Source organism: Trachurus japonicus, chromosome 20 (genome assembly GCF_045865225.1).
Source record: "Trachurus japonicus isolate A0001 chromosome 20, Traja_1.0".
NCBI classification, from domain to species: Eukaryota; Metazoa; Chordata; class Actinopteri; order Carangiformes; family Carangidae; genus Trachurus; species Trachurus japonicus.
Window position 1 is genome coordinate 13,536,927 of NC_140926.1, and position 139,588 is coordinate 13,676,514.

At 41.8% G+C, this 139,588-nt stretch overlaps 12 protein-coding genes, 1 long non-coding RNA gene and 2 other non-coding genes across 28 annotated transcripts; 8 read left to right on the top strand and 7 right to left on the bottom strand.

The window, feature by feature from the left end:
* The first annotated feature begins 632 nt into the window (after nucleotides 1-632).
* ppp1r42 (protein phosphatase 1, regulatory subunit 42) lies at nucleotides 633-6,595 on the top strand. Of its 3 annotated transcripts, XM_085763355.1 has the most exons (10): nucleotides 633-693; nucleotides 984-1,052; nucleotides 1,667-1,882; nucleotides 1,967-2,133; nucleotides 2,226-2,364; nucleotides 3,331-3,447; nucleotides 5,153-5,270; nucleotides 5,452-5,568; nucleotides 5,856-5,931; nucleotides 6,331-6,595. In XM_085763355.1, the coding sequence occupies exons 3-10, from the start codon at nucleotides 1,751-1,753 to the stop codon at nucleotides 6,413-6,415; spliced, it is 951 nt and encodes a 316-aa protein (XP_085619481.1). In that variant the 5' UTR covers nucleotides 633-693; nucleotides 984-1,052; nucleotides 1,667-1,750; the 3' UTR covers nucleotides 6,416-6,595. The 3 variants fall into 3 exon arrangements, with proteins under 3 accessions (XP_085619481.1, XP_085619482.1, XP_085619483.1); XM_085763356.1 differs by lacking the exon at nucleotides 984-1,052 and having other exon boundaries at nucleotides 633-685; nucleotides 1,666-1,882; XM_085763357.1 differs by lacking the exon at nucleotides 633-693 and having other exon boundaries at nucleotides 1,029-1,048.
* A 137-nt stretch (nucleotides 6,596-6,732) lies between these two features.
* tcf24 (transcription factor 24) lies at nucleotides 6,733-9,722 on the top strand. The gene is made up of 3 exons (XM_085763358.1): nucleotides 6,733-7,912; nucleotides 8,392-8,844; nucleotides 9,117-9,722. Exons 2-3 carry the CDS (start codon nucleotides 8,410-8,412, stop codon nucleotides 9,222-9,224), a joined length of 543 nt encoding a protein of 180 aa, XP_085619484.1. The 5' UTR covers nucleotides 6,733-7,912; nucleotides 8,392-8,409; the 3' UTR covers nucleotides 9,225-9,722.
* Nucleotides 9,723-10,772: 1,050 nt separating this feature from the next.
* Nucleotides 10,773-13,783, top strand: LOC146966559 (uncharacterized). 2 transcript variants are annotated; one of them, XR_015034496.1, is made up of 8 exons: nucleotides 10,773-11,014; nucleotides 12,062-12,109; nucleotides 12,196-12,259; nucleotides 12,478-12,536; nucleotides 12,838-12,890; nucleotides 13,197-13,252; nucleotides 13,489-13,541; nucleotides 13,715-13,783. It is a non-coding gene; the product is annotated as an uncharacterized LOC146966559 (long non-coding RNA). The 2 variants fall into 2 exon arrangements; XR_015034495.1 differs by having other exon boundaries at nucleotides 10,774-11,014; nucleotides 12,059-12,109.
* A 538-nt stretch (nucleotides 13,784-14,321) lies between these two features.
* Nucleotides 14,322-21,008, bottom strand: mcmdc2 (minichromosome maintenance domain containing 2). Its single transcript, XM_085763861.1, has 14 exons — nucleotides 20,870-21,008; nucleotides 20,619-20,749; nucleotides 20,456-20,515; nucleotides 20,112-20,307; nucleotides 19,830-19,952; nucleotides 19,632-19,733; nucleotides 18,131-18,259; nucleotides 17,711-17,948; nucleotides 16,620-16,825; nucleotides 16,145-16,302; nucleotides 15,509-15,688; nucleotides 15,238-15,377; nucleotides 14,710-14,819; nucleotides 14,322-14,513 (listed from the first exon to the last, which is right to left on the bottom strand). Exons 1-14 carry the CDS (start codon nucleotides 20,964-20,966, stop codon nucleotides 14,347-14,349), a joined length of 2,037 nt encoding a protein of 678 aa, XP_085619987.1. The 5' UTR covers nucleotides 20,967-21,008; the 3' UTR covers nucleotides 14,322-14,346.
* A 355-nt stretch (nucleotides 21,009-21,363) lies between these two features.
* sgk3 (serum/glucocorticoid regulated kinase family member 3) lies at nucleotides 21,364-32,637 on the bottom strand. The gene is made up of 17 exons (XM_085763862.1): nucleotides 32,344-32,637; nucleotides 27,881-28,063; nucleotides 27,667-27,750; nucleotides 27,426-27,498; nucleotides 27,232-27,307; nucleotides 26,916-26,991; nucleotides 26,534-26,583; nucleotides 26,335-26,392; nucleotides 25,915-25,998; nucleotides 25,697-25,828; nucleotides 24,958-25,070; nucleotides 24,754-24,790; nucleotides 24,185-24,271; nucleotides 23,771-23,866; nucleotides 22,845-23,000; nucleotides 22,576-22,665; nucleotides 21,364-22,050 (listed from the first exon to the last, which is right to left on the bottom strand). The coding sequence occupies exons 2-17, from the start codon at nucleotides 27,974-27,976 to the stop codon at nucleotides 21,880-21,882; spliced, it is 1,479 nt and encodes a 492-aa protein (XP_085619988.1). The 5' UTR covers nucleotides 27,977-28,063; nucleotides 32,344-32,637; the 3' UTR covers nucleotides 21,364-21,879.
* A 2,930-nt stretch (nucleotides 32,638-35,567) lies between these two features.
* On the top strand, nucleotides 35,568-47,912 carry mybl1 (MYB proto-oncogene like 1). Of its 3 annotated transcripts, none has more exons than XM_085763277.1 (16): nucleotides 35,568-36,020; nucleotides 38,615-38,714; nucleotides 38,882-38,953; nucleotides 39,139-39,231; nucleotides 39,965-40,185; nucleotides 40,285-40,486; nucleotides 40,586-40,660; nucleotides 40,958-41,068; nucleotides 41,955-42,176; nucleotides 42,689-43,081; nucleotides 43,183-43,322; nucleotides 43,431-43,545; nucleotides 43,639-43,755; nucleotides 43,877-43,981; nucleotides 44,117-44,299; nucleotides 44,992-47,912. In XM_085763277.1, exons 1-16 carry the CDS (start codon nucleotides 35,998-36,000, stop codon nucleotides 45,115-45,117), a joined length of 2,298 nt encoding a protein of 765 aa, XP_085619403.1. In that variant the 5' UTR covers nucleotides 35,568-35,997; the 3' UTR covers nucleotides 45,118-47,912. The 3 variants fall into 3 exon arrangements, with proteins under 3 accessions (XP_085619403.1, XP_085619404.1, XP_085619405.1); XM_085763278.1 differs by having other exon boundaries at nucleotides 42,707-43,081; XM_085763279.1 differs by lacking the exon at nucleotides 40,958-41,068 and having other exon boundaries at nucleotides 44,992-47,005.
* Nucleotides 47,913-50,473: 2,561 nt separating this feature from the next.
* LOC146966563 (uncharacterized) lies at nucleotides 50,474-54,137 on the bottom strand. The gene is made up of 5 exons (XM_085763141.1): nucleotides 53,982-54,137; nucleotides 53,712-53,743; nucleotides 53,055-53,222; nucleotides 51,919-52,010; nucleotides 50,474-51,135 (listed from the first exon to the last, which is right to left on the bottom strand). Exons 1-5 carry the CDS (start codon nucleotides 54,046-54,048, stop codon nucleotides 50,871-50,873), a joined length of 624 nt encoding a protein of 207 aa, XP_085619267.1. The 5' UTR covers nucleotides 54,049-54,137; the 3' UTR covers nucleotides 50,474-50,870.
* A 2,153-nt stretch (nucleotides 54,138-56,290) lies between these two features.
* Nucleotides 56,291-57,667, bottom strand: rrs1 (ribosome biogenesis regulator 1 homolog). 2 transcript variants are annotated; one of them, XM_085763305.1, is made up of 2 exons: nucleotides 56,621-57,667; nucleotides 56,291-56,587 (listed from the first exon to the last, which is right to left on the bottom strand). In XM_085763305.1, exons 1-2 carry the CDS (start codon nucleotides 57,648-57,650, stop codon nucleotides 56,532-56,534), a joined length of 1,086 nt encoding a protein of 361 aa, XP_085619431.1. In that variant the 5' UTR covers nucleotides 57,651-57,667; the 3' UTR covers nucleotides 56,291-56,531. The 2 variants fall into 2 exon arrangements, with proteins under 2 accessions (XP_085619431.1, XP_085619428.1); XM_085763302.1 differs by having other exon boundaries at nucleotides 56,291-57,667.
* An 18,988-nt stretch (nucleotides 57,668-76,655) lies between these two features.
* Nucleotides 76,656-78,377, top strand: crhb (corticotropin releasing hormone b). Its single transcript, XM_085763442.1, has 2 exons — nucleotides 76,656-76,886; nucleotides 77,417-78,377. Exon 2 carries the CDS (start codon nucleotides 77,437-77,439, stop codon nucleotides 77,953-77,955), a length of 519 nt encoding a protein of 172 aa, XP_085619568.1. The 5' UTR covers nucleotides 76,656-76,886; nucleotides 77,417-77,436; the 3' UTR covers nucleotides 77,956-78,377.
* Nucleotides 78,378-79,714: 1,337 nt separating this feature from the next.
* On the bottom strand, nucleotides 79,715-84,332 carry trim55b (tripartite motif containing 55b). 2 transcript variants are annotated; one of them, XM_085763184.1, is made up of 8 exons: nucleotides 84,045-84,332; nucleotides 83,272-83,441; nucleotides 82,652-82,826; nucleotides 82,453-82,548; nucleotides 81,294-81,527; nucleotides 81,144-81,166; nucleotides 80,604-80,728; nucleotides 79,715-80,523 (listed from the first exon to the last, which is right to left on the bottom strand). In XM_085763184.1, the coding sequence occupies exons 1-8, from the start codon at nucleotides 84,171-84,173 to the stop codon at nucleotides 80,363-80,365; spliced, it is 1,113 nt and encodes a 370-aa protein (XP_085619310.1). In that variant the 5' UTR covers nucleotides 84,174-84,332; the 3' UTR covers nucleotides 79,715-80,362. The 2 variants fall into 2 exon arrangements, with proteins under 2 accessions (XP_085619310.1, XP_085619309.1); XM_085763183.1 differs by having other exon boundaries at nucleotides 82,652-82,829.
* An 862-nt stretch (nucleotides 84,333-85,194) lies between these two features.
* On the bottom strand, nucleotides 85,195-85,267 carry trnaa-agc (transfer RNA alanine (anticodon AGC)). Its single transcript has one exon. It is a non-coding gene; the product is annotated as a tRNA-Ala (tRNA).
* Nucleotides 85,268-85,776: 509 nt separating this feature from the next.
* Nucleotides 85,777-85,862, top strand: trnay-gua (transfer RNA tyrosine (anticodon GUA)). Its single transcript is given in 2 exon segments — nucleotides 85,777-85,813; nucleotides 85,827-85,862. It is a non-coding gene; the product is annotated as a tRNA-Tyr (tRNA).
* A 7,521-nt stretch (nucleotides 85,863-93,383) lies between these two features.
* pde7a (phosphodiesterase 7A) lies at nucleotides 93,384-113,733 on the top strand. 6 transcript variants are annotated; one of them, XM_085763754.1, is made up of 14 exons: nucleotides 93,454-94,180; nucleotides 94,390-94,540; nucleotides 105,145-105,205; nucleotides 106,788-106,820; nucleotides 108,108-108,197; nucleotides 108,879-109,033; nucleotides 109,142-109,205; nucleotides 109,932-110,128; nucleotides 110,519-110,650; nucleotides 110,748-110,839; nucleotides 111,045-111,189; nucleotides 111,297-111,393; nucleotides 111,573-111,653; nucleotides 111,761-113,733. In XM_085763754.1, exons 2-14 carry the CDS (start codon nucleotides 94,403-94,405, stop codon nucleotides 112,030-112,032), a joined length of 1,557 nt encoding a protein of 518 aa, XP_085619880.1. In that variant the 5' UTR covers nucleotides 93,454-94,180; nucleotides 94,390-94,402; the 3' UTR covers nucleotides 112,033-113,733. The 6 variants fall into 6 exon arrangements, with proteins under 6 accessions (XP_085619879.1, XP_085619881.1, XP_085619883.1 ...); XM_085763753.1 differs by having other exon boundaries at nucleotides 93,384-94,540; XM_085763755.1 differs by having other exon boundaries at nucleotides 93,384-94,540; nucleotides 108,111-108,197.
* A 145-nt stretch (nucleotides 113,734-113,878) lies between these two features.
* mtfr1 (mitochondrial fission regulator 1) lies at nucleotides 113,879-119,370 on the bottom strand. The gene is made up of 8 exons (XM_085764099.1): nucleotides 119,250-119,370; nucleotides 118,432-118,540; nucleotides 118,234-118,332; nucleotides 117,382-117,521; nucleotides 117,056-117,291; nucleotides 116,610-116,871; nucleotides 115,601-115,781; nucleotides 113,879-115,365 (listed from the first exon to the last, which is right to left on the bottom strand). The coding sequence occupies exons 2-8, from the start codon at nucleotides 118,465-118,467 to the stop codon at nucleotides 115,318-115,320; spliced, it is 1,002 nt and encodes a 333-aa protein (XP_085620225.1). The 5' UTR covers nucleotides 118,468-118,540; nucleotides 119,250-119,370; the 3' UTR covers nucleotides 113,879-115,317.
* Nucleotides 119,371-119,693: 323 nt separating this feature from the next.
* Nucleotides 119,694-128,492, top strand: armc1 (armadillo repeat containing 1). 2 transcript variants are annotated; one of them, XM_085764101.1, is made up of 7 exons: nucleotides 119,694-119,961; nucleotides 120,973-121,184; nucleotides 121,848-121,939; nucleotides 124,440-124,632; nucleotides 125,157-125,273; nucleotides 125,498-125,572; nucleotides 126,193-128,492. In XM_085764101.1, exons 2-7 carry the CDS (start codon nucleotides 121,023-121,025, stop codon nucleotides 126,382-126,384), a joined length of 831 nt encoding a protein of 276 aa, XP_085620227.1. In that variant the 5' UTR covers nucleotides 119,694-119,961; nucleotides 120,973-121,022; the 3' UTR covers nucleotides 126,385-128,492. The 2 variants fall into 2 exon arrangements, with proteins under 2 accessions (XP_085620227.1, XP_085620226.1); XM_085764100.1 differs by having other exon boundaries at nucleotides 119,694-119,880.
* Nucleotides 128,493-139,588: the final 11,096 nt, after the last annotated feature.

Here is a 139,588-nt window from a genome sequence, read left to right on the forward strand (position 1 = left end):
ATCTTACAACTGTGGTGTTTTGATGGAGAAGCTGAACCCAGCTTTGAGAGTGCCACACTTCCTCTCTGCCATGTGCTCCTGCATAAGTGGTGGCAAGTCTTTCCCTCACAGGAAACCAAGGTCATGGCATGAAATAGATTAACAATGCAAGGGTCACTGGGAGAAGAGTGTTATGGTCCTAACGTAGCATTTGGCTTGATAGATAGACACTATAGCTTGGACAAATGTCCACATAGCTGCATAAAGAGCAAATAAAGGTTCAGTGTCCATTTAGTTTAGTATGGTTTCTGTTGATGTATAAGGACATAAGGACACTGTTAAAACCCAGCTATTTAACTTGTATTTATTCTTTATTCTGATATTTAAAAATATAACTTACAATACAACATGGCATTGCTAACATCCCTATCTATTTGTTTTGAATTTTCTACTTGCAATAACTTGAAAATAAAATTAAAATAATATCCTGTTTAATTAAGTTCCTACTGGAAAAATTGTAACAATAGTTGAGAATGTGTGTTTGTAACCTAAATACTGCTGAAAGCAAAGATAAAACCGTCTTTGCTGAAACTAACAAACATAACAAACAAGGTGACGGCTTACTTCCGCTTTGTCGGTGACCTGACCCGACAGTGGTTTCCATAGCAACAGTTTTGCTTGACTAAAACAAACAGCCGGACTTGCGGTACGTACGTTAAAAATGGTTTAGTTAGCCTGCATTTTAAAGTTATCTACTCTTCTTGAGAGGTATGAGAGTTTAGTTTACATTTTAGACCTGTTCAAAACATCATAATAACGAGGGAAATCACGGGAAATGTGGTTATTGAAGACGCTGCAGGGTGAAATAGCCTTTGAGCTAGCCATGAAGGCAGCCTAACTTAATGTTAATATTGTTCTGGGGCTTCCGCAGCTTTGTGGATCCCTGCCGCCGTCCATATTAACTTTAATAAATATGTCGTATTATCCCTCATGACAGCTCTGAGTGTCGCACTTCATTTGACAGTGATAAACTGCTGTTCCTAAGTCTCCAGAGAGAAGATACCCAGGGGTGTGTAAGTTCATTTAGCCGATAACTTGCGTCCATACTCCTGCTCTGCAGTATCGATCAATGCCTCTTGTCTCCTACACCTCGACCCTGTGCTTTGAGATCAAGTGTAGAAAATACCTGCTGTCTGTCACATCCCCTCCTTTCACTTCGTTAGCTACATTTATTGAGTGCTGTATGACGAGCAGATGGAGAGGTGATGTATAATAATGCCTATTTGCGCAGTGAGATCAAAGTGCAATATGATATCTCAATGTCAGATCAAGCTAATATACAAGACCCATGGGTACTGAACAAGAGGAAGTAGTTGGAGCTCTGCTCAGACTGTTTGGGGAATTGACCACTCTAATTACAACACAAATTGAGTGGTCACTCACCCTTTGGCCTCTTAGCAAGTTTCCTGGAGAATAGTGATGTTTTCTTTCATCAATTATCCCTAATTGTGAATTGACAGTCAGGTTTTATGCCATTTAAAGTTCTGTACAAGGTTAATGTTTGTCTGTCATCCCTGATTACAAACGCAGGAGTAAGTTGGTATTAGTAAATAGTTCATCCATCCATCAACATTTGTCTGCCTGCTAAGGCCTATTTCAACTCATATGTGTTTTTCCACCCTAACAGACAGCTGTAGCCCCTGCTGCGGGTTGAACGCTTGGCTGAAGCTGAAAAGGATCCTCTCTGAAGCAGTGTCTGTGACGGGCCACCATGGTACATCTGAACATAGATCTGATTGCTAAATCTAGAAACCACTTTAAAAAGAAAAGGGGCCTCTCCTTCCCGGAGTACCTCAAGACACTTACACATCTCCACTTTTCGGGCAAGAAAATCGAAGATATTGTAAGTAGTCATAATTGATACTGATGTTTTCAGCGATTTTCTTTCTCGTCTGTTCCTCATGTTGTGTTGTCATTTTATTTTCAGGGTGATCTCTCCATGTGCAGAAACCTCACCGTTCTTTACCTCTACGACAATCAGATCAAAGATATTTGCAACCTTGCCTTTGCCTTCAACCTCACCCATCTCTATCTGCAGAACAACAACATTACTCATATTGATAATCTCTCTAACCTGCAAAAGCTCTCCAAGCTGTAAGTAGTAAACTTAAAATGATTGTTTGTTGTTTGATGTCCCGTGTTGTTTCAGGTTTGTACAAACCTACTGTGTTGTGTCTTCTCTGCAGGTATCTTGGTAGAAACAGTATTGCTATGGTGGAGGGCTTAGAGCAGCTCAGTGAGCTCCAGGAGCTTCATCTGGAGAATCAGAAACTGGCACCAGGGGAAAAGTTGCTCTTTGACCCCAGGACTCTCCGCTCACTCGCTGTATGACCTATTTTTACACTGTTGGGTACAAATATAGTATGAGATTTAGAAAAAAAAAAGGTTGATACACGCTCCCGACATAATCTTGTCTTTTTTCGTTTAAAATTATATATATTTTAAAAGTAATTAAAAGGTAAAAAAAAAAAAAAAACAAGGCCTAATTTGAACTTTTTATACAAAAGGATATGTGTAGTGTATCAACTTGGTAGGTTATCACATATCACTGATTTCTCAGAGACGAGTGATCCAGGTAAAAGCAATATTGTGCTTGGTTTGATGATGTCAAAGGGACCTCTGTTGGTCTCTCTGGTCTGACAAATCAGTTAGGTCTGTTTGCTTGTAGGCAGGCCATGGATAAACACACCAAAAGTCTCAGCTTCTTGTTTGTTTGGATAATTAAAGAAATTGCTGTGCAAATTTAAAGAGTTCCAGCTTTTTATAAATGTGCCGTTATAGAACTTCAAACCAAGATGAACAGCACTATCTGGAGTGTGATTTGGACACTATCCTCGTAGCTCAGGCGTATAAAGAGGGCAAAGGTAGAATTCAAATGGTTAAACACACTGAAAGTGCACATTTATTTTGGGCACACACAATACTAATATGTTTCCTCTCAGATCCGGACCGTACCTTAAATAAATTGTCTGATAATTATAGTTTTGTAGACAGTGGTATTTTATTTTGAGTGTGTGTGTGTTTGTCCATAATTGATAAATGTTACAGCACTTTGTTATTTTTGCCTTTTTGGGGAAGTTGTGTTGGATATTTGAATAACTGTAAGGTTTAACTTTCAACCACATACAATGTATCTTGTTGAAGTGCGCTTGTTTTTCTCATTCTCTTCCCTCTCTGAAATTCTTTCTCAAGAGCCCACAAAGTGATATTTATTATTTAATAATCCGTCATCGTATCGACTGTTCAATGAACTGTTCTTACTCTGTTAATCTTTTTTTTTTTTTTACACAGAAATCTCTTCTCGTCTTGAATATCAATAATACCAACATTGATGATATCGGGGACCTGGCAGTGCTGAAGGAGCTCCAGCACTTTTCTGCTACTGACAATAAATTGAACAAGATGGAGGTAAATAATTTGAATATTTAACAAAACTGTTGGTGAAACAAGTTGTCATTCAGTAATTCTCATCCACTGTGGTAGAAGTAGATACTGCCTGCTCGCTGTACTCTGTAGAGTCCAAGTAAATAATACCACATTATAGTAATTATGCATGACACAGTCAACATATTGGTTGATCAGATCATCATTAACATTGTTCCGTAGCTTTCTGCAGTGATGTGTGAAATGATATGGAGAGCAGGGTTGTAAAGAACCAAATCCTGCAAATCCTGGGTTCCCAGTCTCCATGACTTGCACAGGGTCAGAATTATTCAACAAATCAGCGAGCCGCTCCCCAGAGACTTTTCTCACTGACAGCTTTAAACAAGCACAAGTTTCTGCTTTTCCTTGGGAGGCTGATTTTCCTCCCTGCCTTAGAATCCTCTATTTGATACCCTAAACCACCGGTACTTAACTTTATGGGAGATTCATCTGTGGCAGAGATATGATTTATGCTCTCTCACTTCTTTGAAAAATGACCTGCTTGTTTTTGAGGCTCACTCTCTAAAGGCAGTCGTTTTTCTGTTTGGATTGATATCTTAACTGAAAAGCTTGATGACTTCATTTAAAAGGACTAAATTCTTTTTTTTTTCACCACCAGTTAAAACCTGGATGACACATTGATAGCACTTCATGACTGATTACTTTGCTAAGGCTACTTTCTCAGGATAAATGCTTTTCTTTTGAGAACGGTGACGCAGGTAATTGCTGTACACGTGTCATTTTTAGCAGATATCTCCTATAATTTATACAACCCATCTGCCACTATTGATTCTGCAAAGACAGCGCTCTAAAGGATCGATTCGCTCTTCTGCGCCATTTGGTCAGAATCCAGAGGAAATGTTATGGATTTTTAAAATAGATTATGACAGGCAGTCAGCCAGGGTGACAAATGGGGAGCATCTTCAGAGGCCGTTATCTCTGCGCAGGGCAGAGAGGACAGGGGAATCGAAGCCCTGGTCAAATACAGGTTCATAACTGGCCCATCATTAGTCCAGGCAAGAGAGCCAGCCAAGCTCAGTGAGTATCCAGCCTTTGCTGTTCTCCACGCCCCCGCGTGGGGGGCAATTTGGCGCTGGGCTGCTCTTCAGTGAGGGCCTTCTGAGTGACGGCCCTGACACGATCATTTATCAAAGCCTGGGAGCGCGCGGTGCTCAGGGGTCCCCTCTGAACTGATTGCAGCACGAGCTGGAAAAGTGGAAGCGCTTTGGCCAAGACAGGAAGGCAATGAACAATCAGAGCGTGTCCAGAGAGTATTCATATTTCCAGGCTTGGATTAATGTGCCTTTAGATAAACATACAACTGCAGGCAACTTGCTAGAGGAGCCAGCCTCACACGACCCCAGGAGAAAACTAGTAGTTACATGACACCGGCGACACTGTTTATTAAAATAGACTGATATGTTGTTTATGCACTTTCCTCTGGCCCTTGTACTTAACATTACCATTCACTTATAGCATGTCTTTAAAAGTTTGTCTGTTTGTCTCTGATTAGTCATCATATCAGAAAAATGTGTTATTTATCTAAAAGAGATTTTAATGTTTTCCTTTTTGGTTACTGAGCATAGCTGTAAGAGACACAGTATCACAGTGGTGCCATTTAAAACATCCGTGGTTAGAACAAAAACACAACACATATTAGGTTAATTTTTCCTTTTTTGTGCATTTTCAGGAGTTAGAGGATGTGTTCGGTCTCTGGCCTCAGCTGCTTCAAATGGAACTGAGCGGTAACCCTGTGTGTAAAAAACCAAAGTACAGAGACCGCCTGATTGTTGCGTGCAGGAGCCTCGGTAAAAAAATCTTTTTATTTTTCTAGCGTAATGGCATCCTAATCTGTAAGCGCACTTTATTGATTTGACTTACGGTACCCAGACTACTGTTTTCCTTTTTTTCCCCCTACTAATGATAAAAAAATTTAAAAAATCTTTTCAATTTCAAATTTGATTGAATTTTTCGTACCATCTTTTGCAGTGGTTCTCGATGGACGGGACATTAATGAGTTAACCAGAGAGTTCCTCGTTAACTGGAAAGCATCAAAAGAGGCCAGGAAGAAAAGAAACAAACACACGCTGTCTGAACCCTTAACAGGTAAGTCACTAAATTCTGTAGTTTTTTAATGGGCCTGCTTTTTATTTGTATTCTTTGTTTCAACATGGTCATATTTGATTTAGTGTATGTATTGATTTATTTAAGTTTATTAGAAGTGTGATAATGGATAGACAGTACTGAGACACTGCTCTTTCCTTACATACTTCCTCAATGGAATTTGGAAACCAACTACTTTATTATGCTGAGTGAGGTTTGACACGTTTGAATTTGCGTGCGTGCGTGTGTATGTGTGTTTTAAGTGTGACTTTGACTTGTTTATATTCCAGATGACTTTAACATGGGTCAGGGTCTACATCCTCACATCTACAGCCATGCTAGATGGAACCCACGGCCGGCTCTCAGGTCTAGTAGTTCACGCAGACTTCAGTTAACACAAGAGTAGACATATTTCACAAACATAAAAACATGATGTTATAATATGTTTTCAACCAGACAACTTTTTAACGATACATCATGAAACTATCACAAATCTGTCAGACAATAACTGCTATTAGGTTTAATGTTTTTTTTTTCAGTGTTATGAGTGTTTCCCTCAATCCTCCTGCTTGACAAATAACTTCCTTTTTTGTGAGATTGATTTGTTTTATTTATGCAATGGGAGTATCATCAATCATCATAGTGCTGTCAATCACTATTAAACATACTTTAAATGTTAAACTGCAGTCACTGAAGGAGAACAGCTTTATGATTGCTGACCCATAATCTGATAATGCTTCCTGTTGTTTTTATCTGATCTCATAGGGTGCAAAAAATAAAGATTCCTATGCGCGGGCCTCTTAATCATGTGGCTGTTCCCTCAGCCATCTGCAGTCATGTGGGAGTTTAGGAGAAACCTAGCAATCCCTTGAACTTTCCACCCACAACTAACAGTGCTTTATTAAGACAACTTGGCCACAACATGTTAAAAATGTTTTGTTTTTTGTCTTTGTTATAACTAAATCTGTATTGTTATAAATGGCTAACCGAGTTGAAAAAAAACTATTAAACAATGAATGAATGGTTTGCACACTTTTCTTTCCCTGACTTTCACAGCTGGTTCATTTCTAATTACATTTTTGGGGTCTGAGCATATACACAAGTTTGTCCAACTCAAACTGTTACTTCTGATAGAGGGAGCCTAATTTTTCTTCTGCATGCACTTTGGAGAATAAGTGATGTAAGAGATGCAGAGTGGCACAATCTAAATGATTTCACTGCCTTACTATTACAAGGCTTTACATTATCCAAAGCTAACAACATATGCTTCTATTCAAACAATTGTGATCAATGATACAGCCCTGGTTTTGTGGCAAAAAAACAATAACAGAGGTTTTCATTGTCATCATTGTTGCTAAGTGTTTGAATGAGTTTTAAGGATCCACGTGGGTGTGTGTAACCCCTGAAAGATGCGGGGTAATTAGTGAAACAAGCTTACTTAACCTTCCTTTACTTCACCTTGTAATTAGTGGCCGGGAGCAATACTGTTACTCCATCCTTACAAAAACAATGTTTATTAAGAACAGTCCGAGGATATACATATTATGAATAATTCCTTTCATTAATTTGCCGACATCTCCGTTTGCAGCCCTGGAAATCAGAGTGATTAATTTATGAGTCTCGCAAGAATTTCCTCAATGCCTGCCTGTTGATTGCAGCGCTGGAGTTTATTTATTAGCTGTTCCAATGAGCTTGCAATTCAAGACACCTTGGCAATTAGTCAAATGTTTTGCATATCGCCTTACACTTGTCAGCCTGTCTTCATGGTCTGTTGCAAATTGCGTTTTGAAAGAGTAGTCTTTATTTTTGACCATGGCATTTTTGAGGTCTAATTTTTTGACTAAATTTCTTTCCCGTTGCCACTTTTTTTGATAGGCTTAAAAAATACAGTGTCAGGTTCGCAGCCAATTAGAGTGGGATATGGCCTACCACATATCAGCGTTCAAGGAAAAGAGAGTTCTGCCTCTGGCGTTGAAAGCGAGCCTCTGCTGCCCTCAGACAGAAATAAGTTGGGAAAGGGAAAAGAGCCGTGTTCTCCATTGCGAGGGAGTGTTATATGGAGCGAGTGATTAATTACGTCGGAGTGAAATACTTGCCCACCGCTTTGTGTATCCAATAAATTAAAGGCTCCTGAGACTTTTACGCACACAGGTGAAGTGTTGGATGCGCGTACGGGGACCGCTGCGCACATTTCCTGCAGACGCACCACTTTATAAGGATAAGCTGCTGGGACGTCGACTGGGACTATACTCTACAGTGAAGAGCAAATTCTCTGTCCTATATCCAAGCCCTCTTTGGATTGCCTTCATGTCGGTTTTCAAGACAGCGCCTTTGAGAAATACCAGAGGTAAACTCCAAAATCAGACCACCAACCAGAAACTGTTCTTAGGAGTTTTGTACACAGAGAAACTGCCTGCATGCATGACGGGGGTCTTCATTTGAACTGTAGGTCTTCTGACATGTCACTCTGCTGTCTTTGTTGTGACTATGTACAGTTATCTGTGATGTCATGTGGCTTTTTCACAGTTTATTTGTGAGGGGATGAGCTGTAGAGTAATGTGTTGTCTGGTTATTTGGAGCACCCAGCAATCTGACAACATTTTCAATAATAAGAATAAGTTATGGTTTAATAAATAATGTAAATATAAACACTTTGATCGTGTAAATTACAATATAAGTTAAAGTTAAAGTTGGAACAGCGGCATGAAAAGCCCAATAACTCCCTAAAATTGTCTGTTCAAAAACTCTATAACGTGAGTTCAAATACAGCGAATCATGTTAGGATCAAGTCCAAAAGTGACATGTGTTTGTGTTATAAATCTTCAGGACTCTAAGTGCACGCTGATGGTTGGCAGACAGACACTCCGAATGGACAGCGGTACTTGCTCCAGTGCGGCGGTGGACGACAGCCCCGCGTCCAGTCCCAGCTCCAGCCCCAGTCCGAGTCCGGACGGTCGTCGTCGGGAGCTGCAGCGGGCCAGGGTGCAGCTCCAGACCGGCGGGCTCGGCGGCAGAGGACGCCCGGCAGCGGCGAACGCGGCGCGGGAGAGGAGCCGAGTGCAAACCCTCAGGACCGCGTTTCTGGAGCTACAAAGGACTTTGCCGTCTGTGCCGCCGGACACCAAGCTGTCCAAACTCGACGTGTTGATACTGGCCACCACCTATATTGCCCATTTGACTCGAACACTACAAGAGGAAGGCGCGGAGGAGGGAGAGAGCACAAAACAAACAGAGGCGTTACACTCATTGAAAGGTGATGGCTACCTGCACCCAGTGAAGGTCAGTGATAACAATTATATTAACAACAACCACAATAATAATACGAATAGGCTAATAATAATTCAGATGGATGGTAATCTTTGTAGCCAGTTTGTCAATATTGATGATGAAGTTATTTGGATAATTTCTGAAGGTAGGCTATAACTCCCACTGGATTCAAAAAAGACAGAAAGAAAAACAACCAGTTAACACTGTTAATTTATTATTTATATAACAAAATATGTTATATCATGCTCGATCTACTTTATTAACAAATTAATTATCTTCCTCAGAAATGGCCCATGCGATCCAGACTGTACGTCGGGGCGACCGGAACTTTCCTGAACACCACAAATGCTTCAGAGTCAGAGAACCAAGGCCCATCATCGTCCTCTAAGTAACAGACTCAAACTATTTGGAAGAAACAATTTCATAACTGCATGAGTTTATGCTGTTTATTCTGACAGCAGCACATTGTTGATTGTAGAACAATTAGCCTACCTGATCTCACCTTCAATAAGCCTAATATGCCGACATGGTAAGACATTGTAAATTAATATATTATGTGAATTTTATTGTACAAATTTTTTTGAGAAAGACTACATGATGTTTCTGTTGTTGTTGTTTTGGCTAATCCTGTTTGCCCTGCGTTGTGCAGCTCCATACATGTCCCTGGTATGATATCTGTAGAGATTCCACGGGGTAACGAGCCCGTCATGCTTGAGGTGTGCACTTTGAGTTGAAACATTTGCACTAAATGCATGTGTGAATAACTAAACATCTGTCATGTGAAGTGGTCTGTCAGAGAGTCGACAATGGAGGCTCTTCATCTCATGTTCCTTCTTATTTTTTACATGCATGGTTGTAAATGTGTTTGTGAATAAATGACTTCAGTGAAAGAAGACGAGTTCTCCTCTCTGACTAGAATTAATAATCCGGGGAAATCGACAAATGAGTTAGGCGTATTAAAATGTTAAGGTATCGTTAGAAAATAAAGGAAAACCCTTAATAATTCACAGCCTATAAAATCAAGTTTGTCAATGCATGATTTATTTACAATAATGTTTTAACTTTTATTATTGATAGCCCTGAGTATATCATTATGGCCATTAGCATTATTTTTGTATTATTTATATAAGTATTAGCAACCTACTATTATTCATTTAATCTGCACTGGTTTGTTGTATATTTTCTGGTCATTTAACAGGTTTTATTTTATTATATCATCAGTCGTTGTAGGAGACAGTATTTCAGTCAATTACGCCTGTGCTCACCCGTTAAATAGCCCAAAGAATTACATTTTTAACAGATAAATACATTTTAATTAACTAGTCACTGCACTTGACTGAGGAGTATTAATATCTCGATTTGACAGTGACTTTAAAAATCAAATGGGCTAAAGATGAATACAAAATTAAAAGGATGAAATATGATGTTCCAGCTGTTGAATGCTAAACTGCAGTGTCTCTTTAAAAATATCAAACAAAATATACAGTACATACAGTATATTTGTACCAATAACTAAGATATTTTAAATAAGGAAATTAACCTCTGTCGCCACATCAAACTATAATGTAACATTTCAGTGGAAACAAAGGTGGTAGTTATTATGACCGACACTCAGATCTTCATTTATTTAACTTTGTTGGATTAATTGATCTAACTCTAGTAGCCTAGGCTATTCTAAAACTTTTATATAATTTTTTTTATAGGCTAATAATACTAAATGCAAGGGCAAATCGCAACATTTTAGGAAGAGATGGTAAAGGCATTTTAATAAAGATCATAGAATAAAGATTATTATAGAAGTTTGCAAATTATCAGACCAAACGACCAGTGCATGTTTTCAATGTAGGCAAAATCCACCAAATATTTCTAATCCGTCACAAATATGACACTTGTAAAAACTGTTAAATTAGTAAATCAATCAGTCATTTTTCTAATTTCAATATAAGCGTCAGACAGTCGGAGGTGGTGACTTGGTGCTGATTGCTGCCCTGCTGCCCAGCTGTGGACTCAAAAGTGCCGCAGTGCGCAGCTCCGAGGCGCAGTGAAGTGACGGGAGGAGGACGCACCGGAAACTCTCCCTCTTGTCCTGCAGAGACCGTGGTGAGCAGTCGTGCTCTGCTCTAGCCCACGTCTCAACTACTGAACGATGGGATCTTCAAGATCGATCTCCAGCACCTAGTAGGTAGGTACCGTTCAGATGCGTTCATTTCATATGCACCAGCAGCGGCTTTTAAAGGTTCAATTCCGTCAACGCGCTTCCAAAGCTAATTTGGAGCTGGATTCGTCTTGAAAGCGGATGTTGGGAGTTAGCTTGAAGCTAGTTAGCATCTGTGCCACGTGGGTAAGAAGAGCGCGTGTTATAACGTTACTTGGTTTGCAGTAGTTTTCATTACGACTCATAACTACTGAAAAACAAGTTGCATGTTTTTCTAGCAACAAAGCTAGTCGTTTTTTCAATATACACCAGTATCACTATTCACTCGTCAATGTCTCCACTCGGCCATGCACGTGTACAGTAATGCACGTGGATTTGGAAAGGGATCTAATATTTATTGTCATGATCTGATTTTAAATCATCATTCGTAACTCATTTCAAGCGATCATGTTGTACATGTGGGCACAGATGGCAACGGCCAATGCGAGCTGCACATATGCCACCACACATATGCACCACACACACCGATGACCGATCAGTAATTTGGGGTTTTATGACATCACATCAGACAGATCCCATCTTTACTTCAGGTCCCTAAAGCAATAAATCATTCTTTTAGACAGTTCAAACGCCCTCTGTGCCACTGTCCATATCTGGCTTTGTCCAGGGGGGGTCAGCAGAACAGCGGCTGGTCAGGGGAATTGCCCTCTACCATTATTTCACTGTGGAAAATCATCATGATCCCTTCTGAGGCCCTAAGGTCATGGCAGAGGTCGTGACCTGCTGTTGAACCCGTCCTCAGACCTGCGGGCTCCCAAGCTGTGTTAACACTGTCCCCTTTGACCTTCGGGTGATCAGTCATAAGTCCTCAACCATATTGACTACTCTCTCAGTACGTCTTATTCATGCAAGCTGAAAATCAATAACATCACTCCTGAGAGTAATTAGTTGTGAGGATTGGTTAAGTTACTGTGAGAGGTAGTGGAGGCAAATCATGGCTGGCTGAGAAGATGAACTTTGAAAAATGAAAATGATTTTGAATTTAAATGTTTGTGGCTCTTGTCTTTTTAGGAGTGCTGATCAAGATGGCCGAATCCAGCTATGACTGGCACACATGACAAGGTGAGATTAAGGTGTTTCACAGCATTCGGTTATACAAAAATGGGTTTAGTGGAATTTGTAATTAATGATACCTTTTTTTATTTCAGATGTCAGACTGCCACTGCAAACTATAGATGGCCCAGTGCTGGTCTTCACTGTGCAGACATGAAGGTGAGTGCTAATGTGGTTGTGCAGTGATTTTAGACTCGAGGACATTCCTGCTGCTGGCACAGTGATGAGTTCATTCTTTTTGCCGTTTACCCATCAGACAATAACATGGTGAAACTGTGACTAACTGAATAACCAGCATAAGATTAGTTGGGACTGTTTCTATAGAAAAGATGTGGCAAACATGGTATTAATATTTCTTTCTATCTATTTTTCCTTAGATGCCTGCTGACAGAAGATGGTCCTGACGTAATGCTGCGTTTCCTGTGCTGATCAGGAGGTGAGTTTCTAAAGTATTTTTTGCTCTGCTGTGCACTTATGCTGCTGGAACAACATTGGTATTGAATATTTTGATTAGAATAACAATCTGGTAAAATGTACTTTAGACTGAGCACTAAAAACTTCTGCAGCTGGAATAGTGATGAATTCACACTTTCGCCGTTTACCCATCAGACAATAAGGTGGTGAGACTGTGACTAACTGAACGACCAGCATAAGATCCACTAGGACTGTTTTTGTGCCTACACAGCACATCATCTTAACAAATTAATCTCAACCGTGATATTTATTTTTCCCCTCAGATGCCTGGTGACAGGAGATGGAGCTGATGTAAACCTGTGTGGCTTTGCAGGAGGTGAGTTCCTGCTGTACATTTATGCTGCCAACTTAAGTAGTCTAGTTAGTGATCGTTTCCCAATTTAAATTGCTTTAAACTGAGCACTGGAAACGTTTGCAGCTGGAATAGTGATGAGTTTAACTTTTTGCCGTTTACCCATCAGACAACAAAATGGTGAGACTGTGACCTCTGAATTACCAGCTGCAACCTTAAAAGCCTTCCCTTACCATGTAGCCAGAAAAGACCATCTTGACACACTGCCATGTAGTGTTACAGAAGAAACTGCTGCGTGTAGTTCTGACAAATAAGCATTGTGTTCAACAGATAAGCAGCTGCTGCACTGGAAGTACTGTATGAGCACCACCCTCATCTAATCCCTGGTAAGTACAGCTAATTCTAAAATGTATTTATTGACGCATGAATACATTTCATGCAACAATGAACAGCTGAACTGAAGTGGTTTAAGTAGTAATGATGAGTTCACTTTTCGCCGTTTACCCATCAGACCAAAAATGGGCTGCTGAGATGTGACTTAACTGAACTAAAAGACTAAGCTGTAAACCCATGCACATCACTGTATTTTCAATTAATGATACATTTCTCATTGATTGGACAGGTTACCGAACCAGTTTCCTGACCAGGTGTCGAAAGGGAAACACCATTTGAAAGGTAATTACTTACCCCCCAAACCCCCATCTACTTGTAACAATAATACATTACATTAGATGTATTGTCTTACTACAAAATGGAGCATGTTTATCTGTTCAGTAACTGCATTACCTTTTAACCAATGTTTAACCAATGTTTGTCTAACTGTTTTCCATGTGTCTCTCTCTCTACAGTGTTGTGGATCACAAAGACCTCGCTTTGTGCAGATTTTATTTTTCAAATAAACTTATCTACAAGAAAAATGCTTTGACTTGATCATTTGAATTATTCTGCATATATTTTATGTACTGAAGTTTTTTTTTCTTTCCAAACACTCAGATTTTAGTCATACATCTCAAGTAATACAGGCACATCTCAATGAATTAGAATATGATGGAAAAGTTAATTTATTTCGGCAGTCCAATTCAAATAGTGAAACTCGTATTGTATAGATTGATTACACATGGACTGAACTATTTCATGTCTTTTTCTTTGAACTGTAATGATTATGGCTTACTTCTAATGAAAACACCAAATTCAGTAAATCAAAACATTTTGAATATTGCGAAAAAGTTCACTATTGTAGGTGTCACGCTGTCATCAGATTAACTCAAAATGCCTGCAAAGGTTTCCTGAGCCTTTAAATGGTCTGGTTCAGTAGCTACAGTATCATGGAGAAGACTTATTGAGATTGCCTGTTCATCACCATAACATTAATTTCAACGTGTTTTGTGTGTAATACAACTAGAAAGGAGCGGTCATCATCATGGTTTATGGTTACCGTGATCTTGTGCTGCCTACCTGTGTTTTGGGTCTTTGAGAGGTCCTACTCCTCGGTGATGTATGTGTCTGCTCCAGGTGCGTAGGCGTAAATGAAGCGCAGGATATTCTGGTGAAGTTCATCCAGGGTCGTGTCTCTCCTGTGCAAACCATCCACATCTCCCAGGTCGCAGGGAAACACTGCATCAGGTGGAATAACGAGAGCAGAGGCTCCTGTAGGAAGACAGAAACCTTTTAAAAAAACTTTTTTTTGTGCAGAACATTCAGTACTTATCAATAACAAATAATCCCAGCAGGGTAAAATCTTCAGTATATAATATTAAATTACTCAAAATTAATTGATATAATAATTGGACAAATGATGGAATGTACTTATCGGTGAAAGGGTGAGAATTAGTTTTAAAGGTACCGTGCTTGAGAGTGACCGAGTTTTCACAGAGGAGCACAGCGATCACAGCATCTTCCTCCAGCACATGGTTTCTGAGACACAACTTGCAGTGGGCCTCTGCCAAAGAGATCCTTCAATAAAAACCATGAGAAGGACCATTTATAAATAAAAAAAACATCCAAGTTATATGCTGAATGAGGAGTCTAAGTTTATATCAAGTAGGAAGGCATCAGAAGTGGTACAGGTCATGTAAATATTTTGAGAATTAGAAGTTAATTTGACGTTTTCTTCATGCAGTCGAACTGAAAACATATTTATTTTCATAGCTTTCGTTCCACATAAAATATGTCACCATAGTGAATAAGGTTTGTAAACACATGTCATAACCAAATGAAAAATAGTAATCTGAAGATGTGGATGTGAGTTCTCCATCTAGTGGATAAAAGTGGCATTACACTGGACACAGACTACAATCTGTGGTGAAGATGGAATATTAAAACAATGATGATGATAATTCATCCTAATTTTGCAGTAGAGTCAAGTGCTTACAGTAGTTTGATAGAGGCCACAGATATCTTGACACCCTGGCTTTGTGTGCGGACTCTGCGGCTGGCCATGTAGTAACCATGGATCAATTTCTTTGCTGCAGGGGTAAGCTCCACTTTTAAACTTAGTGCATGGGCTAGAAGCTGGGAAATGGTGGAATTAGAACAGCAATTGTAATTTAAGGTTATTGTATTTACACAAAAATCAATGCTGTGTATTTTAATGAAGAAAAAAAACAATGCAAAGGATTTGGCAAAAGAATGTGCCTTTTAACCTCCTGGTAGTCTTGAGAAGAAAACTCCACGCAGGATGAGTAGAGGGGTTTTCCAGGCTGTACTGCCTGCTGGAGGGTGTGGACAGCCTGGGTGAGCAGGGTCTGATCTCCCACCATATCCTTACACTGGATAACCAGGCCAAAAGCATCTGCCAATTGAAGTGGGATAGGACCCATTTCCTGCTCACACAGAAGACACTGGGCATCAGACAGCTGTCTTATGTGCTGTAGTAGTAAGTAGTAACCTGCAGAGATTCCAAAATGATAAGGCAAGCCTCTATATATAAACCACTGACTTATTCTACAGCTTATTGACTGCTTCTTCCCCGCAAAAGAAAAAAAAACAAAGCATTGATTATTCTCAAGGGCTCTGCTATGAAGTAATGTTTTCTGGGCAGGGCACTTCCTTCAAGAAAAGTAAATTGTCTCAGTTTCCTGTTTTGCCTGTGTTGTCTACAGACAACATCTGAGCTGAATGAGATGTGACATTTTCTGAGCTCAGTGAATGGCACAACACACGCTTAGGTTACATCAACATAGGACACATGGTATTCTCCACAAGAAATCACAATTTAGACCCATTTTAAAAGAGCTTTACAATAGCGATACAACGCTGTGTTGTCGATTGTTACTCACTGCAGTTCCCAGTACGGCGCAGTCTGACCTCCCAGTCCGCTGAGAGGGGTCGGTGCGAGCCCAGAAGCTGCACTCGACTGGAAAGGAAAGCTGCTGGTCAGCATCTTCACCATACTTCTTCCCTGGGATGAACACAGACACTGTGCGGTTCTCCAGCACTGAGAAGAGAACATCAGTTATTATAAAGTGTGTCCAAGCAAGTTTCTTCTATAATATCATGTATAGAAGAATAAATGATATTATTGAATGGCCCCATCACTAAAATTATGTATTGTGTCATAGGTAGGCTATACAGTGTGGGAATAAAGGTTGAATTGAATTTATACAAACTGTCACAACATTACTAATTATTAATATTTATCGTACTGATGGAAATTTGTATTGACATGAAAATTTCATCCGTGTAGCTGACTGACTCCTCTCCAATTATCTAATGACATAACTTATCATTATATGAATCACTCTGGTGTTATACCTGACTGGATGGAATCCAACCTGTCCTTTTTGTAACAGCCAAGATCTCCCAACATGCATATGCCCCCAGTAGCTAGCAGGGCTGAACCAGCGTGGATGTTGGCTGTGCCTGCTCCGTGTTGGTCCCGAGACAGAGACGCAAACATCTCCCCTGAGGCCTGATGCCTGACCCCACGACATGACAAACCCAAGCTGTATGCCATAAGCCTAATAAAAACACAAAAGGTAATGGGCAATGAGGAATATTTTATCCAAAGTTCTGTATGCAGACGATTCATGGGATGCACCAAGCTGCGTAATTCAAATCATTTAAAAAGGGATAATTCAACATTTTAGCAAATTGGCCCATTGCCATAATCCCTATAGTTTTAGGAGTAGGAGTAGGTTCCTTACCTTTAATTGTCGGTGCAAGCTATTTTTAGAGTGGCGGAGCAGAGCCACGAGTTACTCAGAGCTACGCTACAGAGGCTAATGGGATTTCTTGGTTTCCCTCATCAAACTCATGAAATACACAATCCAACAACTCCAAAACACTTTCGTGGACAAGTTGTGACCTGCACATTCACCACACTATGAGATAATAACGGAATGTTACCAGTTGTTTTCGAGGTAAATTCATGCAAAACCGCGATACGCATTGCCTTCAGGGGTAGTTTTTCAGCAAGCAGTCTCTGCATTTGCTTCTAAAACAACTCCGTCTCGTAACGTTCCGTTATTATCTCATAGCATGGTGAATTTGCAGGTCACAACTTGTCCACAAGAGTGTTTTGGAGTTGTTGGATTGTGTATTTCATGAGTTTGATGAGGGAAACCAAAAAATTACTTCAGCCTAGATCTGATCTCGTAGCGTAGATCTGAGCAGCTTGCGGCTCTGCTCCGCTGTTCTAAAAATAGCTTGCACTGACAATTACAGGTAACAAACTTACTGCTGAGACTATAGGGATTATGGCAATGGGCCAATTTGCCAAAATGTTGAACTATCCCTTTAAATTATTTGAATTACACAGCTTGGTGCATCCCATGAACTGACTGCATACAGAACTTTAGATAAAATATTCCTCATTGCTCATCATCCTTTTAACTGTCCTTTACCTGTCCACTATGAGAGTGTCAGTTCCTACAACCAGGAGATCCAAGTTGTGAAATGTGTCTTTTGCATCTGCTCTGGTCTGCACCAAGCTGAGCAACAAACCCAGCTTTAGCGTGTTGTACAAGCCTGGAGGAGCCACGTCCAACCCAAAGCAGTGAGCTATAATGGCAGGGAACCTCCACGGAGATGAAGCTGTGGCCTTCAGGACCTCCTGAAAACGGAGACTGACCTTATGGGGATCTGTTGGTAGAAGTGTGAGATATAGCAGAGATTTCAGTATTGTAAAAATATTGCACAAAACATGTGAAGATTAATCAGAATAAACCAGGTCAAAAAGATTCTTTTTTTTTTTTATCAGTTTGTCTGTGGATTGGATTTTTGTTCATTTGTAGGATTCATTATGAGATCATTTACTGCCTTACACTCTGGCTCCCACAGCCGGACGCTATTTGCCTCGACACTCCAGGTAATGTTGGGCCACTGGTGCACATGCGCAGGAATTCCCAACACTCTGTAGAGCCGACCGATTCTCATCGAGTTACACAGCTCATCTACATGAATAGGGGACACAAAGCAAAAACACGCAAAGGGGTTGTTCTCCGCCCCTGCCTGGCGATTATTAAAGAAACATGCATGCCACCTACAAACCACTGCCAAGAGAAACACACAGTGAGGCCTTAAGAACAAAGATTTCTCTGTGCGCGAATTGCACGGCCAGCTAATGAGTGTTCCTTTGCACTTATTAACATATATGTTTAGTAACGGGAACCCTGTGTATTGAATTCCTCACTACGACTGGGTCAACAGAATATGTTAATTCTGGTGCTGAGATTTGCTAAGCTCTCAGGGGTACCGGCCTGACAATGTTATTAGAGGGGACAGAAACACTTAATATCCCTCCTTGAGGCACTGTGTGCGGCTGGCTGCACAAAAAATCTGTTTATTTGAACTCTCCCCCACTAAGTTTGTGTTCCAAAGTTAGCCTCATTTAGAAAACCAGAGAAAATTAATGACAACCCTCAGTGCATCTGACTGGGTGTAAATATAACCTATTACAACCACATTATTCAAGACCGAGGGCGAATATAATGAATGAGAATAAGATTTTACAAATAAATATTACCCTATTAAATTCTGAAGACATTAATCTACTGTACAGTATGTCCTTTAATATTTTCTGCTTGTAAATGAAAACTGAGCCTTTTAACCCAGTTAAAGTCAATGTACTAATTTGTTCTCTACTATGCAAACCACACTGTGCTTCACAGGACACGGTCAGCCACACAACTGAGTCTCTGAAGCTGGTTAGGTCTTGTCAAGCTCCATCCTGATAGAAATACTTGACCTTATGGCAGTCTCCATCTGGTTGCATGTGCCAACAATATTGCTCTGCAACTCTCAGTGTACTATCAAACCCCACATAGTCTTTCAACACAAGTTCTAGATAATTCAAGGCTGAATGCACAGTTATAAATGATGAAGTTCATATGTGAAGATCAAAACAATATCTTAGGTACCCTTTGAATAAAATGGAGATATGTACGCATACTCCACCACAGGGACATGAACTCATTTTGCAGTTTTAGTTTAGTATTTGTATAGGAAAAAAATCATTGATGTCTTGTGTCTGCGGCTTTTCTCGGATTTAACACGAGACTTGAATATGCCAAGAAACACAAGATTTAAGTCCAGCTTGAAAGAAGATACACAACACTGTTTATAGTGTGATTAATATTCCTTGTTGTTTTATGATTGGTTTACTCTGATGTGGGCCTTTGATGTTGTGGTGTGTTTTTGATCTCTGCTGTTATTGATATTGATCATCGTATATGGTAATACCGGTACACACTATGAATACATATGCATCTTTTTCCCAATTTCTGACAGATTAAACTCACCTCTGCTAGATTAACATGGACCTACCTCTGAGAAACAGGGTGACTGATTGGTATCTGTGTGAACTTTGCTGATGGGCCTTCAGAACATCCAGTGCTTTGACATGGATCAGCTCCACCAGCTGCTTGTCTGTCTCCACAGAGAAACACATGCAGGACATACAACACTGTTTTCTTTAAGCTGCTTCGACTCAGTAACCACTTCTGCTAATGTTCTTATTGTCACCTCCCAAAACTCTGAACTTCACATCCTCTTTCAGTGGGAAGTTGCATTTCATGCAAATGAAGTCATTTCTCACAGTAGCTGACTCTGTGGCTCCAGGTGCATGGACCCGTATATGGTGAAACCCTAGAGGCAGCATTAAAGAAATATAATCAAATGTAAATCCACTTTTATGTCTCTGAATACTACTTGTCTAAGAGGTCTTTCTTTACAGTCAGCATTACTAGAAGCTGAGCAACCCCTAAAAAGAGGATTAAAGAGGTGATAGTGTCCTGTCTGAAGTACCTGTTGAGCTGGGGCAGTCATCATTGGTGCAGAGGAACCGGGCCCCCTGGGTGTATTTTGTAACTCTTGTCATAGCAATGACCAGGCCCTCCATGGACACAGGCCGCATGGGGCCATATTCACGTGAAAAACTACAAAGGTCCAGCGTGTACTCAGGGAAAGGAGGAAGGTGTGTGAACTTCAGAATTACATTGACCTAAAAAAAAAAAAAAAGGGAACCAGATGACACATTATTACAGGAGAATAGATAAAGCTTGCTAATAATGAACTAATAGCATGTCAATGAGCTGAAATAGTCAAGTGACCACTGCAGAGAAGAGGATGTGCTCTTTTTCCATACATACCTGACTCTCTGTGTGTATTTTTTCAACAAGTGAAAGGGTCTGTACAGCCAGGAAGCAAACCTGAATGAGGATTTAGTCCGACGTGGTTAACCTTGCAGTGGAAGCTCACATTTCATCTTTGCTAGCCATTTATCTATATATATTTCACTGCTTTCACACTTACAGACTGAAACAATGCTGTTGCCCTCAGAGGTTCATGAAGAAGACAGTCACCCAGTACTGGATCCATCTCCATCACATCAGAGGGATTCACACTGATACAAAACCTGTACACTGCCTCGGTGTGTTGAGGATCTGGAGAGAGGAGCCATAATTAGGAAAACTTGAATCTCTGCGCTTTTAGCCATCATGCTAACAACCCAAGTTGACTAATTATGCTAATTGTTTTGTTTGCTTGTTTAACAGCAGGCTTACCGTTGAACTGTCTACAGTCTTCAGTCAGTTTCTCAAGGCCACCGCTTCTGTCTAGATAAACCAGGACAGACTCTTTCAAAGATAAACTGCCAGCCATTTTTTCTTATTATTCATTAGCAAAAAAGTAAAGCTGGGAGAAGTTAGCGTCGCCGTAACAGGTTGGCGCGTCAACGTCGTTGTCATGGAGACATCTTGGGGGTGGGGCTAAGAGGATTAATGGCACTGTCAATCAATTTCATAAAATAAAATAAAGCACACAGGCACTCTGAGAGTATGTTTCTTTGATTTTTTTTTTTAATTACTGTGTAGGAGTACAGGACTACTGAATTACCAGGCGAAGCAAAGCATTGTGGATTTTACATTTTTTGAATTATTAATACATTTTAAGGCAATAGCACAAAATTAAACAAAAATAGAAAAGGAAAAAGGAACAATTCAACTCAGTACTGGCATATACAAACTGAAGGGTAACTGAAAAAAATAAGAAAAAAACATTTCTTTTGTACAAATGTGACCTATAAACCAAAATGCTTAATTCAGTGGTCTCTCAAGTAATCCCTATTTCCAGCTTAGTTAGTATGAATAAGATACAAGTTTATTTTTTACAGAAATTACATGGACAAACACACTTCTGATCGAAAGTTATTTGAAGTCCAGTGAATTGTTCAAGTTTTTCAGAAAACTACTTATTAATGTCATTTCAGGGAGAAATTTAAGACTTTATAAAGGCTCCTTTCAGAAACCACCAGAAATTACATTATTATATAATGGTTGTCCTTAGTTCTTAAAAATATCATCTGTTATGTATATATATTTATATAAATACAAATAAGTAAAAAATAGATTTTTCTGGTGCTCTTTGTTGCAATCCAAATGTGTTTTAATTGCTGTTTCTTCTCAGCTGCGTGCTTTGGCTTCATAGAACAAGTTCGTCCATGGTATAAATGTATTCCCTTTCATCAAAAGAAGTTACAATGGTTAAGGCATTTGAAGATCTCATTGGGAATGTTTCATTGGAAAGAGTCATCAGAGGGTGGGGCATAAGAGAAGCCCAGGAAGGCATCGTCAGCCTCCATTACACTGGCATTGACTATGGAGTGTTCTTGAGACCAACCGACCGAGCAGGAGACCATCTCTTCTGTGAACTCTGGGTCGAAGTTTGAGATATCGGAGTAAGAGCTCTGTGAAAAAAAAAAAAGAAGAAGAAGAATGAATATGTGGGCCATATTATCGTTCATGTTACAAATACCAGACCATCTGCCGGTGTGTATTCGTAAAGACCATTCATTCGAAGGCACAAAACAACAATAAAGGTCTAGCATTTATCTTGATTTTATAAACCGCTGACAAACATATTGAAGCTCACTGAAATTATGAAATGTATTGCAACCAAAACACGAGGCAGAAAAGAGAAACAACGTTCCAAACATAACATCAAAGCAAGTTTAGAAGAATGTAAAAAAAAAAAAATAATCTGATGTAGCTGAAAGATGAAAAATTAATTCCAAGAATCTCAACTCATAGCAGATGAGGAGATCTGCAATCTATTAGTGACCAGATGTTACCATCATTCATTAGAACAGCAGAATGAATGAGTCCTTGCACACCCGCAAAGGTGTTTTCAGATATTCAGTGCAATTCCTCAGAATGCTGCATTGGATTTGCTGCATTTACTGGATATGTGCAAGTAAGGCAAAAATACTTACCACTCTGGGTATAAATGGGGGAGAGATCTTCTTTTGTTCAAGGTCATCCCAGTTGATGGAGGAGAAGAAGCTGTGTGCTTTGATCTCATTCTGCAAATGAAGAATACCAAAAAGACACGATTTTAAAGAGAAGCAAACTTTAGTGCCATAAAATTGTTACATGTGTGGTGTACACAGATCGTCCACCAGAGGGAGCTCCAAAGTGAGAAACTCTGCGGCACACACAGCATCTCTATTTGGATGGTTGCAAGTGCAACAATCCCACTTACAAAGTCATCCCTGGAACCCAGTCTTTGTGTGCCGTCTTTCTCCAGCAGGCCCTGGAGTATAGACCAGGCCGTGCTGGTTGCACCAGGACGCATTCCCAGTGGCTTGTGGAGGATGTTGTCATACATCTCATGTGTGTCCCTGCTGTAGAATGGCGGCTGGGGTATAAAAATAAAAGAGTGAGAAAAGAATCATTAGATAGTCCCATATGAGTCCAGTCCTTTTTGACCAGTTTGTCTAGTCTCCCTGTGTTTATGTCGATCAAAGGACACTTCCATAACGATCCTGCTAATGAGAAAAGGAGAGAGCTCTATGTCTTTTCATCAATGGCATCAGCCTATTTTACTGTCCAGGTACAAACCCACGTATTTTAAATGTTGCCTAGATGAAGGGTGGAACTGGATTTTCAAAAGTCAATAACCATCTCTCTGCTCTTTGAGGTGTTCAGAAGGAGCCAGCCTTGTTGTCGCTCCGCTAAAGGTCACTGTCAGGTCCCTGTACTCCTCTTCCTGCCTGTTCCTGATTCGCACCACAATAGCTGTGTCATCTGAGTATTTCAGGACATGGCGACACTCAGAGTGGTATTTAAAGTCCACCCTATACAAAGTAAACAGGAACAGAGCCAAAGGAGTCCCCAGTGGAGCCCCAGTGGTTGCTCAGTCACCGATGTCCCCGAGATACAGTTACACAACCTGAATAACTGTGGTCATCTTGTAAGGCACAATAGTACAATGCAATGCTCATGTAATAAACATACGGCACAATGAGGGGCTCGGACTTCTAGTACTACAGTTCACCAGATCATCCTGTTAAATCTAACAACTTTGCGTGCATAAGGCTGCCTATCAAAGAGAAAACAGAACTACTACTGTGTAGTTTACTGCAAAAAAGCAGTGTAGAGGGAATGGGAAATAAAGTAAAAACTCACCAAGCCAAAGAGCATTTCGTACAGCACTGAACCCAGGCACCACCAGTCCACTGTGTTATCATATGGCTGTTTCCTCAGGACCTCTGGAGCCAAGTACTGGTTGTTGGAGGGAAATATAATAATATAACATTAACTTTGACATTTTACTCCTGACTTAAAATACACCATCCAAATCTATTTCAATGACTGTTTTTGCTCGTTAAAACTTATTTTACTTTCTGTAAATAGTGGCTTGAATCCCACATATTCAGCAATGTGACAAGTTGGAATATGCTTCTACTTGTAAAATGATTAACCACACTTTCTCTCAAAAAGGCTGTTAATGATTGTTACTTTCTCACACTGAAGGTGAGACTGCTTTGAAACACCCTGTTGCAGCTACCTGACCTGAGATGTAAATAAATATACCCATACCTCAGGTGTTCCACAAAATGTACTGGTGGTGTCCGTCTGGGAAATGCCTTCCTTGCACAATCCAAAGTCTGTCAAAACGATATGCCCCTTTAAAGAGAAGGGCACAGGGACGGTTTTAGACAACGTGTGCCACACAAGCTGCTCATTATCCCCAGGGACTGAGGATTCTATTGTTGCCCAGGAATGTTGGCCGCAGCAGAGCTCAGTCAGTCCTATTCACCGTGTTTTTTTTGTTTTGTTTTTTTTTACTTTCTCAATAAGGCTAAGCAGGAAAATCATTAGTAAGAGCTAATCCAATCACACGCATTCTGTCCAGTTGGAACTGCAAATGACACCGTTGTCCACTGGCTGTCGAAGTATTCCTTGATAATAATTAAGTTTGCGCTGTGTGTACTGTATGTTATCCTTCTGTAATAAATATGCAACTGTTGCTCAGGTATTGTAGTTTCACCCATCTAAACAAGTACTTGTGAAAGTGAAAGTACTGGGCGCTGTGCCACTTAAGCATATTTTTCTGTAATTAACTATAATTACTATTATAGGTTAAAAAAAAAACCAGGAATACTCACTTCTTGGTCAAGGAGGATGTTTTCTGGCTTCAAGTCTCTGGAGAAAATGGACATAGATTAATTAATTTACATAATTATTACATCTGAATACATTCAAGCTCATTTATCTGTTATTTCAGACATTTTAAACTTGACAGTACCAATGTTTTATTTAGTGAACAAGAGATATCTTGTTTTGTCATTTTATATGAACCTCCATCATACCTGTAAACAATGTTGAGGGAGTGCAGATATCCCAGTGCACTTGCCATTTCAGCAATGTAGAATTTCGCTCTGGGCTCTGGAAATGTTCGCTCTTTTTGAAGATGGAAGAAAAGCTGAAATGAAAAAGTTTCAGGTATTTATAAAGGTATATAAAATATATGATACACATGTAAGATATAATATTACATATATAATAATTAGTCATATTTCTTGGCTTGAGTATTAGAAGTCTTGATCATTTTTGACCGACACAGTATAAAGACAGATGCACTACCATGACTCTTTCACTGAGTTGTTCATACTCGTCATTGTACCTTCATAAATATAACATCTACAGTTGTTAACACTGACACTTTGACTAGAAAATGGAAATGCTGATCTGATTTCTGTAGTCATCTCACTGAGAGAGGGAAGGGGCCGATTTACTTGGCTACAGATTGAAGTTAGTCACTCTTACACAGTCACACATGGCAGCTTTAAAGGGGCTAAGCACATTTGAACGACATGGACTGAGGAAGTCACACTCAGAGCCATTCTTTATTCAGAGTAATGCTACGACCTCTAATTAGGGTTTTAATACATAAAAGTATGTTGACTAGCCACAGTACAGTGTTGTTCTAAAGAACTGTATTCAAGCAGTTTAATACATATTTCCCATGTTACTGCCATTCTCAGCTTTTCTTGACCTTGTGACTCATTTCAATGTGACCACATTATTCATAAACCTGAAACAACTCACTTCTCCTCCATTGATGAAATCCAAGACGAAGTACAACTTGTCTGCGGTCTGGAAGGAATAATGAAGTCCAACTAGGAAGGGGTGTTTCACGTTTTTCAGCAGCACATTGCGCTCTGCCATGATGTGTTTTTGCTGATTTGAAAAAGGAGTCATTTAGTAAGAGACCGAAAATTCACACATGGGGACAAGGTCAAGGTCATATTTGATCGTAGAATTACCTCTTTTCTGTTGAGAATGACCTTTTTCTGTAAGACCTTGACTGCGTAATACTTTTCATCATGTTTCCATTTTGCGAGGAAAACCTGCATCACAAAGGAGAGGGATCACGTTGAACATTACAGCAACAGTGTAAAATAAAGAAATTCCCACTTTGATTCTCACTTCCTACACGAAGATACCAACTCATGCAGAACTAAAACTTGTTGCTACCTCAGAAGCCAAACAATACAGAACCACTTCAAATCAGTACTAAGTGTAAAGATAACAAAAACACATCATACCAGATTATAATGAAACTATTACAATAAGGAAAATGTTTTATCTATGTTTAAAGAGACACACATTTGCAAACTTGTGAGTTTTCACTCTGAGCTGAAAATAAAGTAACTGTACTTTCCAATGTTGCATTGTTCTCATACCTTCCCAAAACTCCCTTTTCCTATGACTTTTAAAAAGTCAAAGTCTGAGGGCTTGGCACTGAAACAAAATGACAACACATTCATTTCAAATGTCAAAATGTAAGTTATGCGATTACACAAACTAGAAAGTTTGAAATGATCTCTGAACACAGATGGCGGTCTGCTCTGGGCTAAAATTTGAAGTGTTTAAAAAACATACTGTGGATTTCCAGAGGGTCCCAGGTTAATGTTTCTGGAGGTAGAGTTGTTCTGTTAAACAACAGAGAAGATCAATATTAGCCACAAAAATGTAACTAAAGACTAAAACTGAGGCACACTCAGAACTGGTTCATGGACAAGAAATCCAGAAGTCCTGGATCTGAGAATTCACTCCCTCATCTGTGCTACAGTTACAGAATGAGTGGAATTTGGTTTTTGGCTGTGTTTATTTTGAGTAACAACTACTACTTGGGATACAGAGTAATGAAAGTGAAACAAAAACAGAAGAGAAGCTAACTCATGCATATCAATGTCAAAAGATTCACTAATCAGGGACATTAAACAATACATGAAATGAAAAGAAAAGAAAACTGGTTTCTCACTTTGTCATCTTCATCCTCAGAGGCATCTGAAAAGTTCTGCATTTTGTCCATCAGTAGAAAGGTTCTTACATCTGGACTGAAAGGTTTAAGAAAGACCACACAGTTGTGGAGAAACACAGCAGTGTCAGCAAGTAAAGCATGACCAAGCAGAGCTTTCTTCATTTTCTTAATCTCATTCAGTGTGAATGTGTGTCAAATGTGAATTGTGGCAAAACAGTTTTGGTCTATTTGGATTGTTGGATTCAGGAAATTGATGCCACTTATTTTACACACACACAGTGAGTCATATAATGACAGTGAGAACGCAAACACTTACTGGTTGCAAAGCTGAGGATGTGAGACGATTCGCTTGATGAACTCATGCAACCCTGCTCTTCTTTGCTTGATGAACTCTATTGAATGGATGCATTTTATGTGTTACACAAATGAAATCTAAAACACTGCACTTGAAGCAACAATTACACATCTTGCAAAAAAAAAAAAAGAGACAAACTGAGTATGAAGACTTACCGGGGTCAAAGTTATCCCCAAATATCCTCTTGGCTGGGATTTTCAAGTTCATAGAAGGAAACTGTTTTCTTAACTAAATTAAAAGCAGAGAGACCAAGAGAGAAAATTACATAAGGGCTAGGAAACATCTAAGGTCACGACTCACGAGTATATAATTATCCTAAATGTCAATGTGAGCAGCGGGACACAAAAGTCACTTTATATGCTATAAAAATCAAAATGCCTCTGTGCATCCACTCACTATGTTGTAGAGCTTGTCAAATTCTGCGTATCTTCTGAAGACAAACCACTCCTGTTGTCCAACAGAGACCATCACTTTGTAAACCTAAAAAAAAAACAGGGTGTCCATGTAAGCATAGGAGTACTATCAGATCCTACACTCATTGAATCATTCGTCAATTAAATTTTCTCAAACATACCAGTTGAATATGAATGAACTGAATATTTGCACACACCGTGTAACGCTTCCTCTTGTCCCTCTGCTCATTGTGGCAAGGTATGCTGACATTGGGGAGACTGGATTGCTCCTCCATCTTAGGGGCTGCTGGCATTCAAAGGTACAAGGTGATAAAAGTAAATGTGTCCTCCGGGACAGGACTTCAAGTATACAGCTGGCCCATCCCCATTCTGAGTCACTGCTGAAGAAGAGAAGAGAGAAGAGGTCACTGTTAGCCAGGAAGTGAAACTGCTGTTTGTCTCCCATCCACACGTAAACAGTCATCCCTCAGTGTTCATTTAAAAACAATCACTCATTTATTAACTGTACTTTTATGTTTTTATTGAGGGGATTTCGTCCATTAATCTGCCTCTTCTTCCTCACTAGTCACACAGATACAGCTGTGGTTGTTATTAGTACAAAAGAACACTTGGCCGACACTTGCTTGCCCACATGTGTGACATTTGGCTATTAGAAATGGCTCTGTTCCCTGTAAACACACAGAGCATTTCATTCAAATGAGTCGTTATAGTCTCATATGGAGTAATAACACTCTTTTCCTTTGTATTTTTATTTTTTACATCAACTATTTTTGACGTTGGTTTTGCGTTTCTAGTTGAATCCTTTTCAAGAGGTACTTGTTGCAAGAATGCACAGACAAGAACAGGAAGGTCAGTGAGCTGCAACATGTCAGTAGGCAGGCTCCCTCCTCCTGGGTAACCGACCATTTAACTCACTCCTTCCTCTGAGTGTGTGAACATCGCATCCTGTCACTCATATGATTACTCATTGCGAGAAAACACTTAAAAATACCTATAACATCACCGGACCTCTCTCTAGGGTTTTTCTTTTTTTTTTTTGCTAATGGCGATGATCATCGGTTTCCTGTGGGGGACATATCTGCACAGCCTCCTCCTCCACATGTATTCACTTCACATACCCTGTCACGTGTGAATGTATACACACACGCACACACAAACACACACACACTCTCTCTATTTCTCTCACACATGCTGGGTCTGTGGCATTTTAGCTTGTTCTGGTCCGTGGAAAGGTATTTTTAAATAACCTTCCGGGGGTCCTTTAAAGCTGGTGTTACACAATAGGTTAAGAGTAAAAAACCCCCGGAGCTGTTCTTCCCAACGTTTAAAGAGGGAAATCAAGCTAACTGCTGAGGAGACTCCTTCCCCAGACAACTGTTAACAAAAGGTCAAGACCTCACTTCCACGAGAATGAAGAAAAGGTGAAGCCTTCATCATTACGACGGCAGAGAGTCCAATAAGTCAATTACAGTCAGTTATAATTGATGGTTATCTCCTGTATTCTTCTTGCAACATGACAGAAAACTATGATATGTGCAGAAAATACAAAGCGCTGTGTGATCTGACCAGATCTCTGTTATGTAACGTCTGTTTCTTTTACAACAAAGCTCTTTGTCTGCTGCTCTGATTTGTCCATTGTTTGATGTTAGTGAGGTCAGCGTTGTTTGTTCTGTAGTTTTTTTGTCTGCTAACCACAATCGTTACTCTCACTGCTGTTTGCTCACAACACACGGAAAAACCTGCTTTTGCTCAACTTTCCCTCTCTGCATATTGATCCTGAATGCATCCTGCAGGGATAACTCATTCAGCTCACGTTGGGGTTAGGGAAGAGCAAAAGAGCAACCCTCTTTAAAATGCATGTGCGCTATCGGAGGGACCTTCATGGCCTCTTCATCACTAGCCCCTTTTTTCTCTTTCGCTTTTGTTCCTGCTCTTGACTTTCACTTTGCCAACTCTCACTTAGACAATGGTATTTACAATTTCCCTGGTGAAACTAGGGATAACATTCCTTTTTCTTTGAACAGGCTTAGTTGGCCTATCATCTTCGCAATTAACCAAAAAACTGTCTATGAAATGTAATCCTGTAATCCTTTGTTCACTAAAATGTGTTTTGCACCTTTTAACATTTTAATTTGTCCAATCCAAGGATATTCATTTCAAAATTATATAAAACAGATATATTCATTAAATCCTCATATTTGAGAATGAAATAGAAGACTTTTTTTTAAAGCATTTTGCATTCAGGAGAAATCACTGAATATCCTATTAAAACAGTTGATACACTACTGCTATAGGAAAAACAAGTCTGTCCCATCTACCAGCCACTTTGGGTGGATAGATCCTTTTTTTTGTTTTTAAAACCTGAAGTTTGTGCAACTTTGACTGGTGCACGCACAAAAAGAGTATGTGCTGCCTCACATATGGGGCTGCTTTTATGGTTAACTGACTCTCTACGTCACAGGGTAGGACCCGCTTTTTAACATTCCTGAAATACTTCTCTTCGAGGGGGAAATAACCTATGACCATCGCGTGTAATATTTTCATACTGCTCCTTTATATGGAACACCGCTGCTCACCCCACCCACAAACAGGCATTGTTATGTTTGTTATAAGGAGTGACAACAAAGCCTGGAAAGGCATAATGAGTATGAAAAGGAACAAGATTAATCTTGAGCATATTCCCTAACCGCAGTTTAAACCCAGCATCCTCTGCATTCATGCCACAACATGAATTAACTTGTGCTGACAGCCACAAATACGCCGGGCTACTACACGCGGATCAAAAATAGCTTTCTTCCTGCTTAGCTCAAACACACATCCTTGCCTGTGGATATCCTACAAGGATGTTGAACATACATTTTTTCTCTGTGTGTGTGGCTGCGCATCATGCGTGACAAGCACATTTAACAGGAAAACAAAGCAGAAGTCACCCCAGAATGGTAAATCCTTTGCGAAGGCTCAATCAGGCGTGCGTCTACTGATAAACACAGAGACAAGGCCCCATGCAAGCTGAAAGTGGTTAGTGGGGAAAACCACACAAAGGCCTGTTTTGAACAACACATAAAGAAGAAGACTACCTATTTCAGACATAAACTTTGTGGATAGGTTTAAGCTATACATAAATACCAATACATTACCTAATAATTACTGCTTTGGTAAATCATCAGTTGTGTGGGGGATAAAACGGAGGGTATCTCAATGTAATGTAACAGAGACAGATCTCTGATTGAGGAGGTGCAGCTGGAGACATGCGAGGGGCATGAACTCAAGTCAACCTCAGTACGTGCAAACACCCTCAGTATCTGGACAAATTCCTACCCTAACCTGACTGCCCAGACAGCTTACAGACATCCACAGTCAGCACACTGTGTTTCTGACTTCCCTTTTTGAAACGGGGTCTGCATCAGCTCGTGCACTGACAAAATAAACGGTTCATCAGCTGTAGAAAGTTAGAATTCAGAGAATGCAGGATGGCAGGGGCAAGGTTGGGCAAGGTTTAGCAAATTGTCTACACATTGGTCTACGTGCGAGATATGGATCAGTGTTGTTGGGTGTTTTTAAACTCCCACACCACAGCTATCACAGATGTGGAGCTAGCAGGATATGATTGAATCCATCTTGTCATCTTTCATAACTTGACAAAACTTGTCTTGTTATACAAAACAGGATCTTCAAAGCCAGTTGTTTCGTCCAAAGAACCAGCTGTGAGCCTCTCTCAACTCATAACAAATCATAAGAAAATTAAACAAATTTACACACTAGCAGAGTGAAAATATAGTAGAAAACTGAGGAGACAAAATCATGGCAATTGCACGTTTGCATTTGTCCCATTTGTTGTTCACATGCACATCATCCCACGAAATATTGGCGTGCCACTGGCCATACCACACAGCTGAATCAACATCCAACATGGGAATTCACTGACAGCCTATGAGGTCTGACACATCATTTCTACATTCACAGTACAATTAAATGGAAGTGGATAACATTTCCGCAGACCACAGCATTGAAAGGGTCTGACTTACTTCTGTTTTGTTTTGTTTTGTTTTGTTTAGTAGGCTGAGGCTCACTCATTTTGTGAGCTTTTTGAACGATTTTCACACGAGGTTATGTGTGCACTTACAACTATACAACTTTTTAAACCTCAACAAAGATCACGTGTGTTACAGGGGGGGAAAAAAGCCGAGCTTCTGCAATCCACGAGAGGAGGAAAAAATGAGCCAGAGTAGGGAGGAGCTGAACACACACACACTTACACATACACACACAGTCAAAATGAATACCAACACGCACACGAAATGAAAGATTTGACATGTTCCGGCAAGCTCACATGTGAAATATTAAGTGTAACCAACACAACAAAGCCTCTTAATTACACATCTGAAGTTGTTGTGGGTGCTACAGTGGCTAACTTGACTTTGTTTATACTTCGATTGAACTTCTGCTCAGTGTGGTAGTAGTATGGTCTCGGAGCAGTAAAAAAAAAAAGTTAAAGTTGTGTAATAATAGTATCTCAGACATTACTTTCATACGACGATGTTTTACTTTCATTATGAACACATCGTTTGCTAGGTAAATGTTACCCTACAGTTAGCCCGGGCGCTACGTAAGCAGCAAAGTGAGAACAAGGTAACTTAACGTTTACATGAACATCACGTACCTTACAGTATTTTGATGCGCTGTTCATCTATTTTCGTCCTTCCAGTGGGGATACTTCGCTCTACAACGTGTAAACTGCCGGCGAACCGAACATTTATCCCGTTTTTTTAGTTGGGACAAAAAGCCCCCACCCCACCCCCAGACCCCACGAACTTTTTGAGGGGTAATTACTTGCTGCCCAGAGGCGTCTGACAAGTGAGAGAAGCAGGAAACATCAGTCTTTCTTTCCTGGCCGTTGAAAGTTCCAATGAAATTTGTCACGGGACCTCACGGCCACTGTAACGGACGGAGAACACAGTACCGTACTTCCGGTGCGGCTTTTCAAAATAAAACCCGGGTAGACATGTGGTAAAGTGGCACAATGTTGCTTATAGATTCAGATTTAGCTCATCATTTATGGACAGGGCCGGCCCCTGGCATAAACACTCTATGCGGTTGTTTAGGGCCACAGCCGTTAGGTGGGGGGCCACATGATCAGAAAGGTACCGGGGTTCATTCAAGTCATTTGAACATCCTGAAGTGGACACGCACGCTATGAGCTTTATATGTAATTTGAAGTCAATATTCAGCTTCTTTTATCTCACATTTGAGACATTTGGTGGAAATAGAATGGCAGAATGACAACATTTGTGCTCAAAAAGCAATCTTACAAAATTTCATTTTAGACTTGTTTTCTACACTTACTGTATTCATATCCTATTTCAAGCACCAAAACAGTTCATTCTCATGACTGAAGGTGTGTTTTCACAAGGGATTTGAAATTTTTCAAAAAGCAGACCTCAAATTTCCAGCATTTGGCCTAAATTATTTCTTTATACAGTGTTCTAGGACAAATTGAAATTGGCCTCAGTGTGCTTACAGCGGAGGTTCTAATATTTAGACATAAAACACTTGAGTATTGTTACATCTGCAAGTATCTTAAAAAGATAAATTTAAGAAAATATGTAAAAGTCGAGAAAATGGCCTCAAACCTCAGAGGGGATAAGTCTGTATTCAGTTTTAACCAGTGATTTGGTGTTTGCGCTTAGAGTGCAAGGCCACAAACAAAAATCTTGTTTAGGGGCCACCAAAATCCTAGGGCCGGCCCTGTTTATGGATTTAAACTTTTTTTTTTAAATCTATTTTGTTTTTTTTAACTTATTCACTGCTCCTTGTGTCATGCTCATAACATGTTTTACAGTTATGTTACACTGGTATCTGATTTGAACCACAATCTGTGAGCTTGATTCCTTCATTTTGTTTTGCGTTTTGTCCTTTTAAATTGGGATTACCCTACTGCTGCAAAACAAATCTACCCATGGGTATTAATAAAGTTACCTGACTTGACTTGACTTGAGGTTTAATCTAAGAAACATAACCAGTTTATAAAACAGCTACATAGCATTAAAAATTTGGCTTACATATATAAACGCAACAGTAGTAATAATTCAATGTAATCTACTTCTGTACTCTTATTTAGAATAATTTTCAGGGATACAATAGTTTCCCACTAGAACGGCATCATGTTGGACATGTTCAAAAGTTCTTGTCTACATAGATTTTAAGTTATGATTGGGTAAATTTGTATTTAATCAAATTATGAGGAAAACAAACAAACAAAAACATTCAGACATGCAGACATTAAATTCCGTCCTGGTGTATTTGCACAACTGCCAAATCAACATTGTCAGTAATAGGCATTCCTTAAGCTTTGTACAAGATGGTTTGGAAGATCTTGACAAATTAAATAAGTTGGAAAAAAAAATGAAATCCATACAAACCACATAAGTCAAGGTTTGTAAAATAGAGTATTTATCTAGCACAACAGAAAATAAAGGTTGATTTTGAGGGAGGCTGATTCTTCACTTACTGTAGTCAATGTCATGCCATGATTCAAGGCTTTTATTTTTGGCGGCATTCTAAGTAATTTCCGGTCTTGTTGTGGTTGTCTTGACGCAACTTCTATTAGCCTCAGAAATGTCAACATTGACAAGTCAAACAGTGTCACCTGCAGGTAGAAAGGCAGGACATGCATAAAAATCCTCCTGATCATCCAGTTTTACATCCAAAGACATTGAGAGCTCATCGCCGATAAGGGACAGAAAAAGAAATACCTATAAGCAACTGGGAATGTTATTTATCATATTACAATTATGACAGAGTTCAAATTATAATACATCAAGTAGCTATACATTATTATTGGATTAATTATAAGTGACAGTGGTGGAAAATATATCTCCATATTACAAATATAGTTTAAACTTCGAGTGCTGACATGTCAAAATTCATACAGACGCAATGCACCACTTACCGCCTCAAAAAAAAAAAAAAAAACATGTCCTGAGTCGACCTACCTGCCCAGAGCTGATTGCACGCAGGCGAACAACAACCAGAGATGCTGTGATAAATCAAAAGGAAAAGTGGGATCTGTGAAACTATTGCAATGAGATAATATATGAACAAGACACATATCGGTGATAAAAGACTGTATTTGTGGCTTTTTAGGCATTAAACAAGGAATAACCCATGCAGAAAGTTTTGTCCAGAAGGGGTCAGCAGAATACAATTCAAAAGAGCTGAATGAGTGAATCGTGGGTGTGCAAGAGAATGAATGCTGCAAACATTTCTCCAGAGCCTTTGCATTAATTTCAAACCTAAAATATTATGCAATGATTACATGATTTAATATAATAATTCATATACTGCAAAGCCACTGATCTCACAAACAAACAAAAAAATATAAAGGGGTATAATCCATCCACACTCCAATACAGACATGCATCCTCATACAAAAAAAAGAGGAGAATTATGCGCCATGCTTTATGAATGTGTTTTGTTTAATATTAATAGTGGATTAAGGGACAGATTTGAAGATTAGATTCATTGTGCTTGCTTCCAGTGATATTTCTTGGCTTGAAACCTCCTGGTATTCCCTGAAGGAGGCCCCTGAAAGCCCCGGCGCCCCACATTGAGCCACCACCACCGCCCCGATGAAAAGATCCATTCAACTGCAGAAGGTGACAGTACAGTTGTCTCAACTAACACCCGCCTCCCGCAGACGTTTCAGCCAATGAAACCGAACCGCCTCCGACTTCTAAACCAATCACACGCCGACGCTGCCTCATCTGTGGCCAATCAGCTTCGAGTTCCGACTTCTCCTTTTCACTGCCCCGTTCTCGACCAATCAGAGGCGAGGCCGCCTGCGCAGAGGGCTGGGCGCGAGAATCGGCGGGATGGACAAAAATCATAACGCCAAACAGAAATACAGAAGAGTAAAGATAGAAACAGCCCGGACAGAGAGCAATGGGAGGAACGTGTTAAGCCTCTCCATTGTAATATCAGCTTCTTTTATTTATTTTTTAACGCGTTTTCCATTGTAAGGGAGAAATATCAGAAGAGACACAGCGACGCTTTCCATTGGAAAAAAGGATGTTACGGACGACAAGCAAGGTTTTTACCGAGAGAGCTTAATGTTATTGACTGTGCAAATAAGTTAGCGCGCCAGCTAGCCGGATAATGCTAGCTGGACACTGCCACGGCTCATAAGAAGAAACCAACGATGACTGACAGCGCCTTCTTCTATGGATACACGTGTCTTAATGTGGATTTTTAGAGAGCTGCCAAACACAGGTTCGTCTTTGAAAAGGTTCAACCATCCTGCAGCAGACTCACTGTCATGGACAACATGAAAACACGCAGGTGGGTGCCAGCAGTAACAGTAAGTTACAGCGCTGCTGTTTTCATTATCTGGTCGCGGCGCTAGCCATCTGTCACTGTCGAGGGTGCTTCTGTGCAGCTCTTGTGAGAAAAAAAAAAAAAAGATCAGGTGGTTTTGGATCAGAGGGGCTGCTAATGTAGAGTGGACATTCATGCTGCACATTTCATCTGATGCATGTGCACCTGCACAGCTACACTGTCTTTACACGTAATGAATGAGAAGCGCCTGTAATAAGTATATTATATATTGTGATGAATGGCAAACTATACGTACCTCTCCTAACATGCAAAATATCCCGAGACGTGTTGTTTTAAACATTGATTACAGTGTTATTCATGCCAGTATTATCAGAAATTACAAGCTATAAAGTAATAGTTATTGTTCTGCACTGGAGGCGCGCTGCCCATAACAGTGGTTATGTAACATCAGCAGCACTGGAAACACTTTATTTGAAGGTGACAGCTCAGCCATAGAAGTTGCAGTAAATGAAAGTTTCTTTTCCCCCAGGTCATTCTGCTCTCAAATCAAGCGGTTGATTTAATAAGATACGTGCTGTTTTTACATGTATTTGACCACTAGTGTTTCTGCTACGTGAAAAAGAGGTCGTAGGGGGAAAGTCCCAGGGTTTCCTAAGCTGTTTCAGAAAAGTACCTGAGAGAACAGATGTGTGTTTGTGGTGAGACTTGTACGTGTAACACTGAATTATAATGACCAATAGGAGCAGAATACAGGTTGTTTACATTTAGGCTACGTGGATGAAATGAAGTACATTCATAATCAAGTGTCATAATTATTATCAAAAACACACATAGGTATAAGATCAGACATTCCTTCATTGTCATCATTATTATTATTATTGGATGATTAGATTATCTGATCAACATAATATCAACTGAAAACTACACTGATAATGAACTGATAATGATTGGCCACTTATCAAGCAATATGCCACACATTTGCTGGTTCCATCTTATTGAATGTGAGGATTTGCTGCTTTTATTTAACATTTTGCTTATAAATTATTTTATTAATTTACTTTTTGGGTTAAGCAATTTGAAGATCCTTGACCATTAATCAATATTGTCTGACATTTTACAAATTAAGCAATTTATTGTAAATAGATTTTAACACAGATCATCAAAAATGTGAATACTCGTTAATTGAAGCTTTAATGATGATTATATTTGTTCATCTTGAAGTAGGTCTTTATGTCTCATCTTAACTACATACCCCTCCTTGTCTTCACATCTGGAGAGAAATGATTGGCTGTTTTTTCTTTCACGAGTTTGTTCTGCACATCCTACACCTCAGAACATCCCATTACCTGTTAATGACAGGTGAGGTGAGGATCCTGTTCACCTATGCAGAAAAAATATGGTTGGTCCCATGGGATTTATTTCAAGTGGGGAAATGACGTATGAAACAAAACGTGAAAAGCAGCTTATATAAAGTCTGTCTGTTTTTTGAAACTTTTTGAACCACTGGACCGTTAGTGCTCTGCCATCCCCCTGACCACACCCCAGTGCACCGCCTCCTCCATCTCAATGACGCACACACACACACACACTCGCACACCTCTGGAGGTGAAAGAGCCTGTTGATGTGGGATCGCCCCCTCTCCTGCAGCCCCTTCATTGCCCCTCCTTTCCTGCTCAGCCTATGGTCCAGACTCATTTCCCCACTTTGCTTTTGCTCTAGTGAGGGAATCGGACCACACCAGAGTTTCAGCTGGTGTGTTGAAGTTTCCACAGTGAAGAGGAGCTTTCATCCTCAGTCTGATACGAGCCCTGAGGAAAACAGTCTTTTCCCCTCGTGCCTAATCCATACACACTGTGCATGTGTGATTGCTAAGTTTTGCTCTATGGTAATAATAGCTTTTTTGGGAACAGCGAGCTTAATTTGTCCTCCATTTATTAAAGTTTGCTCCTCTACCACAAAGAAAGTGTTGCCCAGCAGCAAGTTTTATGGGAACACAGGCCATCCAGTGCTCGCTGCCAACTTCTTGTGTCAGTAAAGAGGAATTCTGTGCCCTTCAATATAGTCATATATGAGCATTACTTTCCTTTTTTTTTTTTTTTTTACCTTGACGTGGTTCTGTTCAACCCCATCATGTCCTACCTCTAAATAAAAGAGTGACTGTTCTTCCTGTTGCACTCAGTAAGTAGTAAAAACATGTTGCTTGAGTCATTTTTAGCCGCACTAGAATGACTGGAATCCTCTGTGCTTCCTTTTACTCTATTACCTTTTATTGCTTGTGTTGGCTGTGACTTTCAAACTGTGCCGGACCACAACCGGCCAGTTCACTCACTAACTTAGATGCAGACAGCGTGCTGTGCGCTCTCACTTTCAATACGAGCTTGTCGAATAAAATTCCCATGAACTCCAGTAGCCACATCTTTCTACTCGCTTAAACTGACAAATTAAGAGAGAGGCGAGCTTTCCATGTATGCATCTGCAGATGGTCTAATCTAATCAGGGTACAGCAGTTATTCACAGACCTTCTATAGAAATCTTATTAATAAAACCTGTTCTTCTTTTGCTCTCTTCCACATTTGTCCTGTCCTGTGTGTTTTCAGCACTGACGAGGATGAAGAGCTGCACTCCACAGATCCTGAGAGTAAAGAGAAGAGCAAAGATAAAAAGACGCTGTGCAAAGTAAAGTGGTCCCGTGATGAGGTAAGTTTATTACCGACACAAGCGAGGGCTGCACTCACAGGAGTTTTCTAGGTTATTTGATTGTGTGAAATTGAGACTTTGTACTTTGTCTTCTTGTAAATAAGATTGTGTTAAGCATGTCACTCTGTTTCTTTTTCTTTCACTTTCCCGCCTCTCTCTGTTTTCAGGATGAAAAGCTGAAAAAGCTTGTTGAACAGCATGGAACTGACTCCTGGAAATTAATAGCCAACTTTTTTCCCGTACGTATACAGTGTAACATGTCTGCATTGTGATAATTAAGAGCAATATCTCATTGCTCGGTGAAGCCATGTGTGCAGTGTCCGGAGAGTCGAGATGTATTTACAGCTGTCAGGAGGAGCAGGTCTAACTGTGAAGCAGTGGTGTGGTGTAATGAGGTGTTACGCTTTGTGTGTCGCTGCCACAGGGAAGGACAGATGGCCAGTGTCAGCACCGCTGGCAGAAGGTGCTCAACCCAGAGCTGGTGAAAGGACCCTGGACAAAAGAGGAGGATCAAAAGGTAAGAGGAGCTGGGAGTTCCTGTTCTAGACAGACAAAATAGGTAAATGATAGGTGAGACAGAAGGAAGCTGCGGGGAGTGTTAAGAGCTTAGGATAAGTGAAAGAACACAACACAAATATAAAAAGCCACACTCTGCAGTGTATCTTTTACCTTCAGACCATCAGCGCTGTGCACACGCGCGGGCTTCCTTCCCGCCAAAAACACTCACCGCCCCAGCTTCTTGTTTTCAAGTCAATTCTCCACTACGTCATCCGTAATAAAACACAGACCTTCCAAGTCACTAGTTTTCGAGCCGAGCCCTTCTTTGTACAGAACCGGGCTCTAATGTCTTCTGCAGCTCTGAGATGAGCAATGCGTTCCTTAAATGGATCACTGTTCTCCAAGAATGTCAAGAATGGTGTTTCATTCCTGTGAAATCTTGGCATCATAACAGAAACAAAGAGCTATCAATAAGGGCTTTGGCTGCCAGTAATGACATCACAGCATTTTTCAACTGGAACAGAAACAAGCTCTGCTGCTACAGGCAAAGTTTTCTTAACACCGGAGCTGCTGTTGGCTAAAAATACATAAAGAGGAAAATATGATTTCCCTCTTGATACAAAGCAGTAGTTTGAATGAATCCATGTACAGTCTTACTCCATCCTTTCAAATGACAAAGAACACAAACAGAATATGCACCAGTGTGTGGATTATAATGTTATTATTGAATAATTATGATCATGTTTGTATAGGTTATTGACCTGGTGCACAAGTACGGTCCCAAGCGTTGGTCAGTGATCGCGAAGCACCTCCAGGGCAGGATTGGAAAGCAGTGCCGTGAACGATGGCACAATCACCTCAACCCAGAGGTGAAAAAGTCTTCATGGACTCAGGAAGAGGATCAAATCATCTACGAAGCCCACAAACGCCTGGGCAACCGCTGGGCAGAGATCTCCAAGCTACTTCCTGGACGGTAAATACAACCTCACATGTCTCTCTCTCTCTACATTTATGGTAATTGATTGCGGATATGAGTTTTGAGTAAAAAAAATTTTGATTTTCTCCCCAACAGGACAGACAACTCCATCAAGAACCACTGGAACTCCACCATGAGGAGGAAGGTGGAGCATGAGGGCTACCTGCAAGACGACAGCAAGACTTTGACTTCCTCTCACAGCGGAGCGAAGAGACGCCACCACAGGCTGTGTCCTCCACCTCCAGCAGAGACACAGAGCTGCGATCGCAGTCCCCTGTCCATACTTGGGCCCAACCAGGTCCTCTTTCAGTTCGCACATTTCATTACATGATGCTTTTTATCTCTTTTGTTTTTGTCCTCCGTGAGTTTTACCTGGACGTGTTTCTCTGTGTTTCAGATGGGAGGATATCCGTTTGATCCTCACAGTGGACATGTGATGGACAGTCTTTCTGAAAACTCGGGCTTCGTATCGGTGAGTCTTTATGGATCTCTCTGCATGCCAGTTGGGAAAACTTGTCACATTCTTTATTTTCTGGACTTTCTGTAGATAATCCTTGTGATTGCTAACTCTGGACTTCAAGTCTAATACTTGAATGTCCTGTTATTTTCATCTAACAATCAATAACTGACAAAAAAAAGGGGATGCATCTCAATTGATCCCGTAAATATTTTATGTGTAAATCTGTTTTTGTTTTTGTCTGGTTTTTCTTAACTCTTTCCTTTCCTCCTGTCCTCTCGACCTCTCCTCCCTGACATTTGTTTATTCCAGCCATCCTGCCTGGATGATCCTGACAGAGAACAAAGAATTAAGGAGCTTGAGCTGCTGCTTATGTCAGCAGAGAATGAAGTCCAGCGACAAGCGCAGTGCAGAGGTCCATGTGTAAGAACACACTCCGAATGTGTGTTAGCATACTTAGCCAGCATAGCCCGCCTGTGTCTATAGCTGACATACACTGTAAAAAGGGTCAATTTAGTATTAATTTTTCTACTTAACTGAGTCTTAAAATCAAATTAAAGTGAGATAAAGGCACAATCTTACAAATATTCCTCAATTAGATTTTCTTTTTTGCCTTTTTTTGATTAGATTCTTCAAAAAATACGATATTTGATTCTAGAAAATTCCCAAATCCTATCTCTTCACTTTACTTTACCTCACTTTAAAGAAAAGAAGATTTTAAAGCTCAAGTCTTGATTGACTCAGTGATGGACTTTTTGCAGTGTATACATGTGAAAACAAGGCTGGTACACACATACGCGTGCCTGTAGCCTGATTTGCTGTAGTGTTGCTATAGTAACTACCTTCCCCATCTTGCTACTCATTCAGACTGGCCTGAGGCTTTGCTTGGTAGCCACCTCCACCCCCCTATTACCATTGTCCCCAACATGAACCTGCTCCCTCATCCCCAACCCCAGTCCCCATGGCCACGCTCAGCCAGAAGTTTGGTTTTGAACCAAGCGCTCTGTCTCTCCTGTTCCTCCTCTGTTTCCCCCTGACATTGTTTTTACATTTCATTCACTGTATTCATTCACTACCCCATTCTTCACAGACTTCATATTGCAAGATTTATTGGTCAAGACTGGGTAGATACCGCAGCATCCACTGTGGTCTCAGACCTCTGGACACCAGTGCATGTTACAGCATCACCCAGTGTTTTCCACACTTTCTTGTTTAAAGTTTGATGCTATTTACAAAACATTTTCACATCAAATCAGCTGCTGGAGCCACAGATCTAACACCAGTGTTGTCTCCCTCCTGTTACCCCCAGAGCTTGGAGCAGTACTGGTCAGACGGCGTGTCAGACGACACACTGACCACAAGCAGCAGCAGCCTGGAGGAGCAGGCAGAGAGAAGACCCTGGACAGGTCCCCAGGGTCCCTCCGCGCAACTTCCTGTCTCTCCCAGCAAGTTCCTGGCGGTGGAGGCCAGCACTGTGCTCTCCACCCTGCAGATAGCAGAGTTTGCAGAAACCATGGAGCTCATTGACTCCGTAAGTGAGAGGGAGCACGACAGAAAACAAAAAGTACACTGCAAAAACCCCAAATCTAAGAAGAATATTTGTCCTGTTTCTAGTCAAAATGTCATTTTCAGTCAAAACAAATCTCATTATAATTAAAATAAGACTCATCACATAAAAAGTAGCTTGTTTTAGACACTTTTTTTTTTACTTCTTTCAAGCTTATTTTCAATTGAAATAAGTAGAAAAATCTGATAATGGAGCAAGTTTTTCTTTCTTATTACAAGCACAAAAACTTGCTTTCACTGATTGTTCTACTTATTTCAAGTGAAAATTAATTTGAAACAAGTGAAAATTGATCAAAAACAAGATAATTTGTAGGTGATGCGTCTTATTTTAAGTGGAAAGAGATTAGTTTTGACTAGAAATGAGACATTTTGACAAGAAATAAGACAAATATTCTTGGAAAGATTTTGAGTTTTTGCAGTGTATCTCCAGTTGAATTAGTTGAAAACGCTCATGAATGTATTAAAGATCTACTGTAGATGTGTTTTGCACTGCAGGATCCTAGCGCATGGAGCGACATGGCCAGTTTTGACCTGTCGGAGGCGACAACACCGCCCAGGCACAACCAAGCGGGCTACAGCACCCTCCTGCAGGAGAAGACGATGGATACGTCAGTGGGCTACGCAGTCAACACATCGACCGCCGTTTCAGGACGAGACAAGAACTGTGCTTCGTTCGGTGTGGGCAGCGGCGCCGCCCTGACTCCCATCAGCTCATCCAAACCCTCCCAAGCGTCCAACGGGAGGAGGAGGAGAAGAGAGAGGGGCGAACCGTCTCCGCTGTGCGACAGGACCTGCTCCTCCTTTTTGGAAAATATCTCAAATTCTCCCAAGAAAACACCAACAAAGTCACTGCCATTTACCCCGTCACGAGTAAACAAAATGTTTTGTTCTTTTTTTAATTCACATATCATAATCCAGTCATGCTGCGGTCATGTGACTATAACGTGCCTTATGTGGCTTTTTTCCCTCAGTTTTGCAACATATCAGGGGTGGAGCATCTGAATCTGGATAACCCCGCCCTCACCTCAACGCCTGTTTGCAGCCAAAGGTGCCTCCTTTACACGCCGGTCCACAAAGAAACCACACCCAAGCACCAGAAAGAGAATGACGGGTAAATAATTACATGCTAACATCACTATGGTTTTTGGATATTTCCCACAAAAATTTTAATCAGATAGGACGAGCGTACTCTAATAACTTTTTGTGGTTAACTCTGTAGCTCCCGGACCCCCAAATTCCGCAAAACTGTAATGATCCCGACCCCAAGGACCCCGACTCCTTTCAAAAATGCTTTGGCAGCTCAGGAGAAAATGCATGGGCCCCTGAAGATGGAGGTAAGATGTCAAACATTTATCTGTATGCTTGTATTTACGATCCTTAAATACTGCTGTTGTGGTTATATTTCCGCCTCTGTTTGTGTTTTTCAGCCGCAGCCTTTGGCATTTCTAGAGGAGGACATCCGAGAAGTTCTCAAGCAGGAAACTGGAGCAGACATCTTCAACAGAGCAGACGTCCAGCAAGACTACAGAGCATGGAAACACAATGTACGCGCTGCATTGTTTTCACTCCACATGAGACATCTCCAGTGAAATTAATAGAAATTGAAATTCTACCGTTGATGGAAAAAGAGGATTTACTGTTTGTATCTTGGCTCTTTGATTTCAGATGGATGGCCCAGCTAGAAAAGTGCGCAAATCCCTTGTGCTAGACCCTTGGGGGAAAGACTGCCTAAATGTCCAACTCTTTCAAGAGCAGCTCAACAATGCACAAGTAAGACACTTCAAGGACACTTAGCTAAGATTATTAGTTCAGCTACACATTTCTGAACTGTTGATTCAGCCTCTGGTTGTTGAAATACATTTAAAATGCTTTTGTGTCTGAATTAAGTTTATTGTCACACTGCAGGTGCCAGAAGAAAGTGTCATGACAGGCTCCTCGCTGATCAGCCCTGTCCCTGAGCAAGAGGAGTGCAGCCGCCCGTTGAGAGAGGAGCCCTCGCTCGTCCCTGTGCATCCAAATCGCTTCACCAGCCCACGGGTGAAGAAGCTCCCCACCTCTCACAAAACACCAAAACACGCTGCAGTGCAGGTATTTCAACACATCTGTGGGTCGTCAGCCATGGCAGAAATCTGCCTTCATCAGCTCTTGTTAACCATTCCCATGTCTTCTCATATTCAGTGTTGTAAACTGTTTTCTTGTCTCTATACAACATCTATTGCACGTCTGCCTGTCCTGGGTGACCAATCCCTCCTCTGTTGCTCCCTCTGAGGTTTCTCCAACTGTTTCCCTGTTAAAAGGGTTTTCTTGGGAGTTTTGCCTGTGATGTGATGTGAGGGTCTGAGTACAGAGGATGTTGCTATTTCATTTCATTTATTTGACGAGGACAATGCACATTAATGAACAAATTGGTGATGCACACATGACGTCATGTAAATATGCTGGATTTAGCTCAAAGCTAATTTCCATCCATATAGGCCTCACATTTAAAGATGGACAGATAAACAGAAAACAATAGGAAGGTAACTGCGTAAATATAAGAAAAAACAGAATATTTGAAGCAGTTACAACAATAAGAAAACAGATAACAACCTGCATAAATATAAGAGAGGACAGAGTACTAGCAGCAGATGATGCTGTGTAAAGCCCTTTGAGACAAACTGTTGTAAAAATGGGCTATACCAATAAAATTGCCTTGCCTTATGCTTATGCATTAAACAATATGATGTCAACTGTTTCATCCAAGATTGTGTAATTCTAACTGTCGGTGATCTTCTCCACAGGTGAGTGAGTGGGAAGCGGTGGTTTATGGGAAGACAGAGGACCAGCTGATCATGACAGAACAGGCCCGTCAGTACCTGAACCCTTACCCGTCGTCCGGCTCTACCTCAAGGGCCCTTGTGCTTTAAAGCCGTCCCCCCTTCGCTGCGCAGGCAACACTACAACGCCCATCCAACGACTAAAACCTCCACTGAATCTTGTAAGAGACAATCCAGTGAAGACAAATAAGTTTTATTTTTTATCATATGACGCAGAAATGCACTGCCAAGGATGTCCACAAAAAGGCACGGCTGCTGGTATTGTTTTTTTTTAACACATTTCTAGGTGACTGCCCGAGTACTTTGTTGTTTATAAGCTCGTCCTGTGCTTCCTTTTGAACACACACCGCTTGGCTACGGGAGCAGTTTTGTACAGGTATGAAAAAGGCTAGATTTTTTTTCCCCCCTGCACTAGTCAGTAACGTCGAAACAAGCTGCACACTCCGTAGGCTCTAGGAATAGTGTTTATTACTAGCAGTGGCTGCTTCTGAGTTTTATATCGTTAATATATTGTTTAAATAACATAAAAGACATTTTATGACGTAACGCTACTCATTTTGTATCTCCTCCAACTTGTTTTTGCTAAACTGCCCTATTGCTGCGACCAGATAGAAACCACGTACATGTACATGCAGCACTTGTAGCTTTTTACCGACACCCATGCATTCTTAAAATCACACCACAGACACACACGAGCAGTCCAGAATATTTTATTAATCATTGCTTTTGAATTAGAAGCACAACATTAAAGGTACGTGGTTTCTCTGGGCCGGCAGCGCTACATTGCTGAATGCTTATCCATGGTGATGTGAAGTTTTTGAGGATGGAAATAGGAAGCTGTCAGTATTGCACTACTGAGTCGATTTTGCTGCTGAGAAAGGCGCAATGTTTTTAAGGGCAAACTGGATAGCACTTGTGATGGTATCTTGTTTTTCTTTTTCTTTCTTTTTTTTAACAACGCAACGTTTCCTTTCCAAGGCCATAGTGTCCGTCGAGACATCGGTTGAATGTATTTCATTGCAATGTACATGTGTAAGAACCTCAAGTATGGAAGGGTACCTTTATGTTTATTTCTCTTTGTTTTATTTATTATCTGACAGCTCTAAAGCTTAGATATTAATATAAATCGGATACCATGAGTTTTTTATTTTTTTTTATTTTAAAGAAGTTTAACTTTGCTGACAAAACAGCCTCCAAACCCTCACCTACACTAAAAGCAGTTCTCTATCATACAAAATGAATGGTCACCGTTGCTGTGGTCAGTAGTTTCAATGCGTCACTGACCAGTTTTCATATCATCAGTGTTTTACAACAGGCATTTGGTCGAGAAGGATTTACTTTTTATTTGAAGGCTGTAGGTTTTATTTATTTAATGTCTACTAATTTATTTATTTCTTTAAAAAAAAAACATTTAAGAGAAATTATTGAAGAATTTTATTGTCTTTTTCAAAATCAGGATTGGGCTACCGTTCAGTTTCATTTCTCCAAGTTAGAAGAACATGCACTGCCACTAATTTAATGTTAATTTCTTTTTCCTCACCAGGCCAGATCTAGTTCGAAGTTATCATTGTGTAGTTGAATCTGTGACGTTGTAACATATAGGTAGGACATTTTTCTTCCTTTGATTCAAATGTTCTCTTCGCTGTTAGGTAGCAGGACTCCATCTCCGACCTCTAATCATAGACAAATTGCACTTTTTACTCATCATTTAATTTTAAATGTTTGTTCATTCTGATGATGTAGCTTTTGTCCTCTTTTATTTTTATTTTTGGTTTTGTGTGCGTGCGTGTGTGTCTGTGTGCGTGCGTGCAAGATGGACGTCTCCCTCGTTTTTGTAATGAATGCTGGCATTAAGATCATGCTGCTTGGTTTTAACTTGTTCTTTTCTCCTGTTCTGCTGCAGACAAATAGACAAATGTGTGTAAATACACTACATGACCGCCTCGCGTAAAAAACATTTTTAGACAGATGGCTGTGGGCAAAAACAGAAAAAAGAAAAAAAAATCACAGCTAACACAGACCATCCTTTCAGAACAAGATCTAAATTTGACCACCGCAGCATCGAAGTGTGTCAACAACATTTTATCCTGCTGAAATGCCCTTGAGCAAGACCTCTCCTCCCTGCCACTCACTCATTATAAAATATAATGTAAATACACATGACTTTGTGTGTGACTGAAGAAACATACTGCTGCACTGTGCTTCCGCGTTAACACAAAATTTTTTAACCATCCTGAAACAAACCTTTCGATAATCTGGTTAAGTAACACTACAGCTATAAATGGTCTTTGTATTATCGGCATTAATGGATCCAGTATTAGTTATAATCTGGATTATCCTGCTTTAGGCATTTGAGTGAGAATAAGAAGGGAATCTTGTCAAGGAGATCAAGAGGAAAGATCAGAAGTATATCACAGCTCTAAAACAGAAAGTAGACTAACATCCACACAAGACATTTGTATTTTATTTTAATCCGGTGTCTTCGATGTGTCTAATCTGTAAATATTTGTGTTGCGTGTTCTTTTTGTTGGTTTGACTTGTGTTTGTACATTCCATTTGTTAAAAAATCCAAGTAAATATGTTTGTATGTTAACAACACTTGGCCATGTAACATCATAGGTTTTTGAGGGAATTAAGTACATAGACAGGATAGTAGCATCTGCCATATACTACTGCAGTTATGCATGAGCAATACACAAGATACACAAGATGCTGGACTTTGCTTTCATTTACAAGGAGAATCACAGATGTAACACTTGCGCAATATTTTGTAGCATTTTTTTCAGTTGAACTCATAACCAAGGTACCATAGAAATCTTGCCAACTGTCTTTGTGACCATGTACTTAATTTGGAAAAAATAAATGCATCTGTTGCATGACTTCCATGGTTAATTTCCTGTGTTGTATTTTTCCTTTTCTTCTTTTTTTCCTTCTTTCTTTCTCTGGCTTACACCCCGAGTACAAATTAGCGTATGTTACAGGGTGTTTGCCGTGTAATAAAGATTTCTGACCATTCTTTAGTTTTTCTGACGTGCTCACAGCGGGCATTACAACATCTTGAGCTCCTGCCAAAAAAAATGATCTTTTTTGAGAGCCGTTTCCTTCAGGAGGGGGGAAAATGGAGATGGAAATCGGCCGATTTTAATTACATCTTGCCGCTTTTCTCCAGGTGGAGTTGACAGTCGAGCAGGTGATTTGGGGTGCGACTGACTGATGGAGTGGTTTAAAGATGACACCCCCCCTGTAATGTCTGTATGTATATGTTGGGATGCTGTCAACTTGGCCTGGGGTTTAGGGGACACGAGCCCCCTCCATCAGAACAAGAGGCCTCTCCACAGGGTCAGCTGCTGGCCCTAAAGGGGCCCACTCACCCATGACTTAATGCCCCCGGGCTCCTTTGTCCTCGGGGCTGTTGGTTTTTACAGGCCCATTCACTCAATTGCCCCCCAAATGGAGGGAGGCAAAGAAACGTGATGACTTGCCTTATGCTGAAGGAGCAGCGGTGCACACGCATGCAAACAATGCGCACATAAACACACGGGCACCGCATGCACGCCATGTCCACTTAATCAATCTGTCCTCCCTTCTCTCTCATCCTCCTACAAGAGGCTCTATTGTTCTTGTTTGACCCACACTGAGAGTTGAAAGATGTCAGGGACCTTTTGCCTCTTAATTGGTTATTGGCAGCAGCCTTTCCACCTTATGCTTCGTGCATGTATTTAAAGGATGCAGTCCATCTATTATAGTGACTTGTGACACATGGACAGATACCTGTTGTGCACAGGCTTGTTAGATTTGCAGAGCTGTTTCTCTAAGGATTACTAAAAGCATTTTTTAATCTATTTATTCTCATATATGTATGATAACAAACACTTGAAATGTTCAATCTACAATCCACTTCCTGAGCAGGTTCCTCTGTATGTAACAATATCCATTAATGGCCTTTTTAAGGTGTGTGTGTTTGTGTTTTCATGTGTTTTGGGCCTGCAGGCCTCTGAGCACACACCCAAAAGCAAGCGCACAAACTCTCTCTCCCTCGCTCTCGCTGTGTGTCACACACACACGCACACACACACTGTTTGCCTTTGTGTATGCTAGACAGCAGATGGCAGCCCATTATAGGGCTGACAGAGCAGTCATCTGGCAGGCACCCTGTTACCCCTCCTCCCCCCGCTCTCTCTCTCCCTCTCCCCCCATTCCCCCAAAGACACCCAGCACAAAACAGCAGGGATAGGACACTTTTAGGCGGGAGAGTGCACAGCCCTTGGATTGTGTGTGTGTGTGTGTGTGTTAAAACTGGACCCTGGCCTTTCTGCCCAATATAGGTCACTGTTTCCACTTGTGTGTGTCAGCAGAGTGTGAGGTAACCCAGCTCACACTGCAGGATCCCAGTCGACTCAGGACTTGCTGTATTTTGTATGTGCCCTTATCTGAATTTGAATAATTCACTGTCAAGCACATATAAGAGAGTGCTATTCTCAGCTATCATCAGATACGTAGCTACAGCTCTTATTTATGCACATATTGCATATTACAGTATATCTCATTAAGAAAACCTTGTTAAAATCTGTAATCTGGTTTATGCAAGATATTCCTAGTAATTCCTACGGAAATAGAGCTTGAGATAAGCCGTAACAGTAACGACAGTGGAAAGCCCTCTCAGATATTCTCCTCATGAATCACAGTTTGCTCAGGGGACCAGTGGTGCTGTCTTTTTGTGTGTGTGTGTGTGTGTGTGTGTGTGTGTGTGTGTGTGTGTGTGTGTGTGTATGTGTGTGTGTGTAACATTTACGCCCTTCCCTGTGCAAGACATGCCTCCCAAACACTGGCCCCAGAGTGACTGCCTCCTACAGCCTTTATTACAAAGGATTATATCAAACAGTGGGAGAGGAGGAGGAGGTCAAGGCCAAGGTTAGGATTAGGTTTGGTGTTTGTGTCCTCTGCGAGGAGGTAATCTACAGCCCACCCTATAGAGACGCAGCTACGGGGACACGCTGGGAGGCACCGCGGAAGAAGAAGACTATACGTGTGACTTCTGAGGGCTGCTTTGTGGTTGCTCGGGGCAACCGGCACAATCCCTGGTCCTTTGGCGAGGCTTTCAGCAGGCCTCAATCACACTTCCTCTCGCTTGAGAGAGCTCTCTCTCTCCGGCGCTGTGAAAAAGGAGGGAGGCCCAGGGTGTTCAAAGGAAAATGAAGTATGAGGTAATATACTAAGGCATGTTTCCACGGAAATAAAGAGATGTTAGCTGGTACTGTAGGCATTTGCTGGTTTTATAACCATGATGATAATAACTTACAATATTATAGGCCTACTACACATCCATATATGTATATACAGACATATAAACAGATTAACATATGCAGATGAGGTAAAGACACATGACAGATGAAACAGACAACTGATATAACATTTGTTGTAGAAAAAGGATAAACCCTCATACACTTATGACTGCAGTGACTGTGATTATATATTCTCCAAAGCCTTTAATTATAATAATACATAATAATCTTTAGGTTGTTGTTGAACCTCTGGCCACACCCCCATCAGTGATGTCACAGTGTGACTGCCCATCAGATGTAATTAGCAAAACACCTTCAGTGACTTCATTAATTTGTGTGTGCGTGCGTGCGTGTGTGTGTGTGTGTGGACATTTGGCACTGGGCTGGATTTGACCTTGTGTTTCCTGAAATGCAGCCAAGTCAAGAAACCAGATTTGGCAACAGGTTCTTGCTCAAATCGGGACATTCGAGACCTGTCTTCAATATTTCAGAAGCTTCACCCCACAACTCCTCCACCCACCACCTCTTAGTTCAGCCACCCAGGACAAAGCGCAGGGCCCCCTAGTCGCCCTCGAAGGCCCCGTTGGTGGCTCCCTGGCATTCACTCTTTTTCCGGCACTTGGACAAAATCCTGTGGAGCAGGCTCGGGGATCTGTGTGTCGGAGGTTGGGAGGCCACAGGCTGAGGCTGAGGGATCTGGGGTCTGCGCACCAGGAAGGGGCCCTCACGTTCACCCTGGCCCCTATCCAGTGCCATTCCTCCTCCTCCTCCTCCCTCTCCTCCTCCTCCTCGGCCCCCCCTCCTGAGCGCCTGCAGAATGTGTCCACTGGGGGACAAAGAGGAAATAACAAACACAAAGGCCCTGTTTATTCCTCGTGACCCAAATTCCACCGCTAGCAGACAAGACAGGCACCGAGCTGTACAGAGGGTTCTGTGTAGTGTGTGTTTGTGTGTGTGTGTGTGTGTTAGTCTATCTGTGTAAGCAAAGTTTCATGGCAGGCTGTCAAATATAAATACCCTCGACACTCACACAAACTGCAAGATAGATACAGTAGCCGATCAGAAAGCTCTTGTTGTAGCTATAACTAAGAGATTCAACATTTCTTTTTTTTTCTTTTTTTAAATGCTTAATATCTGACAATACATTAGGAAAATTATATTATTATAAGAATTATTATATAAGATCATTCTGTCAAACATTTCCAAAGTCTTTCCTTTCCCTCCTCTGTAAGCCTTAATGAGATGCAGTGTAGTGAGAGGGGATTGACTAGTGTGTGTGGTTGTGTGTGTGTCCCTATGTGTGTGTGTGTGTGTGTGTGTGTGTGTGTGTGTGTGTGTGTGTGTGTACTCCTGCATGTACGTGTGTGTTTGGGGGTTTAGTAATCAGTGTGCTTTGTCAACTAATGAGGGACGAGAGGGGCCACCTGTTCAGGGGCGCTGGGCGGAGAGCAGTGGGATGGGACTCGGGGATGGGGGATGTAGGGAACAGCTGCTGGATGCCTGGTGGTGTGTGTGTATGTGTGTGTGTGTGTGCGTGTGCATGATGTGTGTGCTTTTGAGGTGGATATGTATTTGTTATGATGAAAGCCGTGCGTGTGTTTACACTTACTTTACATATCTGATGCGTGCACCTGAGTCGTTGTCCCAGGCGGAGGCTCTCAGTGAAACGCTCCTTCGCACGCCTCTGGGAGGAAGATTCAGCTGAGGGAGGAAACAAAGTGTGTTTGTGTTAAAATTATCTTGATGTCCTGAAATAACCTCCACACTGTCTCTGATATCCTCTTCTCGCTGCTCTGTGGTTTTCACCTTAAACATGTTATCTTGGTGTATTTTCTTTTTCTTTATTTAGACATTTGTGGAACAGAAATCTATGTTTATTTGAGCAATTTATGGTTAAGCCTGTGTTTGTCACTATATCATCTGTGGTCCCGCTAAACATAACAATATATCCAGTCTTTTCATACAGCAAAACACACTAATGACCAAAACATTCCCATATGTATGTATATAATATGTAAATAAGACACTTAGGGAGCTATAGAAATATAATTTTGAGTACCTGTTATATCATATTTAATAAATAGATTAAGACAATCACATTATGACAAAAATGATTTGGTATTATTAGGTGGAGGCTAAACAAACAAAAATGATCCTGATTTTCAGACTCAACAAACTCAACTCCTAAACACTAGATCCTACATTTCCCATCATGCAACTTAATAGTGACCCTCGAAGCCTCACTGCCCCCTAAATGTCCCTTTATATTAGACCCCCAGTTATTTTTTACAACCCAGTTCAGATTAAAACACTTCTGTACTGGTTAGAGTTTGGGTGAACACTGTGTTGAGGCCCTTGTCATACAGAAGTGGCCTCTGGTTAATCTGAACTGGCTGGAAAAACACAACACTGCATACATAATACACCTGTTTTCACTTGCTGAGTAGCACATTGGAGTAAATTAAACTCAAGGGGTGGTGTTACTGGCATGTCCTGACTGAATTTTGGCTAAAAGCTTGTCAGTCATCATTATTTATTAAACATTTACCACCCCAAAATGTAAAATATCTGATATTAAATCATCACAATTGTTCTGTCTTTGGCAGAGAATAATGTTTTTCATGCACAATCCCACTGATCATAGTATAAAACATAATGTCTACACTTGGACATGAAGCAGCAGCAGCAGCAGCAGCACAGTCCAGTCATGCAGCATTGCTGCGCACATTCAGGAGGCAAACCAACCTGGCTCAGCTCCATCACACAGGAGGCGGGGAAGTAGCCCTGCTGGCCGTCCTGCAGCCGCCCAAACCACCTCTCCTCCTCATGTTTGGACAGCACCAGGATGACGTCACCTAGAGACAGCTCCAGCTCATCTGGCCAGTGGGGCCTGTAGCTGTGCACCACCACCATCTAAAGGACAGAGGGAGAGTGGCAGCCTGCGTCACCTCTCAGCTGTGAATGTCAAACTTCAACATGCTCGTTCGCCACTGTTTACATTCACTGTGGCTCTGCTGCATTGTTTTGTGCTCTTAATGTTAAAAAGCTGTTGTGTCCAAGTGGTCTCTGCAGTTCACAGGTCAGAGTCAGTGAATGGAGAGGATTATGTGTCAAGACTCAGAGATTAACTGCTGTGCAGTGAAATAGAAACCCTAAATCTGGGTCTACTCTTCATTATCTGTTCCACCTAAATATGGTGCATGTTTGTCACAGGAATTAGATGAATGAAACACATAATGGAGCTACAGGAAATTGATTGACCTTGCATAACATCAATGTCAACCCCATCAATTTGGGAATTTTGTTTTCTATGCGAAAAATTAACAACATGCGTTCAACAACAACGTTTTCTATTAATGAATATTTGATAGGTTTTTATATTAATGAGAATGGTCAACTTGCCTTTTCAGCTTCTGCTCTGTATCGATACCTCCCTGTTAACCATTAAAAGTGGAGATGAATCAGCAAAAAAACAGAAGGTTAGTTTTACACTTATTTAAATCCTCTCATAAACTCATGTACAAATGTATCAGAGCAAGACATGACCTTCAGAAAGAAACAAAAACAAAGATTTAGCCCCATTATTTATTGATCATCTGCCATGTTTCTCTGAGCAGCAGTGTAAATAATGTCATGCTAAGCCACGCTTCACTGCAGATATGATTCACTCACCTTGTGGAGCAAGGACAGTGGTGAAGACTTCAAAGTGTTCATTGCTGTGCATGTAGATACGCTGCATCTTGAAGATCTGAAACTTGCACACTGGACGAGGCTCCTGCTCCCCCTCTCTCTCACTCTCTGCCTCCTTCTCTCTTTCTCTCTCTCCACTACCTTTAAATAAATGCAGCTGACTAATCCACTGCAGCACTGACTGGAGCTGGACACAAGCAACCACACATCCCACCCCAGGGTGCAACACACACGAACAGCAGAGTTTGCAGCAGAAAAATGTGTGATTCTTTGACAAATGATTCAGATTTCTTTGATTTCTAGGTTAAATATCACAGATCTATCGACTACATATTTGAATTTCTGGTCAATCAGTGGAATAAAAGGCGGACTTCATCCCTGTCATCATGCTTGACCACCTCATCTTCATGCCAGTGCCTATTGTTCCCTCACCATCTGGTCACATGCGGGATAAGTTGAGAGGCCACTGCCACTGCCGCCCTGGCGTGAGATGAGAATTCATAATTTTACCTCATCAACAGTGCTTGATTGATTTAGGGTTATTGACTGTGTCCCATTTTCCAGTGGCCTGGGTGAGCAGGGACAAAGATGAATGGGCTTGGGACAGAGTGGCGGATTGCTCAACAGATGGTGATTGAACCCCCCCACCACTCACCACCCTCACCCCACCTAACACCACCATACACCAACACCATCTCCCCTCTCCCCTCTGAGCTTGAGCTTGTGTCTGCCATTTAAAATAAAATCCATCCAGTAACAGGAGAGAGATCACTCAGCCAGATGATCATCGTGTCTGAGCGCCGGAAGTTTTACTGTGCAAACCTGCAACAATTATGAAAGATGACATTTGTGTATAATGAATTTTATTATTTATCTGTAACAAATCTACATTTATAAAGTACAAACTGTCAACAGGAAATAAGACTGAAATCCTGTCAGGGCGGCCGTGGATTAGCCTGTGCAAGAAGTGTGTTTGTGCACTGAAAGAGGAAACACCTGTAAATGGATGAGACAACTCATTAGCCTCATTATGTGCAGCCTCAGGAGTCCTGCACAATACTCTGTTGCTTTATATCCCCTGATAGATAACTCTTATTCAAAGTAGACAAATGAATTTATAACAGACTAAAATACTGTTCAAATAATATGATTAACAACTACTTTAAATGGATTAAGGATAAGCGCAAATGCAGGTGATGAGAGCCATCTGACACTTCTCACTGCTCCTAATTCAGAGAGATGTCTGCAGGCCAGAGTGAAACCTTTACATAACCAATAACCACCGCTAAGCTGCTTAGAAAACTGATCTAATGTTTACTTCTTGGAAGAAGAAAACACACGAGCACTCAGTGTTCAAGCGTTTATCTGTTAAGACAATTTGGGCAGGTACAAAGAAAATATCTGTGACAAATATATATGTTGTGCACTCCATGTTTTGCAAAGGAAAAGCACAGAAGAAGGTGATAAAATGGGATTAAGAGGCTGTAGCTACATCAAACATCACGGCTCCATTAATCATTTAGTCTTTTGCTGATGTGCCTTTGGTTTGTTACTGCAGCTGAATTTAAAGAACCTGAGTAATAGGGATATAAATTTGAGATCTTCCAGAGCAGTGCGGGCAATATAAGGATATATAATATTTGTCAAATTTAAGACTCGAGCACCTCTTAAATAAAATAGTTATCCTTCCTTTTGTGTTACATACTTCTCTGTTTTTAATGAGAATGGTAAACTTGCCTTCTCAGCTTCTGCTCTGTACAGTGCAATTGACAGAAAAGTGTAATGTTAAATATTTTTGAGAGCTTTTACAAGATTGTTGATTGTTGCACGTAGATTCCTCTGTGATGAAAATTAAAATTAAAAAATAGTCTATAATTCACTTAATGTTTTGGTGTCTAATATATTTTTTGACTTGCTTTAACACTATGAGTCCTCCTCTTAGCACAACAGGTACCATTAGTATGTCACTGACAGAAAGCTCACTTCTGATGCATTAACTTTTATGACAGTGATTTGCATTTGTGCGTCCTGTACTCACTCAGACCATTTCACATTAACAAGTGCAAATTAACAGCCCAAAACTAAATGTTGTGAAACACTAGAAAAGTGACTAACATTTGAGAAACTGGAGTAAGATGATGTTGAAAAAACACCATCATTTTACTTATTTCTTGCATGACACCAGGAAACAAAAAGCAGTTTCAAGCTTTTTCATTATTTAAAATTTCTACTCCATGTCTTTTATAGTTGAGGTGACATCCATTCTGCACTGAATTAAACAGGAGAGAGAAGAAAATCAACTGATTTTAATATGGGCTGCAAGATTAAACTGTAATCTGTGTTATACATTAATATTACATTAACCAATTTACAGTGGAACTCATTTACAGGAAGTGGAAGAGCCACAGAAAAGCTGGACAATCACAACACCACACCCATGGTTCAGATGAATCAAACAAACAAGTCTTTTCATATCGAGTGTCCAAGTCCAAGGCACAACCAGATGTGGCCAGATGCAGGAGGTCACAGTCCTCAGTGCTTCCCACCTCTCTTCTTCCCTCCTCCACCTCCTCCTCTTCCTCCTCCTCCTCCTGCTGCTGCTCTTCCTCCTGGTCTTCCACCTGGTTTCCCACCTGGTCTTCCTCCTTTACCTTTACCTTTCCCACCCCCTCCCCCTCCACCCTTTCCTTTCCCCTTCCCTGACATGTTCCCTCCCTTGCGTCCCTTCTTCCCTCCCTTCTTGTATCTGGCCGCGGCCTCCTCTCTGTCCTCCTCTCTCATCTGTTTGTTCACAGCCTTGGTGATGTCCAGCTTGGGCTTCTTGCTGTCCATGAGCTTCAGTAGCTCCAGCTGCTTCTGCCTCTCGGTGGAGAAGTCTCCGATGAGGGGCTCGAACTTCCTCTTCTTGCCCGTGTTCTTCGGTGCTTTCTCTTTGGGCAGCCGGTCCTGGAAGCGGCCCGCGGACGCCGTGGAGGATTTGGCCACGTTCACGGCGCGGGTCAGCTCGTCTTTGGACTGCTGGGCTTTGGGGGTCAGCCCCACGCCGGGGATCTTCACTTTCTGCGCCCGCGCGATGTTCTTCAGCCGGTTGAACTCGTTCTTGGCCACGCGCTCCTTCTTGGCTTTTACGCGCTTGGCGAACTGGTCCTCGTCGGGGTGCGCGGTCTCCGGCACCTCGATCAGCCAGTCCTTGGTGTCGTCTTTGGCCCGTTGGTAGCCCCAGCGCCTCCTCCACTCCTTCGCCGTCTCATCCCACACCAGGTTGGTCTTCTTCTTCTTCTGGATCCCCTTCAGTTTGGCGAACTGCTCCCATTTGGTCGGGGGTCTGGGCTTCGGGGGGGGCTTCTCTCGGGGCAGCGGGGTCGTGGGCTCCGGTAGTTTGGCCACGATCGCCTCCTCGACGCGCTCCGTGGGCTGTTTCCAGATCTGGTTGACGAGGAGCTGAGTGTTGTCCCGGGCCAAGGACCGGAGGAAGTCCTCCTTCTTCTGCTCCTTGAAGTCCCGGGACTCGATCCTGTTCTTGTCGCACGCCAACAAGTTCCCCACGTCAAACTCCAGCTCCAGCTCCTTGTGGACCGTGATGCTGCGCAGCTTCTCCGCCTCGTCTTGCTCGGCTTTGGCCAACAGCTCCTCCACACTGCACGCAGCCATGTTGCCCCAGTGCTGTTAAATGTTCCCCCACGTGTGATACAGAAAAACACGGAAAAACACAGTAAACTACTTCCGGGTTCATAGTTCACACCGGGAGGTTTCTCCTTTAACCACAAGAGGGCGACATTGTTCCACTTCCTCATGTGACAATGAACAAATAATGATTATAGGTGAGATAACACAAGAAATAATCCAGTAATATGTTTAATAATAGAGCTATAGGAATAAACAAATGAGTGTTATATAATATAGATATATGTACTGTACTTAGAAACCTTATGTTTAGATTTATGTGTCAGCTTGATGCATCAGAAAATAATATTTGACCAACATCAACAGTAGCTACCTGGTTTCAGTGTCTGTACCGACTGTAAAAAGAAAGAAAGGTCTGTACTGGAGAAACTGGTAGCTACAGTTGTCTCTTGTTAACTTTAAATTAATCTCAATACCCAATTTAAACAACTAGCTATGTCAAACACTTCTTCCTCATTAAGAATTTGACTATACACTTCACTGAACAGCACACACTCTGAGTAAATGTGCTCTACAACAACTGTCTGCATTGCACTCATGTAAGCTGCATATCAAACCAATTAACTTTTAATCTTTACGACACAAATCATCTCATATCTATATATCTATGTGACCTATGTTGTTCTGTGACCTGCCCTGAGCGGGTTTCGAACCCGGGTCGACGATGTTAACTATACTGTATGTACTCACATAAACTTTCCCTTATATGAGACAGTCACCTTCTATCAAACTGTGTACAAACATTAATCATTCTGCAGAGAGGAACTCAGACATCCAGGTGGAGTCATAATAAGTAAGAAAGTAGATTTTTTCTTTATATTTTATTAAAGAATAAAAATGTAGGTTATCTCAATACTGACTGACAATACGTTTATACTATTTATTATGGTCTTCATCAGGATACAGAGTTCCCACACATAGGGCTTTTTTATCTTGGATGATTTAAAAGGTGCAAAGGACAAATTCTTAGCAGGTGCAGCAGCTAACAATACAGGCCAATGATCAGGATCTTGTTTAGAAATCCAAAATCTCTATTTTGCTTTACATTCAATTTTAATTGAATTGGTAAAAAAAAAAAAAAACATGTTTCCATGTGACATGTAGCCTACTTAAACAAGAAAGAAGGAACATTTTAATGATTTTGATTAGCAAACTCTGTAAAAATTACATCAGCATAGTTTCAAACCAATTTCAAACCAATAAAGATGTATTTATTGCAGCACTATTATTTTCCTCCTGAAGTCAAGGATACCCTGGAAGCTTTTCTTCTTGAGCATATATTGTTTTAAGTGTTATGAAATATTCAAGTCTTCTTTTGGTATGTGTTTTTTCTTCTCTGTGAGTTTCTCTGCTGTGACTTTTATAATGGCTGCGCTTCATTTTAAAGTTCTGGAGTTGTGATAAACTTTATAATAGGATTGCTTCAAGTGTTTTCATGAGAGATTAAATTCAGTCAAGTATTAATATCCTTCCCTTCTCTGTAATGTATTCTGTATGTGTTTCTGCCATATATCCAGCACCATAATAACTCTATTTTTGCCCTTGTCTCCACTAATTTGGAGGAGGAGATGGAGGAGAAGGGGTGGGGATCCTATTACCACTGACTGGCTGCCGCTTTCTCTACGACAGTGGTGTTATTATTTTGGGCTCCAGTAATTACATTCATCACCACACTTGCCATGTGAATGCTAACACTCTGACAGGCACAGAGATAAGGTCACAAGTGATGCTGTGTTTGGAGATGTGAGAAGGAAATGCGTAATTAGGGGCCCAAAGTCCCTGTTGTGATTTAGAAAAGGCTATAGGTCTTTTGTGACGTGGATGCATATTGTCTAAAACCAGCCAATTTCACCAGTCCACTAGTTAGTAGCTGGCCTCAGTTCCCTGCATGTGTCACCCTCTGTCTCCACAAGTGTTGAGGATTTTTTATTTTTTTGCTGACTTTTGATCCAGGGTGAGTTCATCCAAACAGGATTACTTTTCCATGGTGTTTCTTTTATGGAAGAATACAGAGCACAGGGCAGATAAAGCTCTCTTTGAGCCGTGACCATGGAGCAAAGTCATTCCCACTGTCAGTGTCTGCGTCTCCACTGCTTTTAAATGTGCTTAAGAGGATAAGATTTAGAAAGAGTTCTCTTCATAACACAGTAATGCTCTCATGTGGAAACCCTGGCAGGTTTGGATTTTTTTTTCTTATTTGTTAGTTTCAGTCAAAGGAGCTCAGTCCTCTTTATCAAGCAGATTCTCTGGCTCCTTCCTCCCCACCAAAACCCTGAAAAAATGACATTTTGGACTCACAGCAGGGGTTTATATTGACATTAGTCTTACCTGCGCTCCAAATGGAAGATATAATACAAGCAGTAACATAGAATATCTCAATAATGCTGATTTACACTTGAAATATAAATAATATTAAACATAAACTAGGTTTTATTTTTGTTTTATGAGATGTTTGGTAGCAAGAGAAAACCCATCTACATGTAAACTACTGCAGTGTGAGGAGGTTTGATCCTGGCTTTATTCACAAAGACATCATTGTAATTTATCTAGTTAACTGAGTGGACAGACACACAACAAGATTCACATGTGCAGTTTTGTCCTATTTCAACAGACGAGTCTCAGAGCATTTACTGACCTGTGCAAAACTACACTTTTTATACCACATTCACTCCCTTCATGTCACACAATCATCCCTCGCATCCAAAATGTTATTTTTTAGGAAGAATGACATTTGCTCCTTTTTGCACCTCACAAGGTGTTATGTTAATGTATTTTATGCCCTTTTCTACTCCTCACTATCATTTTTACTGCCAGAGATGTACTGCATCTCTTGAGACTTTCTGGTTAAATAAAGGATGGATAAATAAAATACACAAATTGCATGATGTCCAGAATTCACCTGCATATGCTACAGGCAATGCTTTGACAGTGTTGTTGCATGTACTGTTTGTATGGTAGTGTAAAAATCTCTTGAACATAGTGATTTTATCTACAGTATATACACAACCGTAATTATTTGAAATCAAGCACTTGATTATTTAAGCAGAATATGTCACTGATCATGTAATACAAATAACTGAGATGCAATCAAAACTGTTTGCACCTTTGCATAGTTATAGTTTTTTATGAATGGGTAAAACTTGTGAATGGTTACTAAACAGAGGCAAACCCATAACTCTAACAGGATCAGTGTTTTGCATCATCTAAAGTGCTACAAAGACCATTCATGCTGCATATTGTAGCCCTATTTATAGACATATGCACATGTGTGGTTAAAATGCTGCGTTTCCCCACTTTACTTGAAGATTTTCACACCGCCTTTCACGTGTTACAGCTTTAGCGCCATTCTGCGTTAGTCACAGACAAAAATGTCGGTCATGTGATGATCCGTGCGAGCTTCTCTTTTTGTTATCAGCATCTTTAAATACCTACTGACTGGTGGCCACGATGATGATCCATGAATCACAGGGAGAGGGACATAAAAAGACGTTCATTCATGCAAAAAAAAAAAAACGAGCCAGAGGCTTGAAACTTCCCTCTCCTTCCCAAAGTTGACCTGTTAGCATCAAAGAAGAGGTGAGAGCGCCAGAGGGCCAGATATAGAAAGAGAGCAAAATAATCTCATCAGCACCACCCTGGCATAAATCAGACGTGATTAGCTGCTGACAGTTTGCCTGTGTATTTATAGTTGTTGTATTATTACATGAAATTCTTTGACCTACATGGCTGGAGGACAGAAATGGCCTTTTTTTTTTTTTTTTTATCCCCAAGACGATTTCCAGTGCTTTTGTAAAATATCTTACAAAATACTGTATTTCTGTTTGTTTCATAAGGTGATGCTGCTTTTGTTCAGGAAGAAAAGAAAAAGATTGAGCATGCAAAGCAGACATTTCAGAGTTCACTTCTATCATATAGGAGCATATAGGAGGCTTAAAATATTCCGTGTACATACAGTCAGCCTACAGATCCATCACTGTGGTAAATATCGTGGGTAACAGCTTCACGTGACATGATTTCTCAGAGAGGAATCGATAAAAGGGACTGCGTGTCCAAGTTAACCCTAAGCTGCTCATGCAAAAAACAAACAGTCCACATGACTGAGCTGTTAGCTGATAGGCTTAGGCACTTTTGTAGATTACATTCACTACTTCCTGTTTCCACACCGAGAGGGAAATGAGTGTCCCCTGGCGAAGAGAGTTTAGTTGGCTGACAGTTGAGGTCAGAGCTCTTTATTGATCTGCCGTGGTTGGGACAGAAACACCATTTGGCCCTGTGCAATATGCCTCACAGCTACCTGCTGCTCCCAAACTACCGCCCACACTGCATGGTATCTCACACTCCAAGGAAAGGACAAGCCAGAAGATAAACAGCATCAACTGCAAGGGGGCATCAGCAAAAGGCCCTGCGGTTACTTTGCTGCATCTCTTGTATTCATTTCGAACCTTTTAAAGGGGAACTATGCAAGTCAGGTTGCTTTTCAGCTGCTTTGCTAACCCTCCTCGTGGCCATGTGCATTTGTTTTCAACGAAGCTGGCAAGAAAGCAATCCATGGAGCAGTGAATAACATTATTTATCATATACGCTTTATGATGTGTATAGTGTAGTCTTATCTGTCATAAACAAGAGATTACAGGTTACGGAGCGCGTTTGTGTGGCGGTGCCGCAGAGACGAGAGCTGGGACACCGGGTCGGAGGCTCTGATCTTACAAGGTTGGTTTTCAGCCAAGAGACGCTATAGGTGGAAGGTGGAGAGCCTCCATTCTCCCTGGAACAAGTTACAAGTCATTTATTTAACCAACACTATTACGTGAAAGCTGTTTAATGAAGGTAAAAATGTAGCATAGTTAAGATAAAAATCCTGCATAGGTCCTCTTTAAACTATGACAACAGAGGTCAAAAGGTAATCCAGTGTTTCAGAGCTCATGCTGCTGCAGGTATTACCCAGCTATCTGCAGCCAGATTGCAGCAGGTGTTCTGTTTGCAGGTGAGCAGGAAACACAGCTGTGGACTCCCGGAAGTGCAAACTGTCTCCCTGCAAGCTGACGTGAATGAAACAGGTCAGCTGCATCACAAAACCTGGCCTGCTTCCTAGAACCAGCACGGCATGGAGAGGAGAGTCCTTGAGATATCATTCCAACCACATTACCAGTGTGTGTGTGTGTGTGTGTGTGTACGTGAAAGGATACCAGTTCATACAACCGAGTGCATGACGTATGTGTGTGTGTGTGTGTGTGCGTGCGCGCTGCAGTGGCTCCATGCTGGATGTTGGAAGCAGACGGAGCCGGGTAGCGCCTGGTGTCATGGCAACTTACAGAGGTCGTCCCTCAGTTTTGTATTCAGCAGCACTGTGGGAGCTTATCGCAGTGACATCATCGGGTACACCCTGTACTCTGCTGAGCCAGAGCCTCCACCAAGTCCACCACCAAGTTTGTGAGAATAATGATGAAATGATTAGTAAGTGATTAACACATCTTCAAGTCTCCTTCATCAGCTGCTCACACTTTTCTCCACATTTTTGCATCAGAAGTAGAAGTCGAGGTTCACAAACAGCAGGTCACAGCCTTTCCATCACTCCTAACCAATGACAAGGACATTTATTTTAAGGTATTTCAGCAAGACTTAGCACATGAGTAACATCACTCTTGTGTCTGTAAAGTAAATATGAAGCTACTGATAGCAGCTGGTTAGCTTAGCTTCGCAAAAAGACTGGAAACCAAGGGGAAACAGCTTGAATGACCCTGTCAAAAAGAAACTAAATCTGCCTGTTAGACCACTAGCACAACTAACACTTTCTATCTGTGTTGATTAATCTATGCAAAAACTGAGATGTGAAAACACTAAACATTGATTGACATGGTTATATTTTGGTGGGATGAGGTCACTTCCATCATAAAACTGTTTCCTCCTGTTTCTAGTCTTCCTGCTATGCTAAGCTAAGCCAATCAGCTGGTAGCAATGTGGCTTCTCTGCAAGAAACCATATAGGCTACACCTATTTAATAAAATGCTGAACTGCTCCTTTTAGTCACAGCAGATTACATATTAGCAACGCACAAACACTGTGGATAAGTTCATACTGTCACGGATCCTTCCAGTCTTTCACCTCATCATCACGTTAAATCTCCACTGGGCTTTTATAACTTGTGGGGTGTCTTTAAATAGCTTGTCATTTTCTTCCACAGCCTGTGGTATTTTTCACATACATATAATCAGATCCCCCATCTCTCTTTCTCACACACACACACACACACACACACACACAGAAAAAAAGAGAGAGGAGCAGAGACACCAACTTTTGCCGAACCTGTGCAGCCTTATGTGTCATCCAGCCCCTCGGGTAGAGCCTAAGAAATCCTCTTTGAAGCCTCGGTACAGCTCCAATAATGAGGGGGCTGTGCGCCGGGCCCCTACGTGAGGGGCATCCAGGGCCCTTATTGATCCCCGTTAATTAGTCCATAGGTGCACACTGGCGCATAATTAGACTGATCCTGAGCTTAATGAATGCAGACAGCCATTAATTCCTCTGGGGAATTGTTCACTGCAGGAAGGGTGTCGAATTTGGTCAACCAGACATTATTTTGGGGAATAGCCTGTTTTATCACAGATATGATGATGTACACACAGAAAACAGCTGAGCAGAATGTGAATAGTTTTATCAGAATCAGAATTACTTTATTGATCCATGAAGGGAAATTCTGCAAGCTCCTGAATATTAAATGAAAGAACGATGAAAAATGTAATATGCATAAGAGTTGGATGGATCAAAGAATATGTATAGTGTGTATGTATTATGTATAGTAATGTCTTGTTCTGCAATGTAAAGAGCATGCATTGACCAGTTTGTGTGGCTTGAAAAGAAGGAGAGCCTTGATGACGTGCCCTTAGATGCCTTATCAAAGACAAGAAGGCTTTTAGCCGCTAAGTGCTGCTCAACTTGACGCCCACCGTTTGATGGCAATGGATCATGGGGAGGGGAAAAAAAAAAGATGATACAGAGAGAAATTGTTTCAAACAAAATCTATATTCTGACAAGACTGACAAATGAGGCTTTTTAGAGATTCGCTGAAGACCCCGTCGTCTCCCTCGTGGGGTAGTCACTCAGACATTTTAACTCTCAATTGAACTTCAGAAACACTTGTGAGAACTGAAAAGTGTTGAGCAGGAGATGTAAATGTTGACTTCAAGTCAGAGGTCAAGCTTAGAGATGACCTTCTTTTGCAACTCAAGATCATTTTTTTCTTTAACAATTTGTTGAATGGTTGTACTACTAGTTGCTTTAGTGTTAGTGCTTTCTTTTTTTTGCAGCCGTTTATCTCTAATCCTGGACTGAGTTGACACAGCTAGGGACCAGCAGCAGCAGCAGCGCCGTTCAACACCAGCAGCTACTCCTCCTGGATCAGTCAATGTTGTTGAATGACTCAGAGAAGCGGTGCTCATTAGCAAAAGGGCAGAAATCACCTTGCTCTCCTCATCCTCTGGGCCACTGTCACTTGTCGCCAACAGAGTGTCAGAGCGCTGGCTGCTGGCATGCTAAACGTCCCTGCGTGGCCAGAATCACGTCAGAGCAGAGAATCACATGGAGGCCTTCTCCTCCTACTGTGTGACTCCTGTCAGCCCGCTTTGCTTTGTTCTCCCAAAAGTTGTCTGATCAATGCTGTGATTAAATGTTGGTCACGCATCATGCAACCCTTTGGCCTGACATGATGCAACAGTCGCTAATTGCAAGCTACATTCACCCAACTGTCCTCTCTCGTGGTATGACAGACGCCGAACAGCATCAGGATCCCAGGGGAGGTTCCTGAGCTATAAATAATATGGATCACATACATCTATGCAGGGACCCTCAAGCAGCGGTACGCTCGCTTTGATATGTAAATTTAATCCGCGCCTTTCCCCACCCCATGCCCTCCAGTTTGAGTAAGTGAAACAATTTAGAGGAATTTCACAGGGCATCTGAGGTTTAGAATACTCAAACAGCCCTGGTTTCTAAAATAACATTTGATCTTGGAGTTAAAGCATAATTTGTGCTAAATTGTATTAAATTCATCAGGTTTGGATGGAGATGGAGGTTTGGCTGGATTCAACCAAAAGCTGCCAGCTCGTATGCCCACAGAAAAGACTAATAATCGTGATTTTACAGCTGGACATAATTCATCTGGGAACTAGATGGACTATAGGATCTTTGATTTGCATTTAAAAGCAAATCTTAGGTTTTTGCAATATATATAAAGGAAATTATACCACGTTACAATGACAAATGCACAGGCGACGCACTGTCAGCTGAAATTAAGGTATGTTTGTCTGACATATAGAACTCATGGCAGCAGTAAGTGCATCCACAAAGAAAAACACTGGTCACAAATGGACACTTTAAAGTGTAGCGGTTAAGTAAGTCGCCCCAGACTAAATTGAACCGGCACCTCTGTCATCATTCTTCAGAGAACTGTAGATTGTGACCTTCAGTATACAAAACCTGAATGTAAGGCCGGGCTGCCTTTTAGAAACCACTTTTAGCTAACTCCTGTGCACAAAGGAGCGAAAACCTGGTGCAAAACCTGAGAAATGAAAAGATCTGAGCGTCAGCGAACTTTTATGGGTACTTTTTGGATCTCGGCGTGCAAAGCAGATTTTTTACCTCCTCCATCCTCCAGAGGGAGAGGGATTTTTTTTGTATTCAACAAACAAAGTTTCAGACTGTGACAGCATCTCAAAAATGCTTGAATCTGTTTCAAAGCAAAGCGTGACACTGCTCCCTCTTAGGTGCTTGATATCATTTTGTGTTTCTGTTATTTTGTCCACACTTGCTCAGGCTTCTGAGGTTCGATGGGAGGTGGTGGCTTTGAAACGTGACACTCCTGCTGCACTTTTTTTTTATTCCGGGCACAGCAGGAAGTGAAGAAAGTTGCTAAAAATGGCAGAAGTTGGTATTTCTCAGAGAAGACTTCTTTTATTTCCATAATTTGCACTGCAGCTATGAAAAACATCCTAAGGTCTTTCATGAGAATGACACTCACACATCTACTTTTCACTCAAACAAGAGTGTTCGTCTCAAAGTGAAACCAAACATCACCAGCCCTGTGCTAATTCTCAGGTTTATTTTAGTTTTTTTTTTTTTCCTCTGGAGCAAAGATTTATGGATAATTTAGACTCCATGTTTCATTTGCTCATTGCCTGCTTACATGGTGTCAATGGAGAGTAATGCGTGTGACAGCCGCAAGGCCTCAACTGTATATGTATTCCCAAATAAAACATGATGATTCAGTGTCACAGATGATTTACAGCAGATAACGGATGGCGGATCCATTTTGTTATTCTTTACATGCTGTTACAGGCGGGGAGGAGGAGGGGTGCGACAAAGCAGCATCTCGACTGTAATTGTGCGAATGGCCTCGGGGTACGTACAACCTACTTGTGGTTAGTTAGGCTCCTGTTCCTTCTGCCCTGTTTGAAAGTCATTGCCAATCCAAGTTCAACTAAACTACGTATGTCCAGCCCGGGGCTCAGTGTTATATCACACAACCCAACCAAGCAGATGGCTGCACACACTTAGTCTCAGCTCCTGCCTTCTGCTGGAGGTTTGTTAGTGCAAAGTATACACATTGTTGTGTGAGCATGACAGAGACACAAAGAGCCGTGCGTACATGCATGTGTGCCGGGATACAAAAACAAACTTGTGCATAGCGCCGAGCGATGGCTTCCAGCTCAATGCAGAGCGAGAGGTTGGTGTTGTGCCAATATCTAAATCCCTCATCTAATTAATGTTTACATAACTGTGGCTAATGTAATTCATGCTCACCCATGTTGAGTGGGGGTCAAGGAGCTTGGGGAAGCCCACCTGAGTTGACAATAGCCGGTGTGGGAGTTGAATGCACAGCCCAGTGAACTGGACACATCAGGGATTGAGAGGTGGAAAAAAACAACAACACACACACACGCACGCACACACACACACACACACACACACACACACACACACTCACACACTCTCTAATTACAAAGCACAGCTTGCAAACGGTGGTCACAGAGCAGTCCAGTAATCAAACTGAAAGTTCTTGGAAAACTTATTTGCGAGTGTAACCCATGATCAATAAATATGTGCTTCCCACACACATCCTTGCTAATTGAAGTGGTAAAAAAGAAACACCTTCGCATTGAGACAACTGTGTTAAAAAGGCGCCTTGCCAACATGAAAGCAAAGTTATTAAACAGATGTTACTCACCGGTATTTAAAAGTAGAAACAACAATTAGCTATGTAAATACAGGTACTCAAATATAATGACTAAAAATTGAATTAATTTTGACTATATTTATAGCTAAAGCAATAACAGCCTGCCGCCACCACAACAGAGCACTTAGTGAGTTTTAAAAGCTGCTTGAATTTAATGGCAAGGAATCATGAAAGTTAATCTAAATTGCTGTCTCGACAGGGGACCAAGACAAACCTCACCTTTAGTACACTGTCTTGTATGCTTACGCATATATTGTTTTAGGAGGAGTCTAATAGCTAATACAAGACAACAGACAACTAATTCTGCAAAAAAAAAAACACAACAAGTATTTAAAGCAAGTGTTTGTTGTTACAAAATCAAGAGCGACACATTTAATTGTGCTATAATTATACATCAACTAAAATAACCTGCTACTGTTTAAAGTAGAAAAATATTATATTGTGTTATATTCAGTGGCAGACTCTTTTATCAGCGTCTGAGGGTCATCACAGGTGCAGCAGGAGATCATGGTGTAAGTGTGAAGTACTTGATTCATTGAAAATGTCAAAGAGAGTGGAAAAGTAAATGTGAGTTTGCTAAGTTAAGGTGTTACAGGCAGAGACACTATCCGAGGACATAAGAGACTCTTGAAGACAAAGAAGGAAGCCCCTGCTCTGATAGCAGTCTGTAGCTTGTTCCACCATCGGGAAACCACAGACGAGAGCAGTCTGGATGATCTGGGGCCGTGCCAGCCGACACAGGGTCGAGCACCGGCCTGTTGGACTGAGTTCAAGCAGATGGGTGCAGGTCCAGAATCTGATTCGTGATGATCAGTTGCGATGACGTCACTCTTCGCTCTTGCTCGTGACTTTGAGCAATCAGAGGTTTACTGAGGGTAATGGTTGTTAAGCTGAACTGTAAGGTAGAAAGAAAATATACTGTATGGCAAAGATACAATTTTGTGGATATTTGAAGAAGCTTTTTTTTTTTTCTTTTGTAAAGATTAGGAAGATGGTATAATGTGAACCTTAGAACAAAGAAGAGATTTACAGGCTGAGGCAGGATGTGGTAAGCAGCTTAGACTACATACAGAGGTCAGTGTTAGCCAGCAAAACTGAAACTGGAGAATCTACAGATCGTGTTAGTCAGATAGGGGATTCAAAAGAGCAAAACTTGACGCTAAGAAAGGCCAAACGTAGGCTGCATGGTGGTGGTGGGTGGACAACAGGGCTGCAGAGGTGTCACTCTGATAACCACCTCAACAAAAACAAGCCACTGGTAAACAGCTTCAGCAGCAGGATATGACAAGATCTGACAAAGCAGCTGAAGCAGATACAGCGGATTAACCCCAGGAGAGTATAAAAGGAAGGGAAAAGATGAAGCTGCGTGAAATTACGGGACATTTTAAGCAACGTTAAATGTGTTGCCATCACCTCAGAAGCTCTGTGTGAAGACCACGCGTGTCCTCGGGGCTCTGACCCAGCGCCGCTTAAACATATCAGGATGCAGAGTCTTTCACAAGGTCAATATGCAGCATTGGCAGCATATCAAAAACCTGGCAGCTGCAAATGAGAGCATAATAAACATAAACTAATTTTTTTTTAGCCTTTAGCAGAAGTGAATGAAGTAAATAAAACTGTGTTGAACTGAGCAGGGGGAAAAAAGGTTTAGTAGAGATAGGCCTACTGTAGGACGGCGAAAACCCTGAGGACATTCTTGTTGATGAGAGGAAAGTTTAAACATCTTACTGTGAAAATCAAGCAAGAAAAGCAGCTGAGGAAACAGGAGAGCTACAAGTTCATACGTCAGGTTTCTTCCTGCATTAACACAACCTGGGACAGTTACATCAGATCCTCTGTACTGCTAAATGGTTGAATGACCTCCCATCATCACTGGAAAACAGTATGCATGTGTGTGTGTGGTAGTGAAGGACGGAGCAGTTCCTGGCACCTCTCCCCTCCCTGACAGCTCTCTCTCTCTCTCTCTACAGAAACGATGTCACTCTTGGGTCGTCCAGTCACTCACGCTGATGAATTTACCAGACAAGGAGCAGCTCACGCGTCCAGCTATACCTGCCATCCATCCCTTCATCCTCCTCTCTGTCTCCTACCTGTGTCTCCTTTGTATCCATATGTTCCCCCCTCCCTCAGTGCTGTTGTCTATTCACCCTCTCCTCTCTCTGTAGGGTTAAGCCTGGTGTTGAAAGCTTCAGATTAATGTGTGTATCTCTACTGATTGATTCATTACATTAGTTTTATTTTACTAGTTCACTTGATTGATGCCGAGCTCTGGAAGCTTTTAAATTACGGTCACTCCATCGAATTAATGACAGAGAACAAAGTTCAGTCCATCAATGATTCTCCGACACCTCTCACGCTTTTAACGCCCCAGTGTATTTATTACAAAAACCAACAGAACCAATTTGTTTCCACATATTTTACTATTTCTTTTCTTTTCCCCTGAAAAGCCAATTCTGTTTGTTCAATTTATTGCACCCACTGAAAAAAAGATGAGTGTCTTTTCTTTTTCTTGTGCTGTTTGCTGCTGCAGATTTTCCCTGAGCTGCCGTTTGGTGTGATTGTCTTCGTTTTTTTTTCTTTTGGCACGATGCCACTGTGTGATCAGCGCCTGTTAGCTCCTCGCTGATGATCAGAGAGAAAAACCAAGGAGTGAACTGCAGACACCTACACAACCGAGTAAGAGAACAGGAATTCTTTTGCAACTACTTTGCTGAGAAATAAAGGAAACACGGGATGAGTCATTTGATTTACTCAAGGGTAAAACATGCTCAGATAATGAGGTCAGTTATGTACAGCATGCTTCTTCTATTGCACGGACACTCTTTCAATTATCCTCTAATGTGATAAACACTGTAATCAAGACTATATTTCTGTGATGAGGACACAAAGGGAGTATTATGACCTCCACCACAATACATAACACCCCCCCCCCCCCCCCTCTTCTCTCCTGCACTTGTTGTTTTCCTCATTAGGCCACTCTGAATGCACTTTTCTGAAAAACAGCCATGCATCTCATCCTGCACAAACACAGCTGAGATGATCACTGCATCTTCACTGGCTTGCATCCTGTCTAATGTGGTGGAGGACATCCTTTATGTATGTGTGCTATGGGGCAAATGCCCAGTGCGATCATCTAAGGGGATTTGTGTGGGGGGGGGGGGGCTTTGTGCACATGACAGGCAGGAGGAAGCACCCTGTTTGTACACACGTAGAGAGAGGGCAACGCCTCCTCGCAAACGGGCAACCTCCAGTCAATTGGATGAACTCGTCACCACTCACACCGAGGATATCACATCTGCCGTCCCTTATAGACAAAGGCCAGGACGTGACCGCTGGAATAATTGATGTCAAATGTGCCTTTATGAGTTGTGTTGACTGAACTGGTCACTGCTGTGTGCTGATGTATGTATGTATCTCTCTTTATTACAGCTCAGCTCTGTCCGCATCCTCATGATCAACTGTAACTTGTGAAAAAGTTGCAGCAGACATGCTTGGTTGAAAAGAAGACGAAGACAGACAGAGAAAATAAACCACACTGCCTTCACTGCAGTGACAGATCTGTCTCATTAGTGCTCATCTGGACAATAAACATCTCCCGTCCCCCAAAACTCACCACATCTGCTCTTCAGTGCAAAACATACAACAGGGAACTTCTTTGCTACATATTACATTAGGAAATCGGGGTTGGATAACAACAGTCCTGACCAATTCAATTTGCATTTTGGCAACTTTGCTCGGGTTTATGAACTTGTTTCTGGATCTTAACCCAGATAGAAAGCCTCTGTGTACACATATCTTAGTGAAGCACTGATCAGTGTAAGACAGACCAAAGTGACAGACATCCACAGAGACAGGAAGAAACCCATTCAGCCTTTTCAACCGTTATGCTTGTGATTGTTACTTTAAATGAGGGTAGCTGCACTGAAAGCAAAAGAGATTTTTAAGGCCAGTGACGCTGCGAGACAAACTGAATCTAAAATAAGGAAAACCATTTGAAATGCCTCTTTTCTCTGGCTGTTTTCCGTCACATTGACCCATATGATAACTGTCAGAGTCCATGCATATGATGTTTGTCAGTCTGCACTCAGACCTGGGGATATTTTTTGCTCTCCTGCCACTGATCGCTCTTTGAAACAACATAAAGACTTGACAGAAGGACTTAGGTTATAAATGATTCCAAACCTGAGCCATGACACCATGGGATCAGCAATATATGTTCAGATTAAGCAGCCCGCCCCCCAAAGAACCAATTATGGTCAGAGTGTGTTATTAAAGAGCAAAGAAAACTGGGTTACAATTTTGGTGGAATGGCTTTGCCCTAGATTTCTCTTGAAATTGCAATTTTTTTGTCACATCTACACAGTCTAAGAGTGGACATGTGTATGTGCTGCTTCATGCATTTGAATAAAGCATAACTCATGTATGTCACATATCACTGATGAAAATAAAATATCCCCAAATATAACGTGAAATCATGCACAGAGCCAGAACTGTCAAATGGATGCAAAGGGAATTAAGAGCAAAATACTGAAAAGAGTTCCCCATATGAAGGATGTATACATAAACATTAAAATAGCAATGTGCAATGCACACACAGGTATTTTATTTTGACGAGATAGTGAGCTGCAGATCCTGCGTCAGCGCTGGACAGGATAAAAGACAATTTCTTGTTAAATTTTGAACACCACAGGCGACGTGTTCGAGTCCTGTCAAGTCATCTGAATCCACATGTGGATCAGCGACGTGGCCCATCACCGAAACAACATTTACGGTCCCGTTCCTTTTGTCTGTTTTCCAAACAATTACCCACGTCTGTGCAACCTTTTGCTAAAACTACAGCCCTCAGCTGTTCTGGAAAATTATTGAGTCCTTTATAAAAATGGATGTGCGTACTTGTGGCCCTTTTTAAAAAGAATTTATGGCTTCAGTTGGAAGTGATGGGCTCCAGGCAGAATGTCACAGACAGACAGGGTTGAGACGTCAGAAAGTAATGAAAGCAGGAGCTGACAGATTGTTGGTTTGGAGGTTTCACAGGATTTGCTGTCAACGAAAACATGAGAATCCCAGACTCATCCTTGAATTTAATGAATTCAGTTGATTATGCATAGACAGCCGGTGAGATCCAAGTATCTATTCCCCAATTTAAAGATAATCTTTTCAAATTAGAGAGGATATTTAGACTCATAATTGGGCATAGTCATGTCTGGATTTAAAGACAAAGGAGGAATAGATAAATAATAGATTAAATAATTGTCTTCACAGATCCGGTGTGAGGAGACTGGACTGGCATCCACTGTGTGAACAAGCATTAAAGGGAAGCCTCTGATTTAACACCTTTAGAGGTACGCATGCGAGATTCATATAGACAGAGTGGCCCTTGAGGGTTTCGCTGCATTATGGACAGCTTTGCTTCACATGTTCTCATGCAGGCGATGCACACACTCCTCCTCTGCATGCAAACCACAGGAGAAAGCCAGCTGCCTCACATTTAATTTTTCAAGATGTGATCATTTCAGGAGCTTCGAAAGATTGAGATCTTATAATTACAGGTGTGATGATTGTGAAATCCTGAAAGCTGCATCAGGACAAATTCAGAATGGCGGACTGAAGGGATACTGACTAGCAGCTTTTTATCCTGCATAATTAATGAGTATGTTTAGTCTCATTATTGTGTTCACTGCCATGACTGAACATTTTCAAACATTGAATTACTTATATCAAGATGACTGGTCAAATGAAAGGTCTCTGTGTGGTTTTGTGGTCAATTGTAAAACAAGAAATGCCATTTCTGTAATGTTTCCAATGTCTTTTTTCTTAAGACGAAAGGCCAAGCTCCCACTTCTATTAAAGAGGTGTTTTTATAACAGGTTATATCACCGGGCTATAAACCACAAGGACACCTGAGCTACAGGACTGAGGTCAGGTGGTGGTCTAAGTGCTGAGCCCTGGGCTTCGCAGCATCAGAATACCTGTTCATACTCATTTAGGCAGCCTGGGCGACCTTGTTTATTAAAATGAGTTCGTCAAAGTCAAACACTGGAAGTATTAGGAGAAACACCCAGCTCGGTCCGCCGGGGAAAGCAGCCCAATTATTTAGGGAGGGACTGTTCGGCAAGATGCACTTGTCCCTTCCTGATCACAATTAGAAAGGCAAATGATCAATTAAAAGAATCGGTTGCCATGGCGTTTCAGTGGTTCTGTGCTAGCTTTACTCAGAAGCGGTTTGCAGTGTCTCCTGAGGAAATTCATCTTCACATGGTCTAATCCGGTCCCTTGAAAAAAACAGATTTTCATCATAATCTTTCTTTTTTTTATTATTCTCTAACAGCACAGACAGGTCAGAGTCAGAGGTCATATTAAGTGGCAACATCCCAATTTCCCTGCAGGAGTCATTAAAGTTTAATCTAATCATCTAAGCGACCCGCTCTAATTGAGGGAACAAAAGGATAATAATTTAAGCCTGAGTCTTTTCCGGTACGGCATCACAGGAGAGGATTTTTCTCCCAGTCATCTGTTCAGGGACAGTGATTTGAAAATGAGGTGACATGAGCTGACCACAAGCAGTCACTCTCTCATCTGGCGGTGTTTTCTATTTGTGTCAGGCAACATGTGTTTCTCATGATGGGACCTGACACCTCCCCTGGAGCAGCACGGAGCACGGAAGAGCGACAAAGTGGAGAGAGAAACATTTTCACACCGGCCGCAAAAACTACGCTCCGATCCTCTGAAATGTCAAAGGATAATATGTGAAATTTGCAAGATGGCAGAAATGATTAAGAAGAGTCCATCTTGTACATTTACAAAATCAAATTTTTCTCCTCTCCTCACTCTCAAATTGACGGTTTTGTACTTGAGTGCACAGTATGTGCTAAGTCACTTTGACCTCTGCATATGCTGTATGTCTGGAACTTAGTTTCTCCCCAGGCTGAATGTCTAGGCGAAATGGATTTGCTGTTCAGGATTAATGGGAATGGTTTTTTTTACCATATTATCAAGAGTTACTTAACAAATACAGTTCATTCAGAAAGTCTTCGGACCACTTCAGGTTTTTGCACATCTAATTTAGTTATGTTGCAGCCTGCATGTTAATGTGAAAAATCATATTTTTCCCCTCATCGATGTGAAGTCGAAACCCCATATTGATAAAGAACTGAATTTTATCAATTTTATGAAAAAAGAAAACCTAAAATATCACTTGGTGCTTAGGTATACCCCCATTTTGACCATATGAGAAGTTTCCTCTCGTTCATGAAGGCTACTTCTGTAGCACTGAAGGTTTCCAAAAGCACAGTAGTCTCCATAAATCTTGACTGCACCACAGCCTCATATGTACAGTGCAGTTACAGACAAAAGTGGTATGAAGACCATACATTACTGAGGGGTCTTATAACTGTCTGAAGCAGCTATAAAAATGGCACTAATACGTAGTCTGGCTAGATTCCCTTTGAGAGAAATAAATGGGAAAAGATTGGAAATAATAGATAAAGGGAAGGGGACTCCTGTAGGTAATACAGAAGACGCACAGACAGAAGAGAGGTCTGCTCTTTTCATTTCTCTGTTAGGTTGGGTGGTCATGGGTCTACAAAGTCCTGGTTGTTCCAAACGTTTTCCATTTAATATTTTATGGAGACCACTGTGCACACAATGTCAGCAGTGAGATCTTACATACCGCAGAGCAACTTGCGGCTCTCTAAATCATGTCCAATCACAGGCGCACATCAGTCAAGGTGTAGAACCGTCTCAGAGACGATCAAAGAGATGGGAGGCACCTGAGCTGAATTTCAAATGTCATATCAAAGTGTCTGTTTACTTATATCTGCTTTAACTGTTATAACTTTATGAATGCATTGACGTATGTGGGTTTTTATGCATGAAGCGAATGGTGTCAAATTCTGCTCATCATTATTTTGTAATGTTTTACTATAGGCTATGTGAATCCACAGACGTTTGTGTCATTTCACTGCATTGCACTAAAAGTAAATGCAAATGAGACAAGTTTAAGATTCCAGCAGCATGTTTTGAGAGTTTAATCATTTGTCTGATGTTGGATTAAGCTCTCCATCTTGAAAGCGTGGTTTGGTGGTGGGGCCCCTGTGGACCGAGGTGGTCAGGGAAGCCAGTGGCATAGCTGGTGATGTAGTATGTGCGGCAGCAATGAATCACTGGGAGACACTGCCCCTCTCGCAGCCTGAGCTTTTTGTAAATGCATGTTCATTGAACAACACAGATTAGATAGAAAACTGCTTTGGAGTCATTAGTATGGTGCAAAGTGCATGAGACAAAGTTAGCCCAGAAGACTGCACTGAAATCTAATCTACCTGTTGTGTCTGCAACTATTTGATGTTGTCACAATGTGTTTTGTCTCATTAATCTAAATAGTTCAAGCAATATGGCAAAGTAAAAGTAGTTGATAAGGACTAGTGTCTGTTGTTTGCTATCAATACAAGGTATTTTGAGGTAGATCATAGTTTATTTCAATAAGATTCTGAAGAAGATGAACTGTGACTAAGAGCCAGGAAAACACACACACACACACAATTTCAAACGTAATACTTGGTACTAGGTCTTTCACTTGAGAGTATTTTCTTTTCACAGTTCAAAAACCTCCAGAATTATTTTTAATCTAAATCAGTGAGATGAAAAATGCCAGCAGGTGTGGCACCTATAGGGCCTGTTCTGAAAACACAAAGGTAGACGCTCGTGCACACGCGCGCACACTCACATATGACTCATCTCATCTAAACTAAAGCACTTTGTCAGAGGCGTCCATTCACGTTACACCCATGCAAGAACGCGCAGACTCAATCTCAGCTTGGAGCGCGACACTTATAGTGAGGTTGGCTATATAAGTCCATTCAGCATCTACTCTTTAAGTAACTATATACTTGTTTCTTCAAAGAAGTGAAGGAGGGCGGCATCGCGCCAACTACCTGGCAACCTACACGGCTGTACTGGACCTCCTCTAAAGACAGAAGGTATGAAAAGCTTCATTTATTCTATCCACATTGTGCATTGCCAATTGTCTTATTTCTTCTCTTTTCCTCGGAACGACTTGCACTTTGGTTTTTACAAAGGTTTAGAGAAATAGCCTAACATCTCAAAGTGGATTTCAGTCCTAAGTGACTGCATTGATATTTCAAAACTTGATCTTGATTTATAGCGGTGAAAACAAGTGTTACATTTGCATGGAATAATAGTTGAACTTCCAGTTCATCCACTATTGAGCCAAAAATATATATCTACATATATATCTTTACGCGCGAATATTGCACAATTTCACAAGATCTGTCCGCATTATTACTGGACTGAAAGTGATGGACCTAATCTCTTATAACAATAAATTAACTATCATATTTCAATTAGTACTTAACCATCCCCTTACACTACTGCAAAGCCTATTTTTCGTGCGTAAATTCATCTTTACGCAGCGCATTTCACTCTAGAGTTAGAATGATAAATAAACGTTTCACGTGAAAATAACGCTGAGGTTTCTTTTACTTCCCAGATTCCTGTTGATATCCTGACATGAAGCTCAATTTACTTGGTACCACCGTGATTCTGCTAGTTGCCTTCTTACCGCGCTACGAATGTCGGGCTATTGAGAGCCCTGGCGGTGCTCTGCGCGTCCCAGCTCCCCAAACCCAAAACTCCCAGCAGCAGCAGCAGCAGCAGCAGCAGTCTGGTCCCATCCTGGAGCGGCTTGGAGAGGAGTATTTCATCCGACTGGGAAACGGGGACTCTAACTCTTTCCCAACATCGTCCATGTATCCCGGTGGATCACCTGCCATCTACAACAGAGCCTTGCAACTCCAGCTGACGCGGCGTCTTTTACAAGGGAAAGTTGGAAACATCAGGGCGCTCATAAGCGGCTTCGGGGACCGCGGAGAAGAGTCGATGGAGAGGGGAAGGAGGTCCGAGGATCCGCCGATATCGCTGGATCTGACCTTCCACCTGCTTCGGGAGATGATGGAGATGTCCAGGGCGGAACAGCTGGCCCAGCAGGCGCAAAATAACAGAAGAATGATGGAGCTCTTCGGGAAATGAAGACCTCTTTCCAGTCCGCCAAAGATCTTCTTTCCCTTTCTTTACTTTATTTTATTCTTTTGATTTTCTTTTGTTAAGTTTTTTTCTTTCTTTCTTTCTTTCTTTTTTTTTTTTTTTGCATTTCTACCATCAGCACAAAACATGCTCTGTACAATATAGTGCTGCTGTATCACTCTATTATTTATAGCTTTAACCTCAAACTATGGAGCATAACGGGCTTAACTTATAATGATCCGATTGTACCCTGCCATTTTAATGTTGGTGTCAAATCTGTAGAATTACACGTTCTTCATATTTGAGATGAAATATTTCTGTTTAAGACATGAAATACTGCATTGACAAAATTGGCATTTTGTTTTAGATTATGGATCACTGTATTTATGATATTTATGTTTGTTAATAAACTTATGTGCAACCAGTCATTTTCTGTTGTGCAAGAGAACGTCTTATATCTATATTTTTTAAATAAAAAATTAAAAGCAATGCTTACACTTCTCTGTGGACATCCTTACAAATGAGTTAATAGTTAGTCCAATGAAAACAAACTAGTCCTAGTTACTTTAAATAATAATTCAATTAACATCCTCTTTTTAAGTGTTTCTTGGCATAAAAAATGTAATTTTTAATTGGAGTAATAGTTCAAGATAAAAAAAAACAAAGTAAACATTATTGGTACGAGTCAGTAACATTGACTACCACATCCTGAGACTTGCCTACAAAGATATCGATTGACTGAATATGTTTTCTTTTTGTTGACCTGAATAGATGAAATCTTATATGGTGTAACCATGGCATTGCTCTGGAGCCAAGTCGTGAGTTCACATTGAGCCTCCTCTCCCAACACACACACACACACACACACACACACACACACACACACACACACACACACACACACACACACACACACACACACACACACACAAGCTGCAACAACAAAAAATGACTAAAGGCTGCTGTTGAGTGCCTGCAGCCATGCAGGTGAAGAACATTCACACAGCATCCTTGTTCCTAAACCCTTAATCCTCAAGTGGCAATTCTCATTATACCAGCAAGAGACAACCACAGACAGCTCAAAGATGCACCACTGATAGTTAATGAGTGTGAAAGACACTGTGTTTGTGTGTGTCTGTGTGTACGACGTGCATGCGGTGTTGATCCTTGACCCACAGTGTCAGGGTAAACTAAACAAGAGCCGTGGATGTGAGTCATCCTATTCTGTTTGGCCCACTTAGCAACTTGGGGCTTAGAGCGGCATTGAGCCCATTTGTAAAGGATCCAACTCAGTGAGAGATGGTGTACAATAATTAGATGGGACTACATGGTGGACTACCTCAATAGTGGAGTCACAGGAAGGTGAGACCATCGCAAGGCGGCGAATAGATGAGTGACAGCCTGAGCTTGAGGCTCAGTGCAGCCTCATATGTACAGTAGGTTTCAGGAAGGAACGTATGAAGTCCATACATTTCTGTGGGATCTGATAACTGTCTGAAGCAGCTATAAAAAGAGCACTAATGCCTTTTCTTGCGAGATTCCCTTTGACAGCAATATGGAAAACGAGTGTGAAGAATAGAGAAAGGGAAAGGGAGAAAGAGTCTTTTCCTTTACACAACACAGACTTGGATGAGTGTTACACAAAATGTATTTCATTGCTTATTTAAACCACGCACAGACCTGGAGTACAGTGATGTGTGTGGCAGTAAGATGAAACGGAGGACAATTTGTTAATCTGGGAACAAGACTTGAGAAATGTTATAGGTTGTTTGTACAATTCAGATTTAATGACATATATATAATACACCATAACATTGCAAAATGTGACATTTTGTCTATTATAAGAAAATATAGCTGTGTTGCACAACAAGGAATATGACACATAATGCAAGCTATAGTGTGCACGAAATACTGAAATGTCACAGGGATGGTTTTTACTTGGGCTGACCTGCTCATAAAGTTGTATCAGTCACTAAAACAGACGACAGTGAGGAAAGCCTGACGCGCTCCCGTCATGCTGTCTAATGATGTAGTTTAAGCTGGAGAAGGAAAAGGTCAGCTACATAAAAAATGAATTTGAGCATATCTGAATTCTGGAAATAAGCAATAGCCTCACACATGGCCTGTCTGTCATGTAGGTTGTCCAGAATGAAAACAAAGAATCAAAACATTCATTTAATAGAAAAGAAAAGCATGGGATCAGTCAGTATGAAAAGATGCATGCTAACAAAATCACAATAAGAGACAAAGAAGTGAACAAATACTTCTGTCTCTTCGTTTAAATCTAACTCAGACTTTCCCTCTGGTGCGGATTTAAATCCGTCTCCCATCTGGGAGGAAAAAGTGTCACGACTGACCTGAAATCAACATCTAGGAGCAACACTTAGGTGTTGTGTGTGCCAGCGGCTGACAGCTAGGTGGAGGCTGCGCTGGGGGAGGAGGTTATCTGCTGGGGGGTGGGGGGTTGGACGGGGGCAGCTGTAACAGCGCTGCCTCCAGAAACAGTCTGGGCCCCCTCTCCTTCCTCGGCCTCTGCCTCTCCCTCCTCATCCTCCTCCTCCTCGTCATCATCATCTGTTAAAAAGGAAGAAAGACGTCAGATGACCGAGCTGTAAGCAGTAAATCGCCGTCATGGCCGATCTCTGTCCTTTCACCTTCGATGAAGTCGATGCCGCGCAGCGCCTTGCTCTCCCTCTTGAAGTCCACGTTGTAGTGATCCATGTTCTCGTAGCCGCGCTCAACTTTATCCAAGTGCGTTGTACTGGATGCTTCTGCAATCCTGAGTGCAAAAAGAGCAATTAGCATATTTATAGGACAAATTCACCCTCAGTCAACTTGTTAGGCTATATATCATCAATCTGTGATGTTTAGCACATTCCACAAGTTATTTTGGGATGCCACAGCTAAAGATAGGGATTCGCTCCGTTTCACAGAATTACTTTCTGTGAAGCTTCCAGACAGTAGGTGTAACCTTGCTTGCTGGATTCGACTGGTGATTTTATTTGTAGGAGCTGATATAAACGTGGTAAATGACTCACTAGAATATGAAAAAAAAAGCTCAGAAAGAATAAACAGGCGCTAAGAAAAAGAAAAGATATCCAGCAGAAGTGTTTTACAGTGACATAATCAGACAAACTGTATTTCTCCTTACCCATTGTCAGTGTAATTATTGAAGTATAAAAATATGTACTAACTTTTTGAGGAGAGGCTTTGTATTCTGAAAGAGACAAGAGAAATGAAGACTAAATAAATATCCATTTAACTTAAACACAAAGTATTGATGATTGTAAACATTTTATATTAATAGTGTTCATGCCAAAATCAAAACCAATTTTGACTGTGACCTGCATGAATAAGGCCATCTCTGGCTCCTCCATGGTCTGGATCCCCATCTCCACGATCTTACAACTCTCCTCCAGATGGTCTCCGTACTTGCTGGTCAGGCCCCGGATGTAATTCACCTTCTCTTCCTGTTCAGCTGTCACTTTCTGACTCATGGACCTCTTCTTTTCCTCCAGGAGCGAGTACAGGTGGTCGAACTTCTCACACACCAGAGTCTTCTGCCTCCGACCATTTTCCTACATGTTGCATGAGTTAGAGACAGAGGGAGGAGGCACAGGGAAATATCACAAACTCTGGAAGTCAATATTGACAATTCAGCTCAGTTTCCATGGGGACAAATGCAGTGGGTACGGAAAGTATTCAGACCCCATTCAATTTTTCACCATTTGATTTGTTTCAGCTTTATGTTAATATTGAAAAAAACCACCATCATGACAGCACAAACCCAGAATCCTAGACATTTTTGCTGCTGAAATATCACCTGAACATAAGTTATTAGACCTTTTGCACTCCTGTAGTTCATTCAGGCGCTGTCAATTCCCTTCATTGTAGAGGAGTGTAACATAGAGTTGAGCAGACTACAAACCAAATATCGAGCCAAAGAAAAGTGACGAAATTGTTGGCTTCTGTGTGCGTGTGTATAAATACAGTAAACGACAAATATTCTGTTTAGCCTGTCTTCCGCTCATGCGGTAGTGCCATATGTGCAGGGAGGGCAGTGAGGCTCATTCTGCATGTCCGTCCTGAGTGATACCACTGAGGGCAACACATGGGGGACTGGAGCCACTCCAGCTTCCTCCCTACTACAGCCAACTGTGGCACGTGAACCATGGGAAAGCTGTCTGTTCTCCCTCCATCAATTACACTGCTTGTTTTTAATATCAGTGGGAGAGGATGAGGGGTCCTGCTAAGTGCATGTAGAAGAAAATGTGGAAAAGAGAAAAGAAGACAGAGTGAGGCACCATCACATCAATTCTCCTCTCTCCGTCTCTCTGTCTAAACCTGACCGACAGATAAAAGCAGTGAGAGTGGTGATGACAAGGACACATCACGTCCGTTGGTATGTCTGTGCAGGTGAGTGCAGGTACATTAGCGTGTGTGCACTGAGCACAGCTTGCTGCGTGAGTGAGCAGCCAGGCGCTGCAGCAGTTGGACACTGACCTCTATGGCACGACAGGCTTCCTCTAGCTGACTAATGATGCCTTGCATTCTGTCGTTGCTCCCAACCATCATGGCGATCCCGTCACTCAGCTCTGTCTGGGGGACAATGACAAGGCAGAGTGAACACCTGAGATCTCACAGGGGGACAAAGGTATCCTGCCTGGTCTACGGAGTATTTCAGGTATTTTTTAGGCCTCACCTTCTTTGTCTCGTAAATGGTGCTGATAGGTGCCACCTCACAGTCCTTGTGAGCACCAAAAACTTTGCACATGGAGCATGTGGGCACGCTGTGGGTCACACAGTAAATATTGATCTTCTCTTCCTCGTGGACATCACACATCGGTGTTTCTTCCTTTCTCTCCGGCTCTGGCTTGCTGCTGTTGAAGAAAACACCAGTAGCTTGTTACATGTTAGTGCATATTGATGTGGTGTCATCTTGATAATGTCAAAGGTGCCCATGTCAGTAATTTACTGATAATCCATCACCTAGAATGTCAGCACTGTAATCAATACATCACGATTAAACAGTGTATTATACATTTGTGGGTGCAGATGTGGAGTGTTTTAATAAACTCTGTCTTTTGTCAGACTGAGCATCCTGGGTGTTGTTGTCATACAATACAGTCAACTACACAGATTACTAAAACTAGAAAGCTCCTGGCACCAGCTCCAGCTCTCTGACTCAGATGCTACTGGCACCACGGCCACACTGGCAACTGCTACACGGACTGATAAACAAAGCATGTGCATGAGTGCTGATCATTTCCTTTGATTGTGTGTGATATGAAGAGGGACTGAATATGTGTTTGAACGTCTCACCTGCTTGACTCCTGCTTGAACATATCAATAATATTCTCAACAAGCAGGTTCCTCTGCAGCCCGTAAACACCGTGCCTGTCCAGAACTACCTCATGTCTGCAGGATGGGCATCGGAAGCGGCCGCCAGACGACAATGAGCCACTTCTTGTTGGAAGGTATGGATTCGAAGCCTGTGAGCATTTAAACATTTAGTATCATCAGAGACGTTCTAATATGAGAAGGGCTTTGGTATCATGGCAGAGGGTTTTTATGGATAGATCCATCTTACTTGCAAAAAAAATAACACTCAGCAGTTAATCCAATGGGTGAAATGTTAATCCAAAGGGATTAACAGGCCACATTAAAAAAAAAAAAGTGTAACCCCATCAGCAACATATTACTGACATTGGTTGAGAAGTGTTAAAGGGACAAACACTTAACAACAACTTAATCCAAGTTCTACACATTCATCGATGGCAATTATGTATTTTCTTTTTACATTAATGTTTGTAAACAAAGCTTGAAAAGTTTGTCTACCTCGGACTGATAAAGTGCTAATTTTCTGACTAAATCGTTCATGTTACAATTCACACCTGTTATAAATGTAATTTAAACAGTTACGATGTGGGTCTTTAGTTCATCAAAGATGTAGGGCAAGTAAAAATACCAGTGGTTCAAATGACAGACAGTTAGCTTCAGATGTTAACAGACAAAACAACACTGCTATTAACATTTTAAAAATATATTTCTATTAATGTTAAAACATATAACTGGGATTTTGTTCAGTTGCTTACCTGGAAAACATCATTAGCACATTTTCTGCAGAGGTTGTGCTGGCAGGGTAGGATGACCACGGGTTTTGTAAACATTTCCAGGCATATGGGACAAATCAGTTGTTTCTCCAAGTTCTCCATTGTATTCATTTTGACACAAAAAACTGTTTATCCAAGCACAAAATAGAGCAAAAACTAACCACTAGAGCAGGTTAAGCTCGTAAATAGTCCCTTTTGGAAAAATCAATCCACGGCAAGGCCCAGACTCAGGCTGTAGAGTGGGCCTGCTGCTCTTGTCCTAGCGGGTGTGGGCTCCTATCTTGCTGGTGTCAGTTCTGTTTTTAGCAGCTATTGCTGTCACGTCAAAGGTTGCCATTTTTACCTTGCCCATATTTGAAACTGTGTAGGGCAGAACTGAACAGCTGTCTGCCAGACTCTACACTGCTATCAGAGGTGACTGTGTGTCTGTACAATGTGTGTGTGTGTGTGTGTGTGTGTGTGTGTGTGTGTGTTTGTCAGTGATACCATGTTACTTACAATAAAAGCTCTCATGTAATTAAATACAATTTAATTACAGACAAATAATTGTACATAACAAATAAATAAAAGTCAAAATATTTCCTAAACTTAGAGCTTTTATATAGGAGTCTATGGCTCAGGACAGATCGATTGATATAATGGCTCTGGCTCAGACTTATACACCTTGTAAAGATTAACCTGATAGGTGTGAGGAGGCACGTGACGTCGGACAGGTTGCTAGCATCTCCGCAGGTCACGAGGATCGTCGTCGTCGAAAGCGGCCATCATCCGAAACTTTTAGCAGCACGAAAGAGAGGATGACACTCCCCATTAAAAAAAAAAAGTTAGTTACAATGCTATTGTATGGGATGGACAACAGTATTTTACATTTTTAACATTGAACAAATGATGGCGTCTGTAAAATTAGCATTTCGGAGGTTTGGTAATTGCTAATGGTTAAGCTAGTTAGCTCTTTGCACTTGCTGCGAAAGCTAGCTTAATCGATGCTATCACCCTCGAGGGTTATGACACATTTTTAGTTGTGAGCACCGAGTGGTCGGGTGAATTAATTAAAAATAAATTAAGTGTACACTTGTAAAGGTTTTGCTGCGACTTAGAAGGGGTTTGGGTGTATAAATATGAAAAGGGTCATTGGAGAATGCGGGCATCGATCCCGCTACCTCTCGCATGCTAAGCGAGCGCTCTACCATTTGAGCTAATTCCCCTTCGAGATGCTAATAGACGGCATATTCTATATGAATCCAATACCACACGGCTAACTGTACTGTCTCCGTATATCGTCTGAAACTCAATCATTTGTCGCTTGAAACATAACGCCGTCACACGGAAAGGTGACACGAAGCGCTAGTTGGGTAAACTGCGTTCGTGTCAGTAGCTAATTAGCCCAGCTAACAGCTAACTTTAACATTTAATAGAGCCCCGAGCGATGGATGGCTCTGATAGAACCGTCACGTGTCTTCTTCCTGTTCTGTATTTCCTGTTTTATGGCAGCTACCGTGGTGTTCCAGTTGCATGAAAGCTTATTTAGTTAACATCCCTGTGATATGGCAATAATGACACGGGATAAATGCAACGCTTTGGTACAAGCGGCTTTCATATCAGCCGGAGTGAGCAGCAGCAGCAGCAGCTACGACAGCTCTCATATCAGGACAACCATAGTGCAGATACCTCCCGCATATTCATAATCTTTTCTGTGGGTGTAACTTAGCAGCTCCCTTCGATAGCTCAGTTGGTAGAGCGGAGGACTGTAGCGGATACATGGGAATCCTTAGGTCGCTGGTTCGAATCCGGCTCGAAGGAGGGATATCTTTTTACAACGTGCCTGTTATGTTTTCCGGTATTGTGCAACGCGCATTATATACAAGTATTGGTTTTACAAATTCTGCTATACTTATTATTATTGTGTTGTAGATACTGTGTTATCTACTTATTATAACATGTGTAATTGTCAAATACTTACATTGTTTGCAGTAATTGACAACAAAAGTGTAAGGATATGAGAACTTGATCATCAGTTTTCCACATTTCTCCCTGTGTCAATCCTTTGGTGAAAATATCAGTTTTTCACTGTCAAGACAAGAAGCCTAGATTACAAATATTGAGCATAGCATAGCTTTGAATATAGTGGAGATCTTGTCAGCAAGTATAGTGCATAATGCATGCTCTGCATTGCTGATCTGCATGTAAAATTAAAAACGATCACACCTGCATGCAGTCTATTCAAAATTGAGTATAAATGTAATTGTTTAGTGTGTAATTTGGTTGCAAACAGCATTTGCTTTGTTTGAGAAATGGCCACTAGCTATGCTACAAACCAATTTGAATGAATTCCTCAGTTTGTTTTAATCGCTGATATATTTCTGTGTCCCTGCACAAATATTTGTCTGTGCAGCTAAATTAATGGATTAATGCTTAATTTTACAGTGGTTTTGATTCATTTTCATGCATTTATGAAATCTCTATATCTTCTCAAGGGAGGTCTGATTAGGGACATTTTGCTGCTCCTTACTGCTTAGGGAGAATATTCTGTATAGACACCAAACCTTTAAAGTTAAGGAGATGTTTCCATAAAAGTAACAACTAAATTTACGATAAAAACAATTTGTTTGTGTTCTTGTACATATTTGAACTGATACTAACATTTTTGTGTTAACTCTTTTCAGGCGGATTCCTACCTCCAAGTCCATAAGTGGCTGAGTCCCCACATCCTCAGAATAAACATGTCTGTAGGATTGACATGTGGAGCGATAGTGCAGTCAGAAACCACCTTCAAGGTCACAGACAACAAACAATCCCCATACACGCAACGAAAAATATTGAATAATCTCCTGACCATACACAATGGCTATAGAGTCTATGGAGACAAAAGTACTGTACCTGACTGAAGGTGTGCATACATAAACATCATCCACAGTCATACAAAACCTTTCATGAAAAAACACATGTAACGAGCACCAAACAGTTGATATCTTGTCCTACCCATACTGCTCAGTTACTTACAGATACAGGACACTGTACTTACAATTCTCCTCTGGGAAACATCTGTTAACAATGAATGTGCTGAGATGAGAGCCTTTGAAACATTGTGTGATTTTTGGGTCTTCAGTGTTGGTGTCAGGATGATATTCAGAAGCTTGACTTGTTGGGGAAAAAAGCTTGTAAGGCAAATTTCTACACCACATTTTACACCAATAGTGTCATGCTCAAGGACGCTTCAGTATAGAGACAGGAGTAGCAAGGGATCAAATAATGATTAATGGACCCCTATAATAGCTGAGCAAGTGCCACCACATATTAATGCCAATGAATGATTGTTCATGAACTTGTTCATATTTTCGGCTAACGTGAACTGAACATACTGGATTTCCACTTGATGAACATGACTTTATTTTTTGAGGTTTCGAGGTGCTTATGTTAGATGTTTTGTAACTATGGGCATGTCATTACTTTGTCAAAACATTTATACAGATAATAATTAGGTATGTCAAACTATACCAAAGTAATCCTGTTGCTTGTGTTTTTGAGTCTCTCTCTGACTCATACAATGTAACATTTGCCTTCCTTGCACCTTTGTTCTGGTTATAATAAGACCACAAGGCTCTGCACACAACACTTTTCACACAGGCACATTGGAGTCAGTGAATCAAATTTGAATATTTTAGACAGATGTTTTACAAATGATTGCTGTTCTACAGCCTTTCCCTCTAATTTGTCTCTCTGTGTCTCATTTGGTGTGTGTCCATGGACACCACAGCACAGGTTGGGAAGCACACCTGTAAAGACACTGGAAATATGTACCAAATTATCACCTCAAAGGTGACAATTACGTCTTGGAAAGACTAATTTAAAAAAAACAACCCACACCTTCCTATCCTCTTCTGTAACAATCTCTGTTCTGTATATTTGTGAAAATTTAAATATACTTTTTTCTTTTTTCCCTTAGCCTATACAGTAGTGCCTGATTTCTCAATTTTTATCACTACAACTTTTGTTTTCCCTCCCTTAGTGGTACTGTGGGTGTACCACTTCATTTGCTTTTCATCAGTAGTTTTTAAAAAGGCTGAATAAGTATGATTACATACGGCTTTCATTAACTACAGCCATGAACTGCTCAAACGCACACACTTTAGACGGCTCTTAAAAGTGAATTCAAATGAGATCAATTAGGAAGATGTTCTGGATTATGTCTTTGTGACCGAAATGAATTTATAATTTTTAAGCCATTACTGCCTGACTGATAATATTGCAGCGCTTTTTAGGAAAAAATGCAATAAAGATTGATGATTGACAAATTAAGAGTAGAGATGTCTTGGTGATGAATAGCCAATATGAACAGTGCTGCTTTTGAGGCTAGAAGCTGCCGTTTTAATGAGCTTGGTGTGATCCACAAGGTGTTATGAGTGTATAGTAAATGAGTCTCGAGGTCATTCTAAAGCCACAGAAAACTCAACATGAGTCGCTACACACATACAGTCACACACAACCATACTTAACAAAGGTCTACAAGCTCGTAAGAAAGATAGAAGTGCATATGGGACCAGAATAGAGAGCAGAGCAAAGGGTGCCATCTGTTCTCGTGTATGAATATTTCAGTTAGATGGAAGTCATATTGTATTCATACAGATGGTAAGCAGTCACTGCTTGTGATTTAAAAGGTTTCGGTAAGAATTCTCAGACGATACTATATATTTCTGTTTTTTTGTCCTAAAAAGACCCGCTCGAATGAAATATTTTATTTGAAAACATCACTTACTGTAGGAGGCAATTAGAAAAACTTCATCATAAAACTCTTACAGAAACTAGTCTAACTAGAAAATGAAGTCACTTAGCTGAAAACGTAATCCAGTAGAATATAAATATGACAAAAGATTAGTATAAATGCACTTGTGATTGTGCAGTTAGCAGTGATTCATTGTCAACTGGCCTGAGATAGAAATAGGCAAAATGGAAGTACCGGTAATTATTTCCCATATTGTAAAGTAACATCAAGGACAGAGTTCAGACTCGAATCTCTAAGTTGGACTGATAGTTCACTGTGAGAGACTGAACTTTTGGTGAGTTCACACTTGGGCTAGTGTGAATATGGACAGTTTAACTTAACAGTATTTGTATTGTGTAGAACACCCTTAATTGATAATTAAATGGGCTAAGATTTAACAGGCAATGAATAATTCACAGTCTTATTCATCATCACAGCAAGAGTAAATGTAACTTATGCCCGGGGCACTGCACTAAATCTTACTGCAGGAGAAGAAATCTCCAGACTACACTATCATGAGACTTAATAATATTGTAATTCTAAATAATCTTAAATGAAATAGATCTACAGTGAAAAAATATCATGCAAACCTTGTCTTCTTCTATCATTTACGTCACTGTTTATGGGATGAGCTTGTTAAATATAAATTGGATTACCAAATAGTGGGTTTATTTCATCAATTTAAGCATCACACTTTTGCCCAATGTCAGTGTTGACACAAGGGTGAAGTCAAACGGCCAGATTTCTTCATGGAGTTTTATGTAACATCCTCTCCCGTACGATGACGTAAAAGAGACGTCAGCCCATTCTTAACAGGCGCCGCTGCAGCTCCTGGTCATGGGAAACAGAGATGTGCTCAGCATTCAAGTCCATCTCTCAGCTCCAACATCACACCCTCTGCACAATGTCTTGTCTCAAACACTTTGATTCAATGTGCAATGAGGGCGATTCCACATCCAGCAACTGGGTGTTTACACAAGAGTCTGGCTGCATTAATCAGGTTACACTAAGGGTAAGGGTAACATGTGGGCAGCTATTGTCATGAATCCTTTGAAATATACTCTCATGGATTTTTGAGGTCAACTGAAAATGTGTGGCGTCAAATCTCTGAATCGTTTTTCTTCTTTTTACCCTATACCCTAACAGAGAGGGCAGGAATAAAGAGAGGCTTGGAGAGGTGTCGGATAAAGTAGGATAAAGTTTTCTTTGATGCAGGAACGGTGTGACTTAATAGAGTAATTCCCAGAGATTTTGTGATTTATTCCGAAAATAGGTTACATGGTGTGTTATCTGTGACAAAATACACTTCCTCTGGGATTGTCCTACCACACATTGTTTAAATCTGGATCAAGTAGTAGGCATTTTAAGCTTGACTTATTAATACACCTTGACAAAGACATCCACATAAGAACTACCAATTTATTTTTATTCATTTGATTTTACCAAACCCAGTCCTAATTTATATTACAGTATTTGGACATTTAGATTCTACTAATGATTTTTACTTCATATTTCTCATCCCATCAGTGCAATTCAATAAACTCTAAATTTCAGTGCTGGTGAAAAGAGCATCATACTGACTCCACACCAGGATGTGATTGTAAAGCCCACTCACCTTTAACACAGTAAAATGGTGCTATCTAGTGGTGGAAAGAGGGCAGGTTATGTCCAGCGGATCCACTGTTGCCCACTGACATCACTGCTGCCGTCATCAGACAGGGCTTACACTGTACTTGGGGCTGTTATATCGTATGATTCATTCGCCTTTCAGTAAGTATGAATAATGTGGACGGAAATGAGATTTGTCACTTCACACACACAAAGAAGCAATTGAGTGCGTTGTCGCACATTGGTGCTATGCAGGAATTAGTCATCATGTTTACGCTTCTTGACTTATTTTACACCTGGACCACATACTTTTCCATATTACACATCCAAGTATAGAAAAGCTTTCATCAAAGTGCAAGTGTTAACACAAAGAGGATGTTCCAGGCTTGATGCATGTTCTTATTTGTAAACTGTATGTGTGAACACTTTAGTGAATATAAACCAATTAAAAACCAGATATCAGTTTAACTGCTCAAACCTAGCTCAATTGCATCAGTGTTAAAATAAACTTGATATACTGTTATTAGCCTCATGGTTTTTAAATTCATTTTTTCTCCACTCCATCTTGGTAAATGCTCTTTCTATTGCCTTTATTCGACAGTACAGTGGAGAGAGAGACAGGAAATGGGGAGGCAGAGAGGGGGAATTACATGCAGGAAAGGGCTGCCTGATGCGGGATTCGAACCGGGGCCGCCTGCAGTGAGTATAGCCTCAACGTGGGGCTGCAGCTCTACCAAGTGAGCTTAACGCCACCCCGGTAAATGCTCTTTTTGACCACAAGATGGCTCTACATTCACACAACAGTTCTTTTTGACATCTAATACAAGCTTAGTTTGCACTACTTTTTCTTTCTTTCAGTCCGTCCTGATGATAATTGCACGTCACTGTAATGTAAGCGGAGTAACTGTTGTAAATGGACTGAATAGTTATGATGAAAATGTAATTAATTAGTGGTGAAAAATGCTGTCAATTAAACTGGACGCGCACTTATAGCAGTTATAGCACATCAAATTTAAGGAAAATAATGTGTGTGTGTGTGTGTGTGCATGTTGGGGTGGGGGATACAGTGCATATAGAGAGCCCTATAGATGTTAAACTGCTGTGCTAGCAATGAAGCGCTGGATAATAGATTATCCATCTGGAGATTACAAGGTGCCTCCAGAGAGCTCTCAGCAGAGTCTGGGGGGGGGGGTGAAGCACTTGGGGCAGCACAAGCAGATACAGTACCTGTGACCTCCAGGGGAATCAGCAGCAGGTATGCAGCTCACCTGTTTTACCAAAGCTCCTGAGGCCAATGAGTAGTTAAACACACCTGCCATACAAAGGTGTGTCCGTGCATGGTGCATGTGTTTGTTTGCGTGTGTGTGTGTGTGTGTGTGTGTGTGAATGTTGCAAAAGAAAGAGGGGGGATCTGGAAGAAATTAATTAACAGAAATGCCTCCCAGATCCTTTCCTTGCATGCACACTCAGAGGAGTGAGCGTAAAATATGCACTGTCCTGCATGCCCACATGCGACGTGCTATTGACGTAGTTGTATACCAGGTGAAGCACTTTGAGAGTTGTCTGGCAACAACAGGTTTGTAAACTGTGAATGCGAAAACAGTACCACCCAGTGTGGTTGACCTTCTGTGATCTGTTTGGAGCAAAATACCTTTAACAATCAAGATGTGACATGTTAGTCATTTACACGTACATTTGGGAGGGGAGGAGGGGGGTTAACATCACATTACAAGGTTGTGTGTCACAGCCACAAGTATCCTATTAATTAGAAGCACAGTCGCTGCATTTAATCTGATTTCCCTTTTTTATACTAAAATCTGTAATTCAACTTTTTGTACTATTTTTTAATCAAATATTCTGCTCAGGTTTACAAAGGGAAAAGTTGCAGGAAAACCTACATTTAACAAGATATTAAAAGGGAGCACATCTTGGCAGGTACTGGTGAGGGTTTGTGTGGCAGGGCATGAGTTGTGACATGCTTTCAGAGTATTACTGTCGCCTCTCAGGTGAACAAAATGCAACTGTCTTAAATTGCTCAGTTTTCTTTTTCTTTTTTTGTGGTTTCAAATAGAAGCACTGCAACTGAAGTCGAATTACTACAGTATATATACACCTCTAGCTGAGTTTAGTACTCTTTCCACCACCCGCAACCATCAAAGGGCACATTTGTTGTTGTGTTTTTCAGTGTTGCCTTAGTTGCCTGGAAGGGACGCAGGCCCTCTTTGTGGGGTGGGTGGGGTAAGGGGGACGATTGTGGGGAACTACATTCAGACCCATGGAAATGAGGGGTGGTGGGGGGGAATTAAGCCTCCACTGGCACTAGGCCTGACTGTTGCCATGGCATATCTATTGCCCCCCCTGCATGCGTTTGGCACAGACACCTCCAGTAAAAATGTTCATGTGGTGCTTCAATGCTGTATGTTTAGGCCAGCCTCACTTATCATGCTAAAAAATCAATAGGCCGGTATCTCAAAGACATGTTTGGTGGAGACAGATAACCGCAACCAGTACATGCAGGCAATCAAAAGACAAACTCGGTCTATTTTACGATGCAAGCTGCGTTTGTCTTGAGTCACCACAGACTGTCATATGGAGAAAATTGTCTCCAGCCTAAGAGAGCTGCAGCATTTTTGCTGTATTTCCTAGACTATATTTCAAACTCCCGGTGAGTCTCAGTTCCCAAGTAGTATGAGTCATGAGAGAGGAAGGTAATCACAGGCAATGATGTGGACCGCTGCAGGGCAAGCCCCGTTGTGGAGGAATACCCTTGAGAAAGTCCACGCCGTCTGCAAACGACTGCTCATATAGGTCTTGGGATCGCCCTGGCCGCCTAGCCAATCAGCAACACCCTTTAATAAGCGCTACGGCGCCTTGTCCAATCAGCGTTAACTTTACAACAACTGCCTCGTCGCCATTGGTCGAGCTTGAACAAGGGCGTTTTTTTCGCTAGCTCCAACAGCACCATCTCTGGCAGGTGGTGTGTGAGTGCGTTTTAAACCCATACAGTAGGCTAACGTTTAGGACGATAGGTAGGTTAGTTGTAGGGACATAAACACACCGTAGGCTGTTAATTTGACGTTTTTCGGTCGCTGGTTTTTGCGTTACGTGCCATTGCGTGTCCGTTGAAGCCGCCGGAACCGCGGTGAATGAGATGAACGTCGGGGTTCCCCTCTCTCTCTCTCTCTCAGCCAGACACTTTCTTTCTGTCGTACGGTCAGCGGTGAATTATTAGACAACTGCTCCTTCATCATGCAGCAGCCGTTGAGAAAAGACGGAAAAGCCCAACGTTTTCATCCTATTCCACCAACGGTTTAAAGTGTGAATCTGGAGAAAAACCCTCCGCGGCTCCAACAGCGGCTGCTTGACAAGGTCCCACATCTCGGAGCTGCCTCACTTCAACCCACCGCCGGGTGTTGCATACAATATGATATGTTGATGACATTTTTTTGGAAGTGGTCGTGCCTTTTGTGTTTTCATTTCGGGATATGTGATATGCGGATCCGTAAACGCCACGAAACGCAAATGAGCGGACGTTTTTTTCTGCTTTGAAAATGAGGAAGCGTTTTCACAGAGACCCAGAAAATGGCAAGAAGGTCTCGTCGTCCGTGGGCCTGGATTTGAGTAAAATGAGAAGGAAAGGAGCAGCAAATGCAACAGCAACAGCAGCATGAAAATTTTTCCTACAGAATGACACCAAAGGAGGTGAAACGGTGGAGGTAGAGAAGACGCAGCATCAATGAAGGCGATCTGGGCAAGTTTTGAGTCGCTCATAATGAACAGAAATACTTTGCAGCTCGATAGCAGATCGTTTCCACAATATTGACAGATTTATTTTTTTTCGGCTTGCTTGGGGGAGATTTTCTAATTCACCAAATCATCTATTTTCCCATCGCATTTGTTATCTTTTTCATTATACATTTGATATATATATATATTTTAATATTTTTGATCCGGATCCAGCCCCGACTATTCAATGGAAGTATGTTATCAGCTGCCGGTTTTGCCTCTAGACAGGCCGGTTCCCAAGCATGTCCTCAGCCGGAGGGGAGCCATTAGTTTCAGCTCCAGCTCTTCTCTGTTCGGGGCTCCTGATCCAAGACAGCTGTCACAGGTAAAGATATATATTTTCTCTTTAAAAAATACATAAACTTTATCTTTATTTATTTTTTGTATGAGTTAGTCACAGCTGGTTTGGCTGTGAGTATCCCACAGGCCGCAGAGCCGGCACCCTTTTAACAAATATATCAATAATCCACAGGAATCTTGCAGGTGGTTGTTGGATATCTAGGCCCTAACACACACACACAGTGAGCACTCACTTGCACAGATGCACGCAACATTTTCTTATCTCTCACACCTAAAACACACGCACACACACTAAGTAACCATCTCTTCAAACCACTTTGCATTTGTGCATGTTGTCTATAGATAAAGGCCCTCTTGGCTTACACTTTAGCCAGCAGTGCTGCTGGGACTTGCTGCATTTGTCAGAGGGAACGTGTCACTGATATGTATGTTAACATCCCTTGACACATTGACAAAAGAAACATAAATCATTGAGTCATACTTGAACTTCCTGCTTTCTCAGAGTCTTGAACTCTTGGAAAAAAAAAAAAACTGTTCTTCTGGCAAGCCAGCCTCTATATTTCTTCTCTGCGGTGACAGAAAACAACAGGTATAGGCCACAAAAACATTCTACATGTCATGGGGTCAGGTTTTTGCTGCAGTACAAAGCATCCCCAATGCATTACCCAAGCGTTAAGTCTCTGTTGTGTACGAGCTTGTGTGTCAGAAGACGAAGTGTCCGTTATGCTGTTGTTAAGTTGGACTTGCTTAAGTAACTGTGACACACGAGTGCCTGCAACCCCAGCTCAGAGAAAAGTTGCACATCAAGTCATGAGTCAATGTATCCCTTCACCACAGTGATACGTTTTTAAAATCATGAAATAACACCTTTTCTTCTTGCTTCGGTGGTTTTTGCACAAAAGCAGCACCATGTAGTCTCATCTCTTTGGGTCACGTCACGTCCCACTACTTTCTCATGAACAGAGACTCCCGGAGCAGCACAACAACTCCCAACACATTAACCCAGCCTTAAGTCGTTGTCTTTGACTGTGTGAGCGACCTCTTCAATGGGCTGTCCATTAGTGCTTTGTGTAGGACCCTGCTCCACATAACCACCCATGTGTGTCCGCTTTGAACCTACCACACCATCACAGGCAGCTTTGTCAGAGACTTAATGCATAGACCTCCATATCATAGCATTGCCTTGGCTATCAAAGGACCTCAATGTTGCTTCCCCCTCAGTTGGCTTCTTTTATCTCACTGGGTTAATAGTGATTTCAAAAGATGTCATTAAATCTCCAATAAATTGGTTGGACATCATTCCCTCCATACTTGCAGTCGGTATCCTGTCACACCATCGTCACTGTGTCCTTTAGTCAGGAGGACTTGTAAAACTAAACTCTTGGCCTTTGCAGCCCAAAGGGGGGTGTTCCTGGCTATCAGAGGTCCTTATGCTAAGATGGAGAAAGTCCAACCAAGGCCTTATGCCACCCCGCTTGTCCTCCAAATGCAGAAGTCAAGCCATTGTCCGTTGGTCAGGTTGATTTCCCAGAGTTCAACCGGCAGGTGTGAGATGTGGTGTTGTTACTGCGCTTCCTTGTTGCTTTGTTGTGAAAAAATGGTAATTTGCTACCAGCAGTGCACTCTGTAGTGTTAAGAGAGTGTCCAGTGAAACAGTTTGGCTATAATCTGTATTTAACTTTTGTTGAGACAAACAATTTCAAGCTTTGCAAAAAAAAAAAAAAAGGGGGGGGTAAAAGCAAGGGGTTTAGCGATTGAACATAAAGTCGTCATAGTCTTTTTTCCCTCCTCAACATTGGCAGAACTGTGCGAACATACATGCGCGCATACGGCGGTGTCACTCAGCCTTTGTCACAGAGCAATTACACTTCTACAAATATTGTGTTTCGGGCCCTATTTATGACCATAAGGGCGCATTTGTCCTTGGTGGCTGCTGTGTTTTTGTGTGTGGTTCCACAGGCCTGTTGTTTGTGGAAGCAGGGCTGGACTACCATTGCAGAAAGAGGCAGTTAGGCATGTGCCTGGGCTCTGTGGGCAGTGGTTTGGCCCACCGCCAGACTCACAGATGGCTGGAGTCTCAGTCTCTTTTCTTTCTCCGGCTATCTTGTTCTGCTCACTCACAAGCTCCCCTCTTTCTCTTTCTCCTCTATCCCCCCCCTCCTCCTCCTCCTCCTTCTCCTCCTCCCCTTCCCCTGCAGATGAAGACATTTCCTCTTGTAAACAGAGGACGAAAGAGTAGAGCTGAGGACACGATAGACTCTCAGAAGAATATGTCACTGTGGTCATGGAATGCTTAGGATTGGGTGTGAATATGCTGTTGAAGAGGCGTCGAAAGCGTCGCAACGGCGTTAAATAAATGGGCTCATTTATCTGTTACAAAGCTTCAATTGTTTTTAACACAAAACATGATGGCCGCTTGTTGATTAATTCCTAAAAGTGAAGTGGAAGATGATTTGCATGTTGCCTGTATATAGTGACGCATGCTTCTACCCTCTGGCTTCTCTGGAGTGAAGGGTAAACACAGCACTGAGATGAGGTTCATGCAGAAGTAAATGATCGGGAGAACACGCAAAGGGTTGTGTGGTTCCCATTTAACTAAAGTCACACACGTATTTGTGCGTAAATGATGGCACGGCTTGCATATTCATATTTCTGTGCCATGTGGCTGGCCAGTCATGATTTGGTACTTGTAACACACTCAGTCGGCCGTTCTGATGAGGCTGTGTGCAATTGACAACTTTTTCAAAAAAGAAAAAGGAAAAAAAACAAGCGGAGATACAAGAATCAATAAACAGATGCACGATATTGATGTGGTCTGAGTAGTCACATGGCTTCTGGCGATAATGGGAGGAAAGCAGCTTTGACTGGAAACACTGATCTGTTGTCATCTCGCTCCGTCATATCACATTCGGAGATAGCATCGAGAGTACGTCGGCCACTGACCCCAGATCGACTCCTTCTCATTTCAGATCTTTAGGCACAGGAGATGATGATAGGCCCAGTGCGTAAGGGGTTGGAAGATAGCGCTGCTTGTTTCATCCACACTATGGATGTTTCTGTGCAGAGGCCCGATAAGGAATACACTACAGTGCTTCTTTCTGAGGGAGTTACTTTGTTGATTTTAACTGAAGCGATAAGGTTTTTTTCTCTTTCTCTCTCTCTCTCTCTCTGCGTAGTGCCATCGGATTGACGTCGTTTCAGGATGTGGTAAGAATGCTGAAGGAGCCGTTCAGACTCTGAGCCTGGTGTTTCACAACCTTTCACAAAAAAAACGTTAACCCCTGCCGCGCCACAAGTGAGGTCTTCTCAGAATTCTGCGCGAACGAGCTGTAAAGCATGGCCATTGTTTGTTATTAAGTGAGGATGTGCATTATTTGGTAAATATACTGGAGCCAAACCTTACATCCTGTCTTCATTTAAACACACACGCTCTCCCCTCCTTCCCCTTGGCCGTCTGTCTCTCTCCGTGAGGGGCCCCTCTTATCACATGACCACTCTGTTTTTGTGCCGCAGTGTCGAGTGCAATCGGCCGTGAGAATGTGGCTCCGCACATCAACACACTAACGGACACAGTGTCAGGGGCCAACTGCTCTGGCTGAATATTAATCATATTTCCCGTAGCGCTATAGACACCAGATGAGCGCATACAGGAAGGGATGGTTTTATTAAGCAGAAGTCACCCAGTTGTCCACAGGTGCACTGTGTGTGTGGAGACCTGGGGTTTGTTTACCCTCCTCAGAAGGTTAAGACATCCAGAAGAGAGACAGAGAAGGGGTTGGGGGGGTGGGGGGGGCTTTCATCTGGGCCAGAGAAGTAATTAGAGCCTGGGGATGATGTTTGAAATGAATGAAATTCCTGCGCTGGGTTGACATTGAGTCTCCCCCTTCCCCCACCCTTTAATACTGCTTGTTTTATAGAGAACATTTATACAAGGCCCCTTAAAGCTCTCTGTGTAAAGAAGGCTTAAATCATTTTATGACACTTTAGCTACCATTAAAAAAGTAAATGATAAAAAAAAAGGAAACCATCAGTTGCAGATATGTTGGCCTACCGCTCCACAGTCATGCTGCTTTGGTCTCGGGCCACAACACCACCCTGTCATTCGCCGACCGAGGCACAGGGCCAGTTCACCCGGGGCCTCTCCTCCAACCAGCAGCCCTCTCTCAAACACTTGCTGCAGCTGGAGTGTATCAGAGTGGACAGTTCTCATAAAACACTCTTACAACAGGTAGACTCCATCTAGGGCTTTTGTGTATGCAGCGGCCGGTGCACAAACACACACACACATACTCGCATACTCACTCACTCACTCCAAACCTGTCCACATTTATGGCCTAGCACTCAGTTACTGGAATGTGCCGTCCCACACAGCCCAGCGCTGTAAGAGGTCATAACTCAGAAGGAAGCTTTCAGTTTATGAAACCGTGCTGAGTCCTAATGCTTTTATCTCGTGAATTTACATGTGTGTGGTGTGTGCGTGTGTGTGCGCGCGCTGTTTTGTTTCTGATACGTCAGTTTATAGGGATACTGCCGGCTTCCTCATTTGCTCGACCCTAGCTGACTTTCTGGCTGTTGCAGCAGGCCTTTAAACCCAATTTCAATACGCGGTGACATCATAAAGGCAGGTTTCATGTCTGTGTTTGGAAACAAGGAAGTGTGAGAATGCTGCACTGTGCACTGTACCGTTGAAATACCACACAAAGGTCGTAACACCACAATATCGGCTCGATCGCAACGCCGTGATGACGAGAGAGCATGTTTGAAGAAGCCACCGAGCTGTTTTGAATTTGAGATCTTGCGACTCAGCCGGTGCCTTTTGATTTAAACACGCAGACACACGCTACATTGGTCTGTTTGCTTTGAGCAAACATTCATGGGAACAAAAAGCAGACATTCAACACACCTCTTTACTGGCAGAATTTCACCGTAGTCCAATTAGGTCACATGAATTGACATTTCTGAACCTTTTGTGGTGTTAACGGTCTATTTAACTGTGGGAGTCTGGGGTTTCTCACACAGTCTGAAGTTTTGACATCACGTGACCCCGTCCCCTGACCTCAGAAACCTTAGTGGTGTGTGACCCCCAGGCAACGGGACTAAGCTGAGATAAGTAACGGAACCATATGTAAACAAGCTTATGTGGAATTGCAGGGAGCACAATAAACAGGCTGTTAGAAGTAAACCCCAAAGAAAGCGGAGTTTGGCTTCTTCTCAAACTGCTGTGAACAAACACACATTGGTTGCAACTAGGTGTTCAGCTAAAGGCCACCAAAGCAGGTGACATGTTTCCATATATTCCTCAAAAATAAGTAAGAGTAAATTGTAAAACAAATAGTTGAAAATTACTTCACTGTGTTTTTTAAAAGTGTTTTGTTGGCTGACCACTCATGGAAGCAAAATTAACTAAATAAGCTAAGGTGTGTGACTAACTTAAAGTGATATGCCAACATTTTTTTTTTCGTGTCTTGCCTCACTCCCGAGTCAATGACAAGCAGATAGACACCATCCTTTCGACGGTGCGTACAGTAACAAGGGAGATAGAGCCGTATCGACTGTAATTAGCTTAGCTCAAACACTGGAAGTGCATAGGTAGTGATAGCCTGCCTCCTACCCAAGCCGAAATCAGCAGTCAGAAGCTGATTTCACTTTAGCTCTAAACTCTGTAAATATATCACTTTATCAACATTTCAAACATTTTTAGGCGAGAAAGTAGCCGTTTAGATCAGCAGTGTGTCGTTCATTTGTCTAAATACCAGCTGTTTACAATTTTGTTCGGACGAATTCGGCGCTACTCAAGCTAGCCGTTGTGACCAACGCACTTCTGGTTACTTCCAGTTACTTTCACAAAATAAAACACCCATTGCCCTTTACATACAGAAGCGCTTTTACTTTGAAGTAGGAAGCTAACCTACCCTCGATGTAGCTAGCTTGAATCAAAATAAACCGTCTTTGCTTGAACCCTCAGTTTTGACCGATCTCGTCTCGTTACTCGCATTTGACCACTCAAGATGGAGGGTTTTGTCAGCTCTGAGACGAAGATCGGTCCGTTTAGAGTTGCTGAAGAGTGTCCCTGATGACTTTAGGTGGAGGCAGGCTACCATTACCAATACACTTCCAGCGTTTGAGCTAAGCTAATTACGGGCGATACGAGCTCTCCCTTGTTACTGCACGCACAGTTGAAAGGATGGTGTCTATCTGCTTGTCATGGACTCGGGAGTGAGGCAAGACACAGAAAAAAAATTAAAATGTTGGCGTATCCCTTTAACTACATGTGCTACTGAGCTACATCTGTGTCTTTATTTGACTAAATATACATATATATTCCTGTCTTGATTACTAATACTAGGAGAGTACTTCTGGGTATCACTATCCAGGATACGTCAGAGATGGGTAGATGAGTTCCTTCCCTAATAAACGCGAGTCAATTTCTTCCCTTTTACATCCCAAATTTTGCATGAGCCGGGAGAGAGAAAACCACCACAGGCCGACAGATTGGTAGAAATTTTAATCCCAGCCCTGCCTTGGTTGATGCCAGAGGCTGTGGGTCAAATGCAAACTGGCAACCAGTAAAGCTCAGCAGCGAAGCCAAAACATAAGTCCCCAAAGCTGTTATTTCTCTAATGGCCACTAGACGCTGGCGCCAAGAAGGAGAAATCCATCTGACTCTCTCCTGGAATCAAAAGTTTTTCCTTCAAAAATTTCACTGTTTCGTTTCTTGTCTGTGTGTGTACACCAGTGGTCAGTTTGAAGCTGAATCATGGCGATTTTGTTCAAGGCTTGTTTGATTAAGAGATGTCTGTCTCAAGGTACTTGTTGCTTAGCTCCACCCAGACATCCTGAAGCACTTTTCTTTTGTTTATGGTTCTTACGACGGACAAAGATGGTACTGGTGATGTCTCGGGGGTTTTTTATTTGTACTTTTCTCCAATCGGCCTATGATCAACTGGCACATCTCCATTAAGCTGGATGCCTTTGCTATGACACACCTCTAAGCAACCATGATCAGAACCAATGATATGGACATTGTGCCGCCAGTATTTCTAGTCGCTGTGCCTGTTGTTTGATTGTCTTTGTATAATCACACCATTTACTATTTTATAGAGTAAAATACCAAAGTCTGAAATCAATTTCAGCTGCTCAACAGTTTGTATCAAACAAAGGAATAAACACTACTGTCACCGACCAGGTCAATATCTCCTGTAGCTGCTCCACAGTCAAACCTTTGCTATAGCCGGCCTGTGCAAAGGTTTTATTGTTAGCACAAAGAGTTGAGCTCTCTGTAGTTTATTGCATGAAATACACATATTGAGTTAGTGAGTTCACCAGGAACTGAGGATGCAAGACAAATAGAAAGCAGCACAACATACTGTTTCTAAAAATCCAAAACAGGCTTCTGACTTTCATAATGGGATAAAATGTTATCCTCCAAATTTCAGATGCTGATACCAACATGTGGGAAACCTTGAGCTGCCTGTCTAGTCTGCTCCAAAAAAACGAAGACACATTTTAAAAAGGAGATCAACCACTGCCGCGCTGCATTCCTAATGTTTCATGTGATTGAAATTTCTGATTAGTGTGTGCAAAGATCAGAGTCGCCAAACTTATAACAAGCCACGTTTGAGAAATGACACTCCTTTGCCTTTGACATTCGGCATCTCCCTTATTTCCCCTCACCCTCAGCTGTGAAGCATGAATGCGCAAAACACGCAGCTTTACAAAAGGGGTTGAAGTTAATATCGGACCATGACGGGAGCACGGGTGGATGGTTTCATGTGTTGGCACTGCGAGGCATGGCAAAGGGTGTGTGTGTGTGCGTGCGTGTTGTCGGCCGGTCGTTTTCAAGGGTAAAACGTGACTCAGACTTTGCCCTCCATTCACAGAGGGAATGTGACATTGACAAACTCCTTCGTACAGCTCACAAGGGAGCACATGCCGGCATCCACTTCAGTACCAACTGGTGGCAGCACCAATAAGAGAGTGAGAGTGTGTGTGGCGTGTAATTGTGTGTGTGTGTGTGTGTGTGTGGCATGTAATTGTGTGTGTGTGTGTGTGTGTGTTTGTGTGTGTTGCAAGCTTCGGCCAAAAGGTTTGTTTGGGCAAGTATTGGCAGGCCTGGTCACTTTTTTTCATTCCCAGCCCTAGAGCCAGAATTATGCAGTTCCCACGCATGTTGCAGCCGATACCAACCTTCTGACACACACATACACACACTCACTCACAAGATCAGACACACACACAGCCCATGCGTACATACACACAATCTATAATACTCACACTAACCACCGGTGCTGTGTGTAAACACAGAGGCCTGTTGACACTAAAATACAGCTTTGCAGATTACCCACCCTGAGTCAAGCTGTTTGCTAGCCAGTAAAATATTAGCTTTGGATTGGCGGCTGTCATGAGCTTAGAGGACAGACAGCGTCAGGTTGTGTGTGTGTGTGTGTGTGAAGGAGATTCGCAGTAACCCTAAGGATATGAAATAATGAGTGTACATTTGTCTTTGCACGTGTTTGTGGTCTGACCAGTCGACAGTTGCCATAAAACAATCAGGAAGATATATCAGCCTTATCAATGTGCTCTATATCATGGGTTCACAGTTGGAGCATGTCTGTGTTTCTGTTACTTTTCCACCAGTTTGCTCATGTTCACAGTTTTTAGGAGACGTAACTTCTAAACTCTTTCTGCTCATGACGCCCGGCCCGCAGGTTGGTCGGTGTGGGGGTGGCCAGAGTAAACTATGAGCTCTCTGTCCAGTCAGCTCCTTTCTCATTCAGTCATCCAGCAGCTCAACAAGCTGCCGTTCACCGGGCCAAACTCTAGTTAACCACTTCTCAACCACCAGTCTGTGGCACTGGATGGTCATTTATTGAGTCCCTCAGGGAGCCATGCGGCCGGTGATGCCGGCTTGGTAACCCTAGATGAGGGTAGCCCCAGAAGGGAGACTTGAGAGTCGGCCTGGAGTCGGGCCAGGATGTGCAGAGTGCAGAGAGAGGTGAGCCAACACCTCAGTGTAACTCGGAGCAGCTGTCTGTCGACAGAGCAAATATGCAGTAACCACTGTTATACTTGTTACAACTACCACTGTGCTCGTGACTCTGCGGCAGCCACATCTACCTCCTGGTTCATACTGTTGGCACAAAATGGTGTTGTAGGCACAAGTGAAGATAAAACAAGCAACTTATTAAGTTTAATTACTACAATCTTTTATTTCTTCGCCATCCCAGGTTATAGGAAGCACCCTTATTCAACAGATAAGTGATATTGTCAGTAATAACTTTGGCTCCAGGAACCTTGTTTCATTTTATGTGTTGTTATATTTGATGGGAACTTTCACTGCATGTTGAACCAGTATAGATGACTTGCATATTTATATTGTAGTGCGCAGTAGTTAAGGATATAAACAGTAAAGTGTTACACCAGGAATCATTTGTGTTTATAAATGTTTGAACATGTTTAGCGGACATCACTGCCCTTTCAAGCGTGGAACAGCCATGATATCACAAGCCGTCATATGGATGATGAGAATGACACTCTGAAAAGATGACCTTCTACTGGAGGGGCTGACCTTTGGAGGGCAGGGATAAAGAGTAGCATTTTTTTGTGGTGAAAACTCTTCTTCTCGACACCTGAGCTCCACCACTTTGGTTCAAACATGTCTGCTGCGGAGTATGGGGTGAAGTGACGAAAGCTCAGATGCAATGGTGTGATCAACAGTTCCAAATAAATGAAACAATTAAACATACTAACCCAAGGAAAAGAAATTAAAAAAAAAAAAAAAGTCCAAATCTACATTTAGATCAGTGAATAAACATTTCACAGATGGTCCCAAAAGTTGGACATTGACACCCTTTGTAGCTACTTTTAAAAGAAGTCTGCTTGTGATGTAGCTGCCAGAAGTGTTTAGATCATCACATTGATCTTGTAAGAAAGGAAAGTTGGACATAAAGTCTGTTTGAAATGTTATAAATGATCAGGGCCGCTATAGAAATGTATCAAATACTCTGCTGTGGAGGAATGAATGAATGAATGATGATGTGTGGAGGTTGTTGGCTCCTTTAAAGTAATTCAAATACAAATTCAAATTATATTCACCTGCTGATGTCAGTTGAGGAAGAAATATTTTTCTAAATATTCTTTTGAATACTTTCTGAATGTTTTGCCTTTTTGTACTGTAAAAATATCACTGGTGTGGGCAGATCTAATTGGAAAATGGATCGTGGAATAATTTCTATTTATGGGAAATGTTCTCTGAGTGAGTGTGTGTGTCTGTTTGTGTGTATGAGTATGAGTGTGTGTGTGTGTGTGTCCACATCACTCAAATGTTTCTCACATGACTGATAGCAGCAGTGCAAGTGCCGTATCAGGCTAATGATATGGAGCTGGAACATGTTTATCAGGGTAACAGTTTACGTGCACACACAGTAGATTACAACCAACAGTAGCACTGTATTACACCACCTTGCACTCATAGCTCTGTGAATGTTTTAAAAATGACTTTATTTTGTGTTGTGTTTGGGCGATATGAGGCTGCCACATCCAGCAGTGGGATTTCTTATGTACATAATGTTGTATGATATGAAGATTCGACAATTACTGATGATATTTTATTTGTTTGTGTTTGTTCAGAGACGAGGGGCCATCTCCTACGACAGCTCTGACCAGACAGCACTGTACATCCGTATGCTAGGTAAGTGTTTCCCCTCTCTTTACACACGCGCATCCACCAGAGACACACACAGACTTATATTTTCCAGACATCAGTAGGTTTATCTCCTCCATGATCATGTCCATTTCTAATACACAATGGCTTTTTAAAAAAAAAAGGGAGAAAAAAAAGTAGCAGGATGGGAAATGGATGAATCAGAGGGGGGAGAGGGAGATGTAGAGATTATGAAGAGACATGGACGCACTGGAGTGCACGTCCAGAGTCCACCCAATCCCCGGCCTTTTAAGCTCAGGTTGCGTCTATCTGTAGTGTTTAGTGTCTTTAAAGTTTGATCAGAACAGGATTTCATTTGAACCCTAAACAGACTAAAGGCAGAATTAGGTTTTTGTGTATATGTACATGTGTGTGTGTGTGTCCATACCCTCTGTGCATGCGTCTGTGTGTGTGTGTGTGTGTGTGTGTGTCCATTTGCCCAGCTGCCCTGAGCGACTCTAAACAGGATAAGCAGTTTAGAAAATGGATGGGAGGGTGGAGGGCTCATAGCTCTGTGAGGCAGATGGAGCCAGATGCGTCCAGGAGGCAGCCAGCCTCGGCTTCCCCGTCGATAAGGTTATTGGGGATAGTGGTGTGATTAGAGGCTGGTTGCACCCCTGACATCAGTCCACCAAACACACACACACGTGCAACTCTCACCCTCCTGATTCATAGCGCTGATGCCGTCGGCCGGGAGAGAGCAGAAACAAAGAGGGAAAGCAGAGTTGCTCACAGTGTTATCCTGTCAGCGCGGTGAGTAGGCAGGGAGCGTTTAATAGTCGGGGCAGTTTAGGGCTTACTCAACGTCTTTTGTTGAAATCCTGTAATCCTGTAGCTTTCACATTATATTGCTATACTTTGCTCCTCTGCAGCTTGATAATGCCCGGGAGTCGACCGCTGCCACGTGCGTCTAGTCAGAATAACAGCAATTTATCGAGCCGACATGAAGGAGCTTTAGCTTTTTTAATCATTTTACTTGGCTAAGTATGATGGCAGGCTCGTACGTCAGCGGGCATAAAGCATCTGTCTCTGTAGATTTTATATTAAATTGTGTGTGAGGAGAGGCACGCTAATGCAGACTGGTGTTTGCGCGGGCCAGGGTTGAGTCCGCCCAGTTAATGCTGATGTGCTTTCAAATAGCAGGACTCAGAGCTTTCACCACATCAGTTATAATGACATGACCTACATCCACCCCAGAGCACCAGCACTAATGCACCGCAGGGGAAACATGGACCCTGTGACTCTTAAAACACACTAATCACACAAGCTGACACACACACACACACACGTGCTGAACTGTAGCACATGCATCTGCAGATGTGACAGATGTATTTACATGTGGGCACATGCACACACCCTCACTGTCTAGGAGTGCATGAATTGTAGTGTTTTTCTTTTTTTTTTTATCCCTTCGGTCATAATTTAGTTTTGCACGTGAAATGCCACTGATATGGATGTCACTCTTCCACATTCATACCAACAGCTTTACATACAAAATATCAAAAAAATAAATAATGTTAAGCATCATTATGCCTTGAATTGTAATTCTTAGTTTTTGGTATTTTGATAGGAACTTGTGTAGTATTCAAACAGCTGTTCTCAAGTAAGTAACATGCTGGTTGGGGGAACACACCTGTGTGGCTGCTTTGAGTTTAATCCCAATGCGCACATGACACGATCAGAAGCGCCGAGCTGGAAACAACATACCATTTGCACTGTTCAGCACCTTGATCAGTAAATCGCCATATAGCGTCTTGCCATACATACTGTAGAGTGTTGCCTGGAACGACACACTAGCATTTTTTACTGCATCAGTGTCATAGCGCCATCCTGTCACCTCACTACGCTCTCACTGCTCCCGACTGCAGTCTCCAAGCAGACCGGCCGGCCGCCGTCTGGCCCGGCCCCGCTCCTCTGCCTGACTAATAAAGACCAGTCATAGATGGACTGGAGGTCACTCTCTGTGGCTCCGAGTACTAATAGTAGAGCAGACCGTCCTGACATGGCACTGCATGCTCAGCTGTTTGATCAAAACATTTTTTCTCTTCTGGGAATGTGGGAGCGTGTGTTTGTGTGTGTGACTGTGCCCGCATATGGATGATACACAGCAGATTGGGTCAAATAGTATTTACAAAATCACTATCCTTTGCTTATTTTAGCTTGCTTTTACCACACTGAGCCAACAGAGAGACGAAGCTTTGACTGCTAACTATGAGATAGATGATTTCCATAACTCTAATGAAAAGCTGAAACGTGATCGTGTTTTTTTTTTTTTATATATTATATAACACGCTGATTTACATTATGGTTAATACATATCAATTTACATAGTAACCAAAAACCAACAACACCTTGCCTATTTTGCCAGAGATCAATGGTTGATTAGTTTGCTCATATTTAACAGCTCCCATGAGGCCTGGACACACATTCTTTCTCCTACAAAAGAATCCATTGTTTCTCCTTGAATGAAGCCGTACAGTTCAATTTATTTTGTACTTCCAGCATACAAACAAAAATAAAAAGTACTTTACAAAGAAGTTAAACAGAAAGAATGGCAGCCAACACAAAAGCAACAAAACGTAGTTTAATATACATTTCTATTTATATGTTTATTACCAGAAAACCAGACTGAGTTTCAGCTTTTCAGAGGGATCAATGACAGAAAATCTCTGTAGTTAAAAAAAAAAAAAAAATCTTGACCTGTGGGACAGCTTTATGTTAAGTCACACTCTGTTCATTTGTCCTGTAGCGATGTCCTTCAGCAAGATAAATACCAGCAGATAATGCAAAAACATATAATTGTAAATACTACTTGGCCTAGCGCATTCACACACTTTTTTTCTTATGAAGCAACATGAATCTTGAGGAAATAAGTGCTGATTTCTTCTAGGAGATGTGAGAGTGAGAAGTCAGGTTGGATTTGAACCGGAACGAAGAAGCTCCCACCCGTACCTGTGCATCGACTTCCGGACTCTTCACGGTGAGTGTGAGTTACAGCCGGCTGCCTTGACTCTCCATTATCAAGCTGCAGTTCTACACACAGTTTGTTCCTCTCTGGCAGGATTGACAGATGTTTGTGCGCTGCTCTCACACAGTGTTTCACATGACGATAAAGACCGAGGCGTGCCTTAGTGTAAACCTTGTGAGACGCCTGTTATCAAAGCATTATGAATAGGTGTGTGATAAAATAACCACCTTTACAGTCACTGAAACCTTTTTATAAAACAGTCAGCTCCAAAGAACTTGTGTGCGCATGTATACGTGTGTGTGTGTGTTTGTGTGTGCGTGCGTGTGAGTGACATTCTAACCCACAAGTAATCCTACCTCGTGCTGACGTGTTTCCGGATTGCAGCCACGGTTTATTCAGACACAGTGCTTTTGTGTGTGGGTGTGAGTGTGTGTCTGTGTCTGTGTGTGAGAGACCACTGACAAAGCATGTCTGCTGTGTGATCCCAGACAAAAGGCTTATTGAGTGGGCTGCTGTGTCAGCAAGCGGCTGTTTGTATATCGCGGTGTTGGTGTCAAATCTCCATCCAGTTTGTGCGACCCAAACGATTCTCCGAGCCTAATGAGCTTCTGGAATTAAAAAAAAAAAAAAAGTTTCTCACATGTTACAGCTTTTGTAAAGTATTTCTGTGTGTGTTTGTGTGTGTGTGTGCAGCTCGGCTAGGCTGTGGGTCCAGCACCGCTCCAGAGAGGAGGGTCCACAGACTGCTCAGCTTCCAGAGGTACCTGCACTCATCCCGCCTGCTGCGAGGACTCCCCCAGCAGATCCCGCTCCACATCCTCGATGAAGACTACACTGGACAGGCCAGAGTACGACACACACCTCTGTTTAATCAAACCACAGTGAGACTTTGTCTTGTTGGGACTTCACATCACTAACTCTCTGCCTCTTTCCCCCCCTCCTCTCCTCTCTTTTAGTGCATGCTGGAAAAAGTCGGGAACTGGAATTTTGACATTTTCCTCTTCGACAGGTTGACAAACGGTAATACATGATCTGAAAAACTGTTGATAAGTTGTTCTAGAAGTCATGATAACAGAAGTAACGCAGCGCTGAGTGAGGAATCAAGGCTGAGCTCAGCTTCAGATTCAATGGTGCCATCTGTTGGACGAACAACATAGAGGATTTTACTGAATGAGAATGAAAACAAACTGAATCAGTACATTTTACTTTGTAAATAGTAGACAAAACAACCTCAGTTGATGTAGTTTTGGTGTCGTGTTGAAGAGGATGCAGGATTTATGAGATCTTCTCCAGCTCAGCTGCTGTGGAGTTTGATAATTTCACAATGTAAATAGAAAGTTCTGGTGACAGGCCACAAAAAGCAACAGCTTCTCTCTACACTTTCTTGCTCTTGAACCTGTTTATGTTCATATATGGAGGATATTGAAAGTGATAGACGTTTCTTCACTGACAGCAGCCTCATTAGATCAGAATGTGCTTCAGCCACAGGATACGCTCTGCCGTGTACGTGTCTGGACATGTTGGCTGTGAACCTCAAAAACAAGAGAAAAGGACCACAGCGCTTAGTGCTTAAGAGAGAATAATGATTAAATATCACGATCTGAGAGAGATGAGAAGAAGGCGAGTTAGGTTTAGATAAAGTAGATTTATGTTCAATGCTGCACTTCTCCCTTTTTGTTGCATGTGAGTGAGATGAGACCACATGAAAGCAGAGTGCTCAGTCTGATCCGTCCTCTTGTTGTTCAGGAAACGGCCTGATCACCTTGACCTTCCACCTGCTCAACCAGTACGGCTTGGTGGAGCTCTTCCAGCTGGACATGGTCAAACTCTGGAGGTTCCTGGTCATGGTGCAGGAGGACTATCACAGCGACAACCCGTACCACAACGCTGTCCACGCTGCGGATGTCACACAGGCCATGTACTGCTACCTGCAGGAACCCATGGTGAGGCGCGAGGAAGAACCTGTAACCCGATTGGTTGTTGGCCAATACCTGGGCTGCATGGATCTGCTTTTTGGGAAAATCGCTTCAGTTCTTTTGTTTCTATTTATCTCTAAACGAAGCGTCTTGATCCAGCAGAGTGGAGGGTTTCCTAAACAACCATTAATCCATCTGATGAATGTTATTACATGGGTTTTATCGTATAAATCTCCTATAGAGATTCTGCATGAAAAGTTGCATGAATATCAGTCTATAACTGGATCTGGAAGTGCCTAAATCAAAGAGCATTTGTATTTAATAATCTGTCAATCTGTCAAATAATCTGTCAATCTTGTATGTGTGTGTGTGTGTGTGTGTGTGTGTGTGTGTGTGTGTGTGTGTGTGTGTGTGTAGCTTGCAAAGTCTTTGACCTCCTATGACATTCTGCTGGGACTGATAGCAGCTGCCACTCATGACCTGGACCATCCTGGGGTCAACCAGCCTTTCCTCATCAAGACTGACCACTATCTAGCTACACTCTATAGGGTAAAACCTCCCAATATAGTCACTGTTTATCTTGACAGGATTTACTTTATCTTTGTCTTTATCCGTCTAAACACAATTTCTCCTTTTGAACTCCCAGAATACCTCAGTTCTGGAAAACCACCACTGGAAGTCAGCAGTGGGTCTGCTCAGAGAGACTGGTCTGTTCTCCCATCTGCCTGCTGAGGACAGGTCAGTCTGACACTGAAATGTTGCTAAGCAACCCCCCCCAAAAACCCCGCTACACACTGTGCTAGATGGCACACAGTGGAAGGTTATACATGTCACCTCAGAAAGTTATTTCAAAGGACTTTTCTACTTAGTTGTACAAAGACAATGGTAACACGAACCTTGAAAGCAGATTCTTTATAAATGAATGTACTTTGTGACCCGTCAGCCTGAACCTGGAGAGGGAGTTGGGCTCTTTAATCTTGGCCACGGACATCAGCAGACAGAATGACTACCTGTCCAGGTTCCGCCTGCACCTGGACCAGGACAACCTGTGCTTGGGCAACGGCAGCCACCGACACTTCATCCTGCAGGTCAGCTCCCACCTCCGTTGGACATGCACCATCCTGCGTATTAGCAAAACCTGCAGGCTCATGTTTAATTTTTATTTGTTTCTTTTATTCATTCTCGCCCTGTGCAGATGGCTCTGAAGTGTGCAGACATCTGTAACCCCTGCAGACCCTGGGAGCTGAGCAAACAGTGGAGTGAGAAAGTGACAGAGGAATTCTTCCAACAAGGTTAACTTCTTTTCTGCTGCTGGCTCATGTTGTTTCTCTTTCATTGTGCTCCTTTAACTATTGTTATTACTTTAGTCCCCTGCTCGTTCAGTGTTTATCGTCTATAATTCTGTTGATCACACTTGTGCTGTAACATAGTTGATAAATTTGTTGTATTTAATTTCACTGCGCTCCTGTAGGAGACATTGAGAAGAAGCACAAACTTGAAGTCAGCCCACTTTATGACCGAGAGAAGAACACAGTCGGCAACATTCAAATAGGTGAGCAGCGGTTTTGTATATTTGTTGTATTCGCCTTTCGCCAACATGTTGTTTTTGATATTTATATTTAGCCTGAATCTCCATCTGCCCCCTGTTCTCCTCCTCAGGCTTCATGACGTATGTGGCGGAGCCGCTGTTTGCAGAGTGGGCCCGTTTCTCCGACACACGTCTGTCTCAGACCATGCTGGGCCACATGGGGTTGAACAAGGCCAGCTGGGGCGGCCTGCAGCAGGAACAAACCTCCGTCTCCGAGGAGGCGGAGCCCAGCACGGCCGGCGCCGGCGCAGAAGACGTTGCCGCCCAAAGAGAAGGCAACACAGCTACAGCCGCAGGAGGAACCAGCTCCAAAGAAATACCTCAGGGAAACAGAGAATCCTGACACTCCTGGTGTGCCCTTTCACCTCAACTTCCTGACCCCTGACCCCCCCCGGCCTCGGCCTCGAGGCCTCATCACACACTTGCGGCTCGGTGGGGCATCTGACGGCCCGCAGCCCGGCCGCTGCCCCGCCTGATCCCTCACACCTTTGTTTATGTTTTGTTGCTTTTGCCTCCCATCTTGATAAACCACTGATTTTATTTAATTTATTTAATTTTTATTCCTCTTTTTTGGCATAGAGCAATACATAGATACCTCATTTGGCTACTGCTGTATTTTCTGTTATTTGCTTTGTTTTATTTATTTGTCCACTGTAGTTTTGGCATTACTGACTGAACACACCACTTTTGTGTTGGTGAACCTTAAGGGGAAAGCAGTATAAGAACTGAAGAAGACATTTTTTTCTGGTATTTTGAAGTGCCATTTGAAAACAAAGATTTGAAGAATGATCTGAACTAAAAATTGACTGAGACAACTGGAGTATTCAGACATGAGACCCTCCTAAGACTTTAGAGTAATGCTGTGTTGCATTTGTGTTAAAAAAAAATCTTCCTCATGTAAAAAAAAAAAAAAAGAAAAGAAAAAAAAATGTGACAAGCCCAGTCCTTTTGCTGCCTCTACGAAGACTGTTTACGCATCTCCTTGTTTGTTGTTTCTTTCCCTTGAACTGAAGTGAATCTTGTCGGCTCCACGGTTTGCCTTCGAAGCACAGATGTGAAGAACCACTCGTTTGAACTGTCATCCCACTGTTGAAGCCATGAGCAGAATCTTATTCAAACACACCAGATGCCATAAGTAAAAACACCCCCACCTGTGCTGAAAACGTGGTCTTGCACTCACAAATAACGACGGTGTCGGGTGTTCAGCTTCGTCTCCATGACATCTCCCAAGACATCCTGCGAAGGTATTATAGAAATTAGCCCTTTTCCTGATGTTTCCGACTCTCCCGGTGCTGGTTGAACTTGAACCCGCACTGGAGGATCAGTTACTCACTGCACACGTATCTCACCTACAACTCCACTCAACGCAACTCGACTCGCTCAGGGTTTTGCCAATCTCTTATTCGGAGGGAGAGGGGGAGGAGGTGACTGCGGGCGATGCAAGGTTGTATTGTGTTTTCTTTTGTTGTTTTTTTTGTTCCTGGCTAGGATCTACTGAAGGAGACTCTTCCTCTCTGCAGAATGTCTCTCACAGCCACATGCAACCTAAAGGACTGCTCGATTGATGCCTTATAACTATGCACAAACTATGCTAAGTGACCAAACCAACTTCTGTTCCCATCAAGTGCATGGTGTGCTTGTCTTTAAATGCACTGTCCAATCCCTTTGCCTTTTTGTTGTGAGGAACAACTCCAGCTGTCCTTTTTTTTTTTTTTTTTTGTACGGAAACAAAATGGTCGAGTGACTTTGAACATTCCATTTCTTTGTGTTTGGTTTGTCTACTTTGATTCTGTATAGTGGCACAAATTGTGTTTGTGTTTAAACATTTTGAAAGATAACAGGTGCTTTTCTTACTTTAGCTGATTTGTATTTTGCTGTAAGTGCTGTAAGACTGTTGATAAAACTGTTTACAATTTGTTGCGACAGCCATTTTTGGGAAGACTTAAGTGTCGAGCCAGATTTTGTAAAAGCTTTGCTGTATTGACCTTTTTGATACATGCCTGTTGCAGTTACAATTTGAATAATAAAACCTGTTGTTGACAAATGTTTGACACACAGTTAAGAGTATGTACTCAAATTATAAAGGGGGATGTCTTTCACACTTATATCCTGCTAAGTTAAACTGTAAACCAGATGGCAGGCGACGACGTTGACAAGAAGGTTACACATGAACCACTCAGACATGAAAACAAGTCGGTACAAACCATAAACTTTAATTTCGAGATTTGACAATTCAAGTTAATTTTCACATAAGACAACTTTTTCTACAAAACTAAATAATAAACTTCTTAAAATCACTTTTATTACTGACACCAGACCTCCGTCCCTCATAAAAATAAGAGTTGACTTGAAACAGCAACTTTGCCGACACACACGGGTCAGATTGAAGAACAATGTGCAATCAGTCACTTTGAACAAAATACTGCCTAAAATCCTGACAACCCGAAGGAGTCACTGTCTTGTGTCACATTTTCTAAGTGAGGCACGAAAATGTTATGTTTACTGGCACGAATGGATAATCTATGCCTTCGGGATACTGATAACGGTGGGTACCTTGGGACCCAGGAGTTTTCTTGGAAAGAGCAAAAGATATTTTTCATCATGAGTATAATAAATGTAGTATTTCTGTAGTGTTGATGTTGAACAGCAAGTCTAAGCTCTGGGAAAAGGTTCAAGTGTTTTGCAATTAGAGGCAAATCTAATCAAAAGAGGTGCTGATAAAGAAACAAAACACTGCTCATGTACCGTCAAATGTGAACTTTGCGTAACAGTCGTACGGCAGTATCTTTTTCTCACTGTTTGACATTCACAAGAAGCACGGGAAATAAAAAAATAAAAAAGTAGGGGCATGAAAAGGTACATTTTGGCTGTTAAAGGCAGAATATCGCAGGAATGTCTTTGGCTCTTAAAAGCAGATCTAATTTAAGGTAATTAATGTCAACTACAACTGGGATGCATATATTTGAACCAGCAAAAGACATAAAAGCCGTGGCAAGACTGGTTACTAGGACACAACTTACACAGGCCGAAACATATAAAGAAATAAAAATGGGGAATAAATCTAGGACATAATTAACTGTTTAAAACACAAAATTACTAACTCAAACCATAACATAAATACATGGATCCCGATCATAAATTAGTCTATGTGTCAGCATATGGACATAAACAGTACATCAATATGCCACAAGAGAGAAAGTGCTCCCAGCTTAGACACAGGAATGCAAAACGGCAACCTGTTTTAACAAAAATCTAACAGACTGAAAACTATATTTATTATCACTGAATGATTCTGTAGTGTTGCTTTGACATGTGCAAGTGCCTTACACTTTCACTCAAGATTGTGATTGAAGATTTAAACTCTCCCAACAAATATACAAAACACATAGTTAAACAAGAAGAATTTGTAAAACATAAAGCTAATATAAGTTATAAAAGTGCAAAAAAAAGGAAACATGTTCGGGATGATCATCAGATGAGACAATTGTGAGATGACTGATAGTTGGAGCAGCCTGACATCCAGTCCAGGCAGAATCCCTTGTCCTTCCACAGAAACAGCAGATATTAAAAATGGTGATAGGCACATTAAAACGTCCACACACTCACACACACACACACAGTCCCCAGGTCAGAGCAACTTCCTTTTTCCAGTTTGTTTCAACATGTGCTGCCCAAACTGTGGAAACAGACAGAAGTACAACACAGTCACATTACATTCACTTGTTGATTACATTGATAATGAAAGAACATGTGAGAATAGAGCCTAAAATGTCATGTTACACTGCTACACAATATGTAAACTGTATCTAAACTCAATTAATGGCTGATGTCATGAGGTCTGTTTTTTTAGCTGATGAAATAAGTCATTTGTGTGCAAATCAGAAAATACAGGGAAAACAAACATCTCTCACCAAAGGGGTTTCAGTTCGAGGTTTCGCCTCTGGAACGGGAAGTTGGAAATCGTCCTGGTCCTCGTGTTCGCTGTCGTTACGATACCGGTGGGCAAACTTGCGCTTCAGAGCCTCGGCGATGAGAGCCGCAGCGTCTGCGGGCTCGCCCGGTTTCACTTTAGCATCAACCTCCACCGGACGACTATGAAAACACACAGGTAAATGAGCTCCAGGAGATACAAGAGTATTTGTTCTGATGAAGCACACTATTACATTAAAGGGATAGTTCAATATTTTGGCAAATTGGCCCATTGCCATAATCCCTATAGTCATAGCAGTAGGTTCGTTACCTTTAATTGTCGGTGCAAGCTATTTTTAGAATGGTGGAGCAAAGCCATGAGCTGCTCAGAGCTACGCTATGGAGGCTAATGGGATTTCTTGGTTTCCCTCATCAAATACACAATCCAACAACTCCAAAACGCTCTGGTGAACAAGTTGTGACCTGCACATTCACCACGCTATGAGATAATAATGGAACGTTATGAGCCGGAGTTGTTTTCGAGGTAAATTCATGCAAAACCGCTGACGTGCATGACCTTCAGGGGAAGTTTTTCGGCAAGCAGTCTCTGTATTTGCCTCGAAAACAACTCTGTCTCATAACGTTCTGTTATTATCTCATAGCGTGGTGAATGTGCAGGTCACAACTTGTCCACCAGAGCGTTGTGGAGTTGTTGGATTGTGTATTTGATGAGTTTGATGAGGGAAACCAAGAAATCCCATGAGCCTCCGTAGCGTAGCTCTGAGCAGCTCACGGCTCTGCTCTGCCGTTCTAAAAATAGCTTGCACCGACAATTAAAGGTAACGAACTTACTGCTATGACTATAGAGATTATGGCAATGGGCCAATTTGCCAAAATGTTGAGCTATCCCTTTATCAGCTGAGGAAAATGTTGCCTCACTTCAAAAAATATTTAGAAAGTATTTGAATATATGAATTTAGTTTCAGTTCACTTCTAAAAGTTGAAGCTCACCTTTTGACCGATCGCAGCTTGACTTTGCCAATGTCCTTCAGGACATCGAGCATGCTGGGAATTTCTGCCGGCTTTGTATCCAAAACCGTCTGGCCGTCTGTCTTCTTCCCCTTGCGCTCTTTTATCAAATCGATGGCCGAAAATGTCCGATGGAGACCTGGGGGCGGCGGTGGTGGTGGAGGAGGAGGAGGAGGTGGTGGAGGAGGGGGAGGCAGGGTGGCACCGGGTGGAGGGGGAGGAGGAGGTGCCCCTGCGGTGGCAACTAGAGTGAAGCCAAGTGAGGAGGAAAAAATGAGATGAAATTCTGCTGCCATCTAGGGGAAGATTTGCATCACTGCAGTGGCACAAAAAAAAATGGACCAAAAAAAACAAACAACTCCCACAATGCATTAGGGCAACACAGAGGGAGCCGAGTGTGTGTTTTGGAGGGTTGTGTTACAAGATACCTGGCTGTGAGATCTTTTCCTGAGCCAGGACGATTTGTGCGATCTGAGCTCTGAGTTTGGCGAGTTCCGTCTCCAGCGCGCTGATCTTCTGAATGGCCTCGTCGTTGGCCGTCGTTGGCCCCTGGGGGTCCGGAGCCCCCTGGTGCAGGCTGGGCAGCGACCGCCGGCGAGGTAAGGCTCTCCTCTGAGGATGAGGCTGGTGGGCTCGAAACATGAGTCCCTGTGGCGCCGCTGACCTGTTTTCATCGGTAGAATCAATCTCAACTCACAGAGAAATCAGTTCATTTTGTCAAGAAGTGCAATGCGGATATTTATCTCGCTCCTACCTGGCTCTGCCAAAGTACTCTTCATCATCATCGTCCTCCTCATCCCTGTCAATCCAGCCGATATCAGCAAAAGAGGCCACCTCACAGTTCTGCCTCCTGACGCCTTGTAGGACACTCGCCTCCTCTGTGTACGGATGGAGCTGTCAAGGGAAAGGAAATCGTCCATATTCAACATTTCAACATACCAGAGAACAACACACAACAACACTGCATTTCAGAAATTAACATGTATTTCATTAGAGTTGATTGATAAAGAAAGTAACAGGGTAAAAACCAGGGCAGTTCAGAAGCAGGAGGGGAAGGAGGGGCTACTGTTAATAAAAGGTTCAGGTGGCTTAGAAGGTCTTTAATCAGCACAAGGTGGTTGAAGATCGCTGAACAAACTGACCTAAAGCAGACATACTGCATTCCTCATAGCTAGGGAGGGTGGCTGGAGACAGAAGAAAGAGAAAAGAAGGCAGTGTTGAAAGAGTCGGGAAAGAAAAGACAAGTAAATCACCTCTTATAATGACATGCACCTAAATTATAACACATTACAAACTATTCATTCAACAGTTGAAAAAACTCCTGATCGGATATTTGAGACAAAAATCTCTTCCCGTGACTTCATCCACTGTTTATGGTTCATAAGTGAAAACACTCAGACAAGCAGAGGTAAACATAAGTCGAAGAGGGTGTGTGATTTGTCACGTGGCAGGGACAGTCAGAAGAGAGAAGACAGGGTTGTGTCAGAAGGGACATATTGAATCAATCACTTAAAATCACACGCAAGTAACTTTAAAATACAAGATCTTCAAATTACTTAATGACAGGCCACTATTAAAAATTAGGATCCTCTCGACCTTCCCTCACCTGAAAATGAACCCTGGGGCAAGGTTTCAGAGGAAGACTAGTAGCTATCCTCCTCACAATACTTCTCGAGGACCCGTAGGGCTTTGCTGATCCAAAAGCCTGCAAAACAAAACATAAACACACAATGTACAGGTAACAATAAAAAAAGACATAAAAAGAAACTAATGAAGCCAGACATAAAAAGAGACTCTCCCATACCAGGTCCATCTCTATCCGCTGATGGTCTTTACTCATTTCTGTGGATGCTTTTCAACAGGACATATAGAAACGTACTTCCACACCAAGGGCATCATTACAAAACGGACATCTGGAAACAACAGAGTGGAGAGTTCAGGATGAATCACACTGAAACACAAAACTAACAACCTATAATAATAATAATAACAACTCGCAGAGATGCATACCTCCATGCAACACCTGTGTGAAATACACTGACATACAATCAGTTTTAGCCTTTATTAGTACCAGCCGGTATGAACGATAACAGCAGCAAAGGAGAAAACGAAAGTGGTGGGTTTTTTTTAAGATGATAAGGTAAGATTTTATGACGTTTTTCAATAGGAATGACTGAGGAAAAACACAGAAAGACCAGATACTTGTGAGAACAAGAAGGTAAGTTTAAAAAAGAGCAGTAGCTACTGAAAGATTGCAGTTCACTAACTAGTTCTATCTATCTATCTATCTATCTATCTATCTATCTATCATAGCGAGAAATGAGAAAACAAGTTGTGCTCACTCCACTTCACAAACATTTGCCGTTTTCGTGCTAACAGCAGGCTAACGTGCTAGGCTAAATCTAACGGTGGGCTATGGACTTTAGCGGGCAAAGTGGCTAACTGATGCTAACAACGACAGCGGGCTAAGTCCAAACTTTTACAACTACAAACAAATTTATTTATGGCTTGTAGAAATCGCGGGCATGTCTCCTCCTCAGTGTTAAGAGCTACATGGTGTTTTACAACATGTTTAAATTCGTAGGTCGTTTCTACGGGTGTGAAACCTTGAAAACAACTTACCGAGCCTGACGTAGAGTGACAACTTATAACTTTTTCCACCTTGTAGGATTTCCACTTCACTTCAGGAGCAGCTTGGAAATGTAGGCAGACTCGTGGAGTACATTTTGAGCCAATCGGATTATATGGACCACAATAAGTTGGTTGTAACCATAGAGCGATACCATTGGCTAGTTAAATCGATTGACAGGCAATCAAACCAATCAGCGTTGATATTCAAAATAAAACTAACTGACGATTGGCTGGCGCACCTGTCAATCAAATTACACCGTCCAATCACATCTTAGGAACGTTGTGGATGCTCGTTATGTTTCACTACATTCCCCGGCGGAGCTACGTCCGGGTTAGACGGCCGGGATATCAACGGGAAAACTGGGATGTCCTCATTCACAAAACGGCTGTACCCATTTTCGTGCTACAAAACCCAAACACCGTGCCCCAGCTGCTAGCTAAAGAAGCAGCATAGTAAAAAAAGAAAGAGGCGCAGGCCTAGCTGTAGTGAATTTATTTCTTCACGTTTGTTAGTAACTCGGCACCGGGACTTAGCGGTTTCGTGTCACGTCGTTTTTGTGTGTCCTGTTCCTGAAGTCACCGGGGGTTGTCTCATGGTTTTACTTAGAGCTGACACATAAAGGTATGCTGTTAATGTCAAGTAACGTTAGCTAGCCTAGCTTAGCTGCCGACTCGCCTGTGTAACCATAGGGCGTGATTTAAGGTGAGGTTGGGGGTCGTAGAAAGTGTCTTTGTCAGAGGCGAGTATTTGTGTTTTGGTTTTTTTAGCAGAACCACTAACGTTTTAGCAGTAAAGCATGAGATTTAACAGCAACGACTTTGTAATTAACCTAACAAAGCGAGCTTAGCTGTTCGGTCTTTCATGTCACGACTGCAGTCTAATCGTTGCATACCAGTGAAATCTGTAACAACAGTGCAAGAAACAATAACCAGGCAGATTATGTAGCAGCACATGTCAGTGATTACAGCTGATATGAATCGACTGGAATTCAAACAGATCAATGAAACGTGGTCTAAAGCTATTGGACACTGGTAAAAGTTAAACAGTGCATGCAACAGACTTTTTATTTTGTAAAGTGTAAAATAAGTTATTTTTGCACCACAATTAGAGGCTGCTTTTGAGATTTCTTTTTATAAACAATACATGAAGGTATTGTATTAGTATTGAAATGTCTCTTAAATTAATCAGTCAATTCTTAGGCACATATTTCTAACAATTTTGATCAGTCAACAGCTTATCATCCAGAACAAAGAAAACATTTCTAAAATTTTCCAGGTTTCAGCCTCTCAAATGTGAAGATTTGCTGCTTGTCTTTATTTTATTTACTGAAAATGCAATATTTTGGGGGTTTTCACTGATGGCCAGGAATAATAGAAATTTGCATTGCATTTTAGTGTTAAATGGACACTCGGTATCTTATTTATACTGTACATTTAAAGGGCAGTTGGGGAAACAAGTTGAAAAATAGCACGAGCTATAACTTCTGTGCAAGACACAAGTTTCATGTGCTGTATTGAAACCAGGTTAAACTGCACCTCCTTTTTAAAATTAATTTTAAGAAATCCACTAAAGTAAAACCTCACTTATAGGAAATGTTTACATATTTTACCCTTTATCTGACCTTTCACACAGTTCAATGAGAAAATGACACATCCATTGATAAGCCAAATAACTAAAGTAGATTCCTGATGAACTTTGTCATTTTCTTTTCAGTGAAGTGAAGAGGTTGGTTTGATGTGCGTGACGTCACACCAAGAGGCACCATGAGTGCGGAGCTGGATGCACTGACTGTGGTAAACCAGCTGCGAGATCTCGCTGCGGACCCCCTGAACCGAAGAGCCATAGTAGAAGACCAGGGCTGTTTGCCAGGTCTCATTCTTTTCCTCGACCACCCAAACCCACAGGTCGTCTACTCTGCACTATTGGTAAGCGACAAACACGCTGATACAAAGAACATATGGATAGTGGATAGTTGTATTTGCATGAACATATATTACTGGAATAAATAGTCAATTTTCTCAGTGAAATCTATACAGCAGCTTGTCAAATTGAATTTATTTTGGTTGGATAATCAGCTGAGTTCCCAACCCTTGTTCTGGAAACTAGCTCATGTCAGAGTTTGGGCCTCCTGCTGCCCGGTGGTTTCAGAGCAGACTCCAGTGAGCATTTAAAGGCCGTCTCCTCCACCACTGACTCACAGACATGTGGTGGCATTAAAACAGCCACATATTTAAAAACACTGTCCAATGGTGACATCTGCTGTCCGTATTGTGGCGTAAACACAACAGAGTCGTGATGCAGCAGCGGGCGTCTCCTCACTGCTTCCACCAGCACCGCCCTGCTGCACGGCACATGACTTGTTGTGTGTGTGTGTGTGTGTGTGTACGTTGTTAAGTGGCTTTACATAACAGTCGCTCTTTGACGTTAACCCATGAAGTGTAAACACCGGGTCGTTACGTTGTGTATTTTATATTGGTTATGCAATATTTTATCGTTGCACATGTATAACCTTTTAAAAGCGTTCTCTCCCAGACTATCTCGGAAGGGTCTGTCAGCTGGATAGATAACGCCTGCCCTTGTCCTTGCAGGCCGTGCGCTACCTGGCAGAATGTCGAGCCAACAGGGAGAAGATGAAGGGCGAGCTGGGCATGATGCTGAGTTTGCAGAATGTCATGCAGAAGCAAGTTCCTGTCACCACCACATCACACACACACACATACACACACACATGCTCACTGTGCACTTTTCTTTATATAAAACCTTAACCTAGGATTTCTTTTGTTTTGCACGGACAACGTGTGCCTGTCTGCAAATTTTCCCAGGCAGGACGATGTCCTTCCATCTGCCGTGTCAGGATGAATGTGATTAAAGTTGAATTAGAATAAGCTGGTAACCAGTTAAATTGCTGTTTCCGCATGTCATAGATTTTAATGCATCCTGCCACCTCACCATAATTTCTTGATGAGCCCACTTGCATTTTTTTTTTTTACTAGTGTAGGCTTATATTTGCTCTTATCTGTGGCGGATTTCCAGTTGTAGCTGAATTTGCACACGCAGTACTGTAAGCATATTCCTTTGTTGTTTGGTTTCAGTTTAATATCCAGTTTTGTACTTTTTATTTAATCTCTATTTTCCAAAAGCACATGATGAACACATTGTGATCGCTCATGAAGTGTCAGAGCGAGGTCTGTGTGGAGGAGGTGTTGTGCTCGAGGCCACTTGTCTCACCCAAAGGCCCGCAGCAGTTATGCTAAGTGAATGCTGTTCATCATTAGCACCATGATAGGAATAGACCCTCGTTCAAGTGGCCGACTGCAGCTCGTATGATTTTTTTTTTTTCTTTCTTGTCCCTCCCCCCTCCTTCTCACCCTGCGGCGAAGCTCTTGCTCACCCCGGGGGTTACCCAGTCACTTCAGCTAGTCGGGGGTTTCATCAAGAGGAGCCCTACAGTGACAGTAACAGCTCTCACTACTTACAGTTGACCAAGTCTGACTTTGTGTAGAGGTCAGTCATGGCTGGACAGAGTGGGAACACATAGCTGTTGGGGAACGTCTAGCATAGTCGCACGAAACAGGTGTGAATACCATTTTTATTCCTTCAGAAGAAGATGTTGCCTCTATTTCATTGCACCAAGTGATAACTAGATAAAAGAAATCAATTAAAGAGAGTGTTTTGTTTGCTCAAAGGCTGATGGGCCTTGGTAGGAATGTGTTGTTACAGTGCCAGGCTCCTAGAGGACAACCACGCCAGACAACCGGTGTCGTATGTGGTTACTATAGATGGAGTGATGACTCTGTGACATATAAAGCACTGTAGCCTGCAGGGGTATCCCAGGATCCCTCACAAAATATCATTTCTGGCATTCCAACTGCAACAGAGCCCATGCGCCTTCTAGAAGAAAACCTGCTGCCTACTAAAATATTTATGCTCTGCTATGGATTTTTTTTCTTTTCTAAAAGGTCAGGTTAATAAAAACCGGCCTCTCAGCTTTTTACTGAGTCTGACTGATGGCATCACTGTCTGTAGGGACACGAGAGAATTTGGGGTTTAACAGACTTGAATATTTGTCTAAATTATTTGTATATATTGTTAAAGAGATACTTCACCCAAAATCGATAATTCACCGTTATCAAAACACTTTTGGAGTTCCAGGGGGGTTCGGCTGGCAACAGATTTTCATATAATGGTGGTGGATTGGGCTCACTTTTGAATCATCCAAAACACACACCATGAAACATCCAAATACCTCCATACTGCTCGTCTGTACTGAGTTGACCCAAGTGCCCCGAGGCCGCAACATGAAAAAATTGTTAGGAAAAAACTTATTTGATTTCTGTTTTTAGCCTTGTTGTCTTCTGTGTTTACATCATACATCCAATGGTTTACAAAGATGAACGAACATCTCGCAGCAAACCTCGCACATGTGCACAAACATCAACAGAGCCACTGGGAGCTACTGCTACAACAAGACTAAAAACAGAAATCAAATTAACAACTTTTTCATGTTGCGACTTCAGGACACTTGGGTCAGTACAGACGAGCCGTATGGAGGTATCTGGATGTTTCATAGTGTGTGTTTTGGACGATTCAAAAGTGAGCTCTATCCGCCGCCATTATATGACCATAATGACCATAATGACCATTACGGACCCCCCCTGGAACTCCAAAAGTGTTTTGATGACTCCAAATGTTCTCCAAACCCTTCCTTGGCATGACGGTGAGTAGAAAAATTATTGACTTTTGGTGAAGTATCCCTTTAATGTAGGTGCGTTCAGTCAGTCACCTCATTCCCCTGTGGCAGCTGCTAACTTCTAAGTCTCCGCTGGCGGATCATGAGGGACATGGTCAGATTTAGGCCACATCCGTTGGAGCTTAGGTTAATGAATTAATTCCAGTTTTTCCAGAGCACGATTCACACGCCTCTCTCCCACAGAGGCAACATGATTTCCCTGCCTCTGCATTTGTTTTACTTTAATATCCAGACACATTGATATACACGTGTGCCTATTTTTGAACATCAGATATACATTTCTTCAACTACATCACACCTTTTAGTATTGTTTCACATGTAATGGCTGAGAGGTTTGGAGCTAAGTACATACTCATTTTTGTTCAATTGGCAAAACGTGCGTCTGATTGTTATTTGATTAATTTTTCTCTCCCTCTCTCTCTCACCAAAGGAGCACGTCACCCGGGGAGACCAAACTGCTGTCCTCTGAGATCTATGAGATCCTCCAGTCAGCCGGTCAAGACGAGGCAGAACAAGCGGAGGCAGCTGCTGCCTCCTGCCGGCGTAAAGCCCACTTCTTCCTGGGCTCCAACAACAAGAGGGCCAAAACCGTGGTGCTGCACATCGACGGGCTGGACGACTCTGTGAGTGTTCACGGCAGTGTAACACAGGAATCTCTTTTTGAGGCATCGTGTTCGCTGCTGTCATGATCACAGTGCTCCTTGGCCGTGTCTGTCTGGCACAGGATAGGAGGGTGGAGGGGGTCAGGTTGTAAATGTCAGGCATTGAACAGCGGGACGTTGAGATTGAACCTGAATGCTGCTCTGCAGGAAGCTTGCACATAGCCAGATTACATTACAGCAGACAGACGGCCTCTGGTGGGCCGCATCGGCATCTCTGCAGCAGAAACACACATCACTGCGGCAGCTGGAAACTGCACTGTTTGAATCTGTGACCTGTTGTATGTAGAAACTCAGTGTTTTTAAAATATATTCCTATGGCCATGTTCGATAAATGAAACTGTGGCTAATTCTGTGTCATCTACTGTCTCTGTGTTTTACTGTGTATTGGTACTTTAAGCCACAGTTTTTTCCTAACCTACGACAGGCTGGCCTTGTTGTTTCACACATCTGTTCATACCTCTCCCCTGCTTCCTGCCTGTTGTCAGACTCGAAGGAGCCTGTGTGAGGAGGCCTTGCTAAAGATCCGAGGGGTCATCAGCTTCACCTTCCAGATGGCTGTCAAGAGATGTGTTGTCAGGATCCGCTCTGACCTTAAAGCTGAGGTAGGAGTCTGTCCAGTAGAGACGAAAACACCCAGCAAGTCAGGGACACACTATTCTTGCCTGATAACAACTGATCACCGGCTTTGATTTCAGTCAATACCAGATATTTACTTCTACTTGAATCAAGCTTCAGTTAATGAAATGAAAATAATCTCATCACAACTGGTTCTGATTGTTGTGTTTGCTGATAAGTAGAGTAATCTACCATCTTGGTTTTCTCACAGGCTCTAGGCACAGCAATCAACTCCACCAAAGTAATGACGGCTCAGCAGGTGGTGAAGACAGAAAACGGAGGAGAGGTAAGATTGTTTTTTCCTGCAGCCGCTCAACATACAGAAAGACTCATTTACTCCACTCGCGACTAATGGGTCAGTGTGTTCGCTGTACGTCGTGTGTGTGTCTCTGTACAGGGAGTGTAGCCCTCCCGCCTGTGGCTGAGACTTATCCACACTGACATGATTAGCTAGTCACATCTCTGCCTCAGCCTGTAGGCAAGTTGCTTTATGCCAAACACACGACCAGCCCCAGTTGTACCTTTTTTAAAGCAGCGTGTTGTCGCCAAAACCTGCAGCACCTACAAAACTGTACAGTGACGCTGCATTTGAAACTTCTATCTTAAACAATATGTGATTCAAAAGTGTTTGTTTTTCAATAATCTTTGAAGAATTTGAACAGTTTTAGCTCTAATAAATGAAAATAATTGACCATGGTTGTATTAGTAGTCATACACAATGTGGCCAGCAGGGGTCAGACCTGCCTCAGTCATGTATTGTGGCTCCAGATGATGATTATCTTGCCCTGAAGTCCCACAACTGTGACATTGAACCTAGAGTCTTATGAAGTGGTGTTCATGGTGTGAAGAAAAAGTGCAGTTTATCCTCTTTACTTTCTGTAATGTGTCTAATTGTTGTCCGTGCAGCTGATGGTGCCATTCCAGGAGGACGGCGAGGTGCTGGTAGAGGAGAACACAGACATCCCAGACTACCTGCCTGAGGATGAAAGTCCGTCCCAGGAGCAGGACAAGGCCGTGACGCGCGTGGGCTCCATCACAGACGGCATGGGCTGGCTCAACACGGCCGCCAACTTCCTGACCCGCTCTTTTTACTGGTGACCACTTCCTGTGTTCCCCTCCTCCCCCTACCTCCCGCTCCTCCCCGTTTCTCCCAAAACATTTACCATCCAGCTGCATCGTTAGCATCTCTCAGCCCTAATCCCCCGGACTAAGTCCTGCCTCTCGGCCACCCACACTAGTCTAGACTTCCCCCTCCGCAAAAAGCACACAGAGCCCGGCCCACCCCTATGTGTGCAACAAGTGCAGGACTGCCAGGCGGAGTCTGCAATAACTTAAACTCGTGTATATATTTAGCTGCAAACCTCACTGCTGGCTGTATGTGCACAACTATATTCTAGCTGCATTTGTATCTCACACAACAACATAACCAGAGGACTTTAAATCAGCCAAAACCAAATAGTATTCTGGGAAAGTGTTTTATGGCGTTGAGAGTTGACACGTGGCGAGTGTATTTAATTGTTCTTGGCTGATTTTGCGTATGTTGAAAATTGGGAGTTCCTTTTTTTTGCGCATGGTTTTGGTTGCTTTCGTCCTGGTATGATTCCCAGCCATTGTCCTTTTACTCTATATATTTTTTCATATTTGACATTCTTAAATTTCCTAATTAAGATATTTTTTTCTTCCCTCTTCATATTTTTTTTAGCATGCTATGAGTCTTTTGTGCCAATCTGCCTGATGCCTAGATTTGTGATTGTTGCGTGTGCCTTTTTGACATTTCACTGTAATTATTATTTATTCATCATTCATTCAAATTATTTGAGAGCATGTCAGATGTAACATTTGTGCTTCCCTAGCAGCAGCCAGCCTCCCCCCGGGCTCCTAGCTCACTGATGGACATCAGATCAGTAGAAATAGCAAACTAGACACCAGCAAGAGGCTGCAGCCCAATCAACCACTGGCTCACACACACATGACTGTTGCATACTGAAAGAGGAGCAGATTAGCAAGCAGCCCTCGTTGCTTTTAGTTGTTTCTGCCACAGATCAGGACTCCGATCAAACCTCTAAGGTGGAAAAAAAAAAATCAAATACAAGTTCTTGCGGTGTCTGCGAGCTGACCGACAGCTCGTTGTGTTGCACAGACCTTAGGCTACCTCTGCTTTCGGTGTCCCATCTCACATCAGCATTAAGGCAGTTGAAGTAAAACCCTAGATCAGCTCGGTGAAGACGAACCCGACCACTGGCATTTTTACAATATTGTGGAGCCGTTCCATTTTCAGTTTAGCCAGCAGTGTCCTTAAAGCAAAGATCATGTCAGTGCACGCTCACCCCACACCCACGCATATATAAAGAGGACAAGGTTGTGGCTATGTACATTTTTGTAAATGGTGCCTGATTCTCTAAGATCTCAGGCGATACATGTGAAGGAGATTTTCGTTTTTCGTTTTGTAAAGCTAATTCGCATTTTATGTCACAATTTAGGGCGAGAGTTAGTAGTAGCTAATGCTAACACCCTCGGTGACTGTTTTCCTGATTCTTTAGCCCGTACGACCCTGTGAGTCACACCAGTTGTAATGATTATCTCCTCTGACTCGTGTGAGTGTCATTAACAATGATACACAATGCTGACCAGGTGAGTTTTATTGTTTTGATGGTGCGGAGACGTCACAGTTGGTTGAGGTCAAACTGATGGAATGGCACCGAATGACCTGAATAACGTGAACCGATGGTGGCTATTCTCTGGAAAAGCAATAATATTTTTTGCATTACGTGTAATCATTATAGCTCAGCCACAGCCTTCAAAATAAAATGTTCAGATAAAAAAAATCTACTAGGTAAAAGTTTAGGATCATCAACAGTATTAATTATTTCTTTATTTGTCCATTTTGCACAGAGTTAACCTCTAAACTGCATCATGTCACTTCATGTTAGTTGTCGGTGTCTCTGCTCATATTGCAAAGAAAGAATACTTGAATAATCTTTTTTCTTAGACCTGTCCATATGTGTCGATCAAAGTATAAATTTCCCTTAACCGTTAGTCACCACATCTGTAAGCCTGACTGAGAATCACAAATTAAGTCCTCAGAAATGTAACATGTGTACAGATTTCAGCTCTCATCAAATGTAATATAATGTAATGCAGATCTTAAAACTGTAGATTCCCATACACTGTTAATGCAAACAATGATAAACTTAAAATCAACCTTTGTCTGCTGCTTTTTATTCTTTACACCGTTGTTGTTTGAGGTTGTAGTGAATGTGATAAGTGTTGACCTATGATTTCCTACTATTATCCTCTGATGATCCTCTGATCGTCTCATCTTCCTGGCATGTGTAGTGGTCACACCAGCGCTCCAGAGCTCACTTTGTCAAATCAAATCGCTGAGGGCAGCAGCCATTCTTAGCAGAAAGAGAGTGAGAGAGAGAAGGGGGGGGTCAGTTTTCTTTACTGGTGCATTAAGTGAGGTGCCCCAGGGCAATCCTGTAGCCTGCCCACCACCTCCCCCAGCCCGGGTGCTGGTAGGCAGGCAGGCAGAGGCAGCAGCAGCAGCAGCAGCCAGCCCCAGCTGGAGGCCCTGCAGCCACTGATGCTGCTGCTGCTGCTGCTGCTGCTGATGTTGCTGCTGCTCAGCCTCCAACAAGACACTGTGCCAAGCTGGAGAGGAGGCCTTCACTGCCCCGCTCTACGATCTGGACAGACAGTGACTAGAGATAATGTTTAATATTAACTTTGACTAACTTCTATTCTCCCTGGAAATGTAATTGAGAAAACCTTATGAAGGCTGTAGAGTGAAATACAAAGGTAAATTCAAGAAGTTGTCCTAAAATGTCAACAATAGTGTTTAAATAAGAATATTAAGGAGGAATGACATGGTCTGATATTAAAATCTGTCACTTTGTTTGTTGGAGTACCTCACATCTGAAGTATATTTCAGATTTACTACGAAGTCAAATTCATTTTTTACATGTAAACTCAGTTAGTTGCAATTATTGGTTTATAATTTGACATTGGCAAACTTTCTTAATGATCTAAGAAATTGTAGATGTTGCCATAAAAGTGAAGTTTGAACCTCACGTATAGCCTCAGGTAGTTCAGGCCAGAGCTCTGTGGTATTTTGCATGGACGTTCAAAGGATATGATATATAAAATGTGAATCACACATTCACAACCTGTTTACATTTTACACAGGAGGGTCCTTGATGAGAGTGTCCGGCCTGCGAGGCCTCCAAGATCATATTTCTCACACATCACCACTAGAGAGAGACAGTAAGCCTGACAAAGAGAACAAATGAGAGTGTGTGAAGTCCAGAGTAACATCTACTGAAAACACTTGTTTGTGATTAGATGACCTACGACCCCTAATGCTCTCCACAACCGTGCTGAGACTGCATTTCCATCTGGCCGGTTTAAACAAGAATCACCATTAACACACTGCCACCCATTAATATGCTTTGCTCACCTCAGACTAATGCAGCCATAAGGTTGTTTTTAGTAGTTAATATAGTGAGCACCTTCTCTCTACAATGCCTGAGCGGTAATGTTCAGCAATTTTCACCTTTAAATGATTTTCTTCAAGGGTTCCTATGCTTCTTTATAATGATATTACTGCTCATTAGAAGTTTTTTTTTTCTCTCCCTTCCACACACAGGAGGACATCAAGTGGGATTCACCTTTCGTTTTCAAATTAAAGCCACAGACAATTTCACTTTCACTTCCCCTTGAGTTCTTTGGATAAGCCACGTTGCAATTTCCCCACCACTGTTTCATTCCCTATCAGATAAAATACAATCAGACCCTCATCCACTCTGGGCCATATCAGCCCAGTTGCATATATGCCATTGGATGTGTTTTCAGTATCACCCTCCCACCTGTGTGTATTTGCATGCTGGGGGTGGTGGGGTGGTTAGATAGGTGTGTCTCATAGTCCCACAGGCTCTTGAGGAATTTTTATAGGAGGTTCAGCTCCCAGTCAATGGGATCAGCCGTAAATCGCGCTCAGAGTGTGGCAGGAAATGATGTGACTCCGGCAATTTATGTCAAATAACTTTTGAGGATGTGTGAGTGTAGCGATCAGCGCTACCGGGGCAGCGATAACTCTTCTGCAGGGGGGCCCCGGTGAAGATTTAATTGAGACATTTTTCTTTATCTGCAGCGAAGCGCCGGCGCCGTGTTGTTGTGTAACGAGATGTAATGTCTCTCTTTATACGGGGGTCAACATCCAAGATGAGGGAAGGTCAGGGACTGACTGTTTGAGCATCCAATTTGCTCACGTAACAGCGGCTCCGCGGGGAGCTGGGTAAAGACACAGAGTATTAAGTTACACAGACTGACACGATGTGCCCGGGCTGCAGGAATATAATGCATCTGTGTGAATCCATGTGTGGCCTCCCTGAGCGTCTGAGGAAGACAAAAGTTAAGTAATGCGGTTGCTGAGTGTGACCCATTTTCATTGGACTCCACGGTGGAAGTATTGGTACCTCTTTATAACAGGGTTTTAAAGTGTAACTAGCTTTTTGTAACGCCCAATAAAACGCTCACTACTTCTTTATAGGTCAATTAAAAACCTTTACTCAGGACAGACTGTGGGTTGCCAGGTTGGTAGAAATTCCCTCTGTTTGTGCAGTTATGATGTCCCCCTTTCCAATGAGCCACAATATATCATTTCTAATAATCAAGTCTTAATTACTTGTTCAGTGACAACATTAAACTGTCCAGTTTGTCAAAGGGGGTTCCACAACCTGGCAACCCAAAAGTTGCATTAGCAAGTATATTAGTAGGCTAGGTGTGTAGCTCATCAAGAAAACGGTTTGTAGGCTAATTTAATTCCTCCATGAAGGATCTTAGTCAAGTGTTCATTACCAAGTGGTGAATATTATGCATTACAATAAATAGTTAAGAATTTAAATTAACTTTAAAGTCAGAAGTTTTCCCTGATCCTCATCACCCAGAATTGCCCCTGACAACCTGATACTGCATCATTTTTTACTAATGCATAAGCACCATTGTTGAGGCTGCGCGGTTAAAGGTGACTTTGAATTTTCACAACTGTCACCATGTAGCTTTGAAATATGAATCTGCAGTGACAGAAAAGTGCAAAGGTAAAAGTCCTGCACTCAGTTTCTTTTAAATTATGTACTATCCATAATATTGTACCAACAGTATTTTAGAACAGTCAATAATTTTACACATAGGCCTAGTTAATTATTATGGAGGACTGACAGTGCCACAATGAAATATATAAATACACCATTAAATAATTACTTAAATGTGTAATTAATTAATTAAATGTAGAATTAATTAATTAAATGTAGAATTAAATACATAAATAATTTATTAAATGTGTCATTAATTAATTTAAATTGGTATTAAATACATAAATAATTTATTAAATGTGTCATTAATTCATTAAATACCAATTCATTTCATTTAAAACATATATTTAATTATTTCACTATTTAATTAATTATTTCATGGTACTGTGTTGCAGGAAAGTGCCACAATGAAATAAATAAATACACCATTAAATAATTATTTAAATGTGTCATTAATTAATTAAATGTAGAATTAAATACGTAAATAATTTATTAAATGTGTCATTAATTCATTAAATACCAATTCATTTCATGTAAAACATATATTTAATTATTTCACTATTTAATTAATTATTTCATGGTCCTGTGGTGGTTGCAGTGCACCATGAAATGTCAATCTGTCAAACTCACCCATCAAAGTCAGTGGGCGGGGCTAACGCTGATCTAGCCTAATCCATTGCTTTGGTCTGAAGTAGCCTGGAGTAACCCAGCCCCCCTGTAATCCTCTCAGCAGGCACGCCGATTTTTCCCAGTGGCCACCCGTGGTACTGCAACAAAAAATCCCATGGGGCCCAAAAAGGATTTTTCCCATAGACCGTAATAGTAAAAGAGAAGCCTGTAAAACTGTTCACAGGACACCTCCAGCTGTAACCTCCGTTAATTACTAATCTTTGTATTCTATATTTTTAAGTCATGGACTTTTTATCCGTCAAAATGTTTTCTAACGGCCAGAAAAGCCACAGAAAAGTCTCATTTCTGGCCGTGACGTCACGGCTGTGTCCGTGCACCAGCAGTGCGCGGTCGTGTGTGTCTCTGGACCGAGGATGCCTGAAACTAATGAGACTCTGTCCGGTGCTAAAATCACTCAGAAAAGTGGAAAACACGGCTCAAAGGTGAGTTTTTGTTTGGTCACATCAACTTTATGATATTTAATGTCTGTTATACAACAGTTAGTTCCGACCGGTCCCAACCGAGCAATTTGATTGGACAACGAGACATTCCATAGTGCTGATATACAGTATAACAGCACTGGGACTTTTCACAGACATAATCACTCCGCTGTTCAGCTGGACAGGAGCTAAGTCTAAGCTACGCTCCCCATACAGGAGCTGCTCCACCTCTCTGCTGCTGCTGCTGCTGCTGCTGCTGCTGTTGCTGCTGCTGCTGCTGCTGCTGCTGCTGCTGCTGCTACAGTTATAAACGGACCTGAACATTAAAACCTGGACCTGACCTGGTCCGTCTAATTGGCGATAAATCTCTACTAAACCCGGCTGGGGAAAAAATCGCCGCGGGGGCAACTACGTTTTGACGGTGATGTGTTTTGATATTAGCATTAGCTGTTGTTAGCCACGTAGCTCAGCTACTAAGCTTCAACTGTGTTTATATTGATTACATAGATGATAAACAAATGTAATACGGTATCGATAACGTCTCTGTGTCTTCACGCTGGTCCTGTTGCTGCGGTGCTAATCAGACACGGGCTCAGAACCAGAACCAGCACTGGAAGCAGCTCGGTGGAAAAGCTTGTAGCTAGTAGCAAGCTAGTATGAAATGTTTATGTGTTGCCTGGCAACAGCCTTGTCTCCCTTCCAGGTGCTGAACTATTTCTGTTGGCGGAGCCAAATAAATGATTGAATAAACAAACAAATCATAATCTCTTGTAGTTTATTACTGTTCTAAAATGCGCTCGTAGCACTGTTGTATAAAAGCAATATCACACTCGAGGTCGTGCTGTTGTACTGTATATCAGCACGGTGTGATTATCTGCGGCACTCGGCCTGCGGCCTCGTGCCTACGACCGAATCACACCCGTGCTGATATACAGTACAACAGCACTCCCTCTCGTGTGATATTGCTTAATTATTAGTCTCTTGTCAACTCGTATTCTTAAACGTAACGTTTTAATTGATGAGATCGCCTCGTAATGACTGCTTTTACTGACGTGAAACCGGACTGTTTTACATTACTGCTCCTGTAAAACTCATATTTTTCAGTAATTTTAGCTTGATAAGTCATTTATACTGTCTGTATGTGTCTGTGTGTGTCAAATGATGTCTGTATGTGTCTGTGTGTGTGTGTGTGTGTGTCAACAGTGTCTCATCACGGCTGATGTTCTACACCTGTTGCTCCGTTCACAACGTCCACGTTAATTTATTTTACGGCTTAATTAATGCCATGGTGGTAAAATGTAAACCGAGACATCTCCTCCATGGTCGGTGTGTCCTGATGGTGCAGCTGCTCCCCGTCTTCCACCGGGGCCGGAGGGAGAACCATGGACGTCCTCCTCCTCCTCCTCCTCATCCTCCAATCTCCTCCTCACCGTCGTCAGTGTGTGTTTGTTCAGTGTCAGTATGCTAAATGATCACATAAACTCATAATCATATTATTAAATTGTTCGGAAAAAAACAAACATGCTTGTGACTTTTTTCTGCTTCTACCAAATCCAACATCAACTGTGTCTGGGGCATCGTGTTTAATTAAAATGTCTGGTTCTGTAACAGCTGTATTTAGTGGACACTGATATTCTGCGTGTTGTGGAAATATTGTATGGTTAAACTGTTGAATTACAAAGAGGCTGTATTCGAAACCGCATACTATACTGCTAGTACGTACTGATTTGGCCAAAATGTAGTATGTAGTATGCAGTATGCGAAAAGTTCCCGGATGTCGTACTGATTCGGAAAATATCTCCAGTATGCATCTGACCAGTCTACATCGCCTACTGTATCCCACAATGCAACGCTCCCCTGACGTCTAACCGTAACCAGAGCGTAACCAAAGACGGTAGTGTAGCCGTGTACCGTAACTATAGTTTAATAAAATAAAACTTCATGCAGACTGATCGGTTCATTGTAAAATATTTATTTATTTTTTGTAAATGTGGTGATTTCTGTACGTAACGTCAGGCTCCAGAGCCCCGAGGCAGCGCTGCTTACACACAAGAAGCTTCACTTTACATTCAAACAAACTAACTTAATGCTACTGCCACAATTGAGATTTCATCAGTCTCATCCACCTGAAGGCTTAATGATGATGATGATGATGATGAAACTATGAACACAGCCAGTACAGACAATTATTCAGACAATTTTCCGGTCCGGTATCCAGTTAATATAATACATCCATGACCCTCCTGCACCTCGCATGCTCTGAATCTAATGTGAATAGCGCCACCCAGTGTTTAGGAGTGTGTTCACCAGCTCTGCGTCAATCCATTTTATCTGGAATCGATATGCCTTGACTTGATGTGCAGGGTAACCAATCAGGTATTAGGAATCCGCCCACTGACTTTGATGGGTGAGTTTGACAGATTGACATTTCATGGTGCACTGCAACCACCACAGGACCATGAAATAATTAATTAAATAGTGAAATAATTAAATATATGTTTTACATGAAATGAATTGGTATTTAATGAATTAATGACACATTTAATAAATTATTTATGTATTTAATTCTACATTTAATTAATTAATGACACATTTAAATAATTATTTAATGGTGTATTTATTTATTTCATTGTGGCACTTTCCTGCAACACAGTACCATGAAATAATTAATTAAATAGTGAAATAATTAAATATATGTTTTAAATGAAATTAATTGGTATTTAATGAATTAATGACACATTTAATAAATTATTTATGTATTTAATACCAATTTAAATTAATTAATGACACATTTAATAAATTATTTATGTATTTAATTCTACATTTAATTAATTAATTCTACATTTAATTAATTAATTACACATTTAAGTAATTATTTAATGGTGTATTTATATATTTCATTGTGGCACTGTCAGTCCTCCATAAATTATAGCCTACATTAATTACAAAGTCATGAATCTTTCTCTAATATGTAAAATCTTAATTCACAGGGCAACTAGATATGAACTAGCTGCTATAAATGTGATGGATATTTCTAAAATGTGAAGCTGTCTTGTGCAGTACAAGTATACTCAAATTATACTAAATGTATGTAGTTACTTTTAAGTATTTAAAATCCATAAAGTGACTGCAAAACAAATGCACAAATCTGGGCTGCTCCAAACACACCAAATGAATGGTTTTTCCATGTGATTTTCATGTTAAAATAGAGTAACCTTACTTAAATCCACCTAATCCACTTATATTTTATATTTCTTGCATTGTGCATCTCTTTGCTGCTGCTCCTCCTCCTGCAGCAGCTTGCATGGGGCCCTTGATGAGATGCATGCACACATACAGGCAGCTCATAATTGTGGCCATAGCTCATTATTGTCCTCAGGATGATTTGGATCCGCCGGGGGTGGGGTATGTGTGTGTGTGTGTGTGTGAGTGTGTGTGGATGGGGGGGAGTCTTGTCCTCTGACACAGCCACGTCCGCCCGGCGACAACCACTCCAGGCACTGATTGGTGGGATGAAATATTGCCGGCGAAAATTAAAAGGTCCCAGTGTCAAAATAATTCATGATATGCATATCTTCCCGGCTTGATGAAATCGCTGATATCTGGATTAGGCAGATAATAAAAGCGATCAGGCTACAGTTAAACTGTTTCAGCAGGGTGAGGTGGTGGGTGAGGGGGGGGGGCTGCTTCTTTATGTGTCAAGAGAGGTGGATTGCAGGGTCAGGATACAACAAGTGTGTGTGTGTATGTGGGTGTGCGAGTGTGCGGGCGGGCGTGCACGCCGTTGGTCAACCAATGTGTCAGGTGTGCAGTCAGTTCACCACACACCCAGACCCGTGATTTGAATATCCGCTGTAATTGTCCCAAAACGGCTCATCAGTGGATCTGCCTGCTGCCATTAGGGCCCAACAATATGGTGTGACATTCAAATTCCCCTCAATGACAGGTTATTAGGAGCCCCAAGCAGCCGGCACATAATTAAGCACCGTAACGTTGACCTGTAATATGAAGTGATGGCTCAGTCATATAGTGGGCAAAATGAAATAGGTGCTTAGTTAAAAATCCAGGAAGATTCAAACAAAAGTGGTGGGGGGAAAAAAAAGGAGACATCTGTCAGAGAGGGACGATTCAAAACTCAAAATTACAGAGGCAAATAACAGACTATGATTTTATAACAGAGGCGGTTGCCATGGCAACTGATGTCAAAGAGTGAGATAATAGTCATCAGTGATAGCTATCAACAAAAGCTGGTTTAACCTATACAATCCACTCACAGACCATTTTTTTTAATTCTCACAGCAATGAATAGAATAATTCAGTCCAAAAAAATAAAATAAAGAAAAATAAACAACCTGAGAAAAAAAAAAAAATCGATGTGTGACTTTCATTTGTGACACTAAAAGCCTATTACACAACTTTAAGACATGCTGTCTGAGGCCCCCGCTTTCCCCTTTAGAACAAGTGGACGTTGTGATGAGCAATGGACCCATCTGTTGTGCCCTCTTCTCCAACTGGTGTGTGAATATGATGTAGTCTGCATAGGTGCCATTTCCAAGTCGCAGCATAAAAACCAGTGATACCTGAAAAAAAAGAAGAAAAAAAAGAAAAAAGAAGATCTGAATGTGCTTCAGTGTTGGAAAAAACTACACTTCTCATATCTACTCCTCATTACTGCTGTTAAAGTGATGTGTTTAACCTGCTGCTGGATCATGTGAGACGACAGTAAACGCACAGGTTTCATGACCCACTTCTGCTTCTTTAACAGGACCCGGAGCTCACCTTCACATACTGGGGCAAAACAAGTCTTCATGTTAAACTGTGGGCCAGAGGCCTGTGTAATGGTGGGTTTGTGGCAGGGCTGCTGAACAGAAGGTCTGCACTCCCCCCCCCTCCATCCCTCCCTCCCTCCCTCTTTTCCCTCCCTCCATCTTTCTCCCTTTCTCTCTCACTATCTCTCTCTCTCTGTTATAGCCCTCCTCCCTCCCTCCCTCCCTCACTCACCACCCCCTCCTCCCTTTCATAACGGTGGCAGATGGCTGCAGATGAATCCCTCATAATCATGTCAGGACGGCTCCTCCGATCCCAATTCATCTCTTTAAACACATTTCATCAGACAGAGAATTACACAAAGATAAAGGCGGCCGGCAGACAACAAAAGCACACAAAGATTGTCCTTGCAAACAAGTGTTCCTAGTCCCTAACACCACTTAATCATTTGTGCTCCTGTTATTGCTCCTCACCCCCTGTGCAATCAACTCAACCCCATTTTCCTCCTCTGTCTCTCACTCCTACACTCTTTATTTATGTTTTTCCATACTGTTAATTGTCTCTAGCCCCTGCCACTGTCTGTCCTTATTAAGCATAAATCTTTCTAACAAGCTCTCCGCTCATCCCTGTCGCTGTCTTTTTAAAAAAAAGACAGGTGTGTAAAATCCTCTCCTCTCCTCATTGACTCTCAGTTTTCAATGGCTGCCCTCTTTTATTTATTTATTTCTCTTTTTTTGTCGGGAGGGGGGTAGGTAGATAATTTGCCACAAAGTGAATTGTGACTTTTTATCTTCCCCTTCCTTCCCTCCCTCCCTTATCCCCCCCATCCCCACCCCCTGCAGCGACCCTGTGTCACCCATCCGCGTGATGCCGTTAATTGTGGATCAGGTGAAGTTTGTCTCACCTCATTTCAGGGCCATGCTCTGCTAGGGCCATTCTCCCCACTCAAAGGCCACATAATTTCACAGCCTCCTACTTCTCATTAATCCCTCCTGAGTGGCTGCTCTCCGAGTTCCAGATCACAGATTTGTTTTGCTCTTGTTTTCTGACTCGCTGCCCTTCCTGCCCCACCCACTCCTCTCCTCCGCCTTCATATTAACCCCTTTAGTGAGACACCCCCCTCCAAAAAAAACCCCCTCCACTTCCCCTAGCTCTCTAGTCTCCTCAGTGAATGCTCATTCTCACATCTCCTTTACATTTTGCAGCCAATTCTTCTCATATCGCCCAACTCTCCTCACATTTTCTCTCTTGTAAGACCTCTCAGTTCTCACTTTTTTGAGATAAAAAGCTATATAATAGTGAGCTGTTTTGATCAAGAAGACATGAAAAGACATTTGTGGCGTCTGCTTGTGATGCCAGTATCACCTCTCCTTCCAAAACAACTCCACACCCGGCTGCATTGTACATTCAGCTGATAAAAACCTGCCATCTCCAGCCTAATAAATATCAAGTGACAAATTGAACAAAACAAAATGAACTGAGAGGAAAGCTGTGTGTTTGTCTCGGCACATGTGCAACAACAGTCAGACTTCTTCATTCCTTCCCCTGCTAAACTTTTTTTTTGTTGATTTATAAATTATTCATGAGGGAAAAAAGCTGAAGATCTCTCATTAACATAAAATAACAATTCACTAATTTATGGAAACTCTTAATTACTTGCCTTATTTGCCATGACCATATTAAATATTCATAAATATGTGATTATTTCTTTGATTTGACTGTCGTTCAGTTCAATCTACTGTTTTTGCTCAACAATAGCGGCGTGCCAGCTTCTGCTGTGTGTACCAGCCTAAACAAAAACCCAAGAAAGAACAATGAACAATATTGTGCATCCATAGAAGAAGCCTTTACTGCTTTGTTCTCCCTGATTTCAATACACCTCAATCCTATATCATCCAGATGCTAATTTAACACCTTTGTGCTTCTTGTTTATTTAAATCCCTTTGGATATGAGGAAAGCTCTTTAGCTGCAGATGTGAAGGGTCAAACTGTGCATTGAATGTGCAGAATAAATGACTGTAACAATCAGCTCTGATGTGAATCACACGCACATTTTTTGAATGATTAAATGTGACAAATCTAGGAATAAGATCCTCACTGACAGACTTTTTCCTGAAAGAAAAAGCTGATATTTACCAAACTGTAGTGCAGCAGAAGGCAGTTTAACTTGGCATTACTAAAGGAGCACACCGAATACATAAAACATATAGTAAACTCTCTTCAATGTAGTCTAACACTGAAATACTAGGGAAGAGCAAAAACTCAGACTATACGAGCTTGTAAATCATGCGGCTGCCTCTTCATTTCATTGCAAGTCAAAATCAAAAATGCATT

Coding starts and splice junctions, on each gene's coding strand:
- LOC146966563 (XM_085763141.1), bottom strand. CDS start 54,048: ATGCAGCGTATCTACATGCACAGCAATGAACACTTTGAAGTCTTCACC. Junction 53,744..53,981: donor CACTGTCCTTGCTCCACAAG/GTGAGTGAATCA, acceptor AATGGTTAACAG/GGAGGTATCGATACAGAGCA. Junction 52,011..53,054: donor GTGTGATGGAGCTGAGCCAG/GTTGGTTTGCCT, acceptor TTCCTCCCTCAG/CTGAATCTTCCTCCCAGAGG.
- armc1 (XM_085764101.1), top strand. CDS start 121,023: ATGAGTGCGGAGCTGGATGCACTGACTGTGGTAAACCAGCTGCGAGAT. Junction 121,185..121,847: donor TCGTCTACTCTGCACTATTG/GTAAGCGACAAA, acceptor TTGTCCTTGCAG/GCCGTGCGCTACCTGGCAGA. Junction 121,940..124,439: donor TTGCAGAATGTCATGCAGAA/GCAAGTTCCTGT, acceptor CTCTCACCAAAG/GAGCACGTCACCCGGGGAGA.
- mybl1 (XM_085763277.1), top strand. CDS start 35,998: ATGGACAACATGAAAACACGCAG. Junction 39,232..39,964: donor CAAAAGAGGAGGATCAAAAG/GTAAGAGGAGCT, acceptor ATGTTTGTATAG/GTTATTGACCTGGTGCACAA. Junction 44,300..44,991: donor CAAAACACGCTGCAGTGCAG/GTATTTCAACAC, acceptor TCTTCTCCACAG/GTGAGTGAGTGGGAAGCGGT.
- mcmdc2 (XM_085763861.1), bottom strand. CDS start 20,966: ATGGCTGGCAGTTTATCTTTGAAAGAGTCTGTCCTGGTTTATCTAGAC. Junction 20,750..20,869: donor AGACTGTAGACAGTTCAACG/GTAAGCCTGCTG, acceptor TCCTCTCTCCAG/ATCCTCAACACACCGAGGCA. Junction 18,260..19,631: donor AGTCACCCTGTTTCTCAGAG/GTAGGTCCATGT, acceptor CTATTCATGTAG/ATGAGCTGTGTAACTCGATG.
- crhb (XM_085763442.1), top strand. CDS start 77,437: ATGAAGCTCAATTTACTTGGTACCACCGTGATTCTGCTAGTTGCCTTC.
- ppp1r42 (XM_085763355.1), top strand. CDS start 1,751: ATGGTACATCTGAACATAGATCTGATTGCTAAATCTAGAAACCACTTT. Junction 1,883..1,966: donor GCAAGAAAATCGAAGATATT/GTAAGTAGTCAT, acceptor TTTTATTTTCAG/GGTGATCTCTCCATGTGCAG. Junction 5,271..5,451: donor TGTTGCGTGCAGGAGCCTCG/GTAAAAAAATCT, acceptor CATCTTTTGCAG/TGGTTCTCGATGGACGGGAC.
- rrs1 (XM_085763302.1), bottom strand. CDS start 57,650: ATGGCTGCGTGCAGTGTGGAGGAGCTGTTGGCCAAAGCCGAGCAAGAC.
- mtfr1 (XM_085764099.1), bottom strand. CDS start 118,467: ATGAGTAAAGACCATCAGCGGATAGAGATGGACCTG. Junction 117,522..118,233: donor GCCCCAGGGTTCATTTTCAG/GTGAGGGAAGGT, acceptor TTCCCTTGACAG/CTCCATCCGTACACAGAGGA. Junction 115,366..115,600: donor CTCGAACTGAAACCCCTTTG/GTGAGAGATGTT, acceptor CTGTTTCCACAG/TTTGGGCAGCACATGTTGAA.
- trim55b (XM_085763183.1), bottom strand. CDS start 84,173: ATGAATACAATGGAGAACTTGGAGAAACAACTGATTTGTCCCATATGC. Junction 83,442..84,044: donor GTGCTAATGATGTTTTCCAG/GTAAGCAACTGA, acceptor AAATGCTCACAG/GCTTCGAATCCATACCTTCC. Junction 81,167..81,293: donor AGATGGCCTTATTCATGCAG/GTCACAGTCAAA, acceptor TGTCTCTTTCAG/AATACAAAGCCTCTCCTCAA.
- tcf24 (XM_085763358.1), top strand. CDS start 8,410: ATGGTTGGCAGACAGACACTCCGAATGGACAGCGGTACTTGCTCCAGT. Junction 8,845..9,116: donor GCTACCTGCACCCAGTGAAG/GTCAGTGATAAC, acceptor TATCTTCCTCAG/AAATGGCCCATGCGATCCAG.
- sgk3 (XM_085763862.1), bottom strand. CDS start 27,976: ATGCCAGCAGCCCCTAAGATGGAGGAGCAATCCAGTCTCCCCAATGTC. Junction 27,499..27,666: donor TTGACAAGCTCTACAACATA/GTGAGTGGATGC, acceptor CTTTTAATTTAG/TTAAGAAAACAGTTTCCTTC. Junction 27,308..27,425: donor TGGGGATAACTTTGACCCCG/GTAAGTCTTCAT, acceptor TCCATTCAATAG/AGTTCATCAAGCAAAGAAGA.
- pde7a (XM_085763753.1), top strand. CDS start 94,403: ATGGAAGTATGTTATCAGCTGCCGGTTTTGCCTCTAGACAGGCCGGTT. Junction 94,541..105,144: donor ATCCAAGACAGCTGTCACAG/GTAAAGATATAT, acceptor GTGTTTGTTCAG/AGACGAGGGGCCATCTCCTA. Junction 109,034..109,141: donor ACTACACTGGACAGGCCAGA/GTACGACACACA, acceptor CCTCTCTTTTAG/TGCATGCTGGAAAAAGTCGG.